Source organism: Chiloscyllium punctatum, chromosome 22 (genome assembly GCF_047496795.1).
Source record: "Chiloscyllium punctatum isolate Juve2018m chromosome 22, sChiPun1.3, whole genome shotgun sequence".
In the NCBI taxonomy this organism is placed as follows: domain Eukaryota; kingdom Metazoa; phylum Chordata; class Chondrichthyes; order Orectolobiformes; family Hemiscylliidae; genus Chiloscyllium; species Chiloscyllium punctatum.
Window position 1 is genome coordinate 59,113,093 of NC_092760.1, and position 144,179 is coordinate 59,257,271.

Sequence of the window (144,179 nt, forward strand, 5' to 3'; positions counted from 1 at the left end):
GGGGGGTGTGGATCTGATGAGGGAGTCGCGGAGGGAGTGGTCTTTCCAGAACGCTGATAGGGGTGGGGAGGGAAATATATCCTTGTTGGTGGGGTCTGTTTGGATGTGGTGGAAATGACAAAGGCCTCTCGACCTACAGCAAAAGGAGATGGAGTGCGTTTGCTGCCATTCAGGAAGACACCCTGGTAGCCATGGGCTTTAATGGAAGCTCATTCTCTAGAGTAGAAAGTACCCTACAGATCACAGGTGAAACCCCACAGGCATTTGCAGACAGGCTATGGCCTGTTTACAAGTGCCTGTGGAGAGTATCTTGACCAGGATAATTTCCAATCAATACTCATGCACCGAGATACAAGACATCCAACTTCGGTCAATATACATTCACACTTATTCTAAAATATCAGGAAGCCAATTGACCTCAAAGGGAACACCAGGAACACAAATGGAAACACAGATTTGAGAGAAGATGATGGAGCACACAGTCTGTATGACTGCTAGCCCTGGTCTGGGAGAGAGAGATAGAGTCTTTTCCAACATCAAGCTCCTGCAGAAATAATTTCCCCACAGGCTCTAGTCCCATCACGCAGCTATGAAACCAAGAACTCCAGAGGTCGAAACGAGAAGCTGAAACAGAAAGATCAACCAAGAGCATCATCAGAACAAAGGACATCCAAGAGGGTAGGAAGCCAACGATGAGCAATCCAAACAACTACTTCCAGACACAGGCCTGTTTCAAGCCAAGAGAACTGACAGCAACTGGACACACTTTAAGACTGTGTCTTCCCCAGTGGGGAGCTGAAACTCCTGAGACCCCAAAGGTTCCAACCAAGCTAGCATGGAGGGAAGGGGCGTGGTGACAGTGCAGGGACCCCAAGTGTAGGAAACCTGAAGAAAGTGTCTGTGATTAAATCTGCTGTTTAGTTTCAAATACCGTTTTAACCTCTGTTTAATTTGATGGTATATCTGATTACTATCCTCTGTATAACTGAGTCAATTTCAATGTTTTATCGCATATGCTTTTTTTCTTGTATTATACTTACCTTTTGTAGTTAAATAAACACAGAGGTTCTTTTGCCCTGAAACACCTGCCTACTGCCTTCTCAATTTCACATTCCCAGTGTCAGAACCAGGGATCTGGGGGAGATTTGAACCACCTAAAAATCAGCAAATTACCGACTGCAAACCAGAAACCCTGCACCTGTATCCTTAAACTGCGACCCTGATTCTAAATTCCCCTGCCATCAGGAACACCTTACCGGTATCTACCCTGTCTACCCTGTCTAGTCTTGTTAGATTTTATAGGTTTCCATGAGGTCTTCTCATCCTTCTGAATATATTCCTAATTGATTCATCCTCTTCTCATATGTCAGTCCTACTATCCGTGGTATAAGTCTGGTAAATGTTTGCCTCACTCCCTCCATAGCGGGAGCATTCTTCCTCAGATAAGGGAGCCAAAACTGCTTTCAATATTCCTGTTATGGCCCCATCAATGCTCTACATAATTACAGTAAACATCCTGTTCTTGTTGAGAGCGTGGTGCTGGAAAAGCACAGCAGGTCAGGCAGCATCCAAGGAGCAAGAGAATCGATGTTTTGGGCATAAGCCCTTCATCATGAGCCCGAAACATTGATTCTTCCTGCTCCTTGGATGCTGCCTGACCTACTGTGCTTTTCCAGCACCACACTCTCGACTCTGATCTCCAGCATCTGCAGTCCTCAATTTCTTCATCCTGTTCTTGTACTCAAATCCTCTTGCTATGAAGGCCAACGTGCCAGTTTCACTTGTTTTAACACTTGATACACCTGCTTACCTTCAGTGACTGGTGTATGAGGACACTCTGATCTTGTTCCACATTCCCCTCTCTCAATTTGTAACTCTTCAGCTAATAATCTGCCTTCCTATTTTTGCTAAGGTCATGTTTATCCATATTATACTGCATCTGCCATGCAATTTCTCATTTGTTCAGTTGTCCAAATCACACTGAAGCATCTCTGCACCCTCCTGACAGCACACCCTTCCATATAGGCTTGTGTTATTTGCAGATTTATAAATATTACAGTTAGTTCCCTCATATAAATTATTAATATATATAAATCATAGATATTTGCTAATCAATGTGTTCACGGATGTTTTAAACACCTCTGGAGCAGATGGAACTAAAACCGAAGCTTCCTCTGGCTCAGAGGTGAGGGCATTATCACTGTGTCACAAGAGTCCCAAAATCATGTTATATATTGTAAAGAGTTGAAGACTAGCACTGATCCCTGTGTTACCCCACAAGTTACTGCCTGCCATTTTTGATTATCTAGCAAAATTCTATTAACTCTGGAATGATTTAAAAACAGGGAACTAAAGAGCTGTCACCCTTACACCAGAAGTAGGGAAAATGCTGAGGAAATGTGAGCTCACATTAATACATGTAAATATTCTTCTATGAAGATGTTAAAACTGAGGACGCATATACAGTCATATGAATAAATTCAGAATCTAGAATAAAGCACTGGCACATAAATGATGTGACTGGGCATGGACAGCATAGATTTGTGAATGAGAAATTTCATCGAGAACTTGTTGGAGTATTTTGAAAATGTTACTAACAAAATTGATGAGAGGGAGCTGATGGACTTAGATTTTCCAAATCCTGCCCAGGAATCTGGTTTGAAATATTAAAGTAAATGGGATAGGAGATAATGTACTGGCATAGATTAATGATTGATTAACAGACAGAAGACGAATGGTAGGAATAAACCATCCATTCTTATGTTGGTAGACTATTATTACATTGTGGATAGTGCAGGGATCAGAACTCGAACAATAAAAATCAATGGTTTGGAGTTGGGGACCAAATGTAATGGCTGAGATATTCTGCTGGCCAGACAGTCATTATGATGAACGATAGATCATAGATGAGAGTTGTGCATGGGGTCCTGTGGAATCCCCATTGTAGCACAGTTTGGAGGAATTGCCTGGTGAATTGAAATTTCCACTGGGTAATTCCTCTACACTTGGAACCATCCAAAAGTCTCTGTTGAAATCAGAGATGTCAGAGGTTTTTGTGAAATGAAGTGAAATAGTTCCTCAGGAAAAGTGTCTGCTGGCCTGACTCATTCCCTTTCTCCCCATGCTGAACCTGAGCAGACATCACTGGGACCAACCTATCATTGGCTCCACTGTCTTGCTCTCTCCACATAGCTCTGTATAAATCAAAAAATAATCCCACTACCCCATTTCCCTATAAACCTGTACCAGTCCCAAAGTAATCATGGTCATCCACATGGGGAGCAATCCACTTTCTCCCCATGTCCCTTTTGTACATTCATGTTGACTTTGATCATACTGATATGGTTAAATTAAAACTCCCAAATGATTGTTTTCAATATTTCTTTGACAGCTGGCTCAATTGTCACTCTGTTTCATCGCTCTATTTTTTTCCTGAAAATATAGTTACATATTTTTCATTTTTTAGTTACATTTTTTTCACCAGGAGAAAGGTCTTTCAAAGTAAATCCAGCAAGAAAATAAAGTGCCGGCTGTAAATTGCTATCCCTGTAAATGTTTAAGGTACAAGGAAGGAAATTGACCTCTATATCCTCGATAGGACAGTGACTTCCTGTTGTTCTACTTAAAAATTCTCAGAATGTGGAAAGTTATTCCTGCTGCTTGAGCAGCTGCCAATTGTAAAAGATGTTTTGAGTCAATTCAACTATCAATCACTAAAGTGTTATTAACCATTCGCCATGACCAAAGAATGGTGAAACCATTTAGTTGGTTCAGACACCAACTAAGAGAAAATGTTTTCAGGGAAAACAGAATCATTCACATCTGGAAAGGCTCAGAATAATGAGAAAAATATTTGCAGCTGCCTTTAAAATCCAGCCACAGGGAATAATTAAAGGAAAACAACTAAACCAGCTTATGAATTTTACTAACTGCACTGAATATCAAACCCTGCAACAAAGATTTTATGACTGATTATCCCTGCCAACTTCTCAGGTAACTGATGTGTGTTTTGCCTCCAGCAGGGTATTTGTATCTGAATTGGCAGTGCTGATGTTTATCCACTGTAACCTAAGAACTAGACATGGGTAGCTATGTCAAAGAAACCAGAAGCATGTTTATTACAGTTCAGTGTTTTATGCAAATGTTATGTTCACAGACAAAGTGAATATAACAAATGTTACATTCAGTGTCTCAGCTAATACTAAGTTGTTCGATTACAAGCTTTCATTAGTGTCCCATGCTTCAAATGGCCCAAGTTACAATGGAGTCTGAGACCTTTATACTCACAGGTCACATGCTACAATACAGTGATAATACCATGAGCACATCTCTTAAAGGTGTACTGATGTACTGACTGTGACACATTATATAACTTTTCCTGTCCCTTCAAAAATAAATTCCAATTAGATCCACATGGGTATACATCAACATTTTGATCTTCACTGTAACAGTTTGGAGGTCGGCATCTCAGTTTGATCTTGTGATCGTATTTCTATCTGGAGAAGTTTGTACAATCTCTGCTGCACTTATTTGATAACTTGTTTGTTTCGCTGCTGGTTGATGTCACTCAACTTCACTGCCCAATCATTGGCACGGTATTCATTTTCACTTTCTTCATGCAAGGATTGTGTGTTGGACATTTGTCTGTGTTGGCTGTTTCTTCACAGTGTAGCACCATCATCAGGTTAAGAATCAGACAACACCAGGTTATAGTTCAACTGGTTTATTTGGAAGCACTAGCTCTTGAAGCGCTGCTTCTTCATCAGGTGGTTGTGGAAGAAGCAGCACTTCAAAAGCTAGTGCTTCCAAATAAATCTGTTGGACTCTAACCTGGTGTTGTCTGATTTTTAACCTTGTCCACCCCAGTCCAACACAAGCTCCTCCAAATCTTGGCTGCCATCATCAGGAATGACTTTGATGGTCTGGGCTAGTTTCATGTTTTAGAAATCCAAGAATTTGGATTTGGATTTCCAATCATACTTTTGATATGTTTTGCATGCATCAAGTGCATTCATGCGTTATTCAGTATCTTGATTGATCCCTGGCCAGTTCGCTAATTCATGTTAGCCATCTTGTGAGTTCAATAGATATATACCTCTGCTATAGCATGGACATCACATTCTCCCATAATGCATTTCACATTAGGAATTATTTGCCTTGAAAATGACTTGTCATGACATGCCAAGTTCATCCCTGTATGGGTATTCTCCCTCTCCCTTCATCTGATCCTCCCTCACTTTGTGCTTCTCCCTCTTTTTTCTTTCTCTGTATGTCCCTCTCACTAGCATAAATTTTCTTCTCACCAGCTGGAGGAGCAAGTTTGAACAAACCTATTCCTGTTTCTAACTTGTACGGGCAATATATTCTCTCTTTGTCTCGATATCGCTGTTACTCATTATTCTCTCTCTTTCTCTGTCATTCCTCTTTCTCTCTCTCTTCTTTCACCCTTCTCGCTCCCCCTTTACTCATTCTGACTGGAAAGGAAACAATCTGTGCAATGCTGATAACAACCTTCCTACGAGAGGGGTTGTGGGAGGGTGAGTAAGAATTGCTGCTTTTAAAATATGAATTAAAGCGCATTGCATGAAACTGGAATTTTCCATTGCGCAAAGAGTACAAACACTGAGGCACAACGACTCGGAGCCAAACTGATTGAAGCAATTATCTCCTGGCTTTGTTGATTATGCGGAGGCCCATTTCCCTGATTCAACTTCCAACCACGACAATTTATTCAGCTCTCCACCTTCTTGCCTCCAAAAGTTTCTTTATTTATTAATGGGATTTGTTGCCCATTTATTGCCTAACCTTTTTGCCCTGATAGCAGTTCAGATTGAATTTTAATTCAATCAAGCTTATTTTAAAGACACTGTTTCCCATAATTTTATTTTGCAACTTAATTTCCTGAATTAAGTACTTGAACTTTGAATGCTGGGGAAAGCAGAATTTCAGTCTGCCGGTTGACATGTACAGTAAAACTTTGATTAACTACATCCTATAATTAAAAATGATTGATTGCTAACATTCCAATGTGTCAGATGCACGCTGGCTCAACTTACCAGAACAAATTCAGACATGCCATGTTTCCAATCTTGGTTACTTACCTGCTAAAATTCCTAGGATGGAAGAAGACTTATTAATGGCAATTCAACAGTGTAGGTAAGACCTAGAAATATCTGCTCTGACAAACCCCCTTAATGGCGTGGAATCCAACACAGTGCTTCAACTGACAAATATGGTGGGAATGCATCACAGGGCACATATGATGGAAAATGATGATTTGGAGGTGCCAGTGTTGGACTGGAGTGTACAATGTTAAAAATCACATAACACCAGGTTATAGTCCAATAGGTTTTGAAGGAGCAGTGCTCCGAAAGCTAATGCTTCCAAATAAACCTGTTGGACTATAACCTGGTGCTGTATGATGGAAAGTGGAACACCCTCAAGGAAGAGCTTTGCCCAGCCAGCTTTCACTCTAATGGCCATTGAGTCACACTATTCTTTGAGTAGGATCGTGAGTGGGGATAGGGAACAGGCAGTAATACTCTCTGCCTCAGTTTGTAAAATGAGGCTCTTCACAGGACAAGTAGCTGAGTAGGCTATCAGAAGTTGTTCCAATTTCTCATAAAACCATACAGTACCCTTTGGCCCATTAAGTCTATACTGCCAAAGCCACAGTAAATCCGTACTAGTCCAACTTTCCAACACAAGGCCTACAGCTTTAAAAGTTATGACATTTCAAGTGCTCATCCAAATATTTTTTACAGGTTGTGAGGTTACCTGCCTCAACTACCATCCCAGGGTGTGCCTTCCAGACCCCCACAACCTCAGGGAAAGAAAAAATTTCCTCAAATCCCCTCTAAGATTCCTCATTTTCATCTAAATTTATGCTTCCTTGTTGTTGACAAAGGAGAACAGTTACTTTCGATTAATCCTGCCCATGAGCCTCATAGTTTTATGCACCTTTGTCAGGTCCCCCCTCAACCTTTTCTGCTCCAAAGGGAAAACCCGAGCTTATCCAACCTCTCTTCATATTTGAAGTTCTCCATCCCGAGCAACGTTCTGGTGAATATTTTCTACAACACATCCAATACAATCACATCCTTCCAACAGTGCGGAGACCAGGACTGCACACAGTACTCCAGATGTCTCTGTGACTTCAAGCTTTTCCTTTGGAGAACAGTTTGACATTCCGAGAGCTGTTTGACAAACTGGCAGCCAACAACATCATCACTTCAGCTATGGTCCCCACCATTTTGTACTGAGGAGGGGAAGGCGGGATACCATATGCAAAGAGAAAACTAATGGGCTCACTGCCCATGTAAATCTCCATGATCATACCTAACTTCAACAGTGTTGAAGCCCTTTGGATGTAAAACACCTGACTGAAACATTTGCAAACATTCCTTGGTTGGAAATGTTGAGTGACTGATTGAATTGAATTGAATTAAATTTATTGTCACGCGTACCGAGGCACAGTGAAAAGCTTTGATCTACCCTGACCATTTCCTAAGTCCTTCAACATCCTCGATACCCATCTACAGACATACTGATTCACTCGTACATGATATTGAGATATTAAAATGGTCATATTGCACAGAAATGTTATGGTGCAAAAGGGGGCCATTCCAACCAGTCCATCTGCATCAGCAGTCTGTGCATTTTAATTTAGTGTCAATTTCCTGCCTTTTCTCCACAACCTTGCAAATTAGTTCTCTTTAAGTAATCATCCAATAGCCCCTTGAGTGCTTTAGTTGAATCTGTCCATCCCTGAACTTCCAGACAGTGCATCTCAAACACTGACTACTGGTTGTGTGAAAGCTTTTTCTCACCTCACATTTGGTTCTATTACAAAATAACCCTACCTGACTAAGGAGCAACGCCCCAAACGCTAGTGCATCTCAATAAACCTGTTGGACAAAAACCTGATGTTGTGTGATTTTCAACTTTACATTTTGTTCATTTGAGGTGCACACACTTGTCTAAAGCAGCAGGTGTCAGTAGAGGCATCAGAAACAAAAATAAAACAGTTAAATTTCAACAGCTCGTGTAGACTTCCTTCTGAATGTTTATGTCTGATTCTAACAGACTTTACAATGGCTTTAAGGATTTTAAAATTATGTGACATTGCTTTACTCCTGAAGCTTTAGGAAGATGTTTGCCTGCTTTCTGGATGTTACATTTAAATTGGGGACTTGAAGAGCATTTAGGATTAGGCAAATAGTCCAGCTCAGCTTGTCAATGGGGAGTGTCAGCATGTAGACTGATTTCACCTAAAGATAACCGTGAGACACATACACCTGCGTAACACTACAGTGCTATCAAAAGAGGGATTAATAACCAATTTCATGTCCAAAATGAGACCAACATATGAAACAATTGTTGACCAACACACTGGAGGAAGTGAAACAAGTGAATGGTATTAAACACAACCAAGGTAACAATTGGCCATATGTGAGTTTAGCAATGTTGCAGATGTGGAATGAGGAACTGAAAGAAACCAAGTGAGCCACAATCATCGCATCAAGACAACGCCCTAATGCCCATTGGACAATGTTATTTGCAAACAGGGAAAGCAGCACTTCCATTCAATAAGAAGGGATGTTCACAGATGATTGCACAATGTTCAGTACTATTTGCATCTCTTCAGACACTGAAACAGTCCATATTCAAATGCAACAAGCTCTGGACGATATCCAAGCTTGGGCTGACAAGCGGCAAGGAACAATCGCGCCACACAAATGCCATCATTAGTAAGGGAAAATCTAACCACCACCCCTGGATATTCAATGTTGTTACCATCACTGAATCTTCCATTAATCCAAGGGTTATCATTGACCAGAAACTCAACTGGACTTGCCACATAAGCACAGTGGTTACAAGGGCAGGTCACAGGCTGGGAATACTGTGGCAAGTACCTCACCTCCTGACTCCCTAAAGCCTGTTGTCTATTTACAAGGCAGAAGTCAGAAGTGTGATGGAATACTCCCTGCTAGCCTATATGAGTTCAATTCCAACAACACTCAAGGAGCTTTATACCATCCAGGACAAAGCAGCACACTTGATTGGCACCTCATCCACAAGCGTCCACTCCCTCCATCACCAGTGCTCAGTAGCAACAGTGTGTACTATCTACAAGATGCAGAAATCCACTAAAGATTCGCAGATAGCATCTTCTAAACTCGTGACCATTTCCATCTAGAAGGACAAGGGCAGCAGATACATGGGAACACCATCACCTTACAATTCCCCTCCAAAGCACTCATTACCCTGACTTGGAACTATATCACCATTGTTTCACTGATGCTGGGTCAATATGCTGGAATTCCCTCTCCTGATGGCATTGTGGATCGACCCAGAGCAGGTGGACTGCAGTGGTTCAAGGAAGTAGCTCACCACCTCCGTCTCAAGAGCAACTAGAGACAGGAAATAAATGTTGGCCTGTCAGTAGCGCCCACATTTGACAAATGAATAAAAATAAACAAGTGGTTTTCTACATGTTCACCTCTATGTATACAGAAGTGAATTTAAACTGACTGTAACCACTAGTAAGCTTGCTGAAGAATCCACATAGCAAGCCAGCTATTTGAATAGAGCATTAGATCTGCAAACTGCAACAGTACAAATTTCACATTGCATTCCTGCCAAGCAGGCTCATCACAGGAGAGTATTTTGCACAATACAGTTTTTTTGGCAACAAAAAAATGAGGTATTCCAAATATATAAGACCACACAGGAATTACAAAACTGAACAAAATGGTCATGGGAGTATCATAAGATTTAAATTACTCATCCATCACATCCTTCCAAAAATACAGTGCTGTACACACTACTCCACAGTGTGACCTTACCAACGAACTGTACAACTGAAGCATAGCCTCCTTACTCTCACATTTAGTTCCCCTCACAATAAAACACAACATTCTATTAACTTTTTTGATTGCTAGCTGTACCTGTGTAATAACCTTCTGTGACTCATCTGTGAAGACACACAGATTTCTCTGCATCTTAGAGCTCTGTAACCATTCACCATTAGATAATGGACAATTTCACATTTTCCCACATTATAGACCAAGTCTTTTCCTATTGATTTAACGTATCTATATCCCTCCAAGCTGTTGAATGATTGCAGAGTACTCCTGTACTCCTATTCTCTGGCTCCCCTTACCTGCATCATTTACAGTCACCCTCCTGTCCCTGACCACTGACCACAGCAGAAAATCCTTCACTAAGTAGTGTGACTGCCTCAAAAATCTATCCTTCTCCGATACATCACAATGTCTGCAATTCAGCCTCCAGCTCATAAATTCTGAGCAGAAACTGCTCACATTTCAAACTCTTACTGTGGATATGTTTGCCCTGGATTACAATGAGAAATTTGAGCTCCCACATACTGCAGCTTTGACACATCATCCCTACTACCATCTTAAAGAGTTTCTAATTAATTATTTAGTTATATCATTTACTTATGTATGTTGCTTTTTATGTATTGTGTTAACTTTACCACATTAAAAATCACACAACATCAAGTTATAGACCAACAGGTTTAATTGGAAGCACTAGCTTTCAGGTGGTTGTGGACTAAGGAGCAACACTCTGAAAGCTAGTGCTTCCAATTAAACCTGTTGAACTATAACTTGGTGTCGTGTGATTTTTAACTTTGTACACTCTAGTCCAACACCAGCATCTCCAAATCATAACTTTACCACCAGTGTGTATCCAATGTTAAAACGTGAGAATTGAATGGCCCTTAGACAATTAACCGATACTCATCAAACAGCTAGCTCTTTTTCCTGTAATAGAGCAAGAACTAAGTCCAAACAATCAGATCTCTGCTTTCTGTAGATGATACTTTCGTATTATGTACTGGCGATCAGTCTTACTCATTGTGCCAAATACTCTCATTTTAAAGTCACAGGAATTTGAGTGTTTGGTTTGTGAGTACTGTAATCCTTTAGTGTAAGTGCATCCACAAAGCTATTAGGAAGAGAATTCCAGGATTTTGACTCAATGACTTAACCTCCAAAACCTTCTGTGTTAATCAGTTCCACAGAAACACATAGCTCTGGTTGAAGAAATTCCTCCTCATCTTAGTTCTAAAGGTTTGCCCCTTCACTTGGAGGCTTTGCCCTTGAGTCCTAGTCTCCCCTACTGGAAACATCTTGTCCCCTTCCACTCAATCCAGTTTGCTAATTTTCTGTAAATTTCTATCAGATCACCCCTCATCCTTCTGAACTCAATTGAGTACTGACCCAGAATCCCACACAGACACAGGGAGAAGGTGCTAACTGCACACAGTCACCTGAGGTGGGAATCAAACCCGGGTCCCTAGCGCTGCGAGACCTAGCAAACCTGGGTCCCTAGCAGTGCTAACGACCTGAGCCTTTTGGCTGGGATAGATTTCCCTCGCCTTTTGTGGACGTGACATAGCAGGGCAATTTTCTACATTGTTAGATTAGATTAGATTAGATTACTTACAGTGTGGAAACAGGCCCTTCGGCCCAACAAGTCCACACCGCCCCGCCGAAGCGTAACCCACCCATACCCCTACCCCTACATCAACATCTACATCTACCCCTTACCTAACACTACGGGCAATTTAGCATGGCCAATTCACCTGGCCTGCACATCTTTGGAGTGTGGGAGGAAACCGGAGCACCCGGAGGAAACCCACGCAGACACGGGGAGAACGTGCAAACTCCACACAGTCAGTCGCCTGAGGCGGGAGGTGAATGCTCGTGGTGTAGCTGTACTGAAATAGCTTGGGTCGACGTGCAGCTGGTTCTGGAGTATATATCTCCAGTACAAATGACAGATTGTTGTTTGAACCTGCAGCCTTTGCAGTATCTAGTGCCTCCAGCCATTTCTTGATATTAGGGTGGACTGAATTGAATTAGCCTACAACTGGCATTTCTGATGCTGGAGACCTAAGGAGAATCATACAGTACAGAAGTGTTTGTTCAATTGATCGAGTCTGCAACAAAACTACTTTAAATCTACACTGGTCCCCCTTTTCTGCCAATAGCATTAAATGTTATGACATTTCAAGTGCTCATGCAAGTACTTTTTAAAGGTTATGAGTTTTCCTTCCTCAACTTCTCTCCCAGACAGTGAAGATTGAGAAGAAGGCTGAGATGGATCAGCCACTTGACACATCTGGCTGAAATTTGTTGCATATGCTTCAGCCGTACCTTTTTCTCTGATGTGCTAGACTTCCCTCAGCTCCTCTATTGTTAAGGCTTGATTATTTGTGGAATGTCATCCCCATTTTGGTTATTTAATTGTCTACTACTATCCATGACTGGATGTGGTAATGACATGGAGGTGCAGGTGTTGGATTGGGGTGGACAAAGTTAAAAATCACACACCACCAAGTAAGAGTCCAATAAGTTTATTTGGAAGCACTAACTTTCAGAGCAGTACTCTTTCATCAGGCAGTTATGGAGCAGGATCATAAGACACTCAATTTATAGCTAAAGGTGTGGATGTGGCAAGACAGCAGTGTTTAAATCCCTGTCTGTGCCCCTGACTTTGAGAGTTCCTAATCACAATTGCTTGCATGGACTTTTCCCTATCATGCTTTCCAGCAGATCCAGTCATAGTGCCACAGGTCTGGCTGCTGCTGCTACTTTCCCCAGAGAGGCTATTCCTTGCAACAGTATCGAAAATGGAATACTAGTTGGAGAGGATAACCACAGGAGACTACTGCACTACCTGCCTACATCTCCTGGCGATCACCAATCGATTTGACTGACTCACCTCCCTGAAGCTGCTATGCATCACACACTCTGCCTCCTGCATGCTCCTCAGTATATTCAACTGCCATTCCAACCAAACCATGCAACCTGAGAAAAGCCGCAGCCTACAGATATAGTCACCATGGGCATTTGACTGCTCCCTGATTTCCCACATCTGACAGGAAGAGCATACTACTCCACTGGCTGCCATCTGTGGCCCTTTAATAACTAATTTCAATTTTGACTGTGCCCTTTTAAAGTTAAGAAACTTTAAAAGACTTTTTAAAAAAACAATAAACGAGTCAAATATATTTGTACCCTTGCTTAAACAAAGCCTTACAAAATAATAGTTTGGAAATACTGAGCAGGACTTACTCAACAATCAGCTGCTCCCATTCAGTTTCTGAAATGGTATGTCTAGCCACTCTTGCCCGAACTGAGTTGTAGATGTAATCAGAGAAAAAAGACAAAGTGGTGTTCCCTCCTTCCACATCCGTCAATACCAACTCAACTTATCTCAACTCACAGCTTTCACTCTGCAGCTCGTAGTCCATAAACATTTGCCGTTTCTAAATCTGTTTTTTCTCATCTACCACATGCCTGTCCCCCTCCCCCACAGGCCTCCTCTCTGCTCATTTCCATCCCCTGACTGAAACCGCCATTTCCAACCCCAATGGCGGCCTCATTCTTTGCCCACCTCTTTCTTGCAGTCCTCATCAGCCCTTAATGCGGTCTGGCAGATTCTTTCCTCTTCCCATTTTACTTACTGCAACCTCCCCATTGGAGCCTCCTCATCGTTAGCGCTGCATCCTGGACCAGAAGTTGCCTACACCACACCCCTGACAAAAGGGCCCTCCTCAGCCCTTGAGGCACCCATTCATCCTTGGCAAAAGGTATGGTGTTGCCCAAGGTCCCCACAAAACCTCAGTAACAGCTCCAGCCAGTGACTCCCTCATTCCTGCCCCTGCAAAAGGGCTCAAAAGTGATACTGATAACACATGACCAGTTAAAAGGAAAGTGACAAAAGGAAAATGTAACCACAACTTTCTGATTTGAAGGCCAGAAGGACTTTTGCCCAAAACATTGATTTTCTTCCTCCTCAGATGCTGCCTGACCTGTTGTGCTTTTCCAGCACCACACTCTTGAGTCAGAGTTCTGACGCTGAGCCACAGATAAATATTCTTGTTTTAAAAATGAATGCAAATTCAGTGAAAATTGCACCACATTGAAAGTAAGACAAACTGATTTCTGATTAAGTCCACACACCTGAGACAGGAGATTGTGACTTGTGGCTGGGATGCTTCAAAAATATATGTGCACTTGGGATCTGTATGATAGACTAGCAATGGCCTAGATTGATGCATGTAAATGTGAAAAGTACATGTAGATGGAATATTTTTAGACTGCTACTGAAAGCTTCCACCCTATCAGTTTACCAACCTCTTTTCTGTATAGAGGTCCAACTGAAACAACTTACTTGCCCTATTGGAACCCCAGTCTATGGGATAATATTGATGCCTACACTCTGGGGTCAAGAGTTCCAGATGGATCATAATTAACACCCACACAGAAATATTTGCAATACATCAGTGTGAGGCTTTGTTTGATAGTGATTCTGCTGAAGCGTCAATGTATTTGTCCAATGAATGCGTGGGAAATTTGTAGAAGTAAATGACTTTGAGTGCAGGAAGGCCGTAAAGCAGCTGAATTTGACCACAACTCCAGTACACCGCATCCATACTCATCTGCAATGCAATAGGCTTGGTATGATCAAATGTTTCAGCAGTGACAGGTTGCTAATTCCAATGTATTAATTATTCATCGAATAACAAAATTGAGAGAATTCAATTTAATGTCTCAACTGCAAGACTGCATTTCAAGAGTAAAGTACTCCCTCAGTACTGCTCCTTTAGTAGTGCAACAACCCTTCGGCATTCTTGCTGCAATAATGCAATGCTAATTCAGTTCTGAACCTCCAAAAGTGCAGAATTGACCTCTGACAGTCCCTCAATACATTCCCTCCAACAGCTGATTGTTCATTAGTACTGGCAATCAAAAAGTGCCTACCCCATAACATGACCCCTCCATTCGTACTGAGCCTCCAATAGTGAAGCACTTCCTCAGTACTCCCTGTTCAATACTACAGCATAACTTCCATACTGTCTTTCAAATATTGCAGCGTACTATGTATTGATATGAAACTACGCCCATCAAAGTGCAGCCTCCCTTCGATACTTTTCCTCCATGAGAAATTGCCTCAATACTTCACTTCCAGTAATGGAGCACTCCATTAATACTAGCCCTCTGACAGTGTAACATTCCCTCAGTATTCCCCTTCAATAGTGCAGGGCTCACTCAGTTCTGACAGTTCAGCTTTCGCTTAGTAATGCAATATGCCCTTGTGCTGATAGCCAATTTTTCCCTGTATTCTTTCACAGGAAGTGGGTATGGCTGGCAAAGTCAGCATTTATTGTCCAATCCCAATTGCCGTTGAACAAAGTTAGAGGGCAGTTAAGAATTAGCCACATTGCTGTGGGTCTGGAGTTACATCCAGGTAAGAGTGACAGACTATTTTTCCTCTAGGATATTAATGAACCAGGTGGACTTTTACAATAATTGACAATGTTTACCAACTATTTTATTCATTGAATTCAAATTTCACCACCTGCTACATAGAAATACCGAATCTGATCTCGACTCAGGCATTAAAGGTTCTATTAATGGCTTCACCACACATGCTTTCAATGGGAAAGACTGGCCATAATAATGATCTATCTTCGCAATGTGTTCCAAAATAAAATACAACCAACAACACAAAACTATGGAAGTATGAATTCTGAAGGATATTATATTTTGGAGAGGGTTCAGAAAATATTTACTAGGATGTTGCCTGGATTGGAGGGTTGGAGTTATGAAGAGAGGCTGGGACTTTTTCACTGGAGCGTTGGATGTTGAGGGGTGACCTAGAGAGGTTTATCAAATCATGAGGGGCACACATAAAATGAATAGCAAAGGTCATTTCCTTAGGGTGGGGGAGTTCAAAGCTAGGCACTATATTTTTAAGGTGAGAAGCGAAAGATTTGACAAATTGGACTGAAGGGCCTGTTTCCATGCTGTATGCAATAGAGAGATTCATACCCATGCCTCCACAGCATTAACCCATGGCTCTAGATCATTAGTTCAGTGACAGTATCACTATGCCACTATCTTCCTCTGGATTTGGAGATGCCAGTGTTGGACTGAGGCGTACAAAGTTAAAAATCACACAACACCAGGTTATAGTCCAACAGGTTTAATTGGAAGCACACTAACTTTTGGAGCGACGCTCCTTCATCAGGTGATGAAGGAGTGTCGCTCCGAAAGCTAGTGTGCTTCCAATTAAATTTGTTGGACTATAACCTGGTGTTGTGTGATTTTTAACTATCTTCCTCAAGTTTATCTACTTAATTGGGAGTTAGGCCCTGAATCCATTTTGACAACAGTCTCACTACATCTGTTTTTAAAAATATACATCACCTTGACCGTTATTTCTCAGTTCCTGAAATCTATCTTATTGATCACCATGCCTGGTTGGGCCATGATTTCCTACCTCAGCTGTGTTTCACTCGCAGAGCATTGTCCATTGCTTCACCAGGTAATGTATGCCTGCAAGATTACCTTTGTGTTTTGCTGAGAGTGCATGCAGATTCGTAGAGGTATTATAGTACCAGAAGGTTGCCAGTCAGCCCTGGGAAAAGATAATCATCTAATGCCTTTTTGCAAGCCTCAATTGAACCTGGCTCCACCACCCTTCCAGGCAGTACATTCCAGATCCAAACGAATTGTTTGAAAATGCTTCTTCTCCTATCACATATGCTTCTTTAGAAAGTTATTTAAAATCATTGCTTTTTTTTAATTCAACATCAGAAGCTTCTTCTCCTATCACATATGCTTCTTTAGAAAGTTATTTAAAATCATTGCTTTTTTTTAATTCAACGTCAGAATTGACATGACAGCAAGTTATTGAAACACTGCTCATTTATCAGGTGAAGCTTCTTATTAATTCATGGGAAGTGGACATCATTAGCCAGGCCATTACTTTTTTTTTGTCCATCCCTAATTGCCCAGTGGGCAGTTAAGAGTCAACCACATCACTGTGGATCTGGAGTCATATGTAGGCCAGACCAGGCAAGGATGGCAGTTTCCTTCCCTAAAGGACATTAGTGAACCAGATCGGTTTTTCTGACAATCGACAATCGATCATGGTCAGGGATCTTTATCAGTAAATAAGAACAATTTCTCCCTATTGATTCTATCCAGCCCACTCATGATTTTAAATATTTCTATCAAATCTCCTCTCAGCCTTCTTCTTTCCAAGGAGAACAGTCCCAAGCTATCCAATCTATCCAACTGAGTTCTAACGAGTGTCTTATATATTAGCGAGTTTTGAGAAGATTTGTAGCTTAGGTTGAGGTTCTGGATGTAGGTTTGCTCGCTGAGCTGGTAGGTTCATTTTTAGACATTTCATCACCATACTAGGTAACATCATCAGTGAGCATCTGGATGAAGCACTGGTGGCATGGCCCACTTTCTATTTATGCGTTTGGTTTCCTTGGGTTGGCGATGTCATTTCCTGTGGTGACATCATTTCCGGTGGTGAAGTCATTCCCTGTTCCTTTTCTCAGAGGGTGGTAAATGAGATTTGTTGATAGAGTTCCAGATGGAATGCCATGATTCTAGGAGTTCTCATGCAAGGACAGGCCAAACAGAGACACGCATGAGAATTCCAATTAACACAACCTGAGAAAAATAGCAGGAAATGACATCACCACAGGAAATGACATCAGCACAGAAATAGAAAGTGGACCATGCCCCCTGTGCTTCATCCGGAGGCTCACTGATGATGTTACCTAGTATGGTGACGAAACCGAAACTTCCAGCTCAGTGTCTTAAATATGTTCAACATCACTTCCTTGATCATGTTTTCCATGCCTGCATTAATAAAACCCAGGATACTGTGTATTTTGTTAATTTTCCTCTCCACTTGATCTGTCGCATTCAATAATCTGTGTACATATATATCCAGGTCCCTCTGCTTTATACTGGTTTAATTTTACACCCTCTTTTTGTATTATCTGTCCATGTTCATCTTACCAACAAACATCACCTCTCATCTCTGCCACCTATTTTGCCATTACATCAACCTGTCAATGTCCTCTTGAAGTTCTACTCTGATATCCTTACAGTTTACAGTGCTTCCAAGTTTTGTATAATCTGCAACCTTTTGTTGTCATTCACATAGGAGCCAACATTATCAGTGGAATAAGGAAAGAGGAACTGCTGAGAGAATATGAGCAGCTATGGTCTAAATTAGAAAACAGAAGCAAAAAGGTAATCATCTCCTGATTACTACTTGAGCCATGAACTAATTGGCACAGTGTCAACAAGACTAAAGAGGTAAACATATGGCTCAAAGGTTGGCAACCCTATTGATATGGTAGCTAGAGCTCAAGGTCTATAAGTTCCTGTGAGGGTGAAAGGCAAGGTTGGCAGGAATAGGGAACCCTGGATTATAAGCGATACTGAGGCTTTAGCCAGAAAAAACAACGAGGCATCGCTCAGGTACAGGCAGCTGCAATCAGGGGAATCACTGGAGGTATATAGGGGCTACAGGAGTTTACTGAAGAAAGAAATCAGGAGGGTGAAAAGGAGGCACAATATAGCCTTTGCTGAGAAGATTAGGCTGAATCCAAAGAGGTACTTTAAGTATATTAAAGGAAAAACAATAACTAGAGAGAGAGAGAATAGGGCTCCTTAAGGACCAAAGTAGACAAGTATGTGTAGAACCGCAGAAGACGGCCATTACAGATACAAGCAGATCAAAAGTGGGAACTTAACATTTAGGGACATTTAACCTTTTGGAAAGACATGAGGAATGGAAAAGGTGATGTGGTAGCACTGCTAGTAAGAAATGAAATGAGAATGGTTGTAACAGACAATCTCGGCAAAGATGACATAGAGTCCATTTTGGCAAAGGTAGATAAGCATAAAGAAGACATTGATAGCAATAATTTAAAGACCCTAACAGTATTCACTCTGTCAGAAAGGCTACAAATCAACAAATGATAGGAGCATGTAAAAAGAATAGTGCAATAATTATGAGTAACTTTAATCTTTGCATTGATTGTCCTAATCAAATAGGAAAGGTTAGCTATGACAATTAATTCATAGAAATATATTGGGGATAGTGCCCAAGAGCAATATGTCATAGAAGCAGATGACCTTGGATCTGATAACAGGCAATGAGGCAGGTTTAATAAATTCCAGTCAGGCAGCATCCAAGGAGCAGGAGAATCGATGTTTTGGATATAAGCGCTTCATCAGGAACCCTTTATAAGCCCTTATGCCCGAAACATCGATTCTCCTGCTCCTTGGATCCTGCCTGACCAGCTGTGCTTTTCCCACGCCACACCTTTTGTCTGTGATCTCCAACATCGGCACTCCTCACTTTCTCCAGGTTAAATAAATTACCTCAGAGTAAACAATTCCTGAGGAAGTAATAATCATAACATGATAAAACTTTAACATTCAGTCTGAAAATGAAAAGTAATTTGAATTGGAAACAATGACTAAATAAAGGAAATTGCAATGAAATGAGGATAGAGTTAGCTAAAGTGAATTGGGTGGATAAATTAGTAAGAATGACACAAAGCAAGCAATAGCAAGCATTTAAGAAGATAATTCAGGACTCTCGGTAAAAGTACATCCCAGTAAGGAGGAAAGGTTCTAAGAGAGTAAAAAAAAACAAACATGATTAACCAAGGAAGTTAAGGCGGGTATTAACTTGAAAGAAAACGTATATAAGGAGGCCAAAGTGACTGATAGCTCTGAAAACTAGGATAAATTCAGAATCCATTAAAGGAGGACTAAAACGATAACAAAGACAGTGAAAGTAAACTATGAGGGCAAACTAGCGAGAAACATAAAAACTCACAATAGAGTTTCTTTAAGCATATACAAAAAAAGATACTATTCAAAATGAACAGAGATCCCTTAGAAAATGAATCTGGAGAGACAGTTATAGAGAACAAAGAATTGGCAGAGAAGTAAAACACATTTTTTGTCTTTGCGATGGAAGATACTTTGAACATTCTATTAATACTGAAGAATACAGGGGAGGAATTAAGTACTATTACCAACACTAAAGAAATAATATTAGATAAATTAATGGGGCTAAAGACAGTTAAGTCCCTTGGCCCTGGTGGCTTGCATCCTAAGATCCTAAATCATAGAATCCCCACAGTGTAGAAGCAGGCCATTCAGTTTATCGAGTCCACACTGCTCCTGAGTAACATCCCAATCAGACCCACACCATCCCTATCCCTGTAACCCTGCATTTTCCATGCCTAATTCCACCTAGCTTGTGTAACCTTGGACATTATGGGGCAATTTAGCGTGACTAATCAGGTCTGCGGAGCACCCAAAGGAAACCCATGCACACACAGGAGAACATGCAAACTCCGTATAAACAGTCATCCGAGGTTGGATTCAAACATGTGTCCCTGGCATTGTGAGCAGCAGTACTAACCACTGTACCATCCTAAAAGAGGTAATTACAGAGATAGTTGATGTATTGGTTGTAATTTTCAAAAAGAAAATCACTGGATTCTAAAGAAGTACCAAAGGATTGGAAAACTGTCTATGTGACACCCTTATTCAAAAATGGAGGGAGGCAAAAATCAGATACCTATAGGCTGATGAGCCTAACATCTATTGTTTGAAAAGTATCAGAGTCAATTATTAAGAAAGTAATAGCAAAACAATTGAAAAATTATAATTGTTATGATGTTGAAAGTGTGTACTGCACCTTTAATAGAGAGTGAATACTGTTCTACACTGAGAGCTTATATGTACCTGTGATATGAGTAGATGGCAGTCCCAGAGCATACTGGAAAATTGAAAATATGCAACATTTGGCTATGAAATGGATATGTGAGTTGGTTGCTGTTTTGACAACAATTCAAATTTAACCAATCAGTTTAAATTATGCCCCATGATACAAAAACCCAATTGAGTTTGAATTCATTGTTTTGCCTACAACAAATCAATGAGATAATCCACTGTTGGGATATAAAAAAGGCAGACATTAATTAAATGTATATGCTTGCAATAGAAGAAAGTGGCTTTTGTGGTTAAATAAAATTTTCATTTTTGCTATGACCGAAACACAAACTGAGGTATAAGCCCAGTATTGTCTTAATGGATCTAATTATGAAAAATACAAGCAGGTAGAGCATTTTCTGACTTCTTCAGAATTATATGGAAACCTTCAAAAATGAGATAACAAGAGTCCAGAGACAGTATATACCTGTTAGGGTGAAAGGAAAGGCTGGTAGTTGTTAGGGAATGCTTGATGATGAGAGAAATTGAGGGTTTGGTTAAGACAAAGAAGGAAGCATCTGTCAGGTATAGACAGGAGAGATTGAGTGAATGTTAAGAAGAGTATAAAGGCAGTAGGAGTATACTTAAGAGGGAAATCAGGAAGGCAGAAAGGGGACATGAGATAGCTTTGGCAAATAGAGTTAAGGATTTTTAAGGGTTTTTAAAGGGTTTTTACAAATACATTAAGGACAAAAAGGTAACTAAGGAGAGAATAGGCCCACTGAAAAATCAGTCAGGCAGCCTTTGTGTAGAGCTGCAGGAGATGGGGGAGAACTAAACAAGTATTTTGCATCAGTGTTTACTGTGGAGAAGGACATGGAAAATATAGAATGTAGGGAAATAAATGGTGACATCTTGAAAAATGTCCATATTACAGACGAGGAAGTGCTAGATGTCTTTAAACGCATACAAGTGGATAAATCCCCAGGACCTGATCAGGTATACTCTAGAACTCTGTGGGAAGTTAGGGAAGTGATTGCTGGGCCCCTTGCTGAGACATTTGTATCATCGATAGTCACAGGTGAGGTGCCAGAAGACCCGAGGCTGGCTAACGTGGTGCCACCATTTAAGAAGAGTGGTAAGGACAAGCCAGGGAACTACAGATCAGTGAGCCTGACATCGGTGGTGGGTAAGTTGTTGGAGGGAAACCTGAAAGACAGGATGTACATGTATTTGGAAAGGCAAGGACTGTTTAGGGATAGTCAACATTGCTTTGTGCAAGGGAAATCATGTCTTACAAACTTGATTGAGTTCTTTGAAGAAGTAACAAAGAGTATTGATAAGGGGAGAACGGTTGACATGATCTATATGGACTTCAGTAAGGTGTTTGAAAGCATTTCCCATGGGAGACTGGCTACTAAAGTTAGATCTCATGGAATACTGGGAAAACTAAGTATTTGGAAACAGAACTGGCTCGAAGGTAGAGGACAGAGCTTGGTGTGGAGGGTTACTTTTCAGACTGGAGGCCTGTGACCAGTGGAGTGCCACAAGGATCGGTGCTGTTTCCACCACGTTTCATCATTTATATAAATTATTTGGATGTGAGCATAAGAGGTATAATTAGTAAGTTTGCAGATGACACCAAAATTGGAGGTGTAATTGGACAATGAAGAAGGTTACCTCAGATTACAATGAGATCTTGATCAAATGGGCCAATGGCCTGAGGAGTGGCAGATGGAATTTAATTTAGATAAATGCAAGGTGCTGCATTTTGGGAAAGCAAACCAGAGCTGACTTATACACTTAATGGCAAGGACCTAGGGAGTGTTGCTGAGCAAAGAAACCTTGGAGTGCAGGTTCATAGTTCCTTGAAAGTAGAGTCTCAGATAGAGAGTATAGTGAAAAAGGCATTTGGTATGCTTTCCTTTATTGGTTAGAGTATTGAGTACAGGAGTTGGGAGCTCAGGTTGCAGCTATACCGGAAGGATGTTGTGAAACTTTGAAAGGGTTCAGAAAAGATTTGCAAAGATGTTGCCAGGGTTGGAGGATTTGAACTATAGGGAGAGCTGAATAGACTGGGGCTGTTTTCCCTGAAGCATTGGAGGCTGAGGGCTGACATTATAGAGGTTTATAAAATCATGAGGGGCATGGATAAGGTAAATATCTTACCTTATCCTGGGGCAGGGGAGTCCAGAGCTAGAGGGCATAGGGGAAAGATATAAAAGAGACCTAAGGGGCAACATTTTCACACAGAGGGTGGTGTGTATGTGGAATTGGCTGCCAGAGGAAATGGCGGAGGCTAGTACAATTGCAATATTTAAAAGGCATCTGGAGGGTATATGAATAGGAAGGGTTTGGAGGGATATGGGCTGGGTACTGGCAGGTGGGACTAGATTGGGTTGGGATATCTGGTCAGCATGGGCAAGTTGGACTGAAGAGTCTGTTTCCATGTTGTACATCTCTATGACTCTATATAATGGCTACAGCTCAGAAGGATGACACTGAGCCTCCTGAGCCAATTATGGATCTCTCCAAAGGTACTTTAGTCAGATCCATTCCTCACACTATTCCCATCAGTCTTCAAACCTTTCTTCTTCAGATCATTGAAGTTGCTTCCACCAAATTCTCAGACCATGTGTTTCAGGGCCTAATCACTCACTACATGAAAAGAAGTTTCCCTCGTACCACCACTGTTTCTTTCATCAATTACTTTAAATTAGCGCCCTCTGCTTGTTCTCAGCCTTCCTGGCAACGGGAACAGCAACTGTTGATTTATTTCATCAAGGCCTTTTTTTATTTTCAATTCTTTCACTATGTCTCCTGTTGAACTTCACTGCTATAAGGAGAACAGTCCACCTTTTCTAATTTATCCACATAAACGCAAAACCTTGCATTTATCCAGATTAAAATCCATTTGCCACTCCTCAGCCCATTGGCTCAATTGATCAAGAACCCTTTGTAATCCTCGATAAACTTCTTGTTCCTGGAACCATTCTTGTGAACTTTTCCCCACTCATTTTAAAACTTCATATTCATCTCAAAGTGTGATGTTCTTGAGATGGCACAATACTTGATTTGAGACCAAACCAGTGTTTTAGATAAATTAGGAAATGTTCTACCAAACGTCCATGCTTTACAGTGTTATACAGTGTAAGAAGAATAGTTCAGTTAGTCCAGATAAATTTAAACCAACAATTTGGGATCAAAACTGTAACTGAACAAAAAACTCAAGCACATTAGTTAAACATTAATTTAAAAAAAGACAGTAGAATGATAGAAACCCTACAGTGTGGGAACAGTCCATTTGGTCCAACAAGCCCACACTGACTCTCCGAAGAGTATCCCACCCGACCTATTTCCCTACCCTATATTTTCCCCTGACTAATGCACCTAACCTTACATGGCCAATTCACCTAGCCTGCACATCTTTGGGCTGTGAGAGGAAACCCACACAGACACAAGGAGAATGTGCAACTCCACACAGACAGTCCCCCGAGGCTGAAATCGAATCTGGGTCCCTAGTGTTGTGAAGCAGCAGTGCTAAACATTAAGCCACCATGCTACCTGTAATGCAGAAAATCAACAGATCTGTCAGCACCTGTGGAGAGAAAACAAAGTTAGCATTTCAAGTCCAGTGACCCTTTGTCATTTATTAACATTTATCCCAAATCATCATTTCTCAAACTTCCCCATCACTGTGTGTTGGATATTCATTTTCACAATAATAGGAATAACCAGGCAAGGGAATGATACAAAGTCTTCTTTAAGCCCTTATTGCAGAAGCGTGGCAGTTATATAGATGGAACATAGCCATTTCATAGATGTTACAAGGTAGCTGCTTCTGTCTGATAATGACTCACATTCTCACACCCTTGTGTTTTTTGTGGTTTGGGTATAACTGTATTTGTTCAATTCTCCAGCAATGGCACTTGAAACTTATCTCTGTGGTTAACTTCCGCTGTTCACTGAAGTGCTTCAACCATTTTAAAAGTCACACTTCCCCTCTATAAGCAGTACCCCATTTAGCAATACAAAACCGCTATTTTTGCCCTGTAAATATCTGCTAAGAATAGATCACTGATCTAAACAATCCCATTACGTCTTCCCTGATCTGATTAAATCCAACTTTCTCTTAGCTGATCTAATTAAGTCCAATTTAACCTTTCTTGTTCTGTGGCCTTCCACTGAGTCCCACACTGAGGTTCAACTGATTGATCTGCAGTTTCTGGGCTTATCCTTGTCGTCTCTTGTGATCGAGGTTGCAACATTTGCCAATCTCCAGTAGTACAACTGTAGAGTTTTGCTGTATGGAAGGAGATTGTCAAGATCTTGTCTAATCAAATCCCATTTTCTAGCATTTGGCCTGTAGCCTATATGTTATGGTATTTCAAGTGATTGTTGAAATACTTCTTAAATGTTGTTATGGTTTCCAACTCTAAAACTCTCTCAGACTGTGAGCTCCAGATACCCACCACCTTTTGATGGGAGAAAGAATAAATAGACAAGATCTTTTCCCTGGGGTGGGGGACTCCAGAACTAGAAGGTATAGGTTTATGGTGAGAGGGGAAAGATATAAAAGGGACCAAAGGGCAGCTTTTTCACGCAGAGGATGGAGTGTGTACGGAATGAACTGCCAGAGGAAGTGGTGGAGGCTGATACAACTACAGCATTTAAAAGGCAGCAAAGTAGATATATGAATAGGAAAGGCTTAACGGTATACGGGCCAAGGGCTGGCAGGTGGGACCAGATTAGGTTAGGATATGTTGTCGGCATGAGCAAGTTAGACCGAAGGGTCTGTTTCCATGTTGTGCATCTCTATGACTCTCTGAATCTCTCCCCTTTAAACCTTCTAGTTACGCAGCTGTCTACTCAGGGGAAAAGTTGCTTGTTATCTGCCTTTTGTACAGTATTCCCCTTACAATTTTCTAGATCTCAGTAAGGTACCCCCGCAGACATTTCTGAGGGACACAACCCTATTTCATCCTTTATTGGTCAGAGTACTGAGTACAGGAGTTAGGAGGTCATGTTGCAGCTGTACAGGACATTGGTGAGGCCACTGTTGGAATATTGCGTGCAATTCTGGTCTCCTTCCGATCGGAAAGATTGTGAAACTTGAAAGGATTCAGCAAAGATTTACAAGGATGTTGCCAGGGTTGGAGGATTTAAGCTATAGGGAGATGCTGAACATGCTGAGGCTGTTTTCCCTGGAGCGTCGAAGACTGAGGGGTGACCTTATAGAGGTTATAAAATTATGAGGGGCATGGATAGGATAAATAGGCAAAGTCTTTTCCCTGGGATTGGGAAGTCCAGAACTAGAGGACATAGGTTTAGGGTGAGAGGGGAAAGATATAAAAGAGACCTAAGGGCAACTTTTTCACACAGAGAGTGGTAGTGTATGGAATGAGCTGTCGGAGGAAGCTGTGGTGGCTGGTACAATTGCAACATTTAAGAGGCATTTGGATGGGTATATGGATAGGAAGGGTTTGGAGGGATATGAGCCGGGTGCTGGCAGGTGGGACTAGGTTGGATTGCGATATATGGTCGGCATGGACGGGTTGAACTGAAGGGTCTGTTTCCATGTTGTACATCTCTATGACTCCATGACTCTAAGTCGCTCTTCATAGCTGAAATGCTCCAGTCCAGACAACACTCTAGTGAATCTCCTCTGTACCCTTTCTAGTGCAATTGCATCCTTTCTACAGTGTAGAAACCACAATTGCCTGCAGCACTTCAGCTGCGGCCTAACTAATGCCTTATTTAGCTCTACCATAGCCTCACTGTTCTTGTATTCTATGCCTCAACTAATAAAAGCAAGTATTTCATTTTCCTTCTTATCCATCACTTTTGAAACCACTCCTGTATCTACAGAGGATTAGAAAATTATAACCAGTGCATCCTCAATTTCCGTCCTTACTTCACTCAGGGCTGTTAATCTGGTCCAAGCAAGGAGCCCTGACTGACATAAAATGCTAAATATCAGAGACATTGAGCCCCTGAATGCCTGACTCAGAGAAGAGGCCTTGCTTTTGTCAAAGGCTATGCATTTGTTTATAAGGAGTGATTGGTGGTGGGATGCCAGCCTCTGAGGAGTTACTTCACCAACCATACCATCATAGGACTAGATTGATCTGTAGAGTGACAGCATAGCTTCAGTGTGCAAAATGGCTTCCTTCATGGAATTATTCTATGGCCTGGATTTCTGCTGAATCTGAATCATGCAGTTAACACTGAATGAGGCCCAGTTCCATGATTCTTAATTCTGTGCCTGGTTTTCCAATTTCAGACATTTTCAACTTGAAGCGTGTGGGTTGGTTTGGATGGCAAACCTGCAGCTGGCAATCCTGACCTGGCTATCTGCATTATGTACAACTCCTCTACAATTTTCATGAAGTGTCAGGCCAGTTCTTTAAAGAGATTGAGCCTCAGAGATTTCATGACCATCAGCTGCAAGAAGAAACATCTTGAAAGGTAAATTCAAAAGATCCATTCCAAAATATGCACTTCACAGATACCCTTCAACCTCACCATGCCAAGGTATGCTGCCACCCACAACACATGACCTTATGAGAGGCTGCAAAACTTCCTCACTGACTCACCCACAATCCATTGAATAAAAACAGTGAACCCTAAAGTGACATTAGGGTACACAATAAAAAGCTTTTGAAAGAAAATTAATTGAAAACTTTTCACTAACTTAAAAACAATCTCCATTCCACTACAAGGTGATAGAAGTGCCAATCATCTGCAATCCTCAAAAGAATCAATACTTGAAATGGCTGGTACTTGAAAATTGTTAATCTTGGGCAGCACGATAGCACGGTGGTTAGCACTGCTGCCTCACAGCACCAGAGACCTGGGTTCAATTCTCACCTCAGGCAACAATCTGTGTGGAGTTTGCACATTCCCCCCATGTCTGTGTGGGCTTCCTTCGGGTGCTTTGGTTTCCTCCCACAGTCCAAAAATGTGCAGGTTAGGTGAATTGGCTATGCTAAATTTCCCGTAGTGTAAAGTGTAGAGGAATGGCTCTGGATGGGTTGCTCTTCAGAGGGTCGTTGTGGACTTGTTGGGCTGAAGGGCCTGTTCCACACTGTAAGTCATCTAATCTTGTTTAAATAAATATTGTGAAATTGATGGAAGAGATCAGACAACCAGAGAAATTAACCAATGAGGGGATCCAGTGTTTCAATGCAGTAAATGATGGATTGAGATCCAGAGGACATACTTCTTAAAGTGATTTGCTAAAAGGAATGAATGAGTCAGAGAGAAATTCTTGATAAGCAAAGGAGTGAGGTAGATAGTTATTGAGTGGACAGAAATGTAGGGAATCGGTTCAGGGGCTAAAAGACCCACTGCAAACATTTTATATATTATCTTTATCCGCACTAATACTTTTTGGCCAAAAGTGTTTCTTTTTCTCCAAAGTAACTCGCTACAGAGTGCAGTCCCTTTACTTTGATTTGACCTGTAAGTGTGTCTTTTTAATTGCGTAATTGGTTTATTTTGAGGAGCAGGTATTGACATTTCATATTGCAAAGTAAGCATGTTAACCAGTTTTGCATCATGACTGAATAACTTTTGTTCATAATAAATCAATAATTCTATGCTTATTAAATAAAATGATTGATAGATTGAATACAAATAGAAAAATCATATGATTGGTCATGCTACGAATCTGATAAAATATTCATATTCACAATGTGAACTATGGAGTAGTATGACTAAGTGCATTTTATCAAACCAATCCTCCCACTTCAGTCAGATCGCAAGCATGGGGTGTTGCAGTGGTATACCCAACACTGACATTTTATTGGAAATTCGGTAGTAAAAATTGGAAAGCATAAAAGAAAATACCAGACTTACTTTGCATTTTTAAATCAAAATGACTTTGGTGGTTGCCAAAAATTTTCTAGAGAGACAAGACTTATCACTGAGCGAATTGGAAATAATAACCAGAGTTAGATTATGGGAGCTAGTGAACAATTAGAGGCAGAATGAAAAGCAGGGGCTAGGAAAGCAAATACAATTGAGGTAATAGTACAACATTTTACATTGGAAGAAGGCAAAGCAAATCAGATGGTAATTTAGGTAAGTTAATGAAAATTCATTTGTTGACCTCTTGAATGCAATCATAACAACTGTGCTATCTTTTACCCTCACACATTTAACAGAACTTTGTACTGCTGCACATGGTTGATAATATTATAATGTTCCAGATTATTAGGCTTGCTTTTAAGCTTCTCTTGTATATGAACACTGTACTTTCTGGGAAAGTTGACTAATGGAATTGAGGTATGGCATAATATCTAGCATTTGCTATGGTGCTGCATCAAGGTATATTTGGCAAGCATCCTGGGCAACTCAATATGAGCACTCTTCACCTCACTGCTGCAGTTGATTTTTTGGTGATTTTTGTGAATGGCCAGAGTTGACTTGTGTACACACTGTAACCCTGAAATTGCGGTCCATTCATATTCACCATGTATAATACTTGTGGTATCCATGAAGAACTGACATACCTACATTTCGTCATGCACTACCAAGGCGAGGCATGGATAGAGTCCATTATATGCAGTCAATTTTGGAGGCTGTATCATTGACTTCCAACCATCCAGGTGTATATCCTTTAGAATTCTGATAGGTAGGATATTTGCACTTGCCCCTTGTTCAGTTTTTGCATGTATGTTTACCAACTTACTTCAAGCATATGATGTTAATATTGGAAAAAAGCTTCTAACCATTTGACTTTGTCCACACATTATGTCACATTTACAATTTTAAGAACCTATTTGTTATCTGGTTGAAAGTTCTTCCCTTGAAACTTGACTTTGTTCAGTCTTGCTGTTAATCTCATGTATGTGCTTCTGCTTTAAGAGTGTCATGTGCATTTCCTGTTGCTGCTGCCAGTGTGTCTCACTTGATTTTTGTTTGGTTGTAGAATAAATCTAGCCTTTGGTTGCACTTTTGGAAACAGATGTCCTGTACAGTCAAGTCCAGTTTCCTTTCATACTGTGTGTCTTACAAAATATTTGGATCAGCTTTGTGGTGTTGCAAGCACTGCAGTAGCCACACAGCTTGTTCACTTTCTGCACTTTGGCTAGCATGTTAACTTCATGTAGTTCTTCTCAATATTGTTGCTTGGTTTTGTATTTTCTGCCATCTTTTAGCAGTGTGCTGAGGTTCTGACCTTTCTTTTTCTTCAAGATGTCTTTTTTGAAAGGTTTGATGGATCTTGAAATATAACCAGTTCCATTATCCACTCAGATAGCTCAACGTCTGAGAAATCATATCCTTTGCCCTCGTCTTGGCATATACTGATGATCTGATTAATTGATTGTGTGCATTTAAGACATTTACTTCTAGGCAATGAATTCTAAAGTTCACCTCTACCTGAAGCTGATCTTCCAGAATTTCCCATAGATCTTCAGGATCTTGCTCTTGTGCAAGCCCTTGTTTCCATTGGCCATCTTTAATTTCTTGCCTAAGTATTCAAGTTCATACTGAGCCTTTTTTCAGAGAAAATCATCTGTTACTATCAGATCCCAGGCGAGTATCCCCAAATAATTACATTTTCAGACAGATACTCAAATCGTTCAGCTCGCATGTGAGGATAGATTAATTAACTCTTCTTCATTCACCCATCCCATAAGTGGATTGTAACAAGCATCATTCAAAAAAGATTCCTCCATTATGGATGCCTAGTTTCTCGGCAAAATGAATTTATATCTTAAAATTAGTCAACTTAACTGGGCTTTCCTGTGCTAAGAAAAGAGTGAGTTTATTAGTTTCTGAACATCAAAAAAGTAACACCATATACATACACACATATGAGTGAAAAGAAGTCCAAATAAAGATAAAGATCTGTTTCTCTGGGTGGTTCAGAAAGACTGGTGATCGTTGAACAATAGTTTTGAGATTCTTAGCTGTTGTAGATTAGCTGAAATTCTTTTATACAATTTTACTTTGATGGTGGTTAGCTGACAGCACTCAGAGTGATTTGCTGACTAGCTAGTTTCATTTAAAAAGAGGTGGTTTGAATACATTCAGGATAAAGGGAAAAAGGGAAACAGACAAGGGAAAAAGACAGGAAAAAGAAAATCAGAGCATCTTTGATAAATTTAGAGAGTAAAATAAAGATAGAGGGCACAGTTGCGGTATAAGTATGTTGTATTTTTCTTTACCAAGTTGAGGAGACAAAGAAAGTCATCATGAGCAGAAGTAGTCTGGACACTGCATGGGCTAAAACTTAACAAAGAGGAGATATTAGTAATGTCTGCAGTACTTAACATTGATAAATTACCAGGATCAGATGGGATGCATCTGAGAATGTTGAGGGGAGTAAGGACAGAAATTGCAGATTCAATGAATGCAGAGGTGGTGCCAGAGGACTGGAGAACTACAGATATTAGACCATTCTTCAAAAAAGAGTGCAAGGGGGTAAACATAGAAGCTATAGGCCAGTGCTTTGATTTCAGTTAATAATACAATTGGACAATTCATATTCCAGACAGAAACCTGGTTCAATAGCTTATAATTGACTTGTTTTCATTCTAACAAAGTGATCTTTCACTGAAACATGAGCAAAAGGTACTAAAGGTTTTGTTTTAATGGTAAAGCAGAAGTTTCTGAACAAAAGAAATGAAGATAAAATAGAATCAACTAAACAATGTACTTACAATATTATTTCAAAACTTTTAAACACGCTGTAAAAGTATAACCTCTTTATCCAAAAATACCCTTTTCTAAATTCAATTTTTTTAAAAATGGCTTTTGTGTACTACCCAACAACGCATTTTAATACAGTACTCAAAAGACTACTCATACAACATTCATAACAGGATACCTGTATCTATCATTTTGATAGGATTAAGTCACTTCTTATATAATGTTTAGATAGCTTCTTTCTGGAGCTATCATATTCAATGTACTCTGGCTTAAGTAATCTCTTCAGAGTCTTATTCAAACACTTCTGGTCTTCGACTATCACAAATTCCTCATCTACGACAATTTAGTTCACTACCTATCCTCTTCCTTAAAAGCATGGGATTTATACAGCAATCGTATTCTAAGAACTTCACAGAGCTGCTTCACTCAACGTAAAGGACTGTGACCCAAAAGTCTCCCGCTCTAAGTTTGAAAAAAAACTTTCAGAAGTCTCTAACAAGCTTTCATGTCTCACTAACTGCTGTGCTGAGTCACAAAAACAAATCTAAAATAAATGAAAGTTCATTAGTGATATATACAACTCAATCACTTTAAAACCAATCCACATTTTAAAATATATTTTTAAATAAATCAGCACGATTACAGAAATAATTCCAAGTGATTATTAATTTCAGACACACAGAATACCCTGATTCCTGAAGAAGGGCTCATGCCCGAAACGTCGATTCTCCTGCTCCTTAGATGCTGCCTGACCTGCTGCGCTTTTCCAGCAACACATTTTCAGCTTCCACACAGAATACCCACCAGTTACTAACTCAAAAACCAGAAATTCAACCTTACAGTAAATAATATTAAATATATGAATTGCACAGCTTGCATCACACTTTAACCTTTGACCTGGGAAAGAGTCAGAAACAGTAATCTCAAAATAAAATTAGTAATCACTTACACAAGAATAGATTAACTAGGGAAAGCCAGCAAGGATTTCTTAGTCGCAACCGTTAATTGACCAATGGATTGAGTTGTTTTATGAGGTAACTTGTTTTAAAAACGATTAAAAAGGTGCATATGGCAAAGTTACAACCTGTCAGAGAATTATCCATCCCTGATTTGCACAGTCTCAGAGTACAGTGCTCATGTTCAAGTGTTACACACTGAGTACAATACTGTACATCCCATATCATATATTGCATACTGTATTATACATCCCAGTCTCACACACTGAGTATAGTACTAAAAATGCATAACCTACAGGCAATTAATCCATGTAATAGCTTGTAAATTCCACTTTAGAAATTGCACCAGTCTGACTCAAGATTGGGACATAGGCAGACTTTAACCTCACACCTTTAATGTATTGCCTGAGCTGAGATGGCACCTCTTGTTAGAAAACTTGAAGTTATTTGAGAATGTGACTTGAAATAAATTCTGGGATTTACATATTAAAGAGCTGAAACTAGCAAACCCATTCTAAAAAATGAAAGATTTAATCTAGGTTTGGTTCAATGTATCATTTCGGCTCCATGACACTATGATCTTTTGCTATAAATTCTGCATCTTATGATCCTGTTTCACAACCACCTGATGAAGGAAGGAGCAGGGCTCCACTAGTGCTTTGAAATAAACTTGTTGGACTATAACCTGGTGTTGTGTGATTTTTAACCTTGTCCACCCTAGTCCAACACTGGCAGGTCCAAATCGTAAGTATAGTGCTATACACCCTGCATTTAGTATTATACATCTCAGAGACACACACTACATCCGATTGACACAAGCTGAGGATAGCCTTGTCCCTCCAGAATGCTCGGGACAGTGCGGGTATCTCGCCCTCTACCTATCACTACCTGAGCTCAACCACTGGTGTCTCAATCCTCACTGCCCCAGTTGAGGTTACATTGCCAAACTGATGGCGAAAGATTCCAGCAGCACGAGTTCCGATAATATTCCGGTCCGGGACTACCTAGTCTGGTCCCTCTTCAACCTCTCCTACATGAATTTCTTCTGCTTGGGTCTAGTGGCGGTGCTCTTCTCGGTCAAAGTGAGTGCGGGAGCCGAGGGCAAAGTCCTGGGGAGGGGAGATGCTGGCTGACCGGAATCCCGAGCAGAGACTCTGGGGAAGGAGGCAGTGACCCTGGGGACTGGACAGGGGGACTGGGTCAGAGTTTTGGGGGATGAAGAGAGGAACCCCAGGGGCGATTTCTGAGGCCGAATCCCGGGGGATTTCGGGGCAGGGTCCCTGGGGTTTTTTTAAATTTCTGTGCTGCAGTAATCCCGGACACTCGATAGGACAGTCCCGGCCCCAGACCCCACTGATCCCAGGCGATCGAAGGGAAAATCTGAGTCAGCTCAGAGGGTGGCTCAATATAGCTTCATAAATAAAGTGGGAGTCGCAGGCGGGTGTATCGGGGGGGGTGAGAGCCCCAGAACTGACCTGTCATTGTGCAGCATAAAATGTCAGAAACAGGCCAATTTTAACAGGGAGGAGAGATGAACCTGTCTCCCTGTCAATGACACCCTGTGTCTCTGAAGCCTTTCCCACCTCAAAGGTTAAACTGGAATGGAAACTATACAATTTATCTGTGTTTTTCCCCTCTCTAATACTGTCTCTCCCACCATTCCTCTGCTTGTGTGTATGTGTTGTGTCTGTGTGCGTGTGTTGCGTCTGTGTGTGTTCTGTGTTGTGTCTGTATGTTTTGTGTCTGTGTGTATGTGCTGTATCTGTGTCTGTGTGTGTTGTGCCTGTGTGTATGTGCTGTATCTGTGTCTGTGTGCTGTATCTGTGTCTGTGTGTGTTGTGTCTGTGTGTATGCGCTGTATCTGTGTCTCTGTGTGTTGTGTCTGTGTGTATGCGCTGTATGTGTCTGTGTTGTGCCTGTGTGTAAATGCTGTATGTGTCTGTGTGTGTTGTGCCTGTGTGTATGTGCTGTATCTGTGTCTCTGTGTGTGCTGTATCTGTGTGTGTTGTGTCTGTGTGTGTGTGCTGTATCTGTGTGTTGTGCCTGTGTGTATGTGCTGTATCTGTGTCTCTGTGTGTGCTGTATCTGTGTGTGTTGTGTCTGTGTGTGTGTGCTGTATCTGTGTGTTGTGCCTGTGTGTATGTGCTGCATCTGTGTGTTGTGTGTGTTGTGTCTGTGTGTGCGTGTGTGCCTGTATTTGTTTCTATTTCCCTCTCCCTCACGTTTACGTTCGTTGAAGGTATTCGGAGATGTTTGTGACTTGGTGAAGGTGGTAGACGATTAATGGATGCGGCTACAAGGAGGAGCCCAGCCCATGTGAATTGGAGAAAGGATGCAGGAGGCTGCCAGTGCCTTGGGGTGACTGGAGACTGTAACATTTCTCGGGCTCAGTGTGTGCCCACTGTAACAAATCCTCGGCCATTCGATACAAGGCACGTGCAGTAATGTCGGGGACAGCTTTAGTCCCTCTTGTTTTTTAACACGTTGTATTTTTTTTAGAGCAGAGATCGGAAAATGGACGGTGATTTCGACCAAGCTCGGACGTATGCCCGCAAAGCCCGAATATTGAACATTGTAGCCTCTGTGCTGAGCAGCCTGGTCTTCATCGCCTTCATTGCAATGGCAGGCGCTGGCATGTTTCAGACGAAATGAACCCAGAGTAATTCCGATCCGGGTGGCAACTGAAGATAGCCTCCCTGCTGATGGCGGGAATGCTTTTCTGACAGAAATCTTCTCAGCACCAAGACAGCAACCTCAGAGAGCTCCTCCCTAATGTGTATTAGTTTCTTTCAAGCTTGACCATGGTGACTCTGGTTGGAGTAATAAAGCAATTGGTGACAAATTTGGGAACTTTCAGTTTAATGGCAACTTTCCTGGATTCAAATACGAACACATAGAGTCATAAGAGATGTAAAGCACAGATACAGACCCTTCGATCCAACTTGTCCATGCCCCCAGATATCTTAACCTAATCTAGTCCCATTTGCCAGCACTTGGCCCATATCCCTCTAAATCCTTCCTATTCATATACGCATAAGACATAGGGGTAGAAGTAAGGTCATTCGGCCCATCTGCCATTCAATCATGGCTGGTGGGTATTTCAACTCCACTTACCCACACTCTCCCTGGAGCCCTTAATTCCTTGGGAGATCAAGAATTCTGCACTGAATCATTCAATCCTATCAATCTCTGCCTTGAAGACATTTAAAGTCTCAGCCTCCAACCATCCAGATGCTTTTGAATGCTGCAATTGTACCAGCCTCCACCACTTCTTCTGGCAGCCCATTCCATATAAGTACCATCCTCTGAGTGAAAAAGTTGCCCCTCAGGTTCCTCGTATATCTTTCCCCCCTTACCCTAAACCTATGCTCTCTCGTTTTAGACACACTCACCCCAGGGAAAAGACTTTGTCTATTTATCCTATCCATGCCCCTCATGATTTTATAAACCTCTATAAGGTCACCCCTCAGCCTCTGATGCTCCAGGGAAAACAGACCCAGCCTATTCAACCTCTCCCTATAGTTCAACTCCTCCAACCCTGGCATTATCCTTGTAAATCTTTTCTGAAACCTTTCTAGTTTCACAACATCCTTCTGATAGGAAGGAGACCAGAATGGCACACAATATTCCAACAATGGCCTAACCAATATCCTGTACAGCCACAACATGACCTCCCAACTCCTGTACTCAATATTCTGACCAATAAAGGAAAGCATACCAAATGCCTTCTTCATTACCCTATCTACCTGCAACTTTATTTTCAAGGAAATATGAACCTGCACTTCAAGGGTTCTTTGTTCAGCAACACTTCCTAGGTCATTATCATTAAGTGTATAAGTCCTGCTCTGATTTGCTTTTCCAAAATGCAACACCTCACATTTATGTAAATTAAACTCCATCTGCCATTCCTCAGCCCATTGGCCCATCTGATCAAGATCCTGTTGTATCTGAGGTAACCTTCTTTGCTGTCTAATTTTGGTGTCATCTTCAAACTTACTAACTATACTGCCGATGCTTATCCAAATCATTTATATAAATGATGAAAAGTGGTGGACCCAGCACCAATCCTTGTGGCACTCCATGGTCACAGGCCTCCAGTCTGAAAAACAATCCTCCACCACCTTCTACCTTCCAGCCAGTTCTGTTTCCAAATGGCTAGTTCACCCTGTATTCCATGAGATCTAACCTTGCTCACCAGTCTCCCATGGGGAACCTTGTCGAATGCCTTGGGGAACCTAGAACTGCAACGTACAGGCCCTTCTGCCCACAATGTTGTACCAGTCATTTATCTTAATCTAAGATCAACCTTACCCGCACACCCCTCAATTTACTGCCCTCCATGTGCTTGTTCAGCAATCACTTAAATGTCAGTGCTGTCTCTGACTACTACCACCGCTGGCAGTGCATTCCATGCACCCACCACTTTCTGACCTCAAACAGCGTAGGCAAGTGGGACTAATTTGGTTTGGGAACATGGTCAGTGTGGACTAGTTGGACCAAAGGGTCTATTTCCATGCTGTATAATTCTATATCTCTATAGCAGCAATCATTTTCCTTTCTGCCAGGCATGACTCCAACCAGCAGAGATTTTATCACTTCATTCTCACGGACCCTTCACAAGAGACATGGTTGAATACTTTGCTAATGCCAAGGACATTCACTCTCACCTCATCACAAGAATTCAGTTCTTTTGTTCATATTTGAACCAAGACTGTAAAGATATTAGGAGTTGAGTGATCCTGACAGAACCCAAACTGAGAGACAGTGAGCAGAGCTAAGCAAGTGCCACTTGATAGCACTGTCAGTGTTCCTTTCCATTACTTTGCTGATGATCGAGAGGAAGCAAAGAGGCCGGGTTAGATTTGTGAACAGGAGGCAGCTGAGTAATTTTCCACATTTCCAGGTCCACGCCAGTGTTGTAGATGTCTTGGAACAGTCTGGCTTGGATTCTGATTAGTTCTGAAGCACAGACGTTCAATGCCATAATAAAATAAAATACGGTGGATGTTGGAAATTTGAAACCAACACAGACAAAGGTGGAAAAATGTAGGAGGTCTGGCAGCATCTGTGGAGAGAGCAACAGTTAAAGTTATGAGTTTGATATGACTTCTTCAGAACTGTTCACTACTATTGTTGGAATGTTGTCAAGGCTCCCACCCTCAGTATCTAGTGCCACCAGCTATTTCTTTATATTGTGTGTGGTGAATCAAAATGGGTGGAGGTTAACATCTGTGATTCTGGAGTAATCAGGAGGAGGTTCAGATGCATCAGTCTCACTCAACACATCAGACTGAAGCTAGATATAAAAGCTGCACTGATGTGTTAGACTTCCTCATTAAGGGCAAGAATATTTGTGAAGACGTCCTCCTGTTAGTTGTTAATTGGCCACTGTCATTCATGACAAGATGTATTTGAGCTGAAAAGTTTAAATCTGATCTATTGGCTGTGGGATTAAAGAATCATGGGATTTAAGAAAAATTATGCAATATTTTGACCCTTCAAGCCTTCAACCATTCGATAAGAGTTGTCATCTGATTGTAGCATTAACTCCACATTCTCTCCTGTACCCAAAAACATTTTACTCCCTTTCTCACTAAGAATCTATTCAACTCTACCACAAAGATATTCAAAGAGGGTTTGATCTAAAGGGAGAGGCTGAATAGGCTAGGGCTGTTTTCCCTGGAGAGTCAGAGGCTGAGGGATCTAAGCTAATCTAATCTAAGGTTACCCCTGACTCTCCAGGGAAAATAGCCCTAGCCTATTCAGCCTCTCCCTTTAGCTCAAACTCTCCAACCCTCTTTGAGAATTTTTGTGGTACAGTTGGATAGGTTCTTAGTGAGAAAGGGAGTAAAAGACTCTATCCAACTCTACCACAAAAATATTCAAAGAGGGTTGGAGGGTTTGAGCTAAAGGAAGAGGCTGAATAGGCTAGGGCTGTTTTCCCTGGAGAGCCGGAGGCTGAGGGATGACCTTATAGAGGTTTATAAATTATGAGAGGCATGGATAGGGTAAATAGACAAGGTCTTTTCTCAGGGGTAGGGGAGCCCAGAACTACAGGCTGTAGGTTTAGGTTGAGAGGATAAAGATATAAAAGGGACCTGAGGGGCAACTTTTTCACACAGAGGGAGGTACATGTATGGAATGAGCTGCCAGAAGAAGTGGTGGAGACTGGTATAATTGCAACATTTAAAAGGCATCTGGATGGGGACATGAATGGGAAGGGTTTAGAGGGATATGGGCCAAGTTTTGGCAAATGGAACAAGATTCAGTTAGGATATCTGGTCAGCATGGGTGAGTTGGACCGAAGGGTCTGTTTCATGCTGCACATTTCTATGACTCGATGACTGTTTCCACTGCCCATTATGGAAGGAAGTGCTAAAGACCCCAAACCTCAGAGAGAAAACAATTCATCTTGTCTCTGTCTTAATTGAGCAGCCATTTATTTTCAAACAACGGCACATAGCTCCAGATTTTTCTACAATAGGAACTATCCTCTTCATGTGCAAGGTCTCCAGAATCTTGCACGCTTCAATCAAGTTGGTCATTACTCTTTTAAACTCCAGTGAATACAAGTCCAGCTGGTCTAACTTTTCCTCATAAGATAAATTGCCGCTTTCATATTTTAATCTAATAAGCCTCATCTGAACTACTTCCAATGCATTTATATCCCTTCCTGTGTTCAGTTTTGTCCTCTCCTTCCATAGGAAGGACATTATTACCACAGAGTGAGAGCACCTAAAGTTCACCAGTCTCATTCCTAAGATGATAATACTATCTAATGAAGAGAGATTGTGGCAGCTTGACCAATATGCTCCAGAACTTCTAGAGTTTCAAACAATGATCACATTGAAATTTAGAAAATATTTAAAGGGGTAGTCATGATAGCTGCAAGTATGATATTTCCCCTGGTTGGAGAGTGTAAAGGCAATAGAATACTGTGGTAAAAACAATAACTGCAGATGCTGGAAACCAAATACTGGATTAGTGGTGCTGGAAGAGCACAGCAGTTCAGGCAGCATCCAATGAGCAGCGAAATCGACGTTTCAGGCAAAAGCCCTTCATCATTTATTCCTGATGAAGGGCTTTTGCCCGAAACGTTGATTTTGCTGCTCGTTGGATGCTGCCTGAACTGCTGTGCTCTTCCAGCACCACTAATCCAATAGAATACTGTGTACAGTTCTGGTTGCCACATTACCAAAAGGATGTGGACGCTTTGAAGAGGGTGCAGGGAAGGTTTACGCGGATGCTGCCTGGTATGAAAGGTGCTAGCTATGAAGAGACGTTGAATAGGTTAGGTTTGTCTTAATTAGGAAAAAGGAGATCGAGGGGGTCGTGACTGAGGACTAAATCATGAAGGGGATAGACAGGGTAGATAGAGATAAGCTTTTTCCCAGGATGAAGGATTCAGTAACGCGAGGTCACGCTGTTAAGGTGAGAAGTGAAAAGTTTAAGGGGGATACACATGGCAAGTACTTTACACGGAGGGTGGTAGGTGTCTGGAATGCATTGCCAGCAGAGGTGGTAGAGGCAGGCATGGTAGATTCATTTAAGATGCATCTGGATAGATGCATGAGTAGGTGAGCAGCAGAGGGATACAGATGCTTAGGAATTGGGCGACAGGTTTAGACAGTACATTTGGATTGGCTCAGGCTTGGAGGGCCGACTAGCCTGTTCCTGGGCTGTAAACTTTCTTTGTTCTTTCTCTTTGTTCCTTCTTTGGTGACAATTTCAACATTAAAGGGAGCCACTTCGGACCAAGTTAAGAATTTCTTTTTACTCAGAAGTTTGTAAATCTATGGAGTTCTCAACCTAGAAGGCTGTGAAAATTCAGGACTTGAAGATGGTTAAAGTAGAGATTGAGACATTTTTAAATACTAATGGCACAAAGGGATATGGAGAAAATGAGGGGAAAAGGTTTTAATGTGAATGATCAGCTCAGAGAGTGTTGAATGGCAGATCAGGGTCAATGGGCTGAATGGCCTATTCCTGCTCCTATGTTCTTTTAATAAGGATTGCCTAGCCCTGGCTATTGCATGCTGCTTCTGCTGTTTGACATGCAAATCATTTTGCTTTGTAACTTCACCCCCAAGTTAACACCTCACTTTAGGTAAGCTCCCAACATAACCCCTTACACTTTTCATTAAATTAGGGATGATTCCCTAGTTTGGTGACAATGGTAGATTAGGGGATGTGAAAAGCCATGAGGTTCCAGATTGCTTTTGAGTCCAATTCTGCTACTGTGTTTCATGGATTCTGACTTTCCAGTTACTGTTTGATGCTAGTCCCATTTAGAATGGTGATAATAGATAGAGGGTATTCTCAATATGAAGACGCCACATTGCTGCCGTAGTGACTGTGTGATGGTCACTCCTACTGATACTGGACAAATGCACCTGTGACAAGTAGTTTGGTGAGGGTGAGTTCAAGTATGTTACTCCTTCTTGTTGATTCTCTCACCATGCGCTGCATACCCCACCTAGCAGCTATGCCCTTTGACACTTGGCCAGCACGGACAGTAGAACTGCTGCCAAGTCACTCTTGGTGATGAACATTAAAGTCTCTCATCCAGAGTACATTTTGTTCCCTTACCACCCTTTGTGCTTCTTCCACATGGTGTTCAACATGGAGGAATACTGATCCATCAGCCAAAGGGGAGTGTGGTAGTTGGTAATCAGGTTTCCTTTCCTGTATTTAATCTGATGCCATGAAAATTCATGGGATCCAAAATCAATGGCAAGAGTTCCCAAGACAACTCCCTCCTAAAGGTACACCATAATATATGAAAACTCTGTATCAACTATGACACGAATAGTCCACAGCTACAACCCCTCCACAAGAAAGACTGACTATTTTAGCCTTGAGGCTCAATCATAATTGGCATAGGCAGCAGGTCACAATGGCCTCCTGTCTCCCCCTATCGATGTGGGTAATATGGACTTGAAATGTGGTCTTTCATTTCTTGATTGGCTGCCTGCTTCTGTGGTGTGAGTTGACAACTCCCATGGCAACCCACTCCCAGGAAGTTTGCCCAGAGGTGGGACATTGTAGCTAAGCTCTCTCAGCAGACAGAAGAATAAACTCTGAGCTTAATGATACAAACTAAACAGGGAGCGTTGCTGAACAAAAAGACCTCGACATGCAGGTGCATATTTCTTTGAAAGTGGGGTCGCAATGAAGAAAGCATTTCATTGGTCAGAACATTGAGTACAGGAGTTGGGATGTCGTGTTGCGTCTGTATATGATATTGGTGTAGGATACATTAGGAGTACTGTGTATAATTCTGGTCATCCTTCTACAAGAAAGATGTTGCTACTTGAGCATTGGAGACTGAGAGTTGACCTTATAGAGGTTTATACAATCATGAGGATCATGGATAAGGTGAATAGCCAAGGTCTTTTTCCAAGGGTGAGGGAGTGCAAAACTAGAGGGCATAGGTTTAAGGTGAGAGGGGAATGATTTAAAAAGGTCGTGAGGGGTCATTTTTTTTCACACAGACAGTGGTATGTGCATGGAATGAGATGCCAGAGGAAGTGCTGGAAGTAATTACAATTTAAAAGGCATCTGGATAGGTACATGAATAGGAGTGGTTTAGCGGGATGTGGGCGAAATGCTGGCAAATGGAACTAAGTCAGATTAGGATGCCTGCTTTGTGTGGCTGAGTTGGACTGAAGGGTCAGTTTCCAAGCTGTATGATTTTATGACTCTATAAACTTTCAAGCAAAATACATATAAACAATGGACATAGAGGTGAGTTTTAAAACTCAAAATTGCATTGGCAGGAACTAGGTCAGAGAATAAATAGTTGAAAATCTCATATCTGCCTCCAATCAGCCAATTCCAAAACTATTGAAGCTGGAAGTGAGGACTGCAGATGCTGGAGATCAGAGCTGAAAATGTGTTGCTGGAAAAGCATGAAGAAGGGCTCATGCCCGAAACGTCGATTCTCCTGCTCCTTGGATGCTGCCTGACCTGCTGCGCTATTGAAGGTGGAAGTAAGGCAAGTAACAAACAGTCCCTGGAGGTTGGCATTTTAACTCTGGGAAGGATGTTTTGCATGATTTACCTGAGAAGGGTAGTTCTCCCAGGCCACAGGAAAGCCAGCAGCTGAAGAGAAGCAAGCTAACTTTGAGGAGCGATAAAAGCCTTCACATAAGGACATAAGACTTCACATCAGAAGTAGGAGCAGGTGTAGGCCATCTGGACCTTCGAGCCTGCTACACCATTCAATAAGATCATGGCCTCAGCTTCACTTACCCGCTCTCTCACTGTATCCCTTAATTCCTTTACTGTTCAAAATGTTATCTATATCTTTGCTTTAGAAACTTTGAAGTAGCATCAACTACTTCAATGGGCAGGAGATTCCATAGATTTACAACCCTCTGGGTGAAGGAGTTCCTTCTCAATTCAGTCCTAAATCTGCGACCCCTAATTGTGAGGCTATGCCCTTTTGTCCTAGTTTCACCTGCCAATGGAAACATCCTCTCTACTGCTATCTCATCTATTCCCTTCATAATTTTATATGTTTCTATAAGATCGCCCCAAATTCTGAAAAAATTCCGATGAATATAATCCCAGCCTACTCAGCTTCTCCTCATAAACCAACCCCTTCAACTCTGGAACCAACCTAGTGAACCTCCTGTGCACTTCCTCCACCACCAGTACATCCTTTCTCAAATAAAGAGACCAAAACTGCACAGAATACTCCAGGTGCAGCTTCACTAGCACCCTGTGCAGATGCACATAACCTCCCTGCTTTCAAACTCAATCCCTTTCGCAATGAAAGACAAAATTCCATTTGCCTTCCTAATTACTTGTTGGACCTGCAGACCAACCTTCTGTGATTCATGCACAAGGACACCCAGGTCCTCTGCATAGTAGCATGCTGCAACCATTTACATAGTGGCTGGTGAATCAGAAAAAGCAGCAGCGCTTGCACATAGTCCATCAAGCAACTCTCTATCCCTCACACTTCACCTCAAACAACACGTCCAGCATCAGAACCACTCTAAACAAAGATTTTGGTATCAGGTATTGAATTTGGCAGTGAACTCTCTCCTTGTGTTGGAGAGCAGAATCCAACATGATTCAAAAACCCATATTTGAGGTTGAGGATAGATAATATTCTACCACCACTATACTAACACTGGAAACCCACATCATTTCTGAGGTTAAAAAATTGGCAACATTTAAAGAGGAAGTTGTGTGAAAATACATTGTATTTGAATGAACTTAGTGCAGTCAGCTTTGTGCATCGTGAATGATGTAACAGTGAAAATTCCTGTAATATAACTTTTATTAACACTAATTTCTTTAAGAATTACTTGATGCAGAATTTCTTAAAGAAATTAGTGTTAATGAAAGTTATATTACAGGAATTTTACAGGCAGTAAGGAGACAGAAGATGAATTACTTGATGCAGAATTCTCAGTCCCTGACCTGCGCTTGTAGCCACAGTATTTATATGGCTGGTCTAGCTCAGGTTTTGGGTCAAGATTAGAGTGGAGCTGGAAATGCACAGCAGGTCAGGCAGCATCCGAGGAACAGGAAAATCAACATTTCGGACTTCATCAGAAAAGCTCCTGTCCAAAACATCCATTTCCCTGTTCCTCAGATGCTGTCTGACCTGCTGTGCTTTTCCAGCACCACTTTAATCTAGACTCTGATCTCCAGCATCTGCAGTCCTCACTTTCGCCTAGTTCAGGTTTTAGTCAATAGTAACTCCCACATATTGATAGTGGATGAATTCCAAGATGATAATGTCATCGAATATCAAGGATAAATAATTAGATTCTCCCTTGTTGGAGATGATCATTTTATGACATTTGTGTGGTATGAATGTTACTTGCCACTCATTGGTCCAATCCTGAATGTTATCAAGGTCTTTCTACATATCAATGTGGACTGTATCATTATCTGAGGTGTTGCAAATGGCATTGAACATTGTGCAATCATCAGTGAACATCCCCACTTCTGACCTTACAATAATGGAAAAAGTCATTAAAGAAGCAGTTGAAGATTATGGGGCTGAGGACACTATCCAGAGAAATCAGGCGTGATGCTAGTGTGTCCCTACCTTGAGCCTGTGTTCAAGTCCGACCTAATATAGAAGTGTGTAATAACATCTCTGAATAGGCTGATTAGACACTAAATTATGAGGGGCATGGATAGGATAAATAGACAAGGTCTTTTCCCTGGAGTGGGCGAGTCCAGAACTAAAGGGCATAGGTTTAAGATAAGAGGGGAAAGATATAAACGGGACCTAAGGGGCAACTTTTTCACACAGAGGGTGGTGCATGTATGGAATGAGCTGCCAGACAAAGTGATGGAGGCTGGTACAATTACAGCATTTAAAAGGCAACTGGATGGATATATGAATAGGAAGGGTTTAGAGGGATATGGGCCAAGTGCTGGCTAATTGGACTAGATTGCATTAGTATATCTGGTTGGCATGGGCAAGTTGGACCGAAGGGTCGGTTTCTGTGCTGTACATCTCTATGACTCTATAACTCTAATTATTAAGAGTGAAAGTTGGGACCCTATGATCTTATATCAGAAATGGTGAAAGAAATTGAAATAGGCCACCTGTGGTCATATGATCAGCTTCCAAAATTCAGCTGATTCTGGAATGACGTCTACAATTTGGAACCAACAGACCACTCAAAACATTGTTAAGCAGGCAACCCAGACCATAACTGTGCAATGTGTTTTGGTAAGTGTGCAGTGAGAGTTACATGGTGAGCTAGGTTGACTACAAGGTGTTAAAACACACAAAAATTTCTTCAGAAAATTACACAATGCAACACAAAGAACAGAATAAAGAACCTCTACAGAACTCAGTCTATCTAAACTAGACTTAATTATGTTGTTCCGAATACTGTATACTCAATAGTCCCAAAAAGCAACCCCCCTTTAAAAAAACAGTAAAAATGGAACAAATGCTTACAAGTTGAAGGGCAGAAGGAGAGAGAGTTCTTGCAACTTGTTCACACAGGCCAGTGTTGACCTTCTCAAACTTAACTTCTGCTTCCCTTTTATTATACTCCCCTTTAACTCCCCTTTTATTATACAGGTCACTTCTAAAACATGACCACTTTGACCTGAAGTCTCATCTGTTTACATATAAACAAAAAGACCCCTCAATACCCTTTAATCTCTGTACTAAACCAGTCTGATCAGAACTGGGAGCTGTTTACGACCCGTCTGAAAAACATCAAGGACACAGCATCTTCTAGGAAAAGAACAGCTTTTATAAAAAAAGGGACCAGCTTTGTGACACCTATCCCCTTAAAAAAAATGAACTATCAACATCAAAAGATGACTTCATTTTATAAACCCTTCAAAAACAAACTGGTTAGAAGTCTAAAACACACATGCCCTATATTAACTATACCTGTGCAAACCTGCACAACCACATGCGAATTCAGGCTGTGGCACACCTGCCATTGAACGCCCACGTATCTCATTCAAGTCTCAATAATGCTTCAGTAATCACATTTCCGTGACCTGCCGCATGCACAATTATCAAATTTAATGGCTGCAACAACAAGCTCCATCTAAACAGTCCGTCATTTTTGCCCTTAAATCTTCCCAAAAATGTCAAGGGGCAATGATAAGTGTATACGATTGTCTCAGATGCATTGCTGGTAATATAAACACTGAAATGTTGTAATGCCAACACCAAGTTTAAAGACTCTTTATCTGCTGTTGAATATTTCTGTTGATGAACGTCCAACTTCTTAGAAAAATACCCGATGGGTCTTCCTGTCCCTTCGTCATCCTCCTGCAGGAGCACAGCACCGACACCCACATCACTGGCATCGATAGCCACCTTGAAAGGCTTTGTGTAATTTGGAGTGGCTAATACTACTGCAGTGGTTAACACAGTTTTTAGGCTGTCAAATGCTTTTTGACAGTCCACTGTCCACTGAAACGTTTTGTCCTTTTCTTAACAATTCAACAATTGGAGCAGCCAGACTGCTAAAGTTTGGCACCAACTTTCATAAAATCCATTCAATCCTATGAACCATTGCACTGCTTTTCTCATCAACTGTGTGGGGAATTCCCCAATTACTTTCGTTTTCGCATTCCATGGGGCCATTTGTCCATGTCCAATAACATGGCCCAGGAAGGTAACTTGGGCTTTGGCAAATTCACTTTTAGGTAGGTTTACCACCAAGTCTACCTTCCGAAGTTGACCGAACAAGTCCAATAAATGCTGTAAATGGTCCTTCCATGCATGACTTAAAATCACCAGGTCATCAATGTAAACAATACAATTGGGTAACCCAGCAATGACCTTATTAGTCAGTCTCTGAAACGTGGCTGGAGCGTTTTTCAGTCCAAATGGCATGACTTTGAACTGATATAGCCCATTTGGCATTATGAAAGCCGACATTGCATTTGCTCTCTCTGACAGAGGTACTTGCCAGCAACCTCTGAGCAAGTCCAACTTAGAAATGTTAGTTGCTTGTCCCACTTCTTTGACACAGTCCTCCAACTGTGGAATTGGATATGGATCAGTCTTTGTAACGGTGTTGGTTTTGCGATAGTCCACACATAACCGTTGGCAACCATCTGGCTTTTGGCATCATGACTATGGGTGAGCTCCAATCACTATAACTCACTTCGATTATGCCATCTTGAAGCATGCACTCTATCTCCTTCTGAACCTGTACTAACTTTAGAGGGTTATGCCTATAACGATGATGCTTAATCCAAACAGCATCTCCTATATCTACATCATGCACAATTAGGTTAGTACTTCCCAGTTTATTTCCACATATGTGATAGTAGCAACTCTTTCAAGTCATTTTAATTTTCTTGTGGAAGGTAATTCAATAATTTATCCCAATTTTTGACAACTTCCTCATTGTCCACTTTGATTTGAGGAAGAATTCTGCCTTCTGTGCTGCACTCATTAATACCTTCTCCTCTTGCTTTCCTTCCCTATCAACATACCTTTTCAGCATATTTACTTGACACACTCTGTGAGATTTCTTCTTCTCTGGAGTCCTTATGAAGTAGTTCACCTCACTCAGTTTCCTCTCGATTTGATACGGTCCACCAAACCTTTCTTTTAAAGGCTCACCTGTTACTAGAAGTAACACCAATACCTTAGCCCAATTGCAAAATTATGAATTAGTGATTTCTTATCCGCTTCCTGTTTCATTGTATGCTGTGGTACTTTTAAATGCTGTCTAGCCAACTCTGCAGGTCTATGTAATCATTTTCTAAAATTTGAGACATAGTCCAAATGGGTGATCTCTGAATTCTGACTTATTAAGGTGAAGGGTGGAAGGTTTAGGGGAGATGTCAGGGGTGGGTTCTTTACCCAGAGAGTGGTGGGGGCATGGAATGCGCTGCCCGAGGGAGTGGTAGAGTCAGATTCATTGGCGACCTTTAAGCGGCATTTGGATAGGTACATGGATGGGTGCTTAATCTAGGATAGAAGTTCGGCACAACATCGTGGGCCGAAGGGCCTGTTCTGTGCTGTATTGTTCTATGTTCTATGTTCTATGTTCTATTAATTTCTCCTCCATCAATTTTAATGGTCCTCTTACTTCATACCCAAAAATGAATTCAAACGGACTGAATTTGGTCGATTCATTCGATGCATCTCAAAATCGCAAAAAGTACAGATGGAACTCCCTTATCCCAATCATCTGGATAATCCTGACCATAAGCCCTCAACATGATCTTTAGTATCTGATGTCATCTCTCTAGCGCTCCCTGTGATTCTGGATAGTATGCAGCAGATTTGAAATGCTTTATTCCCAAGTTATCCAGAACCTCCTTGAATAGTTTGGATGTGAAGTTTGATCCTTGATCTGACTGGATCTCTATTGGAAGTCCATATCTCATAAAAAAATTAAGATTTCTTCTACAACCCTTTTAGCTGTGATGTTGTATAATGGGATTGTCTCTGAAAATCTAGTTGATGCATCCAATATTGTTAATAAATACTTATTCCCACTTTTTGTTTGAGGTAGGGGACCTATGCAATCAATCAAGACTCTTGTGAAAGGTTCCTCAAATGCTGGACTAGGTATTAAAGGTGCAGGCTTTATTACTGCCTGTGGTTTTCGGATTAGCTGACATGTATGACATGTCTGGCAAAATTCAACTACATCATTATGTAGTCCAGACCAGTAAAAATGTCTTTTATTTTAGCTTGTGTTTTTCTCATTCCCCTAAATGATCTCCAAGTGGTAACTCATGCGCCATTCACAGCACCTCCTTTCTGTACCCTACTGGCAAAACAATTTGATGAATCTCTGCCCATTTTACATGTGCTTGAATGTGTGATGGTCTCCATTTCCTCATTAAGACATCATTTGTTAAGTAATAACACACAGGGATGCATTCACTCTCCTTCTCTGTACATGCCTTTTGATATAACTGTTTTAACTTCTCATCTTTCTGCATAACTCAATCAGCTTAGCAGAGCTAAAGATACTTGCACGTTTACTGATTTGGTCCTGCTCTGTCCCACTTATCTGATCAAAAAAAGTCTCAGATAAAGCTATGCCAGCTTCTATATCTGTGCCTTTTGATCTCTCCTACTTCAACTTGTGCCTCTGTGATCTTGTGATCAAACAATCTGAGGAAATCCCTCGATAAACATTCTTCAGATCTTCAGTTGCCTGCGTCTCCACTGGCTTTTCAACTAGAGTAGGCAGCACGCTACCAGTGAATCAACTATATCATTTGCAAGGACAAATTGTATTCCTGGAGCTGAGAATTTGTCCAGTATTCCTACCACATATTCTCCACTCTTCTCTGGACTTTCTAGCCTCACTTTACATAACTGAGCACTTTTTGTCTCACCATGAATTCCTGTTACCAATAGCTTTTCTGTTAATAATCCTTCAGGAGTACATATCTCCTCATCCTTCAGCATCACAGATTGAAAGGATCCTGTATCCCTTAATATTGTAACCTCTTTACCTGCTACTCCTGGCCTATGTGAATAAACTTTACCCTTGCATGTATATTTTTTAAGTAGATCTTGCACTTCCTCCTTAATCAATCTTGTGCCCTCTGAGGCAGTTGTCTAACTTCCCTTGCACTTTTTGTTACTAGTCCAATAAAACTCCCAGGCTTGTATGGTTTTCCTATATCTGGCATTCTCCTAGCCCACCAACACTGTGATTTCGTGTGGCCCACTTTAGTACAATAAAAACACTGGAGCTTTTTAACCTTCTTTGTCTCCTTCAAAGGTTTCTTTTTTACCCTGTGGTAAGTTATCCTTATGACCTTCACTGAGATCTACCTTTCCCTTTCCACTGGAGGATTTCTCTTTGCCCCGATTTCTATCCGCCATGGACTGAAATTATTTCTGGAAAGCAAACCGTGTTTTATAGACCAGCTCATAATCATCAGCCACTTCAGCTGCTAACCTTGAAGTTTTAACTCTCTGCTCTTCCACATGAGTTTGCACTACTTCCTCGCTAAGGCTACCTTCAGCCTTTATCTCCAGCCTTTTAAGCTGACTTTCCTTTTTAAGTGTCAGTTTCTGAAGTTCAAAAGTGCTCTCTTTTTCTCTCTGTTCTGCTGCTCTCTCTTTTTCCCTCTCTTTGGCTTTTAATCATAACTGAAACTGTTTCATTTCTGCTGCCCTTTCCTTATCTCTAGCCTCTGACTCAAGCTGCTTCATTTGCAACTGAATTCTTGCTATCTCAACAAATTCTGATGGTTTCTTCGGCAAGTTTAAATGCTGAGCTACTGCTGTAATTATCTCTCTTTTCTTCACAGAAGCAGGCAGGTCCAATCCCAGCTGATCTGCTAGTTCCTGCAGATTGATCTTATTCACCTTTTGCAAAACTTCCAAAGTCACCGCATGCACTTCCAGAAAACCTTTGGCGACTGAAGGATCCATTATTATCCCAAGCTTTGTCTACCCAACCAAACCAACACCCGAAATAAAGACACTAGCACCTACCACTCACTGTTTAAAATCTCACAAAGATCCCCCAATCGGTTATGGACTAGGCCAGAACCACTCAAAACATTCTTAAGCAGATGAACCAGACCATAACTTTGCAATTTGTTTGGATAAATGTACAGTGAAAATTACCCAGAGTAAGTTACCTTGGTTGACTACCAGGGTTTAAAACAGACAAAAATTTATTCAGAAAATCACACAATGAAACACAAAGAGCAGAATTAAGAACCTCTACAGCGACTTAAACAGCGACCAATTCACCTAAAAAATCCATTAGATACCACTAGCAAATCTAACGCCATTTACAAGATACCACGCAAGAACTGTAAAAGTTACTACATCAGAAAACTAGCAGAAAACTGGCCACCAAAAGACATGACACACCATCATTTGTTTCCATACATACAGACAAAGAAGGACACCACTTTGACTGGGACAACACACACATCCTAGGACAGGCAAAACAAAGACGCACATGAGAATTCTTAGAGGCATGGCATTCTAACCAGAAATCCACCAATAAACGTATCAACTTAGATCCTATCTATCTTCCCTTGAAAAAAATACCAGAAATGACATCACCCACCTTAAGAAACCAAGACCAATAAATAGAGAGATGGCATGTACCACCAGTGCTTCACTGGAGACTGTCACTGATGATGTTACCTAGAATGGTGATGAAACATCTGAAAACAAACCTTCCAGCTCAGCCAGCTAACTTATAGACAGAACTCAGCCTATCCAAACTCGACTTCATTATGTTGTTCCAAATATTTACAACAGTTCCAATAAGCAAGCCTCCTTAAAAAACAGCAAAAATGGGACAAATGCTTATGGTTTTTTTGTATCTGCAAGTAGTTGTTGTGCTTTTTGGATGTAGTCTGCTTTGTCCAGGTCATCCTGGACAAAGCAGAGTACATCCAAAAAGTGCAACAACTACTTGCAGATACCAACACCTACCAAAAGAGGGAGGTTGACCCCACCCCACAGCTCACCAATAGGATAAACAACACACTGAGGAACCTACAAAAAAATGGACAGATGACCAGGTTTGACCTACAAAGAATGAAACCTGAAAGCAACAACACCCCCAGATTCTACGGACTACCTAAAGTGCACAAACCAGACATCCCACTCAGACCCATAGTATCACTACCAGGGACACCATCACACAAACTGGCCAAAGAACTACAGCAGAAACTGAAACACCTGATCAGCGGATCCAGACACTCCATATAATCAACACAGGAATTCTTGGACATCATCAGAAATATACACATAGACAAGGAAGAAACCATGGTCTCATTCGATGTAACGGCACTGTTCACCTCTATCGACAAAACCCTAGCCAGAGAAACAATAGCCAACCTGCTGGACATACAGAACAGACAACAGGATGTTGAACCTATCAACAAAGGCGGCATACTCAAACTACTGGACCTGGGCCTCACAACACACTTCACATTCAACAACCAAATATATGAACAAATCAACGACACACCCATGGGCTAACCCATCTCTGGACTCATAGCAGAAGCTGTAATACAAAGATTAGAACAGTCTTACCGCCAATTCAACCCAAACTATGGGTCAGACATGTGGATGACACCTTTGTAATCATTAAAAACACAGAAATAGAGAACACACACCAGATCATCAACGCCACACTCACAGGAATCCGGTTCAGTAGAGAGGAAGAAAAGGACAACCAACTCCCATTTCTAGACGTGATGGTACAGAGAACACCGAACGGAGAATTCACCACAAGGTATATAGGAAAACCACACACACAGACCTAGTCCTGAATTACGAAAGCAACCACCCCAACACACACAAAAAAAGTTGCATCACGACACTATTCAAAAGGGCCACAACACACTGCAGTACACCAGAACTGCAAAAAGAGGAAGAAGAACACCTATACAATGTATTCGCCAAAAATGGATACCCTCGCAATTTCATCAACAGATGCCTAAGGGAAAGACAACGGAACGAGGACATGCCGCAACCCAAAGGACTAGCCACACTACCATACATCAAGAGCATTTCCGAACTGACAGCCAGACTATTGCGACCACTAGGACTCATAACAGCACACAAACCAACAGCCACTCTCAGACAACAACTCACCAGGACGAAGGACCCGATACCCAGCATGAGCAAAACCAATGTAGTGTACAAAATCCCATGCAAGGACTGCACAAAACACTACATAGGACAAACAGGAAGATAGCTAATAATCCGCATCCATGAACACCAACTAGCCACAAAACGACACGACCAGCTATCCTTAGTAGCCACACACTCAGATGACAAGCAACATGAGTTCCACTGGGGCAACACTACTATTATAGGACAAGCCAAACAGAGAACATCCAGGGAATTCCTAGAGGCATGGCACTCATCCACAGATTCAATCAATAAGCACATTGACCTGGACCCAATATACCTACCACTGCAGCGGACAGCTGGAACTGACAACCGGAAGCGGCAGATTCAAACCACTATAAATGCCGGAGGAAAGATCACAGAAGTGCTTCACAGGAGGGTCCCAAGCACTGAGGATGTCACCTAGACAGGGGACGAAACATCTGCAACACAAATTCCCAGCTCGCCGAACAGAACCACAACAACGAGCACCCGAGCTACAAATCTTCTCCCAAACTTTGAGAACCTACCCCATCTCTTAGGCTTTTCACAAGCAACATGGTGAGTTTCTAACTAGGCAGTGGGTGAGTTGCCAAATAAGGGGGATTATTGCTTGTTAAATTTCTTGTTGAAAGCCTGACTCACCTCATTAGTATTCAAATTTTTATTTTATCCAACTTGCCAAACAAGCTGGATATCAAGGAAACATGAAATGGAAACCAGAGCAGGTACTTGGCAGATTCAGCTTTGCCTAAAGGATATTAACCAACCAGATGTATGTGTTGTGACAATCATTACTTGGCTGCTATTAGACTAGCTTTTAATTCGTTGATTTTTAAGATTTGAATTTCGCAATCTGTATGGTGGGCTTTGAATGTATAATACCAGAAAATCAGTGTGGGACTCAAAATTACTTGTCTAGTGACATTGTTGCTGTGCTATCGCCTTTGCTTATGCTGAGTTCATCTCCTAATTTGTTGGCAATTATAATGTGGAGGATATGCCATGAGGTGAGGTTATCGACTTTATTAATTACAGTCTGCTGCTGCTACTAGCTCTCAGTGTTGATGGATGCCCATTTATTAAACCTACAGTAAAACAACATGATGGATGATCTCCTCAATGTGAATATGTGACTTGATCTCCACAAGGACAGCCCAGTTAACCATTTTTCTGCTACTGTCATACTCAGACGCATGTGACTGGTAGATTGGTAAGGGCGCGGTTAAGTCGGTCTCCAGCTCTTGTAGGTTTCATCACCACCTGTCACAAACCCAGTCTAGTAGTTTAGTCCTTTAGGATTTGACACCTCCGCCAGCTGCTGTGTTGAAAGCCAATCTAAATGCTGAACATTGAAATCCCCTTCCCAGGGTACCTTCTCTGCCCTTACCACCCTTACCATTTCCTCAAATTGGTGTTCAGCATGGTCAGCCAAAGGAATAGATAGAAACCAGCAGGGGATTTCTTTGCCCACCTTTGACCTGATACCATAAGAGACAGTGAGGTCTACAGATGCTGGAGATCAGAGTTGAAAGTGTGGTGCTGGAAAAGCCCTTCAACAGGAATTAAGAACTCTGGCCCAAAACATTGATTTTCCTGCTCCTCGGATGCTGCCTGACCTGCTGTGTTTTTCCAGCAACACACTCTCAACACTTATACCATAAGGCTTTATATGGTCTGGTGCCATTGTTCAGGTCTCCAAGTGTAACTCCCTCCTGACTCTACACCAATGTGCTGTCACCTCTGGTGGGACAGAACATACATTGGGATAGTGACAGGAATATCTGAGACATTCTTCATAAGGTATGATTATGTGAGAAGGATAATGTCACGTTGTTGCTTGATTAACCTGTGGAATGACTCTTCCTGTTCTGGAACACAGCTCCCAGATGTCATAAAAAGAATTTTGCAGGATTGACTGCACTAGCTTGTTAAGTGAAAGCGAGGACTGCAGATGTTGGAGATTAGAGTCAAGAATGGATATTTAAGTGATTGCAAGACAGGCACATGGAGAGCAGTGAGTTGAGGGATGCAGAGATTAAGTTATTTTACATTAGGATTAAATCTCAGCACAACATCGTGGGCCAAAGGACCTGTTCTGTGCTGTATTTTTCAATGTTCTATGTTCTAATGTGGTGCTGGAAAAGCACAGCACGTCAGGCAGCATCCGAGGAGCAGGGGAATCAATGTTTTGGGCAACAGCCCTTCGTTAGGAATTCTGATGAGGGGCTTTTGCTTGAAACACCTATTCTCCTGCCCCTCAGATACTGCTGACACTAGTTTGCTATTGTAACCGTTCATTTGCTTTCATTGAAGCGTAGGAGTAGGCCATTCAGTCCTTTAGGCTTGCTCCACTATTCAATATGATCATGGCTGGTTATCCAACTCAGTATCCCGTTCTCACTTTCTCCCCATACTGTTTGATTCTTTTAGCCTTAAGAACTATATAAACTCTTTCTTAAAAACATTCTTGGCTGTAGGCTCAACTGTTTTCAGTGGCGGAAAATTCCACAGGCTGGGTGAAGAAATTTCTCCTCATCTCAATCCTAAATGGCTTAGGCCATCTCCTCACTCTGGGGTTTTTGAGATGAGTTACTGGAAGGAGAACTTTCAGCCTGTGTAGCTGTAGCATTTTTACAGTGGATCCAGTTGAATCTATGGTCAATGGCAATGCCCACACTTTTAGAGTTCTGACACTTCTTGACAGATCTTGACAAGTTGGACAGTTTCAAGCAGCTTATACACATATTTCTTTAAAGTTAATTGTCCCAAGGGGCTGTAGATACACCCATCTCAAAGGATTCCTGTCTGTCACCCTTAGATATCCAGGAATCCTATCTGCTGAGGTACACCAGCTCTCCTCACCTGCTAACTATCATCATGGCTGGTTGGAACAGGTCATAACAATAAATATTTAGGAGTATCCAAAAAGACACATCGACGTTGGCAAAACAAATTGTACAACTTTTTTTTTAAAACATGATAGGGATTTGGGTGCTTTGCTGTAAAAAGCCAAAGGGATTTGTGCTACATGACTGCTTTCCCAAACTATAATTTTCACAGCGAGGAGCTTGTTCATGGTTCCTCCCACCTGCTTACTAAATGGAAATGTTTATTGACCAATGATTTTGAGTACTTAAGGGGATGTTTAATGACATAAGGTATTAACCACAAGTGATACATTCATTTAGATAAGGCATTAACTAATTAAGTGAAATGTTTTTTGTCATAAGGAGTTTCTTTGTGGAATTTCACCTCATTGTAAACATCATTTATGTCATGATCCATGACCATGTTAGATAATAGGTAAGTTTGTGGGCTGTAGTGGGAAATCTGGGAGGATTCCAGGAGAACTCCTGTGAGGCTCTTGATGTTGCATTTTCCAACAGGGCTCCATGTATCGATTCAAGGTTGTTGCTAAGGAGTGGCAAGAGGCCCAATAATGGGAATAATTGCTCTTTATCACTTCTATTTACATTGCATCTCTCCATATTAATATGCTAGTTCCTATTCCACCATGGGCTGGATAGCAAGAAAGTGCTGAGAATTCCAAAATACCCAGTGTGGAACTTGGTTAGTGGAGCTCATTGCTTGCTCCTCCACATCATCTTGGACACCCAGCAATAACATCTGCTCAACAGGTATGGAAAATAAAGAGCACTAAAGCATGGGAAGGGTTAAAGCATGAAGACTACTGGTGATCTGTTACAAGGGGTCTGTGGAATGCTATACTAGTCAAAAGGTCACTGTGACAGGATGGGATAACAATAGTGGAATGCTCTTACACCAATTAGCAGAGTAAGGTTAGGGCTGAAAGGTCACTATGGCAGGCTGAGATAACAACAGTTAGTAAAGTCGGCCTCACCTGCTAAATATCATCATGGCAAGTTGGAACAGGTCATAACAATAAATATTTAGGACTTGACAATAAATACCTAATTGATGCCCGGTTTCCTCCCACAATCCAAAAATGTAGAGAATCAGCAGGAGACGCAGAGAGTTCTTCAAGGAGTCGGTCTTTTGCAAATAAAAACCATGACACTCAGAACGCAAATTCTTGAATTCCTCCAAATCTCTTTATAGCTTTTTTTATCATGTTTTTGTTAGCTTATCAGCGTGTCCATCTGTGTTAAGCACCTTACTCCAGCTATACAATATACTCCAGCTATACAACACAGATGAACATGCTGATAAGCTAACAAAAACATGATAAAAAAAGCTATAAAGAGATTTGGAGGAATTCAAGAATTTGCATTCTGAGTGTCACGGTTTTTGTTTGCAAAAGACCGACTCCTTGAAGAACTCTCTGCGTCTCCTGCTGATTCTCTACATTTTCTCCAAGACAAATTTAACACTGCGAACAGGATCGTGCAGAGACCTACCTGGACAGAGGGCGGCAGTAACAGGGTGCTTCTTGGTCCACCGGGGGCACTCCCAAGACTGACAGAATCAGGGTACCCAACAAAAAGAGGTTAGCGTTTTTGCTGTGAATTCGTACTATATTCTGTTGGCTTGGGGGTGGTCCTCGGGGACTCAGAGGTGCAGGAACCTGCCGGAGGGTCTCTCTGATCCAAAGGTGAGGGGTAAATTGCAGCTAAAGGAGATGTGACGATTTGATCAAGAAAATTGCACAGTGGGGTAAGGGGTGAGTAAGAATAGAATGCAATTATTGCTTTACTGAAAATTCCACATGATGGTAATGAAAATTCCACATGATGGTAATGAAAATTCCACATGGCGGTAGTGAAAATTCCACATGGCGGTAGTGAAAATTCCACATGGCGGTAGTGAAAATTCCATGTGGTGGTAGTGAAAATTTCACGTGGTGTTAATAAAAGTCCATGTAGTGGTTGTAAAAGTTCCACATATGTGTCTGTGTGTTCCACACATGTGTGTGTGTGTGTGTGTGTGTGTGAGAGAGAGAGAGAGATATTGGTGCAGTGGTGAGCTCCTGGCTGCTTGCAGAAAGGTTCTGTTTGTGTGTTTCTCTGTGTATGAGAGAAAGAGAGAGAGACTATATTTTAATCAGCGTGGTCTGGTTTCTATGCATAATTTTTTCAAGAAACCGTTAGTGATTAGCGCATTCTGCAGATGCAGTCCTAGGTTGGTTTAGGCTGAACGAATGAGAATAGGTTGTTTGTATCAACTAGCTGGAATTGAGGACGTTTAGGAATCGATAGATTGGGAAGGGACAATTGCACGTTATAGAGATAGGGATCACTTATACTGTTGGCAAAGCCCTACCAGACTTGAAAGGATGTCATAGAGTCATAGAGTCCTAGAGATGTACAGCATGGAAACAGATCCTTCGGTCCAACTCGTCCATGCCGACCAGATATCCCAACCCAATTTAGTCCCACCTGCCAGCACCCAGCCCATATCCTTCCAAACCCTTCCTATTCATATACCCATCCAGATGCCTTTTAAATGTTGCAATTGTACTAGCCTCCACCACTTCCTCTGGCAGCTTATTCCATACACGTTATCACCCTCTGTGTGAAAATGTTGCCCCTTAGGTCTCTTTTATATCTTTCCCCTCTCACCCTAAACCTAAGCCCTCTAGTTCTGGACTCCCCCACCGCAGGGAAAAGTCTTTGTCTATTTATCCTATCCATGCCCCTCATAATTTTGTAAACCTCTATAAGGTCACCCCTCAGCCTCCGATGCTCCAGGGAAAACAGCCGCTCCCTATAGCTCAAATCCTCCAACCCTGGCAACATCCTTGGAAATCTTTTCTGAACCCTTTCAAGTTTCACAACATCTTTCCAATAGGAAAGCGAACAGAATTGCACACAATATTTCAACAGTGGTCTAACCAATGTCCTGTACAGCCCCAAGATGACCTGCTGTACTCAATACTCTGACCGATTAAGGAAAGCATGCCAAACGCCTTCTTCACTATCAAATCTAGCATTGTGTACAGTTCTGGTCACTGCATTATAAGAAGGATGTGGAAGCTTTGGAAAGGGTGCAGAGGAGATTTATTAGGATGTTGCCTGGTAAGGAGGGAAGGTCTTATGAGGAAAGGCTGAGGGGCTTGAGGATGTTTTTGTTAGAGAGAAGAAGGTTGAGAGGCGACTTAATAGAGACGTATAAGATAATCAGAGGGTTAGATAGGGTGGACAGGGAGAGCCTTTTTTCAAGTATGGTGACGGCGAGCATGAGGGGGCATAGCATTAAATTGAGGGATGATAGGTATAGGACCGATGTCAGAGGTAGTTTCTTTACTCAAAGATTAGTAAGGGTATGGGATGCTTTGCCTGCAACAGTAGTAGATTCACCAACTTTAAGTACATTTAAGTTGTCATATGGATGTACATGGAATAGTGTAGGTTAGATGGGCTTCAGATTGGTATGACAAGTCGGCGCAACATCGAGGGCCGAAAGGCCTGTACCATGCTGTAATGTTCTATGTTCTATGTTCTATCTACCTGTGACTTCACTTTCAAGGAGCTATGAACTTGCACTCCTAGGTCTCTTTGTTCAGCAACATTACCTAGGACCTTAACTTTAAGTATATAAGTCCTGCTAAGGTTTTCTCTCCCAAAATGCAGCACCTTGCATTTATCTGAATTAACCTTCATCTGCCACGTCTCAGCCCATTGGCCCATCTGATCAAGATCCCATTGTAATCTGAGATAACCTTCTTCGCTGTCCACTACACCTCCAATTTTGGTGTCATCTGCAAACTTACTAACTCTACCTCTTATGCTCACATCCAAATCATTTATATAAATGACGAAAAGTAATGGACCCAGCACCGATCCTTGTGGCACTCCACTGGTCACAGGCTGAAAAACAACCCTCCATCACCACCCTCTGTCTTCTACCTTTGAGCCAGTTCTGCATCCAAATGGCTAGTTCTCCCTGTATTCCTTGGGATCTAACCTTGCTAACCAGTCTCCCATGGGGAACCTTGTCAAACACCTTACTGAAGTCCATATAGATCACATCTACCGCTCTGCCCACATCAATCTTCTTTGTTACTTCTTCAAAAAACTCAATCAAGTTTGTGAGACATGATTTCCCACGCGCAATGTGGGATTATTCATGTTGATTATCCCTTCTCAGTCCTTGCCTTTCCAAATACATGTACATCCTGTCCCTCAGGATTCCCTCCAACAACTTGCCCACCACCGATGTCAGGCTCACTGGTCTAGAGTTCCCTGGCTTGTCCTTACCATCCTTCTTAAACAGTGGCACCACGTTAGCCAACCTCCAGTCTTCCGGCACCTCGCCTGTGATTATCGATGATGCAAATATCTCGGCAAGAGGCACAGCAATCACTTCTCTAGCTTCCCACAGAGTTCTAGGGTACACCTGATCAGGCCCTGAGGATTTATCCACCTTTATGTGTTTCAAGAGATCCAGCAGTTCCTCTTCTGTAATATTGACATTTTTCAAGATGTCACCGTCTATTTCCCTGCACTCTATATTTTCCATGTCCTTTTCCACAGTAAATACTGATGCAAAATACTCGTTTATTATCTCCCCTATTTTCAGTGGATCCACACAAAGGATCTTTAAGCGGCCCTATTCTCTCTCTAGTTACCCGTTTGTCCATAATGTATTTGTAAAAACCCTTTGAGTTCTTCTGAACTCTATGCGATTTGTGAGAGGAGAGATAATACATTAGCTGGACTGAAATATATATCAGGATGGATAAAGGGATTGCAGTTGAGATACTGAGTAAGAAATTTCCAGTGGCAAGAAATTATATTGTAAAAATTTCTGAGAAATGGGAAAGAAGAACTAAGGATTTATTGACTAAATGGCCAAAAGAAGTTATCTTTGATATACACTTGTGCAATGAGATGGAAGGATTACTTAAGAACTAGAAGCCAAAAGATAAATCAGGAGATGGAGATACTGAAACTTTTTAGGAAAGAGAGTGAGGAACTGAAGGAAGCTTATCAAGCACTCATGGTGACTAGGAAAGCTGCAAAAGAACAAGCTGAGCCGTTACTGGAAACAGAAAAGCAGGAATCAATACCCCTCCCCCTTACACCCAGATGTGGAGGAGTTGAATAGACCTCCTCCCTACTCAAATGAAGAGACTTGGAAGCAGTGTCCAGTAATAAAGGGAACAGTAGAAATAGAGGGACAAAGTTTGTGAGAAGATTTGTAGCTCGGGTGCTCGTTGTTGTGGTTCTGATCGTCGAGCTGGGAATTTGTGTTTCAGACGTTTCGTCCCCTGTCTAGGTGACATCCTCAGTGCTTGGGAGCCTCCTGTGAAGCGCTTCTGTGGTTAGAATGGGACAGAAATGCGGAAAACAAAAATGAACTGAGGGAAAGAAGAGAAAGAGAGAAACGTTATAGGCAGGAACAAATGGAAGCTCTACGGTGAAAGCAAAAGGAGCTGAAATGTGAGATTAGTGTGCTGCGTGGGCGAAGGAACAAAAAGCAGCTGAGGAATACTGGCAACATAGAAGGGGGGCTGGAGAGAGAAGAAGTGAAGGTGACACAGAGGAAGTGGAAAGGGATGAAGAGAGAGAAGGAAAGAAAAAGGTACCAATACCTAAAGAATGGGAGGAATTAGAAATAGCATTGGATTCAGAGACTGAGGGGAATTATTGAGAAGTAGCACACAGGTAAAGGGGAAAAGGGCCAACAGGGAAGGATGCTTCCGCTGCTTATAAAAGAGGGGAGAAACCTACAATACATTCCTTGGGGAACTAAGGACCTGGAAGGGCTAAAAAATGCACTGCCCACTTTACATGAGGGAGCAGGAGAATGGATCAGGGCTTTTGAAGATGAAACCATAGGGCGATTGCTGGCTATAGAAGACTTGAAGGCACTGCTGGTGAGGTTGGTAGGACTCCCGAAGGTAAAGGAAATAATGGTCTAAGCCCGTTTGAAAAATGCGGCAGACAATTCAATAATTGATGGGGTTAGGTTTGATCGAGTGAGACAGAATGTATGGCAGGCCTTAAGAGACTGTAATCCACTCAAAGTGGACCCCCAGGCTCTGAGAGAAGATCCACTGGGAGACAGTGAAAACCTGGCTGCCTACTTGGAGAAACGGTTAAAAAAGTGGAGGCAGGAAACAAAGCAAGACATAGAGACTAATCAGTTGCTGACCACAATGTTCCGAAATTCCATCATTGAGGCAACGCCCTCCCAAGTCAGGTCAAGACTGGAGGAGGTGGTGGGTCTGACATTATCAATGAGTCACCAGGAATTTAGAGATCATGTAGCTCATGTAGTTGAAAGGTTTCGAAAAGACAAAGAGAAACTGTCTGAAGGAGAGTTCAAAGCTGGAGGAGGTGCAAAGGAAGCTGGCGCAAATGCAGCTCAAAGAGCTTAAAAAGAAAGAAAAAGAGAAGGCTACAAAGGTGTTGCCAGTTAGAACCGACAATGTAATCAACACTGACATGAACCAAGTGCCGGTGCAAGGGGGGGCTCCTATCAGGTAGCCAGACAGGGGCCAGAAAGTTCCATGCCAGCAATGGAGGTTTTTAGAGAAGCTTTCCTGTAGGTGACGTATCCGGGGCAGGGCAGATTTCAACAACAGCTGACACAGAAATGGGGTCCCCAAGGACAGGGACGTAGGAAAGGGGGTCTAAGGTACATGATAAATAATCAGTCTCAAGATGGGCCAGAAATGATGTGCTGGGGATGCCATCAACCCCAGGCCACTTTAGGAGGAATTGCCCTTATTGGACCGGGCCCTCTCTGCCCTACAGCAGGCCTAGATGGCAGGAATCCCCAACGGCCACTTCCCAGACACCTACAGGCCCAGCAGGACCTGTTAACCCATATGTGATGCGCTAGGGATGCCCTGAGAACCTGGGTGTGAAGGAGCACTACCCTGTAGTAGCATGGGAGGCTGATCAAGAACCAGTAATACAAGTTCATATAGAAAGGCGACAGACACCGGTGATGATAGCTACATACACTTGTGTACAGCCGCAGTATGCCTCGCACTTTCCCATGTCAAGTAAATTTGTTAAAACTGTAGGGTTGTCAGGGAAATTACAGTTAACTCGATTTACAGTTCCAGTAAGATTAGAAATGGAAGGCAGGGAGATAGTTTTGCCAATATTAGTGTCTAAAGAGATGCCAATTAACTTGTTAGGTAGGGATGCTTCACTGCAGTTAGAAGTAAGATTGAAGTGCACACAGCAGGGCTTGGTTGTAGAAAATGCTAATATACAATTAGTGATGCAGGAAGTTAGAGATATTAATGTTTATTAGATAGGGGATATAGCAAGTGATATTCAAGACATTTGGGGCAGTGTAGAATCAAAGAGGCTTTAAGAAGAGTAATGGGATCCCATACAATACTGCCAGCAGATTGTAGAGTTGACAATTGCAATGATAAAGCCAACGGTACTAACTATCATTAAGTGTCAAGCACACAGAAAAAGCAGCAATATGGTGATAAGGGGTAATCAGGCAGTGGATGAAATGGCTAAGATAGCTTTGGGTTGTTCTTCATCTGTTATTGAGCCTCAGGTGCAGATAGATCCAGGTCCAGAACGATAGAGGACTTAATTGAAATACAGGGGAGGGCTACTCTGGCTGAGCAAACAGTATGGAAGCAGAGGGGTGCTAAGCAGAATCAAAAAGGTTTATGGACCACAGAGGAAGGAATATGGATAGCACCCACCCCATTGTTAACAATTCTTATTTCAGAGGCGCATGAAGCTGATCACTGTGCATAAGGGGAGGTGCTAAGGAAGATAAAGTGTGATGGTTTCTGGTCACCATATCTGCAGACCTCAGTGGATTGCAAGGTGTGTGCACAGTATAATATTAGGAAGGGGATAAAGACCCCTATAGGACACACACCATTGCCTGAAGGGCCATTTCAGTAGTTAGTCATTGACTACATGGACATTATCAAAAATGGTGAGAGGGAAAAGGTGAATGTTAGTGGTGGTTGATAGGTTTTAGCTGATGGGTAGAAGCTGTCCCTTCCAAAGATGCAGGAGCTGGGACAGTAGTGAAATTTCTGATGAATGAAGTTATCCCAAGATTTAGTATACCGTTGGAATACAATGGGTCTGCCTTCATTCAGAAAGTAGTTAAGTTGGTGCTGCAGATGCTGAGGTGTGTGCATCATCCCCAGTCACAGGGTATGGTGGAAAGGATTAATGGGACATTGAAAGCCAAACTAAACAAGGTTTGCGCAAGCACCAACCTTAATTGGGTCGATGCGCTGCTGCTGGTTCTAATGAGTTATCGTATGCAGACTAATCATATGACCAACCTAACACCGCATGAGATGCTCACAGGCAGACCTATGCCAGTGCCCTGGTGGAGAGGCCCCAATGAAGGGCCTAGCTTGGAGCAGTTAAGCTTAGAACTTAAGCAATATATGCAGCAGCTAACTATGACACATGAGACTATCCACCTGCAGGAAGCACAAAGAGAACCGACACCTGTCAACAAGGAAGGACCTATTAAGCCCGGGGATTGTGTGTACATGTGGGTCTTCTGAAGACGCTGGAATGAGCCAAGGAGAGAGGGACTTTTCGTAGTGACTAAGGCATCACCTACCACTATGCAAGTAGAAAAATGACACGTATGGTACCGCCTTAAACATTGGACTAAAGCTCTCCCACCAGCACAAACTAATTCTAACACTGAGGTAAATGGAGCTGAGGCTGAGGACCTTTGACACGGGCAGGCCACACAGGAGGTTAGTACCCCTCAGCAGGGTTCCGGACAAGGTACAGGTGAAGTTTTGGGGGATACTGGTCATTCCAGAAATGATAGTGATGGAGATGTGGAACATAGCTCTTCTCCTGGCAGTGGGGTGTGGGGGGGGGGGGGGGGGGGAAGACATGGGGGAAGCACCTGATACCCCCCTCTCTGATGCCAGGCCTGCACACTTAGACTTTGAAACCATTAACCTGGCAGATACTTGTGGTAGTGTGGTAAGAAAGGGGGGTTGCGCCCAATGCTGCCTGCTGACTGGAGTGGCAGCTGTGCCCACGTAATGCTCCTACACAAGGTTATAGACAACAGACAATAGGTGCAGCAGTAGGCCATTCTGCCCTTCAAGCCTGCACCACCATTCAATATGATCATGGCTGATCATCCTTAATCAGTATCCTGTTCCTGCCTTATCTCCATAACCCTTGATTCCACTATCCTTGAGAGCTATATCCAACTCTTTCTTAAATGAATCCAGAGACTGGGCCTCCACTGCCCTCTGGGGCAGAGCATTCCACACACCCACCACTCTCTGGGTGAAGAGGTTTCTCCTCATCTCTGTCCTAAATGGTCTACCCCGTATTTTTAACATGTGTCCTCTGGTTCGGCACTCACCCATCAGCGGAAACATGTTTCCTGCCTCCAGAGTGTCCAATCCTTTAATAATCTTATATGTCTCAATCAGATCCCCTCTCAGTCTTCTAAACTCAAGGGTATACAAGCCCAGTCGCTCCAGTCTTTCAGCATAAGGTAGTCCTGCCATTCCAGGAATTGACCTCGTGAACCTACGCTGCACTCCCTCAATAGCCAAAATGTCTTTCCTCAAATTTGGAGACCAGAACTGCACACAGTACTCCAGGTGTGGTCTCACCAGGGCCCTGTACATCTGCAGAAGAACCTCTTTGCTTCTATACTCAATCCCTCTTGTTATGAAGGCCAGAATGTTATTAGCCTTCTTCACTGTACCTGCATGCATATCTTCATTGACTGGTGTACAAGAACACCCAGATCGCTTTGTACTGCCACTTTACCTAAATTGATTCCATTTAGGTAGTAATCTGCCTTCCTGCTCTTGCCACAAAAGTGGATAACCATTCATTTATCCACATTGAACTGCATCTGCCATACATCTGACCACTCACCTAACCTGTCCAGGTCACCCTGTAATCTCCTAACATCCTCCTCACATTTCACCCTGTCACCCAGCTTAGTATCATCAGCAAATTTGCTAATGTTATTACTAATACCATCTTCTATATCATTAACATATATGGTAAAAAGTTGCGGTCCCAGCGGTACCCCACTGGTCACTGTCTGCCATTCCGAAATGGAGCCGTTTATCACTACTCTTTGTTTCCTATTAGCCAACCAATTTTCAATTCGAGTTAGTACTTTGCCCCCAATACCATGCACCCTAATTTTGCTCACTAACCTCCTATGTGGGACTTTATCAAAAGCTTTCTGAAAGTCCAGGTACACTGCATCTACTGGATCGCCCTCGTCCATCTTCAGAGTTACATCCGCAAAGAATTCCAGAAGATTAGTCAAGCATGATTTCCCCTTCATAAATCCATGCTGACTCTGACCTATCCAGTTACTACTATCCAGATGTGTTGTAATTTTATCCTTTATAATAGACTCCAGCATCTTTCCCAGCACTGACGTCAGACTAACTGGTCTATAATTTCCTGCTTTCTCTCTCCCACCTTTCTTAAAAAGTGGTACAACATTAGCCACCCTCCAATCCGCAGGAACTGATCCTGAATCTATCGAACTCTGGAAAATAATCACCAACGCATCCACGATTTCTCGAGCCACCTCCTTCAGTACCCTGGGATGTAGACCATCAGGCCCCGAGGACTTATCAACCTTCAGACCTAACAGTCTCTCCAACATCAAATATAAATTCCCTTAAGTTCAGGTTCTTGAGCACTGTTACCTCAGGGAGATTGCTTGTGTCTTCCCCAGTGAACACAGATCTGAAGTACCAATTCAATTCTTCTGCCATTTCTTTGTTCCCTGTAATAAATTCCCCTGCTTCTGTCTTCAAGGGCCCAATTTTAGTCTTAACCATTTTTTTGCCTTTCACATACCTAAAAAAGCTTTTATTATCCTCCTTTATATTTTTGGCCAGTTTACCTTCGTACCTTATTTTTCCTCTGCTTATTTCCTTCTTAGTAATCCTCTGTTGTTCTTTAAAAGCTTCCCAGTCCTCCGTTTTCCCAGTTATCTTTGCTATGTTATACTTTTTCTCTTTTAAATTTATATGTTTCTTAACTTCCCTCGTCAGCCACGGCCACCTATGCCCCCTCCTAGGATCTTTCTTCCTTTTTGGAATGAACTGATCCTGCATCTTCTGCATTATACACCGAAATATCCGCCATTGTTCCTCCACTGTCATCCCTGCTAAGGTATTGCACCATTGAACTTTGATCAGCTCCTCCCTCATAGCTCCACAGTTCCCTTTATTCAACAGAAATATTGTCACTTCCGATTGTACCCTCTCCCTCTCAAATTGCAGATTGAAGCTTATTGTATTATGGTCACTACTTCCCAATGGCTCCTTCACTTCGAGGTCCCTGATCAGTTCTGGTTCATTGCACAATACCAGATCCAGAATTGCCTTCGCCCTGGTAGGCTCCAGCACCAGCTGTTCTAAGGATCCATCTCGGAGGCACTCCACAAAGTCTCTTTCTTGAGGTCCAATACCATCCTGATTCTCCCAGTCTACCTGCAAGTTGAAATCCCCCATAACAACTGTAGTAACATCTTTGCAACAGGCCAATTTCAGCTCCTGATTTACATTCGACATCCAGACTACTGTTTGGGGGCCTGTAGATAACTTCCAAGAGGGTATTTTTACCCTGAGAGTTTCTCAGCTCTATCCATACTGACTCTACATCCCCTGAGTCTAGGTCCCCCCGCACAAGGGACTGAATATCATCCCTTGCCAACATGGCCACCCCACCCCCTCTGCCCGTCAGTCTGTCCTTATGATAGCATGTATAACCTTGAATATTCATTTCCCAGGCCCTGTCCACTTGAAGCCACGTCTCAGTTATCCCCACAATATCGTACCTGCCAATTTCCAAAAGAGCCTCAAGCTCATCCATCTTATTTCTAATGCTTCGTGCATTCATGTATAGTATTTTTAATTTGTTACTGCCCTCACCCTTCCCATCAACTCCTATTTCACTCAACCTGACAGCATGACCCCTTTTTGAGTTGTCAGATCATATTAGTAGAGCGGTGGAGCGATATAACAAGGTTGTTATATCGCCACTCGCGCAGCTTGACGTTACATCACAGTCAGCTTTGTGCTGTACTAAGTGACAGTATGTCCCTGATCCAACAATTCCGATTGATAGCATAGGACAGCCAAAAGGTATTCCTAATGCGTTTAAGGCCTGTAATGAGATTGCGGCAAGCTGAGAGGCTCTCATCCCAGTGATAGGGATTAACAAGAATACTGAATGGATTAATTACATTTATTATAACCAGCAGCGATTTATCAACTATATTGACAATGCCGTTGTGGCCTTGGGAGAACAATTGGATACTACTATCAAAATGACATGGCAAAACAGACAGGCCTTAAATTGGATACTGGCAGAAAAAGGCAGGGTTTGTGTGATGTTTGGGGAGCATTGCTGTACCTTTATACCTAGCCCTGGGAGATCTTTTACTAAAGCAATGGAAAAAAACTAAAGAATCTAAGATGAGAGCTAAAAGACAATGTGGAGTTTTGTCATCAGATTGGTTGAATAATATCTTAGGGTCTTGGGGAGTATGGTTTGTCAAGATTGGTCTTATTATAGGTGTGGTTTTACTTATGTTGCCTTTGTCTTTTGTTGTGCCTTGCCTTTTATTAAGTCTTTTTTAGTTTGCGTCACTGCACGGTAACTTGTGGTCATTTCAGCTACCCCAGAAGTGCTTTCTCATCTGACAAAGGCCCACCGCTCTACTATCATGATCTGACAACTGCCATGGTGCAAGGAATATGTCCACATCAGGACATCGATGATACTTCTGAAGAACGTGAGGATCCTAGATTGCGAGGGAGTTTGGGTCTTTTTCCTGTTCTAGTTATTGGAGGACAGCCTTTTGACCCAAGGGACCCCAGGAATGGAGGAAGAACGCTTTAAAACTCAGACTCCGAAAATTATTCAATGCCTGTTGGGACCTACACTATTTGTATTGGGCACCAGAGGATCTGAGCTTATTGTCTTCTTTCTCTAGGTGAGACCAGTAGGTCTCAAAGGGGGGATATGGAAAATAAAGAGCATGAAAGCATGGGAAGGGTGAAAGCATGAAGACTACTAGTGAACTGTTACAAGGGGTCTGTGGAATGCTACACTAGTGAAAAGGTCACTGTGGCAGAATGGGATACGAATAGTGGAATGCTCTTACACCAATTAGCGTATAAGGTTGCAGCTGAAAGGTCACTATGGCAGGCTGAGATAACAACAGTTAGTAAAGTCAGCCTCACCTGCTAAATATCATCATGGCAGGTTAGGACAGGTCATGACAATAAATATTTAGGACTTGACAATAAATATCTAATTAATAGTTAGTAGTCAGCCTACTTGAGACCCCTGACAGTAAAATATCTAATCATGACATTAGAATAATATTAAGTAGGGTCTGGGATGGAATCTCTATTGTTGCAGAGATGACAGTAACGCATCTACTCATGACATTAGAACAATATTAAGTAGAATGTAGGAAAAACCATAGTGGCAGAAGTAGAAAGATAATGGGAACTGATAAAATTGGTTTATTGTATAGCTGGAGTGAGGTTAACACAGTTGGACATGCTGATAAGCTAACAAAAACATAATAAAAGAAGGTAAAAAGAGTCACAGACCCTGAGGTTCGGGGACATCCAAGAATTTACTTTCTGAGTGTCATGGTTTATTGTTTGCAAATAAAAGACCTACTCCTTGAAGAACTCCCTGCCTCTGGTGATTCTCTACATTTTCTCTACAGCACAGGTCAACCTGAAGCCAAAAAAGAAAAAATTGCAATTGAAGATGCCCAAAGACAAATCCACAGGTCAATAATTGACAATAAAAGACCTTTACCTGGATCCCAAAAACTAAAGTAACATGGAAACAACACTAACAATAAAGTAGAACAAGCAAGGGAAACAATTGTATTTTGCTGACATGTTGCTGACAGCAACATGCCATATGAATAAAGTGAGTGGGTGAGCTACAACAAAGTTTGAAATCTTCCAGATATAATCAGAAGCAGCAGCTCAATGTACTCTGGAAGTCATCAATCCAGTAGAGATCTTGAATCTAGCAAGACAAGTGCCATTCTCAAATGAGGGAAACTACTATGCAAAGACATACCTTGTTACTTTTTCTACATTTGACTGAGGACTGAAATGGGAAAAGAATTGTTTTAAAGCCAAGGATTTGGAGAGGATTGCTGTACTTTTGAAAAGCAGTTTACCAACACTAATTGTCAATGCTGTTTACAATGTTGCTTGGGGAAACAGAGAGAGTGGGTTACTGCAGACAGGCTGGAGCTGAGATATTTACAAAGGGGAGTGAGTGATGAAGCTGGTGGATGGGAAGCCAATCAAGAGGCTGCCTTATCATGGATGGGTTTGATCTCCTAAACCATTGTTGGAGTTGCAATCAAGAAAAGAACATTTTATCATACTCCTGATTTGTACCTGGCAGATGATGAGCAGGTATAGGGAATTGGGAGATATTACTGACATCAGCATTCTTGATGTCTGACCATATTTCATAGCACATCATTTATGTAGCTGTCCGGTTCAGTTTCTAGTCGGTAGTAAGCCTATCAGGTTGAGAATGGGGGGAGGGATGGAGGGAATTCAGCAACAGTCATGCCATTGAACATAAAAGGGAAATTGATAGAATCTGTCTTGTTCAAGATGGTCATTACCTGACATTTGTGTGGCACCTATTTACTTGCCACCTATGAGCCAAAGTCTGGACATTTTCCAGGTCTTTATGCAAATAAACTTGAACAACTTGAGTATTAGAGAAGTCATGAATGTTATGCAGCCATCAGCAAATATCTCCACTTCTGACTTAATGATGGAGCAATGGTCATTGAAGAAGATACTGAAGATGGTTGGGCTGAAGACAACTAATCTGAAGACCTCCTGCAGATATGACATAGGACTAAGATATTTCTTGCTTCCAATAATCATAACTAACTTCTTTTGTGCTAGGATATATCCTGAAACAATAGAGAGTTTTCAACCTCCTTTATTCCCAATGACTTCAAGTTTGCTAGGGCTATTTTGGCCTTAGTGAAACATGTGTGCAACATATCAGGAATGAACCAGCTGACCCATCCAGATTGTGTCAAGGATTCCTGATCATTTCATCTCTTGACTGTGAGATTCCATAGCTTGCTGGAGTCCTGTAACCTCAAAGGAGAGAAATGTCTCTAATCCACCTATATCCACCTAGTTGGTTTATTGAGCAGACCAATTCAGAGTGTTAACATCTTACTCACAGAACATATCAAGGCAACTCTGGTGTGCAAATTGGAGCATCTGGATGGTGTAGACCTTCAACTCCTGAGACTTTAATATTTTATAAATCAAGTTTCATAATTACAGAAATTATTGTCACCCTCAACAAAATACCTTAGCGTTGGGAATTCATTGCTGTTCAAGGTTTAATCAACTATTATTCTGTTTGATGCTATGTGGTTGCAACTACAAGTTTTGTTTCTTTGCTGTCTTATGGTTGGACACTGAAAACTTGTCATTAAAAACCAAGAATGCCCAACTTTTATAAATTGCTTTATTAATACAATCATGACCACATTTTGGCCAAATTTTACATGAATAAATCTGAATTGCTGTCAGGTGATTGCATCAAAGGATGTTAGCATTAGATAAACATTACAGAAAGAAAGCAGTTCAGAGTACAGGTAATGTGGAAAACTTTTCTATCAAAAACAGCTTCTGTCACCGGAAATGCCACCATCACTTCAATTCCAAATATCAGAATGTTTCACTTTTCGCGCTGCATGAAATGTGCCAGAAACAAGCAGCGCGAAGCAAATTATGAAAAGAAGAGAGCTCAGTACTGTCGTTACAATATTGAGTTTTCGGGCTGTTGATGCATAATGCTGAGCTCCTTCCACGTCTCCCACAACTTTCCGATCTCTGGACTAAAAAGAAAACAAGTGTAAATTTATAGAACAGGGTATGGAAATCAAATCCTAGTTCTGAAGAAGTCTTTTAGATTTGAAATTTCAACTCTGTTTCTCTCACCGCAGTTGTGGAGTTTATACTGCACTCTGCAGCTCCTGTGGTTATTGTTGAAAATCTCAATTCTATCTGAATATAATACTTTAATTTGGAAAATATATAATCTCTACAACATAACCTATTCATGTTCGCACTGTCTTTTCCCATTTATGTTTTTAATTGGAAAACTGCAAGTCCGTTGCACACTAATTTTCGACAATACCGTTATGTTTTGTTGCACACAACGCAAAGCCCATTCTATACAAGTCTAGGAAATGCTCCCTGAATTTCTTCCAATGCATTTCTATCCTTCTTTAAATAAGTTAACCAATGCTGTATATAGTACATCGGATATGGTATCACCAATGAAGTATAACATCCTTATTTTTTGTATTTAATTACCAATCTAATAAATGCTCGCATTCTGTTAGATTTTCTAATTAGTCGCTTTACCAGCACATGAACCTTTTTATTATTTAATGCATTAGGACACCCAGGTCTCTTTGCAACTCTAATCCTTGCAATCTTTGGAGGAGAAAACGTACTTTTTTTATTTTTCCTCACAAAATGGACAATGTCTTCCAAATTATACTCCATTGGCCTGAACTCCATCCAGTCAGTTATAGTCAGAGAGATATTCAGCACGGCATCAGACCCTTCGCTCCAACTTGTCCATGCCGACCAGATATCCTAAATTAATTCAGTATTTGGCCCATAATCCTCTAAATCCTTCCTATTCATAAACCCATCCAGATGCCTTTGCTGTTATAGTTGTACCAACCTCCACCACTTCCTCTGGCACCTCATTCTATACACACCCCACACTTTGCATGAAAAAGTTGCCCCTTAGGTCCCTTTTAAAAGTTTTCCCTCGCACCTTAAACCTATGCCTTCTAGTTCTGGTCTCCCACACCCTGGCAAAAGACTTTATCTATTTACCTTATCCATTCCCCTCATGCTTTCATAAACTTCTATAAGGTCACCCCTCAGCCTTTCTGTTCCAGGGAGAATAGTCCCAGCCTATTCAGCCTCTCCCTATAGCTCAAACCCTCCAACCCTGGCAACATCCTTGTAAATCTTTTCTGAACCTTTTCAAGTTTCACAGCATCCTTTCTATGGGGGGGGGGGGGGGGGGAAGAGACCAGAATTGCACACAATATTCCAAAAGTTACCTAATTAATATCCTGCACAGTCACAACATGATTTCCCAACTCCTATACTCAATGCACTGACCAATAAAGGAAAGCATACCAAACGTCTTCTTCACTATCCTATCTACCTGCGACTCTACTTTCAAGGACCTATCTATATTTTTACGCAGCTTGCTTGTCGCTCCGTACCATCCTAGGACTTGCACCCAACCCCATGGGACACTGACTGAGGGAGCAGTGCTTGCCAGTCCTATCATCCAGGGAGCTATAAAAGATCCAATGAAATGATTGGAAATAATGCAGTGGGTTCTGCTTATGCCCACTTGAGCATTAAATCCTCGGTCAAACACCGACAAGGATTAGTCATTTATTTCCATGCTCTCTCTGGAATTCCGCTGCCAAAATTCCTGCAAACATCGACATCGAATACACTTGACTATTCAGTCTTGAGTTGTGAGTATTTTGGGGATATCTACAGTTAAGTCAATGGCACTGACATTTGAAGAGAGGTCAGCCTTTTTGAAATATCTTCCGAATGATGTCTCTCAGTTGTCCGGAGGCCGATGTCCATTGTTCCCATAAAAAAGGAATTCAGCTTAGCACAAAATGATCTAAAACTGTTCAAAACTGTTATCGTTGTGAACCAAGAGCGCTTATCTGCTAAACCAAATACAGCACTTCAAAACGCAGGGACAAAATAGAGCGAGGAGGTCATTGGAGATTCCTTAGAAAGAATTTCAAAGCGGTACTTGGTGATTATTCTACTGGTGCAGAACTTACAGATTTCAGAGACCTCTTTGTTACTGCATTCTGGCTCTGTCAATTGCATTAGTTCCTGTCACAGCAAGTTTGATGACAGGCAGCATCGCCAGTCCCTATCACATTCCCCAGTAACTCGGGCTACTCCCAGGGTCTCAGTCTCCCCTCTCCCCCCCCGGGTGTCCGCCCTTGAAGTCCGCACTCACTTTGACCGAGAAGACCATCGCCACGAAGCCCAGGCAGCAGAAGTTCATGAAGGCGAAGTTGAAGATGGACCAGAGGAAGTGGTCCCGGACCGAGGTCACATTCGGGGCCACGTTAACGACGGTGGTGGTCACCATCTGGGCATTCGGTCCCTGGTTCGGGTAATTGTTTAAATTCAGGGGAACTTGCTCGGTTCTACAATCCATCCTGGTCGCGGTCAAGGAGAACACAGACTGAACGTGAACTGCTCTGGAGTGAGGATTTAAATTAAATACTCGCCAATCAGCTGCTTTCCTTCTGTGAACGTCAACACCCCCCAGTTCATTTCTCTGATAATTTAATTTTAATTTTAATCTTGTTAGACCTTGTCAATTGCTCGAACAGTTGGGTCTTTCTGCAAGTTTTGGTTTTTGCACGATTATAGGATAAGTATATTATTCCTTCCAGATGGTGTATTTGTAGTTTGTCTTGTCCTTTAAGCTAACATTGTCAATCCCATATTGATACAGTGAGCTGGAGTTTCCCCGAATTCCAAGAGGGAAATGACAGTAACTTTCTCTAGTATGAGAGTCTGACAGAAATAGTATCAAGGAAGCCAAGGAAGTGAAAGTCAATGGGGATGAAGGAGATAACTCTAGTTTGGGCGGTACAGTGGCTCAATGGTTAGTACTACTACCTCACAGTGCCAGAGACCCAGGTTTGATTCCAGGCTCGGGTGACTGTGTGAAGTTTGCACATTCTCCCCGTGTCTGCGTGGGTTTCCTCCCACAATCCAAAAATGTGCAGTTAGGTGAATTGGCCATGCTAAATTGCCCATAGTGTTCGGGGATGTGTTGGGGATGAGGTGCATTATTTGGGATAAATGTAAAGTAATAGGGTAGAGGTATGGGTCTGGGTAGGATACACTTCGGAGGGTCGGTATAGACGTTTTGGGCCAAAGGGCCTGTTTCCACACTGTGGGGATTCTATGATAACATGGGAGAAAGAGAAGCAGGAGTACACTAATTGTTTTTATCATTCAATTCGATCATTACTGAACATGGGGTTCGATTCCATTTTCAAACCCTATATCCCTATAGGGATCCCTATATCCTTGATCCCTGAAAGACCATAAACTACAAGATTTTCCATCCCAGGCTGAAAAATGTTCATTGATAGAGCCTCTGAGGCATTGAAACCCACTCTCACCCCGATCAACCTCCTAGGAGTTACCATTGTACCACTGACCAGAAACTGTACTCACTCTCTAAATACAGTAACTATAAAAATGGGTCAGAGGAGTCTTGCAGCAAGCAACTCATGTCCTGACTCCCAAAAGCCTGTCCACCACCTACAAGGTGCAAGTCAGGAGTGTGATGGAAAACTCACCACTTCCCTGGGTGGATGCAACAGCAACAACACTCAGGATGCTGTCACACCACCCAGGACAAAGCAGCCCACTTAACTGGCAACACGTGCACAAACATCCACTCTATCCACCACTGACAGTCAGTAGCAGTCTGCAGTGCAAATTGAATAATTACATCCACAACTTTGTAGTTGGAAATGTATTCAAAATATTGATTCATTATATGGGTTATGAACTCAAATTGCCAATGTTTCTGTTGTTTTCCAATTTTATGTTGAAGGAACATACAATTTCAAGCAATTCCATTTACGTCATTAACTCTTTATTTACAGCATTATTCTGCACTTTCTATTATTACCTGAAAAATATTTCAGTTCCTTTCCATGTTTACAGAGAAGAGAAGGACTAAAATACTCAGCACACCCCAATTCATCAATTTGGATGGAAGTCACCAATGCGTACAAGAACTGATGACTGGTAATATTAGGGAACTTTGATTTCCCAAATATCAAATGGGATACCTTTAGAAGAATGGGTAATGAACAGAAGGGATCTTTAAGATATGTTCAGAACTTCCTCGACTACCTGTTAAGTTGAATGAGCATGGAGGAATTAAAGGTTTTGATGAGATTAAGTGGGCCAAGTGGACAAGACAGTTGTGCAACAAGTAAGAACTATCATTGCCTCATAAAGAGTAGATTAAAATGGAATAATTTAAAGGAAAACCCCTTAATTGGAGGAGGTCTAATTTCAAGGGGAATGAGAGAAGGTCTAACAATGATAACAGATTAACAGATAAAGGTGTGACAGAACACTGGCTGATCTTTGAACCATTTTTGGTCCAGGCTAGGTCTTTTCCATCAAAAGCCACAGCTCTATGGATCATGACTGAGCTCGACATAATAATGATGTCTTTCCTCTTTAAACAAGTGACAGATAACTCTGATCAGAATGTTATGAATGAATTTGCCCAGGTGTCCTGTAATGCCGAGGTGGTCAAATCAGTGCAAGCATGAGCTGGTACCAATTCCTCATCAACTTATTCCTCACTAGATGATTATAAACCCTATCTCTTATAAGCTTTTCCAACACTTTACCCACAACCGAATTAAGACTCACTGGTCTGTAATTACCAGGGTTGCCTCTACTCCCCCTATTGAACAAGGGAATAACATTTGTTATCCTTCAGTCTTCTGTGGACAATATAAAGATCAAATCCAAAAGCTCTACAATCTCCTCCCTGGCTTCTCAGAGAATCCTAAGATAAATCTCATTTGGCCCAGGGGACTTATCTATTTTGACACTTTCCAGAATTGTTAACTCTTCCTCCTTGTGGATGTCAATTCTGTCTAGTCTAGTAGCCTGTATTTCAGTATTCTTCTTGACAACATTGTCTTTTTCCAATGTGAATACTGATGAAAAATATTCATTTAGCGCTTCCCCTATCTCCTCGGACTCCACGCACAACTTCCCACTATTATCCTTGATTGGCCCTAATCTTTCTCCAGTCATTCTTTGATTCCTGATATACCTATAGAAAGCTTTAGGGTTTTCTTTGATCCTACCTGACAACAACTTCTAATGCCCCCTATTGGCTCTTTTTAGATCTCCCTTTTGGTCATTCCTGGCTAACTTGTAACTCTCAAGTGCCCTAACTGAGCCTTTACGTTTCATCCTAACATAACCCGCCTTCTTCCTCTAGACAAGAGATTCAACTTCTTTAGTAAATCACGGCCTCCTCACTTGACCACTTCCTTTCTGCCTGACAGGTACATATTTATCAGGGACACACAGTAACTGTTTCTTGAATAAGCTCCACATTTCAAGTGTGCCTGTATTCCTTCTGTATTCCTTCCTGTATTCCTTCCCCATCCTATATATCCTAAATCTTGCCTAATCGCATAATTGCCTTTCTCCCAGCAATGACTCTTGCCCTGCATTCTATACCTATCCATCTCCATCGCTAAAGTAGACATGATTGAATTAAAGTCACTATCACCAAAGCGCCACCTAACTCCAAATCTAACACCTGGCCAGTTCATTACCTCGTACCAAATCCAATGTGGCCTCGCCTCTTGTTAGCTTATCAACATACTCTGTCAGGAAATCATCCTGTTGCATTGGACAAAAACTGACCCATCTAAAGTACTCAAACTACAGTATTTCCAGTCCATATTTGCAAAGTTATAAATCTCTCTGACTCTGTGACCCACAACAGAATAGTTGCACAAAGATCATATCTACTTTTACAGTGGCAAGTTCTAGATATGTGTGTAATGATCAGAGAAATGGTGATACAGAGTTTGTCACTATTGTGATCAAACTGCTCCTTGAACAAGTTATGCTGCCCTTGTTTTTCTTTTCAGAGAGGTTGTTAAAGCAATGATTCTGAAAGGTTTGGCTTGAATGGGCTTTAGGGCCAATTTAATGATAGCTAACAGATAAAGTTAGCTCAGGAAAAAGCCTTTCAAGTTTAAAAAAAGACACTTGTACAATGAAGGGGGAGTGGCCAGTTCTCCCAGTTCAGCTTTACCCTGGTTTGGTCTGGCTGTTCACTGAAAGCAGGCAATGAGTTTTGAGGCTGCTGGTCCAAGAAACAGCTCCATGGAAAAAGGTGTTCCATTCTGAATTGGTCTGCCAGCTCTCTCTCTCTCTCTCTCTCTCTCCTGTAAGACTCTGTGTTTAATTTTACATTTTTTGCCAAGGGGTGCTTATGAGGATTGTTGCAAGAATTTCAAACAGCACCAAGAGGTTGGGATAGTGTGTTGGGCTTTTGGATAGGTTAAGTTATTCTGTATTTAGTTCTCTTTTGTTTGTTTTCATTCAGTAATCTTGCAAATAAATGCTGTTTTGTTTAAAACTAAGTGTTTGGGCCAGCTGCATCACTCCTGGAATATCCACTTAACATCTGTTTAAAACAAGGAGCAAAGTTAGGGTCCAGGTTACTTTCATGAAATGTCTTGAGGGGGTCTGGCCTGGTCCATAACACGATCAAAACAATACCACAAATCCCCCATTTTACATTTCTTTGGCTAAGAGTGAATGTGTTGAGTTTTTTTGGAGGGTTTCTCACAGCAAACTCGAGCAAGATTTCTCACCATATCCTCCAAAAACTGCCTCGTTAACTACTTACCCATCCCTACGGCACCTTTCTCATCCAATTCCAACTCCATCTTGTCCGCTCCCAGACCAAGTCACCATTCAGCAGATATCCTGGAATTAACTGGCATCCCATGCACCATGTCGTCTTCAAAAGGCTGTTGTGCACCTGAAAAAGAACACTCAGACTGCAGTGCCCTGCACGACTCTTGACATTTGCCTGGGTTATGGAAAATGGGGGATATTGGTCCCCTGGTCTGCAGCAGGGACCTGGCGCTTACTCAGGACACTTCCCCACCTCATCAAAGTAACAGCTGTGACAGTCACTTTCATTTCCTTTTGACCTGTCCCGCTCGCTCATTCCAGAAGGAATACAGCCTTCCAATAGGGCAGGAAGATTTCAGGTGGGTGGTGGTTTGCCCAATATCCAACTCCTCCTCACCCCTTATGTTGACAGCATCCTGACTGCTCTGAGCAGGTGGCTGTTTCCAATCCCTGAGACCTGTATCAGAGCAAGTATTTGATTACTGTACCAAACCCCCTAAGTGAAGGAACTTGACTGAGGAGTCAGATGTATAGTTATCCAGGCCATAAACTAGCATAGTTCTGTTTAACTTTTTCTGGTAACTACCCAGGTAGAAGAATAGAACAGCCTAAAATCTCTGATTTTTAACACAAAGGGTGACATGGTGGCTCAGAGGTTAGCACTGCTGCCTCACAGTGCCAGGGACCCGGGTTCGAATCCAGCCTCAGGCGCCTGTCTGTGTGGACGTTCTCCCCATGTCTGTGTGGGTTTCTTCCGAGTGCTTCAATTTCCTCCCACAGTCAAAAGATGTGCAGGTACAGTGAATTGGTCATGCTGAATTGCCCATATTGTCCAGGAATGTATTGCTTATGTGCATTAATCAGGGGAAATGTAGAGTGTAGGGCAATGGGTATGGGTGGTCACTCTGGGGGTCAATGTGGACTTGTTGGGCCGAATGGCCTGTTTCCACACTGTAGAGATTCTATGAAAGTCAAAAACAGACTTGGAGGGTCCACGGGAGCAGGGAAGTTACCCTGAAATTCAAACTTCCCAGGCAATTGTGACAGAGTCAGCATGTTAGGACCTTTCAGCGTTCCAACATTCATCATGGATCATGGATATTCCAGAGACCAGAAGGTCTGGACCAGCAGCTCCTTTGCAATGGCATTTAATGAAGATGGAGGTGCTGACAAATTATTGGTAGAAGTATTTAACATAAAAGGTAGTGTGAAAATATTTAAGTAAGACATATTGGAAAGGCTGGATATGCTTAGAGTACACAATCATTTGTTTTGAATGGATCATATCCTGTTTGTTAGAGGAAATGAGGGTGTAAATAATGGAAAGGCCTGCCATGTTTCGATTTTAGGAAATGTTCTGATAAAGTATCACATGGATCATTGATTACCAAAATTGTGGTTCATGGAAAATGAGGGCTCGTGCCAGCTTTGGTTAAAAAACAGGAATTAAGAATAAACAGAGCTATGATAAATGGATATATTTCTGACTGGCTGTGGTGTTCTTTAAGCGTCAATACCAAAGCTACAGATCTTTTTTAAAAATGTATTTAAATAATATTGATATTAGAATACAGCATAAAAATTCAAACTTTGTTGGTGATAAACATCTCGCAGTTAGGGTACATAAGTGGGTTTTATACAAAGTGGACTGGTGGGATAGGCAGACAAGTTTGGAATGTTCTTCTCAGAACAAAGGAAATTCTAAATGAAACTTGATCAAGGTATGCAAAATTAAAACAGGTCTAAATAAGGAAGGTAAAGGAAATCTTTCCTGTTTGTTAACAGTAAATTGAATAAAGGAGGAGAAAGTGTGGACTGCAGATGCTGGAGATTAGAGTTGAGAGTGTGCTGCTGGAAAAGCACAGCAGGTCAGGCTGCATCCGAGGAGCAGGAGAATTGATGTTTCAGACATAAGCCCTTCATCAGAAATGAGGTTCATTCCTGATAAAGGACTTATGTCCGAAACGTCGATTCTGCTGCTCCTCGGATGCTGCCTGACCTGCCTGTGCTTTTCCAGCAGCACATTCATAACTAATGAATAAAGGAGGCAGATTTAAAGTTTTTGGCAAGAGGTGAAAGGGAGGAGAAATCTCTTAATGCAGCACTTAGCAGATACCTGCAGCCTGCTGCCAACAAGGTGTAATGTTTTGTTGGCATTTTTTAATGATTTTTCTGTGATATTAGTGGAATCTTTATGCCAATCTCAAAATTTGATAGTTAATTTTGACCGGAAAATATAAAACCATGACTGTTTAATAATGTGGTTAAAAACATTACAATTGTTAAGTAATGTGGTTAACACAAGCTGTGGCAAAGCTAAAAGTGATTAAGTGGATGATTGTAAGCATGGTTTCTCTAACGCCACCTGCTGAAATAGCACTGTGATTTATAACATGTCTTAAAGTTTAAGGAACAAGTTATTATGTTCAGAAATAAATCAATTACCTTACAAAATGCATCAATGCCTTTAAAAAGGAATGTGGTTGCCTATTTTCTAAAATATTTAGAATCTGAGCTTTGAAAGACAAATCAGAATTGTGACTTTTGAATTATTTTGCAGAAACTAGTAAGAAAAACAGGGAAACCCACCCAGACCCATTCCCCTACATTTACTCCTTCACCTAACACTATGGGCAATTTAGCATGGCCAACTAACCTGCACATCTTTGGAGGCAACTGGAGCACCCAGAAGAAACCCACGCAGGCATGGGGAGAATGTGCAAACTCCACACAGACAGTTGCCTGAGGCAGGGATTGAACCCAGGTCTCTGGCGCTGTGTGGCAGCAGTGCTAACCACTGTGCCACCATGCCTCCCTTCTTGCAAGGCATTTTGTAAATGACTTTCGTTTTGCTTGTTGTCTGTATTGGGTCTTTTAAGTTCATTAGCTGCTGTTTCAAAACTACATTTCAAACAACTTATTGCCCAATTTTCAAAAGCAACAGCATGAACAGTAAAGTCATAAATTTTGTGTTATAATTGCTCAAGATTAAGGAAGTGTAGGAAAAAAATCAATCAAATCTGGTTTTTTCTTGTTTTTTACATTGTTCAAGTAAGCACTGCTGTTCCATAAACTGTGGGTACAGGGTGCTCAGCCACAGAGCGGAAAGCATTCAGCCTGTCTCAGAGGGAGTGGTAATTTAGATGTAGATGTTATTGTCATGTATACTCAAGTACAGAAGAGGAGGAGTATAGCAAAAATTGTCTAATGTCGCCACACATGGCACCATCTTGGGTACAAAGCTATCCGGGTACAAAAAACATACATACAAAGTAGTAAGAGAAACAAAGTTCAAAAGTTAAGCATTATTTTCATAGAATAAGTACAAAAATAAAGAAATAAGGTAATAGTTAACATTAAAGTCCATCTTAATTTTAACTAGAAAAATAAATGAATAAAGTTAGACTCAGCAGTTTTTGATGGGTCATCTGCTTATCTTGCTCTCCAGGAGTCCACAGTTACATGTGCTCAACTGCAGATATTGGGGCATCTTCCTCACTGCTAGCTCCTCCCATCTTGGAAAACATTTTATGATCTAGACACGAGTCCACAAGTCCACATTCCACTGCAGTTAGATTAACCAACAACATCCCTCAGGAGGTAGCCCCATTGTTTGGGTTCAGTGACACACTCATACCCATGCTGACCAGCCCTAAGCACTCTATTACCTTACCCATCTGGCATTCTGTCCATCTGCCTGGCACCCAATCCCTGGCACCTTTTTGCCAACTGCCACACCAACCCAATACTTATATCATGTACTTACTCTTTCACAGCAACTATGAAGGAAATGAGAATAAAACATAAAGTCCTTAAGAAACTGAACTTCTCCAGTCATATCTATAGAGGGAGAACTGGAGGCTTGAATATTTTGGACAGTCATTGGAACAGGACAGGCTGACATTGTGTGTTAGGACCATGTGGTATAGACAGAGCTGATGCTATAGGAATAGTCCAAGAGATTACATGAGTTACCCAGGAAAAGGCAGACAATTGAAAACCTAGTCTGACTTGCAGGTAATTATTAGGCTACACCCAGCGTACCCTCAGCAATCCTTTACTGTTCTGACACTTGCTCCACATTGCACCTTTCTTATCTACCTGCCACCCTAACCCTGCACTTGTTTTATTGCAAAAATATACATTTTTCATGAAATAATCTTCATGTACATTTATAGTTCTGAAGCAGTTATGTACAGTCTTGCACATGAAAAACAAACATTGGAATTTGACATTCCCTGGAGCTACAAAATAACCAAAGGCATTTCTTACTTATGCAAAACAATATTTATGTACATCTGAGATACTGAGAGGGTCTGGTATCAGAAAGGAACTCCATTAACTTCAGCAGAAAGATCTTAAATCGTGGTCTTTCCCTATTATGCCTTGGCAGCAGCTGCCCCAAGCTTTACTGTGTCGCAAAGCCCGTAGTCCCAGACCTTGGAATGTGTCAATCTGCAACAACCTTTTGCACTCAATGACCAACATCAAAAGCAACAATGTGGAGGAGCTGGTGTTGGAATGTGGTGGTCAAAGTTAAAAATCACACAACACCAGGTTACAGACCAACAGGTTCATTTGGAAGCTTTAGTAAATCCCAGAACTCTTTTCAAGTCACAGTCCCAAGATAAATTAAGGTTTTATTTTAAAAAAAGTGACATCTCAGCTCAGACAATGCATTAAAGGTGTGAGGTTAAAGTCTGTCTATTTTCCAACCTTGAGTCAGACTGGTTCTATTTCCAAAGTAGGAATTTATAAAATGTCACATGGACTGACTGCCTGCAGATTGTGTGCTTTTTGAACTAAATGGAATGTACCTGCAATTACAAATTCACCCCAAAGACTTACGTGTGTGTGTGTGTATGTGTCTGTAAGCATGCTTGATAGAGTGTATATGCGAATGTGATGGAGTATATGCCTGTGAGAGGGTATGTGAATGAGTGTGTGCGTGCATGAGAGAGAGTGTATATGAGAGCAGGTGTGTGTGAATCTGTGAGTGTAATCGTGTGTAAGAGTGTGTGTGTGTATGCGTGCTTGTGTGTATATATGTGTGAAGAGAGTGTATAGTGTAGTGGGGTTACCTGTAGTGTGACATGAACACAAGATCCCAGTTGAGGCCATCCTCATAGTACTGAACTTGACTATCAGCCTCTGCTCGGTAACTCTGTGTTGTGTGTTCCGAAGGCCACGTTCACACTCACACATACACACAGACACTCTCTCATACACACAGTCTCTCACAGGCAGATACTCCATTACATGCACACATACACTCTATTAAGTACGAACACACACTCACATACTCTCTCCCTCTCTCACACACAAACACATACAAACAAGTCTATGGTGAATTTGCACTTGCAGATATCTATTTACAGATACATTCCACTTTGTTCAAAAAGCACACAATCTGGAGGCAGTCAGTCCATGTGACATTTTATAAATTCCTACTTTGGAAATAGAACCAGTCTGACTCAAGTTTGGGATACAGATAGGCTCTACCTCACGTCTTTAATGCATTGTCTGAGCCGAGCTATCACCCTTTTTTAATACTGATCAAACCTTAAGTTATTTCAAGTCTGTGCTTGAAAGAAGTTCTGGGATTTGCATATTAATCAATCGAAACCTGAACCACATTCTAAGTGATGAAAGACTTAACAGCAGTCTAAGTTTGTTCAATACTTCGCATCAGTTGTATGACACTTTGATCTTTTACTTTAAATTCTGTGTCCATGATCCTGCCCCTCTGGTTGCTTGATGAAGGAGCAGCACTCCGAAAGCTAGTTCTTCCAAATAAACCTGTTGGGCTATAACCTGGTGTTGTGTGATTTTTAACTTGGTCCCAAAACAACTAAAATGTGTATTTTGCCTTCAAAGAGTTGATGATCTTCCAAGCACAGTCGATGTCTATCTTGATGTTTGTCCTCAGGAACAACCCATAGAGCACAGATGTCTGTGACATGGAGCTGTTTGGGATGACTTCCACAAAACCCACTGCATTTCTCTCCACACCTTCTTTGCAAAGGCACGTTCCAGAAGAAAATGTGTGACAGTCTCTTCACCAATGCTGCAGCTTCCAGCACAGCCTGCGATGGCAAACAGAGACCGGGCGCACATGAAGGATCTGACGGGTAGTGTCCTTCTCCCTACCAGCCAAGGTACATCTTGGTGCTTATTGGAAAGTTCTAGAGATGAGACATTCTGCCAAAACACTTCAACAGTCTGCTCAGGGAAACACACACCAGGACCCTTTTCCCTCATGGTCTCGAGGGCACTATGTACTGACCACTTCCTGATGGATTAGTGGTCAAAGATGTTTTCCTTTACACATTTTTCCATGAGGGATCAGTGATACAGAATGGTCAGGCCTGGCACATCCCTCACAACACTGGGGACAGGTAGAGCCTCAGTACACAGTGACACTTGACATTTGTGTACTAAGAGTCTACACACAGCTTGATACAGCCACACACAAACGTAGCCATCGGGATGAGGGCAGCATTGGGTACATTCTTCCCCACTTTATCCAGAGCTTTGTACATGGTGTCCATGCAGACATGGTCCATCTTTGACTTCCACATGAAGTGGAAGATGACTTGGGTGACTGCAATGCCGCAGGTTAGGGGAATGGGCCAGACCTATGCTACGTAAAACAAAAGAAATTGTTTCACACCTATACACCAGGTTTTTACCCTTAATGGAAAGGCAGCGGTGCTCCCATTTGCTCAGGCACTGCCTCACCTTAGGAAAGCACTCCTCCAAAAGTTTGGCACATTCCTCAGCCCATCCAAACCAAATTCCCAGCAACTTCAGATGATCTCTCCTGACACTGAAGGGGATAAAGGATAAGTTGGCCCAGTTCCCAAAGAATACAGTCTCACTTTTGCCTCAATTTACCTTGGCTCCCAAGGTCAGTTCGAACTGGTCACAGATGCTCATGAGTATGTCAATGACACCACATTCAAGCAGAAATGATATTAGGGAGGATATTCCTGGGAATAGGGAAGTTTTTTGGGTGGAACTGAGAAATGAGAAAGGGATGATCGATCACCTTATTTAAATGTTGGTATCAACCCCCCAGTAGTCAGTGGGAAATTGAGAAACAAATTTGTAAGGAGATCTCAGTTATCTGTAAGAATAGTAGGGTGATAATGGTAGGGGACCTCAACTTTCCAAACATAGACTGGGACTACCATAGTGTTAAGGGATTAGCTGAAAAATAATTTGTTAAGTGTGTACAAGAACATTTTCTGATTCAGTATGTGGATACACCTACTAGAGGAGGTGCAAAACTTGACCTACTCTTGGGAATAAGGCAGGGCAGGTGACTGAGCTGAGAGTGGGGGAGTGCTTTGGGGCCAGTGACCATAGTTCGATGAGTTTTAAAATAGTAAAGGATAGACCAGATCTAAAAGTTAAAATTCTAAATCGGAGGAAGGCCAATTTTGACAGTATGAGGCAAGAACTTCAAAAGTTGATTAGATGTGGATGTTCGCAGGTGAAGGGATGGCTGGAAAATGCAAAGCCTTTGATAACAAGAGTCCAGAGATAGTATGTTCCTGTTAAGGGTGAAAAGCAAGGCTGCTAGGTGTGGTAATGCTGGATCACTAGAGAAATTGAGGTTTTGGTCAAGAAAAAGAAGGAAGCATATGTCAGGAATAGACAGGAGAGATCGAGTGAATCCTTAGAAGAGTATAAAGTCAGTAGAAATATACAAAGGTCAGCAAGGCAGCCTTTGTATGGAACTGCAAGAGATGGGCGAGATACTAAACAAGTATTTTGCACAAGTGTTTACTGTGGAGAAGGACATGGAAGATACAGAATGTGGGGAAACAGATGGTGACATCTTGAAAAATGACAATTTTATAGATGAGGAGGTGCTGAGTGTCTTAAAATGCATAAAGTTGGATAAATCCCCAGGACCTGATCAGGTGTACCCTAGAACTCTGTTAGAGAAGTGATTGCTGGACCCCTTGCAGGGATATTTGTATCATCGAGGGTCACAGGTGAAGTGCCGGAAGACTGGAAGTTGGCTAATGTGAGACCACTATTTAAGAAAGGTAGTAAGGAAAAGTCAGGAAACTATAGACCGGTGAGCCTGAATTGGTGGTCAGCAATTTGTTGGAGGGAATCCTAAGGGACAGGATTTACATGTATTTGGAAAGGCAAGGACTGATTAGGGATAGTCAGCATGGCTTTGTGTGTGGGAAATCATGTCTCACTAACTTGATGGAGTTTTTTGAAGAAGTAACAAAGAGGATTGATGAGGGGAGAGTGGTGGATGTGATCTATATGGACTTCAGTAAGGCATTCGACCAGGTTCCTCACAGGAGACTGGTTAGCAAGGTTTAACCTCATGGAATATTGGAAAAACTAAATATTTGGATGTAGAACTGGCTCAAAGGTCGAGGACAGAGTTGCTGTGGAGGGTTGCTTTTCAGACTGGAGGCCTGTGACCAGCAGACTGCCACAAGGATCGGTGCTGGGTCCATTGGTTTTCGTCATTTATATAAATGATTTGGGTGTGAATTTAGGAGGTATACAGAGGAATCTCGATTATCTGAACAAGATGGGCGGGCACTTTTTCATTCGGATAATTGATTATTCGGTTAATCAATTCAATGCCTCTCCTCTGGGGCTCAGAGTTTTCTGAAGTTTCCTTTTTGCTGGCTGTGCCTACCTTGCCCCCACTCTCTGTCTCAGGGTTTGTTTCTGAGCAGACAAACACTTGTGTGTAATGGACCTGCAGCATTGCTGAAGCCCCCCTCTGTCCCCTCCCGTGCCCCCCCCCCCACCAAATCAGTTCAGTGGGGTTGACACAGTGAGCACTTGCTAAATCTGCTCACCATTCAGGAGATGAGGCAGCAGCATACTGAGCGTGAGACCTCGCCCAGATCCCGTCCACCCCCGCCGTCCCCCATCTGCCCCCATGCAAGCCCCCCCCCACCCCACTAGTGCACCCCTGGCCCTCCCATGCACCCCCACCCCCATGCAAGATTTAAAGGGGGCCTAAGAGGATACTTTTTCACACAGAGGGTGCTGTGTGTATGGAGGGGGTTGCCAGAGGAAGTGGTGGAAGCTGGTACAGTTATAACATTTGAAAGGCATCTGGATGGGTATATGAATAGGAAGGGTTTAGAGGGATATGGGCTAAGTGCTGGCAAATGGGACTAGATTAATTTAGGACATGTATTTGGCATGGATGCGTTGGACCGAATTGTCTGCTTCCATGCTGTATATCTCTATTACTCTAAATGATGAAGTCGTCCATGTACAGGGAGCTTTGACCTGCAGGGCTCTGCTGCCTGGAACAGTCACCCCTCTCAGGCTTGCATCCTTCCTGATGGAGTTGGCAAAGGGCTCAATAAAATATGCAATCAAGGCAGGAGAGAGTGGGCAGCCCTGTTTGATTCCAGATCTGATTTCAACCCATTGATTGAAACTGCACTAATGATATTGGTGTGGACCTATCAGACCCAGTTGCAAATTCCATTCCTAATGCCAATTTGGAGAGTAGATGTGCAATATCCTGTCAAAGACCTTCTCCTGATCCAAGCTGATGAAATCCACCCCCATGTTCTGAACATAGACAATGCTATACCTGAGGAGCATGAGGCTTTCATAGATCATCCTGACCCAGTACAATAGGATGAATCATCAATGCCAATGCAGACCTGGCCTGATTGGAGAGGACCTTAGACAGGATTTTATAATCAACAGTGAAATTATTTTGCATTTACATTACATGCTTACTCTTTCCCAGCAGGAGAAAGTGAGGACTGCAGATGCTGGAGATCAGAGCTGAAAATGTGTTGCTAGAAAAGCGCAGCAGGTCAGGCAGCATCTGAGGAGCAGGAGAATTGACATTTCGGGCATGAGCCCTTCTTCAGGAAGAAGGGCTCATGCCCGAAATGTCGATTCTCCTGCTCCTTTCTACTCTTTCAAAGCTGCTGTCAAAGTGTCTGCCCATGCTTCTAGATTGCTGCAAAAGGGGGCAGCAGTTTGAGTTGCTCTGAAGGAACTGTGTTGATTTCAGCTGTGCTCCTGAAGGAGCTGAAACTGGAACTCCAAGCTAGAAATGCAAAGCTGAATACTAACAGAAAAACTTGTAGTGCAGTCACGTTGCCTCTCTCAGAATATCTAGACCAGAGCTTTTGATTTTGAGATAACACTTTTTTCAGAATGTGGATCTTTGGTATTCACACGATTGTTTTGTGCTCCTGACATCAGTCACCATTTAACAGTGGCATCCAGAAACAGCCAAACTTACAGATTTGTCCCCAGTTTCATTTCTGAATTCTCTGGACCCTGGGTAATGTCCCTGATTCAATCCTTTGTAATCATTAGTGAAAACAAGCAAATAAAGGCAACAGCAAGTCACGTCCATGTCAGAATGTGAGGAGGAGAGAATGTTACAGCACAGTGGGACTGAGGTGGAACCACCACACCAGTACTTTTTTTTGTAATGATTACTGTTATTTCTTAATTTCTGTTTCTCAATTTCCTGAACCATGGGGCCAGTATTGTGGAGGAGGAGCAATTTCCCAATATAATTTGGAAACGAACTTAAGTGGCAGACAACTGGAAACTTGGGTCTTTTTTACAGCAATATAGATATTTTGTAAAGGGGAATTCCAATCTGCATTTTGTCCTCTCAATGTAAAGAAAACTACATTGTGAGCTGCAATGTAGACTGAGTTAAGTTCATGAAGACAAATGTTAAGTTCATGAAGACAAGTGTGGTTGCACAAGAAGAGTGTCATGGGGGTGTCACATATTCCCCTCCCACTCTTTTCAGCATTTCACATGGACATTTCCTCCAGGGATGCCATGATACATTCTTCCTCTACCGCCAGCACCTCCCTACATTGCAATGACACCCTCCAAGCAATTACAGAAGGTACAACACTTGCCCATTTACCTCCTCCCTCCTCACTGTCCAAGGGCCCAGACACACCTTCCAGGTGGAGCAGCAATTTACCTGCACTTCACTCAATCCAGTCCACTATGTTCACTGCTCACACTGTGATCCTCTCTACATTGAGGAGACGAAGCATAGATTAGATGACCAGTTGGTGAAACAGAGACGTTCTGTCTGTAAAAATGACCTCATGATTCCAGTTGCCTCCCACGTCAATACACCGCAACGTGTCTACCTCGGGCTTGCTGCAGTGCTCCTGCATGATCCAGTGCTGGAAGAACAGCATCTCATGTTCCATTTGGGTCAGCATGTCATTCTGACATGGACTTGACTTGCTGTTGCCTTTATTTGCTTGTTTTCATCAATGATTACAAAGGATTGAATCAGGGACATTACCCAGGGTCCAGAGAATTCTGGCCGCAATATAATTATAGAGTCTGAACACCTTTTTTAGACCTCTACCAGAATGCATGACAAACTATTACCCTAAAATTCTGCGAGACTGTTCTAATCAGACACTTGGTGACAGTTTGCCAGAGCTATGCTTGACCCTTCTCTGGCATTTTCTAACTGGGGACCCTGGAGCCTTCAGGACTCAATATTGAGTTCATTGATTTTGGAGCCTGAACACCTCTTTCCATGTCCTTTATCCATCTCCGCACCCCAGGCCCTATCACGGCATGGGCTGCTTTCAACTCAGCTGACCCACTTTCACCAATGCATTGTCCCCATTATCAGTTTTTCTCGTTTCCTGGCAATTTATCAACCATGCTTTTTCTGCCTAACTGTCTTTCTCTCTGAACTCCTCTCAGCTCCCTTGTCTCCCCCAATCATCAGCGTAAACACCACTTTTTTCTAGTTCCTATCAGTTCTGAAGAAGGATCATTGGACTCAAAATAGCTCCTGCTGCATATCCACAGCTACAGTTGTTCCTGTGCATCTTTCTCCACTCTCAGATGCTCATCTTCCCCAGCCTCAGTTTCTTCCTCTGTTCCATATCTTAGGTTCTCAACCCTCGATTTCTCCCAATCCATCACCATGCCCATCTTTTGCAAATGACCTCTTAGTTCTTTAACCTGTCATACAGTAGTTGTTAATCCAAGTCCATGAGTAGGACATCCAATTATGCAACCTCTAGGAATAACTTAATCAAATCGGGCAACTCTGAATGTCACGGTTTAACCTGCACAGAAGGAGGCTATTACAGATTCTGCTTCTTAGCACATGCCTCACTGATGAATAGAAATAGACAATCCTTGAAGCCATCAAAACTTGTTATACTGCAAGTATCACAATCTATTCAACTCAACCCTCGTACACAAATAAAAACCATTCAGTCCAGACTCCACATGGCCTCTATGAGCCAGATGACCTGGCTTCAATTGCCATTTATACTACATATGAGTTCGAGCTGCTTTTTAATTTAAAAAAATCATAAGTTTAGGGTAAAGATTTTGTTTTAGATTGAAGATATGGCAGGAGAACTCAGGCCCAAGTGGTTCATGGTTTGCAGAATATGGGAAAACTTAGATGCTCCTGGCAGTTTGGATGACTATACCTGCAGAAAGTGATTTAGTATTTTAAGGATGCAAGATTTGGACCGCAGAGTTTGATCGTCTTGAGCACTGAGGTTTTGAGTTTGAGGCACTGCAGTGCATCTGCAATGCTGGAAGTTATGTGGTTGGAACGTTTTTAGCTGTGGCCACCCCTCAGCTTCAGGAGGTACAGTCAGGGAAGGAATGAGTTACAATTATTCAGAGAAACATGCACCTCAGTCAAGAATAGCTTTCTATATCAAGCAGCATTTGGTCAGCAATAGCCTATTTACTGATGCCCATTTTAGGTTCTGCCAGGTCTCTCAACTCCTGAACTCATTCCAAGCTTAGCCTAAGCATAGACAAGGGAGCTGAATTCCAGAGGTGAGGTGAAATTGACTGGCCTTGAAATCAAGGCCACAGTTGACTAAGTGTGGTATCCAATGAACCCAGCAAAGCTAGTCAATGGGTAAGGTGGGTAAGAAGGCAAATGGGATACTTGCCTTTCCAAAACTAGAGGGATACATTTAAGGTGAGAGAGGCAAGATTTAAAAGAAACTTGAGGGGCAATTTGTTCACACAGAGGGTGGTGCGAATATGGAATGAGCCACCAGGGGAAGTGGTACAGCCATGTACAATTACAACAGTTGACAGACATTTGGACAGGTACACAAATAGGAAAGGTTTAGAAGGACGGACCAATTGCAGGCAAATGGGACTAGTTAAGTTTGGGATACCTGGTTGGTGTAGATGAGTTGAACCGAAGTGTCTGTTTCCATGGTCTATGACTCTATTAGTCAAGGCACTGATTACAAGTGCAGGTAATGATGGAACTGTATAAGATGTTAAGACCACAGTTGGAGTACTGTGGGCAGCTCTCATTGCCACATTATGGGAAGGATGTGATTGCAAAAGTTAGGGTACAGAGGAGATTCAACAGGACGTTGCACAGGCTGGCGTATTTTAGCTAGGAACAGCAATGAGATACAATGTCTGGAACTCACTGCCTGAAAGAATGGTAGAAGTGGTTACCATCACCACATTTAACAACAATTTCGATGATTAGTTAAAGTGCCACAATTTAAAAGGCTAAGAGCTAAGTGCTGGAAAAACAGGATTGAATTTAAATGCTTGCTACTGATGCTTCAGGGCTTCTTGCCATGCTGTAAAAGACGTGATAATGTATCTGAGCAGATGGATTAAAAATAAGTTTACAAATACATCACAGGAAATGACCAGCTGATCCATTCAGATAGTTCCACACAGCAGTAATAATTCAGACATTCTGTACCAACGTAAAGTTTTGTAACCTCCAACGAAGTTTCTTTCATCGTTACATGCAACTAACTGAATTTATTTATAAATCAAAACACTGACCCCTTATTCCCAGAACAAGGCATCTCCATTGTTTAATTAGTACATAAGAAATGTAAAGAACTTCAGATCTGTGGCATTGACTGACACTCCACAAATCAAGTTTCACATTTGATTCTCCCCTGTACAAAGTGTACCAGTGTCACGGATCAGCAACAAATCACTACGAGCTTAACCATATACCTATTTAAATCAGCAAGTACTGAGCAAGCACAAGCCTATTTTTACTGTTTGAAACGTTTACAGTTAAACACAAGAAGCCAGTCATTAAAATCCAAGATGCCTCCATCTTGTTACCATGTGCTTTATTAATACAATCAAAGCCATACTTTAGCCAGTTTTTGTTGGAAATACTTCTGTATTGATGCTAGGTGATCACTTTAAACATATCAACTTTACATATAGATTATACATAGAAAGAAGTAAGAATAGGCAGAATGTATCAAGAGTTTTGATATAAAAGTTCTTATAGAAATGTAGCTTTAATTGGTTCAATTCTAATATAATCATTTGCTGCTGTTCCTGTTGTTTTTGGACTCAACGTGCACTTAACACAATAGCCAATGGTACCACAATGGAAAGTACAATGCATAGGGTGACGATCACTGCGATTATAATGTTGAGTGTTCGGGCTGTTGACCCATAATGCCGAGCTCCTTCCACATCTCCCACAACTTTCCGATCTCTAGACTGAAAGAAAATAAAGGGTGGATTCATACAATAAGATTCAAAGGTCTCTATGCTGGAAGACACAAGTTTTGATCATTTTGAAAGGTTACAAACTGTGCAAGAAGTTTTCAAGTGAGCAATGTTCAAGTTGGCTTTGTGTTATCATCTTCATTTTGCTGTCAGTCAGGAAAGTACAGCTAATGAACACAGTAATTTCACACACTGCGTTTTGTCAAATTCACCTCAAAACTATTGCTTGACCCCAGCAAATGATGAAGGAACAACAGATAGTGACTCACATCTGACTGGGGTGGGTGTAAAGGGAGTTGCAGATAAAGGGGGTGGTGGAGTGGAGATAGGTGAATACAGGTAGAGGGTACAACATGGTTAGTCACTGGGAAGAATGAATCCAGTTGGTGGCTGGGAGAAGTGGAAGGGATGGGAGGGGTTGGGAAGGGAGTCGGGGGAAGGGAAGGGAAGCTATTTGAAATTGGAGAACTCAATATTGAGTCTATGGGCTGTAGGGTGCCCAGGCGGAAGATAAGGTGTTGTCCCTCCAGTAGGAGCTGAGGTTTGTTTTGGCAGTGAAGGAGGCCAAGGATGGTCATGTCAGAAAGGGAGTGGGAAGGAGAATTCAAATGGGTGGTGATTGGGAGTTCTGATTGACCCTTCCAGGCCTGGCTGAGATGCCCTAAGTTTCATTCAGTCTCCCTGATATAGAGAAGACCACATCGGGAGCACCTGATGCAGTAAACCAAGTTGGAAGAGAGGCCGGTGAACCTCTGTCTCACCTGGAAGGACAATTTGGGGCCCTGGATGGAGGTGAGGGGGGTGTGTACTGGCAGGTTTTGCAATTTTTTTCACGTTGCAAGGCAAGGTAACCAGGAGTTCAGTGACAGGGTGGCATGAACCAAGGACTGTCAAAGGGAACAGTGCTTGCAGAAGGCAGAGAGGGGTGGAGGAGACAACATTCTTGATGGTGGGGTCGAGTTGGAATTGGCAGAAGTGTTTGAGGATGATGCGTTGGATGTGGAGACTGGTGAGTTGTTAGGCAAGGACAAGGGGGACTCCGTCCTTATTGCACTGGGGGGGGGGGTTTTAGGTTTTAGAGCAGGTGAATGGGGAATGGAGGAGGTGCGGTGGAGGGCTGTCTGGATGATGGAGGGAGGAAAAGCACGTTGTTCAAAATAGGTGGACATCTGGGATGCTCGCAAATGGAATGTCTCCTCATTCAAGCAGATGCGGCAGAGGCGGAGGAATTGGGAGAATGGATGGGGTTCTTGCACGATAGTGGCTGGGAGGAGGTGTAGTCCAGATAGTTATGGGAGTCCGTGGGTTTGTAGTAAACATCCACCTGGAGACTGTCACCCGAGACAGAAATGGTGAGGGCAAGAAAGGGGAGGGAGGTGGACCAAGTGAATTTGAGAGCGGGGTGGAAGTTGTGAGTGAAGTAGATGAACTGCTCCAGTTCAGCCTGGGAGCAGGACGCTGCACTGATGCAGTCATCGATGTAACAGCAGAAGTGTTAGGGCAGAGTGCCTGTGTAGGTACTGAAGGGGGATTGTCGGACATAACCAACAAAGAGGCAGGTGTTGCTGGGGCCCATCCAGGTACCCACGGCCACCCCCTTGATTTGGAAGAAATGGAAGGAGTTAAAGGAAAGGTTACTGAGCATGAGGACCAGTTTGGCGAGGCGGAGGGGGTATTGGCGGACCCAACTCTCCGAAAAGCATCCCCCCACCCCCCCAGACTCCCACCCTATCCCCGTAAACCCACATTTTACCGTAGCCAATCCATCTAGCCTGCGTACTATGGACAATTTAGCATGGCCAATGCGCCTAATCTACACATCTCTGGGCTGTGGGGAGACTGAGCACACAGTGGAAACGCCCGCAGAGACAGAAAGAACATGCAAACTGCGCACTGACAGCCACCTAAGACTTCAATCGAACCCTGGTTCCTGGCGCTGCGAGGCAGCAGTGCTAACCACCGAGCCACCGTACTACCCTAAGTGTTGACAGTGATCCAAAACCTTCAAATATATTACTGGGAATATTGCAAGAGAATGTTTTAACAAAATTGTCCATTAAAAAGGCGTGAAGGTGAAATGCTGGATTGTGAAATACTAGATTGTGAGTGCTGGGGACCCCTTGACAAATTATTAGACTGGGACATTTGATGATTAATGAATTGACGTTGAGCCAAAAACGATCCCACAATCTACGAAATCTATTGCATGCTTATTTAAAAATCAAACATTCCAGACCTATTCTACAATCTCTGTAGGAGGCTCCATTAAAGGAGAAGATTGATGTCGGGGGATGTAGCTTATGTTTAGAAGTGGAGCAGGAGAGGGAATTACTGAAGTGGTTAGGTATTCAGCCAAGAAAAACCAATTGCGCAAGTATTCTGAAAAATTCAGAGAAGAGCAGAAACTTCGACCAATCCGGAAAATGAAATCCTACCCTGTATTACATTTGTTGGCATGAGTAAAGTCTTAATATAAACCCCGAAGAACTGCAGATGCCATCCTATCCCAACTCCTAGTTCCAAAGGGTCTCTGGAATCGAAACAGTAACTGTTTTCCTCTGTGCAAATGCTGCCAGACCTGCTCAGTTTCTCCAGCACTTTGTTTTTGCTTCACAAGTGAAACATCTCAGCTGGATGTTTCATAAGATACAGCTACCAAGCACAGTTATTTTAAGACAAGTGGCTCTCGAGCCTCTCAGTCAGAAGGTTGTGGGATTCAAGTCCCACTGAAGGACATTAAGCGCAAAGATTGGCAAAGCAGCGCATTCCTGAGGGAGGGCTGAGTTATTGGAGGATCAATACTGAGGGAGCACTAACATAGAATGGTTAGAATACAAAATGGTATCATTCAAGTCTTTATGTCTGTCCCAGAGCAAGACAGCCATTGCTGTTTCCAAGTAGCTCTGTACATATTTTCTTTACAAATAATTGTCCAATTCTCTGTTTAAATCCTCAATTGACTTTGTCTCAACTCTCAGGCAGTGCATTATTTTCAGATTGTAACCACACACTGAACAAAAAAAGGTTTACTCAACTCAGCATTTTTTAATTAATCACTGTAAATCTGTGTCCTTAAGTTTTTAAACTCTCTGCAAATGGGAACAGTTTTCACTCAATCAACATTTGGAGAAAGAATGCGGCAATTCTTAGAACTGCATCTTACAGAGGTTCCGCCTGCCTTCGCAGCTCAATATAAATTATGAAATGGTGCTATTCTGAAGGAGATTTATTCCTGACTTTCTTGATGGTAGCTATTCCCCAAATCGACGGATTACCCATTCAGTTATTACTGTCTGTTCAGTTGTTTTTGTGGGACTGTGCTCTACCACAAAATGAAACACTTTTACATGTGAAATCTACCAAACTCTCTTCTGACTTTAATTGCCACGAATCTGTAGATTACATGCGCTTAATCTAGAACACTTTCTTAATGACAGATGTTAGCAAATGTATTGGGATGGGTAAATCAGGCAAAGTCGAATTGGATTGTTAACTGATGTCTAAACTGATTGATTCGTTTAGTAAAATGACAGAGAAGCATATAATCAGGGAGTCGGTTTTGAGAAGAGTTTGGAACAATCAGAACTGCTTTCCTTTTCAAGAGATGACTAAATAGAGATTTCAAGATGAATGGTTTTGGTGACGTAGAGGAAAAAAGCCACCACCCTCCACCCCCACACCTTCCCCCCCTCCCCCCCTCCCAAACCCCCAACCCCCGATATGAAGGTTTAAAATTGATGAATAAAGTGAGGGGAAGCAAGAAGAAGTATTTTTACTCTGTTGGGGTATTGTCTGTCTGGAAACTTTCCAAACGCTGAAGCCGTGGAATAACTTGAGGCAGGAATTTGAGGATGAAGAACTGAGTCCCCGTTATGAAAGCAGAGAGGCGGGCGCGAAGCTAACTGCTCACTCCGAGAGCAGGGACAGAATGGATGGGCCAAATGGACCTTTTACGGGCTGCATGTTGTGTCCCCGGGGAGTTCATCAGGGCACAGGACCTAGAATATCACCGGCGCTCTCTTCACTTTCACCAGAAAACGTGAGGTACTCAGACACAGTCACATTTCTGTACAACCGCCAGACAGTCTCCTTCCGTCGCCCGGGGGTCTTTTTCCACCTCGCCAGTGTCCCGTGTTCCCCTGCCCCCATCCCCCAGGTCTTAGCCCCAAAGCCCGCACTCACTTTGACCGAGAAGGCGAGTGCCACGAAGCCCAGGCAGCAGAAGTTCAGGAAGGCGAAGTTGAAGATGGACCAGAGGAAGTGGTCCCGGACCGAGGTCACATTCGGGGCCACGTTAACGACGGTGGTGGTGACCATATGGGAATCCTCCTTCGGTCCCGGGTAAGGACAACCACCGGGGTTCATTGGCGGATAACCAGTTCTGTACTCCATCTCAGACCAAGTGCGAGCGAGAGCGCAAACTGATTGTGAACCTGGGCACCACAGGCTGTATAAAGCGGGGCGGAGCGAGGGATTGGGACTACCGCCAAAAGCGGGTGATGCAAACAGAGATATATCCAGAGATGCATTCGACACTCAAGAGATAGGTAACATACCAAGAGACAGGTTACAGGTCCAGAGCTGGGTGATTCCTATGTGTCACCTGTCTCTGAGTGTAAGTTTCAATCAGGTTCCCCCATCATCTTTCTCAACTCCATTGAGAACTGACCCAGAGTCCTCAACCAATGACAAACCCTTCATCCCCGGAACAATTCTTGTGAACCTCCTCTGGACCCTCTTCAACACTAGCACACCCTTCCTTAGTTACACCCAACACTGCTCACAATATTCCAAATGTGGTCTGACCAGAGCTTTATGCAGCCTCAGAGGTACATCTCTGCTCTTGTATTCTAGCCCTCATGAAATAATTATTAATATTGTATTTATCTTCCTTATTGCCAGCTGAATCTGCATGTTAATCCTAAGAGAACCCTGAACTAGGACTCCCAAATCCTTTCATGCTTCAGACTTCTGAACCCTTTTCCCATTTAGGAAATCTGTGTCCCTTCTTCCAAAGTGAATAACCACATACTTTCTCATTGTATTTCATTTGCCATATCTTTGCCCACTCTCCTAGCCTGTCAGTGAGCCCTTCTGCAGCCTTCTCACTTCCTCAATACTTCCTGTCCCTTCAATAATAATTTACAAACTGCACCATAATGTCTTCAGTTTCTTCTTCCAGATCATTAATGTATAATGTGAATAGTTGAGGTCCCAACACTGACCCCTGCAGAACTCCATTAGTCATCACCTGCCATCCTGAAAAAGACTCCTTTTTTCCTAGTCTCTGCCTTCTGCCAATCCTCTATCCCTGCCAGTTCCTTGCCCATAACACAATGTACTCATCTTATTTAGCAGACTCCTGTGCAGCACCCTGTCAAAGGCCATCTGGAAATCCAAATAGATCACATCCAGTGGTTCTCCTTTGTCTAGCTTGTTCATTATCTCCTCAAAGAATTCAAATAGATTGTCAGCCACAACCTCCCATTGACAAAGTCATGCTGAGCCAGCTGTATTTTGCTACACTTCCCAGTATTTTTGCCTTGCCCATCCAAAATAATCTAAAATCTTACCAATGACTGGTCTGTAGTTTCTTGTCTTCTACTTCCCTCTCTTCTTAAACAGGGGTGGTAAATTAGCCATTTTCCAGTACTTTAGGATCGACCCTGATTCCCTTTGATTTCTGAAAGATCACCAACGATGCCTCTACAATCTCATCAGCATCTGCTTCAGTACATCCATTTGCTCCAAGTGATATATCCCCACCTTCAGACGTATCGGTTTCCCTAGCAACTTCTCCTTAGAGATGGCCACTACGCTCAACTCCACTCCCTGACTCCCTTGAAGTTCTGTTATGCTGATGGTGTCTTCAACTGTGCACTTAATGCAAGGTACCTATTCAGTTCCTCCTCCAACTTTTTGTTCCTTATTACTATTACATCTCCAGCCTCTTTTTCCAGCGGTCTAATGTTGACTGTTGCCTCTGTCTTACCTTTCAGATCACTAAAAATACTCCTGCAACCTTCTTTTATTTTGCCAGTTAGCTACTCTCCCATTTCATCTTCTCCCCACTCCACCATTACGTTTTTGGTTACCCTCTGCTGATTTTTAAAGGCTGCCTGATCCTTTGACTTCCATTAACCTTCACCACAAAGCTTTTCCTTTGCTTTAACGCTGATCCTGACCTCCTTTGTCAGCTGTTGTTGCCGCGATTTTTCCTTCCTACATTTCTTCTTTGTTGGGATGAGTTTCTTCTGTGCCTACCGAATTATCCCCGGAAAGGCCTGCCATTGCTGCTCCACCATCTTACCTGCTAGGGTCCACTTGCAATCAACTCTGGTGAGCTCCTCCCTCATTCCTTTGTAGTTACCTTTGCTCAATTGTAATACCATTAGAACATTGAACAATACAGCATAGAACAGGCCCTTCGGCCCTCGATGTTGTGCAAACCTGTGAACTAATCTAAGCCCATCCCCCTACACTATCCCATCATTATCCATATGCTTACCCAAGAACTGTTTAAATGCCTCTAATGTGGCTGAGTTAACTACATTGGCAGGCTGGGCATTCCATGCCCTTACCACTCTCTGAGTGAAGAACCTGCCTCTAACACCTGTCTTAAATCCATCACCCCTCAGTTTGCAGCTATGCCCCCTTGTACAAGCAGATGTCATCATCCTAGGAGAAAAGACTCTCACTGTCCACTCTATTTAATCTCTAATCATCTTGTATGATTCTATTAAATCGCCTCTTCGTCGCCTTCACTCCAGTGAGAACGGACCCAAGTCCCTCAGCCTTTCCTCATAAAGTCTTCGCTTTGAACAGGCAACATCCTGGTATATCTCCACTGCACCTTTTCCAATGCTTCCACATCCTTCCTGTAATAGGGCGACCAGAACTGTACACAATATTCCAAGTGAGGCCGCACCAGCGTTTTTAGATTAGATTACTTACAGTGTGGAAACAGGCCCTTCGGCCCAACAAGTCCACACCGCCCCGCCGAAGCATAACCCCCCCCATACCCCTCCATCTACATTTACCCCTTACCTAACACTATGGGCAATTTAGCATGGCCAATTCACCTGGCCTGCACATCTTTGGACTGCGGGAGGAAACCGGAGCACCCGGAGGAAACCCACGCAGACACGGGGAGAACGTGCAAACTCCACACAGTCAGTCGCCTGAGGCGGGAATTGAACCCGGGTCTCAGGCGCTGTGAGGCAGCAGTGCTAACCACTGTGCCACCGTGCCGCCCACCGTTGCAGCTTGAATCATGGCTCTGGAACTCAATCCCTCTACCAGTGAAACCTAACACACCTTATGCCTTCTTAACAGCACTATCAACCTGGATGGCAACTTTCAGGGATCTATGTACATGGATACCAAGATTCCACTGCACAGCCACGCTTCCAAGAATCTTTCTATTGACCCAGTATTCTGCCTTTCTGTTATTCTTCCCAAAGTGAATCACCTCACGTTTACCATTTGCCACCTCTCAGCCCAATTCTGCAGTTTATCAAGTTTCCCTGCAACCTGCAACATTCTTCCACACTGTCAACCAGTCCACCGACTTTAGTAACATCTGCAAACTTGCTAATCCATCCACTTAGGCCTGCGTCCAAGTCGTTGATAAAAATTGACAAACAGCAATGGTCCCAAAACAGATCCTTATGGCACACCACTAGTAACTGGACTCCAGGCTGAATATTTTCCATCAACTCGTTGTCTTCTTTCAGAAAGCCAATTTCTAATCCAAACTGCTAAATCACTGTCAATCCCATACCTCTGCATTTTCTCCAGTCCCCTACCATGTGGAACCTTATCAAAGGCTTTGCTAAAGTCCATGTACACCACATCAACTGCATTACCCTCATCCACATGCTTGGTCACCTTCTCAAAAAACTCAATGAGGTTTGTGAGATACAATTTGCCCTTACCACTCTCTGAGTGTTGACTATTTCCATGTTGACTATTTCCAATCAAATTATTGCTTGCTAGATGATTATAAGTCTTATCTCTTATAATTCTTTCCATAACTTTTTCTACAACATTCATAAGGCTCACTGGTCTATAATTACTTGGGTAATCTCTACTGCCCTTCTTGAACAAGGGCACAACATTTGCAATCCTCCAGTCCTCTGGTACTAAACCTGCCAACAATGACGATGCAAAGATCAAGGCCAAAGGCTTGGCAATCTCCTTCCTAGCTTCCCAGAGAATTCTTGGAAAACTCCCATCCAGTTCAGGGGACTTAACTACTTTCATACCTTCTAGAATTGATAACACTTCCTCCATACTAACCTCTATCCTTTCAAGTCTAATAGCCTATATCTCAGTCTTCTCCTCTACAATATTCTCCTTTTTCTGAGTGAAAGGATGAGAAATATTCATTTAGCACCTATCTGATCTCCACAAGGTCCACACACAATTTCCCACTTCTGTCTTTGACAGACTCCATAATGACCACCCTGTTCCTTTCACTCCTGCCCAGAATCGATTTGCCAATCCTCTCCTCCACATTCCTGGAACTTTGTGGAGGCCTCTATAAAAAACTCCCAGCACTGTGACCTCTCCTGTCCTGATTCTAACTTCAGCCCATACCACTTCAGTGGATGAGTCCTCGTCAAAAGTTCTTTCAACCACTGTTATACCGTCCTTGACTAACAAGGCCACACCTCCCCTATGTTTACAGCCTTCCTGATCTTAATAAAAGATCGAAACCCTGGAACCTGCAACATCCATTCCTGACCTTGCTCTATCCATGTCTCAGCAATGGCCACAACATCAAGGTCTCAGGTACCTATCTATGCTGCAAGCTCACTTACCTTAATCTGGGTGCTCCTGGCGCTGAAGTAGATACACTTCAAACCAACTTGCTGTCTGCCAGCACATTCCTGTGACTGTGAAATCCTGTCCATGTCCTCACTAATCTCATCGTCCTGTACATTGGAACTACACCTCAGGTCCCCATTCCCCTGCTGAGCTTGTTTAAACCTGTTCAAATGGCACTAGCAAATTCCCCCCCCAGGATATCAGTACCCCTCTGGTTCAAGTGAAGACCATCTTGTTTGTAGAGGTCCCACCTTCCCCAGTATGAGCCCCAATTATCCATAAACCTGAAACCCTCCCTCCTGCACCATCCCTCCAGCCACGTGTTCAGCTGATATCTCTCTGTGTTCTTCGCCTCACTATCACGTGGTATGGGTAACAATTCAAAGATAACAATTCTATTTGTTCTCGCTCTCAGCTTCCACCCTAGTTCCCTAAAGTCTTGATTTACATTCCTATCCCTCTTTCTACCTCTGTCATTGGTACCTATGTGGACCACAACTTGGGGCTGGTCACCCTCTCCCTTCAGGTCCCCAAAGACACGATCCAGGACATCACGGATGGGAGGCAACACACCAACCGTGAGTCTCTTTCATTCCCAACAAACGTTCTATCTGACCCTCTAATTATTGAGTCCCCAATGACTAACACTCTCCTCCTTTCCCCTCTTCCCCTCTGTGCACCATGGACAGACTCTGTGCCAAAAACCTGCACTCCAATGCATGCCCCAGTAAGTTGTGCCCGCCGACAGTATCCAAAATGGTATACTTGTTATCAGGGGAACGACCACAGGGGGTCCTTCCACTGACTGTTTTTTTCCCTTTCAAACAGTCACCCAGCTTTCCTCGTGCCTAGGAGTAACTACTTCCCTTTAATTCTTATCTATCACAGCCACTGCTTCCTGAATGATCCGAAGTTCATCCAGCTCCCACTCCAGTTCCCTAACACAATCGTGGAGGAGCGAGAGTTGGGTGTACTTCCTGCAGATGTACTTGGATGGGACACTAATGGCATCTCTCACCTCAAACATCATGCAGGATGAACATTTCTCTCCCTGCACTGCCATCCCTGCTATTCCACTTATCGGAATGTAAAAGAAGAAACGCTTACTTGATGTGTCCCTAGTGTTTAAGGTTAGAGGAGGTAGATAGGTGGAAAGCCCGACAAGGGTTGGGCCTTGGGTTTAGAAAACACTCTCTTATAAAGCTGAGGGGGAAAAAAAAAGAGTCCCTCCTTTCCCAGAAACCTCTGCTCTCTGAGGTGCTGCTGCTGCTGATGTTCGAGGTAAACATTTAAAGATTTCTAATCGTGACTCACCTTTCCTGTTAGGCCCCTGGTCTAAGCTCCCACTCTTCCTGCTGCTGGCAACATGAAATGGGATTCCAGCTGAATCTGATTCCAGCTTCTCCCCCTCAAACTGCAGGGTGAATTCTATCTTACTGTGTTCACTGCCCCCTCGACATTCCTTCACCTTAAGCTCTCTGATCAAGTCTGCCTCATTACACATCATCAAATCCAAAAGTGGCTGTTCCCAGGAGGGGTTTACCACAAGCTACTCCAAAAATCCATCTTGCAGACATTCTATAAATTTCTTTCTTTGGGATCCACTACCGCCCTAATTTTTCCAGTCCACCAGCATATTCAAGTCATCCATGATTATGTAATAGTGCCTTTCTTACATTTATCTCCTGATTTATTTTCAATCCCGCATCCTGACTACTGCTAGGAAGGCTATACAGAATTCCCATGAGGATCTTTTCCCTCTGCAGTTCCTCAACTCTACCCACCCAGATTCTATGCCTTTTGACTCTTTGTCATGCCTTGCTATTGATTTAGTTTCATTTCTTACTAACAAGGCGACCTTGCCCCGTCAGTCCATCTGCCTCTCCTTTCAATAGGACAGTGTATCCTTGGATATTTAGCTTGCAGGCCTGATCCCCTTGCAGCCGTGTCTCTGTGATGCCCTACAACATTGGACCTGCCAATTTCAATCTGCAGTACAAGCTCACTTACCTGGTTTCGCAGACTTCATGCATCTACATACACACCCTCAGTCCTGCATTGACCACCCTTCCCCTTCCCATAGTCGTCTCCTATCTGCTGTGTCTGAAGTTCGATTCCTGATCCCTTCCATACTCTCTGTCAAATTACTTGTTCTGGAAATGTTAATAACCTCTGCTAAGCCCCCCCCCCCACCCAATTTAACTTTTTCCATAATTTTCTATGCAACTGAACCCACAGCTCAAAGCCCAATCCAAAGCCTTATTTATGTGATTCACCAGGACTCTAGTCCCAACATGATTCAGGTGGAACTCATCCCATGGGATCAGTTGCCTCCTTCGCCAGTACTCATGCCAGTGTCCCATGAATTCAAATCCATTATTCCCACACCAATCTCTGATCCACGCAGTTATCATTTCAGTTGCATGACACTGTAATCCTTTGCTATAAATTCTGTGTCTTATGATCCTCTTCCAAAGCTACCTGATGAAGGAGCAGCGCTTTGAAAGCCAATGCTTCTAAATAAACCTGTTGAACTATAACCTGGTGTTCTGTGATTTTTAGCTTTGACCATCCCAGTCCAACACCGGCACCTCCACATCATGGCAACCAGTGGATGGCACACCACCATTCATTTCTTTGTGTAGCAGGACCCTGTGTCTTCCTGTCTGGGCCCACCTTTGTTCAGTGCATAAGGTGTTGGGGGATCATACCATCCCCTTGGCCCACAGCCTCATTCCTGATGAAGGGCTTTTCCCTGAAACATCGACTTTCCTGCTCCTCGGATGCTGCCTGACCTGCTGTGCTTTTCCAGCACTACACTCTCAACTCTAATCTCCAGCATCTGCAATCCTCACTTTCACCAAGTTATTGGGGTATGTCTGTTCAGGATAACTGTTTTCTTTTGCATTATGCTAATGTTATTAGCACCTGGCTGCTGTGTTTGCACAGTGTCTGGTGTATGGGTTTTGCAATTTCAGAGTTTTACTTGGCCAATGTACCCAGTATCCCTTCTCATTTTGCCAAGTTAGCAACTTATCTGTGTTTTAGCAGCTGCTACGACTGTGCAATTAATGTGCAATTAATGTACAATTTATAGTTTGTTACTTCATGTTTGAATGATGCTGTTTAAGGTTTTTAGACTATAAGAAATTGCCTAGGAAAGTAGTTGCTGGTTCCCTTGTCTGACTCTTATATAGTAAAGATGTTTCAGTTTTAAACTATGGAATCATGTGGCTTCATTCTTTTAATAAGTATCCAAGATTTCAGTTGCATGTAACCTTTTGCTATATATTCTGGGTATTATGGTCCTACTCCACAACCACCTGATGAAGAAGCAGCGCTCCGAAAGCTAGTGCTTCCAAATAAACCTTTTGGACTATAACCTGGTGTTATGTGATTTTTAACAGAGTGAGAAAGGAAGAAAACAGCTTTGCAGACCCAGAGATAGAGAGAGAGAGAGAGACTGTAAATTTATAAAAGACTCGGGAAGTGTTGTAACCTTAAGGAGTCAAACAGGATTAGCCGATAGTATGTTTCATATAAAAGATTATTGTAACTTTGTTCCAAATAAAATTGGGATTGTTTTGCATTGGTCCGGCTTGTGCTCGTGTTGTTTTGACCGTTTCGGTATTGTGGGACACCTGGGCAAATTCATTCATAACAATCTGGTCAGAGCTGTCTAAATTGCTTGAAGGAAAGAGTAGACAACGCAATGGAGAAAGATCTCAGGACTGACTAGTCCATTCAGCATATATGTCATAAATCTCAGTCACAAATTCCTTCAAAACTCAGTCTCCTTCACAAAGTCTTCTCCTTCAAGGAGCCAGTCTGATCCCCAGCTGACAGCAGCACACAACCAATCCAGCTAAAAGCAGAACTGTCTTCATTAAAGATAACATGAATGAATGAATTAATGAATTAATTAAGTAATTCACTTTATTGTCACAATTACTCAAATCAGTACAGTGAAAAGTTATAAGTCACCACTTACAGTACCATCTTAAGTACAAAGGTATCTAGGTACAGCTTTTTCAGTTACAGATTAGTTAGTGTAACAATGGAATCAACAAACAGCGCCATCTTAGGTACAGAGTACCTACATACAATAGGAGAAAGTGAGGACTGCAGATGCTGGAGATCAGAGCTGAAAATGCGTTGCTGTAAAAGTGCAGCAGGTCAGGTCAGGAGCAGGAGAATAGACATTTCGGGCATGAGCCCTTCATCCTTAGTACAGAATTGAGAAATGAAGAAAAATAGTTATATTACAGCTCTAGATAGTATAACCGGAAGTCAGAAAAAACAAGAAGCAAGTTATAAAGGCAAACATCACAGAATAACATCAGTTATTCAATAACATCAAAGATAACATCAGTTCTCTTCAACTAACAAAAACAGCTGCAGCACCTGTCTGTTTACTTATTCTCAGACTCTGGACCTAGCCTTTTTGTTTCAGCCTTCCTGTACTGCACTGGAACTGAAAACATCCACTGAGCTCTGAAGTCCCTACTTCATTTTAATTGTTGCAATTAGTTTAGTTTCCACAAATTTTATTCTCACTTTCAGTTTTCATTTCCTTAGAAATTGGGTGGATCAGTTTTGATTCTCAGTTTCCTGACATTGTTCTTATCACCACACATATTTTAAGAAACAGCATAACCACACAGATAAGCATTTCATATTTCAGAATTGCATAAATTGAATTTACAAAATTCCTATAATGTAGAAGCAGGCCATTCAGCCCATCAAGTCAACATTGATCCTCCAACAAGCATCTTACTCAGACTGACCCCTGACCCCGTAACCTGCACATCATTGTACTGTGGGAGGAAACTTGAGCACCTGGAGGAAGCCCATGCAGACACAGGGAGAATGTACAAACCCCAAATAGACAGTTGCCCAAGGGTGGAATCGAATCAGGATCCCTGACATTGTGAGGCGTTAATGCCAACAACTGTATCACCCTGCTGCTACTAGGATAGCTACTAGGAAGGGGATGTGGCTCATTGGAGCTCATCAACACACCCTGACTAAGAAAATACCTGCAAGCACTCCCAGTGTGGTCCAAGTGAGTGACTCAGCTTGTGACAGAAAAGGGTTGTAGCAATTGATAATTGTCGTGCTTTTGAAGGGAAAGAATGTTGTTGACAAGCCCAGGCAATGTACAGTACACAGGCATGTGAGCTGCCTGCTCTTTGGAAATTCTACAGCAATGATATTCTCATGGACAGCTACATCATTATACACAAGAGGAGCAAAACTTTAGCAATGTTGGATGAGGGGGCCCTAAGGTCTCAACATGGCTCAATACCATGTATTTGCATTATTGCCTCCGTGTTTCCAGCTGCGCCAATAGGCTCTCAGAACAGATCCCTGCATTGAGCCTTGTCTGTGGCCTTGAAGTCATGCCAATTGGTTTGACAATGTGTTTCACACCAACACAGAGAGAGACTAACAACCACGTGAGGTAGAATCACAAACGTGTATGAATAAACTGAGAGTGACAAGCAAGTGGCACGGTGGCACAGTGGTTAGCACTGCTGCCTCACAGTGCCAGAGACCTGGGTTCAATTCCTGCCTCAGGTGAGTGTCTGTGTGGAGTTTGCACGTTCTCCCTGTGTCTGTGTGGGTTTGCTCCGGTTTCCTCCCACAATCCAAAAATGTGGAGGTTAGGTGAATTGGCCACGCTAAATTGCCTGTAGTGTTAGGTGTAGGGAAATGGGTCTGGGTGGGTTGCTCTTCGGTGGGTCAGTGTGGACTTGTTGGGCTGAAGGGCCTGTTTCCACACTGTAAGTAATCTAAGCCCCTGTCACCCAAAGTGCTGTCAATATGTTTTTGTTCTTTCTCTCCTCTCTACTGCATCTTAGTGCACCTCTTTCTTCAACAGCTGGGGTGGATGCAGCTTGCTTTGCTGTGGTGCCCATTGGCGCTGGACATTTGTCAGAGCAAGATCCAGAGGCAAGTTCAACTTCCCAGGGTCAGAGGTGAATGACCCAGCCATCGCATCCAGTTGCCTGAGTGGAGACAGCCGAAGTGTTGTGTATTATTCTGCCACCAGATTGCATGTCTCCTGCACTACCCTATCTCTTCCTGAGGAGGGAGCACCTGGTCAGCAGTCACACTTTCTCAGCCAACTGTCACCGTGCATTCCTGAGGGCCAATGGCTGAGGGGGTGTATACACCTTTCCAGATGCCTCAGAGGGTGGCCTGGCTTGACTCCTTTGGCAGCCACTGACCTGTCCATGGAAGCAGCCACTTAGTCACAGGATTCGCTGCACTGCTGCAGCTTCTGGGCAATGAGTGCCATAGCACCCCACATTCCTGTTTGCTGCTTCTGCTCCATAGTCCCTGATTGCAGACATTACGGGGTCATCTTCTGTCTGGTCTCCAGAGCAGGTGCCTGGTCTCTGGCGATCCTCCAAGTGCCAGGGGCCTGGGTCATTTCTTCCTCGGCCAGCTGCTGAGCTGTCACAGAAAGGGGTTCCCCAGAATGTGCTTTTACTCTCTCCCAGCCCACACTCCCACCACAGAACCGGTATCTGAGCAAGTGGAGTGGATGGGGGAGGGTGGGGTACTGGAGGCAATATTGGTTCCTCTTGTCCTTAGAGGTGCAGAAAGGCACTCCTGAGGGAGCTAGGCATTTCTTTGCTGAGACCCTGGGGAGGTTGGCTGTAAGGCATAAGACAGAGGCAACATTATGGTCAATGGTCAGAAATATGTGCACTGAATGGGACTGAAGTATGATTAATGTGAGAGTGGCAGTGGACTGAAGCATAGTATTTACTCACTTGGCAGGACTTGGACCTTTAGGCATCCTGCAAGAATGCTCCGAGAGTTCTACCATGACAGCACTCTATGTAGGGGTGAAGATCTGAATGTTGGCCATCCTCTTAGCCATTTGGGCTTTTTCTGTCTGGTTATGGGCTGTCTTTCCTTGTAACAATAGAAAGCAAGGGAATGAGTAAGGTAACGAGCTGTTCGTACTGGTGCATGTGGGGAAAAGATAGTGAGGTTTTCGGAGTGACCGAGGAGGCAGTGCAAAGGGCATGCTGGCGTGCAAGGTTTTGGAGGGTTCGTGAGCAAGTGAGGGAAAACATTGCAGACAATCATGAAAGTTGCATGAACCTTGGTTGGGAGGTGGATACAGTGACAGAAATAGAGTGAATATGAGGTATCAGAAAGAAAAATTGAGTATTTACCCTGGCAGAAGAGAGGAAGTCATTGATTTTCTTAACTCTGCTGCAGACTGATTCCCTGCACCCCAGATATGGCACTGACCTGGGTGGGTGACTTGGGACCAGCTTTGCAGGTTCTTCTTGTGTCACTTCCATTATTGATTCTCCAGGAATTGGATGCCTCTCCTTTGGCAGCTCCAGGTCCCTGCTGGAAAACATGGTGCCATTTTCCTCTACTCCGTCCTGCCTAGACTCTGTCCTTGACTGAGTGGAATAGTTTCAGAATGCCAGTGCTTGTCCAGGTTAACTGCAGCCTTTTAAAGATAGCATGGGCTCAAAGGTGTCAGTCATTTAGTGGATAAGTGCTGAACAGTGTGTCATTCTAAGAATATTGCATGGTAAAGTGGTGTGTAAATCGGATGCGAGAGATGCCATAAAGGCATTGTGTGTAATTAAAGAGGTGAGTTTGGCAAGATACAATGAGAGAGTTCACAGCAAATAATCTTATAATAAAGTGACACAACTCAAACTCATCCAAAACCGTAAAATTCAGCCCTAAGGCTTTTCTGGTCTCAAATATCAAAGTAAAACATCATTCTTATACTTGTGAATTTCTGAGAGATCTTTCTGCATCAGCAGAATTTCCTTTTCTGCAGCACTCTTCGACAGATGCACAAGGAACATACACTTTGTGCTGTCCAGTGAAAAACTAGTCTGACCACCTCATAAAGCTGAAGATTCCAGAACATCCATCACTCCTTCCATATGTAGGCTTTCTTCATTTGCACTGCTCGTTATACAGATTGGCTTCATTGTACATCTAGGTGAAGAATCCTGTCCAGATCAATACTTTGACCTGGAAGGATATCGTAGGAACGTTTATGTTCAGCGTTAAGAAGCAAATAACCAATATCATAGGGTTTACTTTCTGAATTGAGGAAACTAAGCCTGATGGTAGCATGTTATCAGGATCCCTCATGGTTATGTCCCACAGACTGGAATCTCTGAAGAAGAAAGAAGATCATCCTCTTCCAACAGAACTAATAGAGAGGGAACATATTGCTGCTTAAACTTTTGGAAAAGCTCAGGAAAACCTCACAAAATGGAATGCAATCCTTATCTTGGACTAACAATTCCTCACAGAACAGAATACAGTGGTTATTTTGGCTGGATTGCCTTTAATTTGGGTTGGAATGTCTGGTAGCCAGTAAAGAACCCCCAACAAGGATTCGTTATCTATCTGTAAGACTAAAACAGGCTCTTTAATGAATTAATCATTGTAAATAATTACTGCTTCAAAATGGTTTTTAACTGGAAGATATCATCTTTTAATCATCTATGGTTGAGGGCATTCAAAACATTACAGGCAGCAAAGTAGTAGCTGCTCCTGAGTCAAGAAAAAACACAGTATCAGAATTCTTGATTTGAGGTCACTGATGAATAGCCCTGGTCCAAAACATCACCTTCTGCTGTAGGGAAAATAATATCCACTTGACCAAAAACATATGGAACTTGCTTGTTATTTACTTCTTTTAGTTCAATTTTGTGAGCTTTCTTTTGATCTGGAAGTGATCTGTGTGATTTACTTTTAAGAGATTATCCTAAAATGCGAAACTGTGGGAAGCAGTCAAATTTGCCACAGTAGAGAGATGAAACATCATCCAGTGGGCAACCTTGATGCTTGCACTATAATGCTAGCACTTCAAAATGACTTTACAGCAAACCTTACCTTCACCATCACCCAAATGGTGTATTTGAAGTGGGTTAAATTAAATGCAGTGCATGGTCTTCCTGCCACCATCCCATCCATATTAGAACTTTCAATGTGTAATGGACTAATATAGATTAGATTACTTACAATGTGGAAACAGGCCCTTCAGCCCAACAAGTCCACACTGACCCTCCAAACAGCAACCTACACAGACACTTCACCTAACCTACACATTTTTGGACTGTGGGAGGAAACCCACGCAGACCCATTTGGGAGAATGTGCAAACTCCACACAGTTGCCTGAGGCAGGAATTGAACCCAGGTCTCTGGTGCTGTGAGGCAGCAGTGCTATCCACTGTGCTACCAAACTATCTTAACAAACTCACGAAACAATCATTGCTACAAATTGCCAACTGCCTTTATTAGATAACTGTGAGGATGAACCCTCCAAAACCAACGGTGTCTATTTGCCTATTAAGATTATGCCCTTCATGCCCTCCACAACCTCTCAAACCCAGAAACTACTCCCAAAGGCCCCTCTCTAGACAACAGCCGCCAGGCCTGCTGATACACCAGATTAGCTTGAAGTTCAGCTCCATAATGTCTCACTTATTTGAGGACAATCTGTAGTTTCAGCAGGTAGCTCCACTTGACTTGGTGCTGCTGCCCAACCCAGAATCACCGGCAAATCTCTACAGCAGAACATCCTCCTCAGGAGAAGTGGAAACCTCTATCTTAAACACTTAATGCTGCATTTAGCATAATATGGCCATGGGTCCAGCCAGCTTCCTGATTTGTGAGCTCCCTGCTGATATTTTAATTGGAAGAAGAGATGAGAATGGAAGAGTACATGGAATAGAATGCCCCATAAAATCTAGCCGCAGGAGCATGCATTTTAGATTTCAAAATGGTTCTTGGTTGTAAAAATCCAAGAGGTGTGGTCTAACCCTGTCTTATCAAGTATTACATTGTGTTGTCTTTCCTGAGACATTACACAAAACAAACACTTTGGATCAAGGATATTTTCTTTGCAGTAAACTATGCAAATCTATATGCCAAGACCTGCTGCTAAGCATTGCTTTTTTTTAAAAAGGGAACAGCACTTTAAATTCTTCACGCTTCTATTTATTGGATGATAAGCATTTTGCATCCTTAATGCTGCATTTGTTAAGTAATAAGACATTTCAGGGATTTTGTGTGCACAGTCTGTGTCATAAAGCTTTCTGAAAAAATGTTGGCTGGCATGATTGGAATTCCAAACTGAGGGTATCCAAGACCTGTCAAAGTATTAAAGATAACTTGACAAATACAAATGTTTTGACTAACTGTCTTTCATGAGTATGTGATCAATCCCATCCATTTCATTATAACCCCAAATGTTCCAATAGAATCAGAGTAACATTTTGAGTAATAAAATATTCTTGAACTGTAAGGAAATCCACGAATGGGAAGTGAAAGTGCTAGTCAGTCACTATGCCAAAGGTGGAATGATGGCTGTAAAGCATGACAAACTAGGGAGTGACCCAAAACATCTAATTCTTGGCCTGATGTGCAATGATTGTACATTATTCTCTTCTTGGAATATCACTGCGTTGGAAAAACATGGCAGTCATGGGAGTACATCGATCCCTGATAAAGGGTGGCACGGTAGCTCAGTGGTTAGCACTGCTGCCTCACAGTGCCAGGGACCAGTCTGTGCAGTTTGCACGTTCTCCCCATGTCTGCGTGGGTTTCCTCTCATGATCCAAAAATGTGCAGGTCAGGTGAATTGGCCATGCTAAATTGCCCATAGTGTTAGGAGCATTAGTCAGGGGTAAATATAGGGGAATGGGTCTGAGTGGGTTGCTCTTCGGAGGGTCAGTGTGGACTTGTCGGGCCAAAGGGCCTGTTTCCGCACTGTCGGGAATCTAATCTAATCTAAAGACATGGGATGGTTTTCATATGGCATTGTGAGGATAATTTTTCTGTATACCCCAATGAATTAATTTTAAAATGTCCTTTACGATTAAAAACACTACTCATTTTCCTGGCGTTTTTCACAAGAATCTCCAGCTAAGATATAAAATAATTCTGCATTTTTCCCCTGGAAAGCAACAGGAAACAGGGAGCAGTCAACAAAAGCAGACACGTGAAGCACTGCACTTGTTTCTTATGGTTGCATTGAGTTTTCTAATAAATTAATTGTCTTGATAAGTTATTATAATTGTAAAATTGTCAGCCAGTACTCTAGTGCTCAGCTTGACTTCTGTTTGCTGAAAAACTACTGTGTGATAAAACAAGTCATCGCAAGTGAGATATTGGAGGAATGCCAAAAAGAAGTCAGATCTTGTTGAGAGTTTATTTATTTTTCCTCATCATGTAATGGGATGTGGGTATCATCAGCTAGGCCAGTTTTTAATGCACATTTGAATTTACCTTGATTAACTTACTGTCCTTTGTGGCTGTAGATATCCAAAATGCAGTAAGGAAGGGAGTTCCAGATTTTTAACATTGCAACAAACTGAGACCTGCAAGGCAGTGTACCAGGGCACTTTGTATTGTTCTTCCATTCCCGTAGACCTCAGAATGCCTGCTCATATTGTTTATGGAGATAGTTTAAGAGATTGCATGGCATTCAGTTGACTATTGAATATATATACAGTTCTTTCTGTAATAATTAAATGTACTCTCCTTTTTACTTCGACCTTAAGCCAGGTCTTTCTTCAAATGTCCTTTATTGAACTCTTATATGTGTTGCAATGAATAGTTGGGCTAGTGTATTTTTTTTTGCGTACTTGTCTTTCAAAGTCTTTGATCGATCTTGTGTATCTCAACTGTTATTTCTTGTTTTAAATGTAATTGTTGCTGTCAGATCAAGAAGTCAGGAAGTGAAGAAGGAAAAAGAAACAAAAACAAGCAGTGCTGATAAACCACAGCAGGTCTGGCAATATCTGTAGAGTGAAAACAGATTGAACGTTTCAAGTCCAATGATCCAGTTTCCGATGAAGAGTCACTAGACCACATCCACAAGCCTCCACTCCATCCACCACCAACACTCAGCAGCAGCAGTGTGTACTATCTACAAGAGGCACTGCAGAAATTAATCCAAAATCCTTAGACAACATCTTCCAAACCCACAGTCAATTCCATTTAGAAGGACAAAGACAGCACATATGTGGTTTCAAAAGTTGATTGGGGGCAGATATTCACAGGGAAAGGGACAGGTGGGAAATGGGAAGCCTTCAAAAATGAGAAATCAAAAATCCTAAAACTGTATGTTCTTGTTAGGGTGAAGGGCAAGGCTGGCAGATGTAGGGAATGATGGATGACTAGAGATATTGTGGTTTTGATTAAGAAAAAGAAGGAAGCATGTATAGACAGCAGAGATCAAGTGAACCCCTAGAAAATTATAAAGGCAATAGAAGTATACTTAAGAGGGAATTCAGGAGGGCAAAAAAGGGACATGAGATAGCTTTGGCAAATAGGGTTAAGGAGAAACCAAAGAGATTCTATAAGTTCATTAAGGACAAAAGAGGAACTAGTGAGAGAATATGGCCCCATAAAGATTCACAAGGCACCTTTATGTGGAACAACAGGAGATGGGGGAGATACTAAATGAATATTTTGCATTTCATCATGGAGAAGGATATGGAAGCAAGAGATTGTGGGGAAACTAAGAGACACCATCTTTAAAATGTCCATATTATAGAGGAGGAGGTGCTGGGCATGTTAAAATAAATAAAGTTAGAAAAATCCCCTGGATTGGATCACATGTACCCTAGAAAACTTTATGAGAAATGAAGGAAGTGATTGCTGGGCCCATTGCTGAGATATTTATGTCCTTGATTGCCACGGGAGGAGTGCCAGAAGACTGGAGGTTGGCGAATGTGGTGCCACTACTGAAGAAAGGTGACAAGGAAAAGCCAGGGAACTATAGATCAGTGAGCCAGACATCGGTGGTGGGCAAGTTTTTGAAAGGGATCCTAAGGGACAGGATGTACATGTATTTGGAAAGGCAAGGACTGACGAGGAATAGTCAACATGGCTTTGTGCGTGGGAAATCATGTCTCACAAACTTAATTGAGTTTGTTGAACAAGTAACAAAGAGGCTTGCTGAGAGCAGAGTGGTGGACATGATCTATATGGACTTCAGTAAGACGTTCAACAAGGTTCCTCATGGTAGACTGGCTAGCAAGGTTAGATCACATGGAATACAGGAAGAACTAGCTATTTGAATACAGAACTGGCTGGAAGGTAGGAGACAGAGGCTGGGAGTGAAGGGTTCCCTTTCAGATTGGAGGCCTGTGACTAGTGATATGCTACAAGAATGAATGCTTGCTCCACTGTGTTTCATCATTTATATAAATGATTTGGATGTGAACATAGGAGGTATGGGGAGTAAGTTTGCAGATGACACCAAAACTGATGGTGTAATGGACAACGAAGAAGGTTACTTTAGAGTACAACAGGACCTTGATCAGAAGGGCTAAGGGGCCGAGGAGTGGCAAATGAAGTTTAATTTAGATAAATGTGAAGTGCTGCATTTTGCTTAGATTAGATTACTTACAGTGTGGAAACAGGCCATTCAGCCCAACAAGTCTACACCAACCCGCTGAAGCGCAACCCACCCAGACCCATTCCTCTACACCTAACACTACGGGCAATTTAGCATGGCCAATTCACCTAATCTACACATTTTTGAACAGTGGGATAAAACCGGAGAACCCGGAGGAAACCCACGTAGACACAGGGAGAATGTGCAAACTCCATACAGACAGTTGCCTGAGGCAGGAATTAAACCCAGGTTGCTGGTGCTGTGAGGCAGCAGTGCTAACCACTGTGCCGGTGTGGAAAGGCAAATCAGGACTTATACACTTAAAGATAAGGTCCTGGGGAGTGTTGCTGAACAAAGAGACCTTGGAGTGCAGGTTCATAGTTCCATGAAAGCAGAGTCACGGATAGACAAGATAGTGAGGAAACTGTTTAGAGTACTTGCCCTTATTGGTCAATGCATATGAGTAAGGGAGTTGGGAGTTCATGTGTGGCTGTACTGGACATTGGTTAGAGACAACAAAACTGCAAATGCTGGAATCTAAGGTAGACAAGCAGGAGGTTGAAAGAACACAGCAACCCCCTCACCTCCACCCAGGGCCGCAAACAGTCCATCCAGGTGAGACAGAAGTTCACCTGCCTCTCCTCCAACCTAGTTGACTGTATCCGGTGCTCTCAATTTGGTCTTCTCTACATTGTGGAAACCAAATGTAAACACCAAACATCGCAGCCGGGCCCACAGAGGCTGACCGGATGTCTCAGTCACCGCCATTTTAATTCCCCTTCCCACTCCCTTTCTGACGTGACCATCCTTGACCTCCTCCTTTACCACAACGAGCCAAATCGCAAGTTGAAGGAACAACACCTCATCTTCCATCTAGGCAGCCTACAGTCTGGAGGACTCATCTTTGAATTCTCCAATTTCAAATAACCTCCCTTCCATTCCCACGACTCCTTTTCCAACCCCTCCCCCTCGCTTCCATTCCTTCCAGCCATCTACCAGATTCATTTCTCCCATTGTTCAATCAGGTCATATCCTCTACCTGTCTTCTCCTATCCCCACTTCACCACCCTGCACACGCCACCCCCTTTACCTGTAGCTCCCCTTACACCCACGCCCCACCCATGATATTGGTTCAGCCACCTTTTGAATACTGCATGCAATTCTGGTCTCTCTGCTATTGGAACGATGTTGTGAAACATGTAAATCTTTTCTGAACCTTTTCAATCATGTTTCCAGGGTTGGACAGTTTGAGCTATAGGGAAAGTCTGAACAGGCTGGGGCTATTTTCCTGGAGCATTGGAAGCTGAGGTGTGACCATATAGAGATTTATAAAATCATGAGGGACATAGATGAGGTGAATAGCAAAGATCTTTTCCCAGGGTAGTGGAGTCCAAAACTGGAGGGCATAGGTTTAAGGTGAGAGGAGGCAATATTTAAAAGGGACCTAAGAAACCTTTTCACAGCAGAGGGTGGTAGGTGCATGGAATGAGCTGCCAGAGGAAGTGGTGGAGGCTTGTATAATTGCAACATTTAAAAGACATGTGAATGGATACATGAATAGGAAGAGTTTAGAGGGATTAGGGCCGTGTACTGGTTTTGTGAATTCAGGGTTTCACTTCACCACTATACCCAGCATCCCTTGCTGTTTGGCCAAGTTAGCAATCTGTGTTTTAGCATGAAAGAAGTGAAACTATCACTGTATTCTAACAGATGAAAGGCTTAACAGACAATCAATTTCTCAATGTATAATTTCAGTTACATGACACTGCAAATTTTTGCTATAAATTCTGTGTTACAATCGAGCCCTCCACAATCACCTGATGAAGGAGCGTCACTCCGAAAGCTAGTGTGCTTCCAATTAAACCTGTTGGACTCTAACCTGATGTTGTGTGATTTTTAACTGTGTTTTAGCAGCCAGTGTTTTTGCTACATTCCTCCCTTTTGAATGGAAAAAAGCTAATGCGACTGAAGTTCAAACCTAATTGTAAAAGATGGTTATATTTGTTATCGGGGAGGCTACATGTTCATGTGGAAGCCATTGTGTACTTTGCTCAACCTGGTTATATTATTTTATGTGCAAATGTAAGGGAAACTTTCTTCACGATAATCGATATAGAATTGCAGTGCATAGAAAACATTGAGTAATCAAAACAAATAGAAGTGATAATAGTGCCAACTCTGTAGGATTGAGCAAAAATTCCCCTATTCTGAAATGCTGGACCAAAGTCCTGGAGTTTTTAAATTAATTGTAAAAGTAAAAAGGCAACTGGGCTATACTCTGGGAAAACACAGTCACAGCTGCCTAAAACCAATGTTCAGCCTAAAAATCCAATTCTCACATTCTGTCTAAGAGAACAATCAACCAGGCCTAAACTCCATCCAGCCCTGACTGAATGGGCCTCAGCAGATACTAGACAGTCAACTTCAATCAATACAGGTATTCACGCACATCGATACCAGTCATTCAACTTCAGTCAAAATACATTCACACTTATTCTAAAATATCAAGAAGATAATTGACCTCAAAGGGAACACCAGGAACACAATGGCAACACAGATTTGAGAGAAGATAACAGGGCACACAGTCTGTATGACTGCTAGCCCTGATCTGGGACAGAGAGAGAGAGAGAGAGAGATGGAGCCTATTCCAACATTAAGCTCCTGCAGAAACAGTTTCCCCACAGGAAAGCGTACCAAGTGTCTTCTTGCCTTTGCTCTTACTCCTTCAAGGTTTGTACAAGTTTCTTCCAAAGTCTCTATGTTTTGCATCACATTTAAAATTGAACCATCTTGTGTATTTTTAAACATTATTTCATGATATGAGAGCATTTCAGATGTAGGTACAACTGCAACTAGGTGTTAGTAACACCAGAACAGTTAAAAGCACACAAATCATATATATATATATATTATATATCCAAAGTTCTAGATGAGAAAGTACATGCTCATTTCATTAAGGATGTTAAATTACCATTATCCTGGTCAATATTACTGCACAAGTGCCTTTTTACCTTTATCCATCTGCTGGTAAAACCCCTAATTTTACATTGAATTCACTAACCATGTCAACACCTATGGATCCAAAGATAATGTCAAACACTCACTTTAAATTTTAAATCCAAAATTTGTTGAGTCATTAATCAGAGTTTATTTTACAATAGAAAGTACAAACAAAACATACAGCTGCTTCTGGAGAAAATTAACTTAAGACCATTTCAAAAGAAGGCAAACGCAATCATTGGCAATTAATGCCAGATAATGTCACACAGCTTCCTGCAATTTTTATAAAAACACAAAAGCTTTAAACACTGATGAACAATCTATAAGTCAACCACAAGATGGCTATTCTACAGTAGCAGAATTTCTTTTTTATTGTGTTTCTTGCATATTCCAGAACCACTAAATTACCTAAATAATGAAATTCACGTCAAATCACTGGCTTCTTGAAGCCGGATAGAAAACTCCTTACCTATGAGAGCTTTTTATGTCCAGTACTAAAGACTGCCACCAATTTAGAACAACCAAAATTTCACTGTGGCAACAACGTGAAAATAGTTTTAGCAGTTCAGTAGATTAATCAGCTTCAGTAATTTCAACTTTATTCAGCCCATGTTCTGGCTTATGCCCGAAACATTGATTCTCCAGCTGCGCTTTTCCAGCAACACATTTTCAGCTCTGATCTCCAGCATCTGCAGTCCTCACTTTCTCCTCAGCCCATGTTCTATATTGAACACAGTTTGAAAAAAATAGACAAATATACAGCCAGTGACAGAAATATGCACATATGCTTCACAGAGCATTGATAAATTACCTCATACTTTTCTCTCTTCAGGTGAATTCCCTAACTATTGTAAAATCTACTGAAGAAAAGTTCTGCTTCCGCAGCGAAATAAAAACTTGAACTTTTCAAACAGAAAATCACTTTAAAAAATGAAACTTCTGACAACTTGTGAGCTTTGAAACATACATGACAACTTCTTTAACTTAGCCATAATCTAAATTTTTCCCTAAACTTTTGTAAAATTTTAAATTTATAAACATGTTTTTATCCTTTCATGTAGCTTAAAAATACTAATCCCCATATTTCAACATGTCTTCACTCAACAAAACTGGTGACAGCCATTTCTTGTTCACTTTTCAGCGCTCTGCCTTGCCTAATCAAGGTCAACTTGCCTAGTTATCATCATTAACTGATGTAATCACCATGGCCAAGTAAGGGTTTATTAACCAACTAATCAGCACTCTCCTTTCATGCTGTAAATATATAGGGTTTTTTTTGGTATTGTCTCAATGTGAATTGTCCCACTGAGAGCACAATGAAAGATTTTCACAAAATGTGTCATTTTTTTCAGCAAGATCAAGCTCTGTACTGCCAAATGATAACTCATACAGAGGTTTATTAAAGAAATGAAGATAAACTTCAAAGTAAGATGGAAACAGTCAATAAAAAATGTTAAATGCTTTCTGTAAGAAAAGCAAATCCCATCTTATTTCCATTAAAGAATCCAGTTTTAAATCTAAGTTACTGCTACAGTAGAATATTCTAGGTATCTATCAATAATTTAACCCCTTTTTCTAAGTCCTTGAGAGAAGATTTGTATGCAGACCTGTGTTATAAATTTATTTTACTTAACTTGACCATTTTTAGAGGTTCTTACAACATATATCTACCACAAATCTAACAAAGCAATGAAGCTATAGTATGATAACACAGTAACGTAACATTTACAGTTATTCAATAGCAATCAACCAGCAACTGATTATTGATTAGAAAAATCACCTCAGTTGTACTGTGTCTGAAGTATGAGTAAGTAATAATCAACAGCTAAGAATACTCTGTACTTTTATCCATTTCTATGATTAATTATTATTAATTAACTGTCTGTATTTGAAAAGTATTGTTAGAAAACAACTGTGGGAAATGCGCTGCTCTTGAGTTGAAAGAGATTTCCTTTCTGTGAGCCAAGTTCTGGATTGGCTATCCAATTTAAAGGATGTGCTTGTCATGAGTGTAACTGCCTTTATATTTCATTAGTCTGTCAAAGATTTCTTAGTTATTAATTAAGTATATTGCTTTGTATGGTTGTACATCATAAGGGTGGCACAGTGGTTAGCACTGCTGCCTCACAGCGCCAGGGACCCGGGTTCAATTCCCGCCTCGGGCGACTGACTGTGTGGAGTTTGCACGTTCTCCCAGTGTCTGTGTGGGTTTCCTCCGGGTGCTCCGGTTTCCTCCCACAATCCAAAGATGTGCAGGTCAGGTGAATTGGCCATGCTAAATTGCCCGTAGTGTTAGGTAAGGGGTAGATGTAGGGGTATGGGTGGGTTGCGCTTCGGCGGGGCGGTGTGGACTTGTTGGGCAGAAGGGCCTGTTTCCACACTGTAAGTAATCTAATCTAATCTAAATAGGAACAGGAGTAGGCCATTTGGCCCCTTGAGCCTGCTCTGCCATTTAATAAGGACATGGCTGATCTGACATTCCTCACATTATCCTCAATAAAATGTGATGTTTTTCATTAGCTTATCTTGCATGAGGGGAATATCTCAACCCAAAGCATCTGAACTAAACAGTTTGAAGAAGTTCATTTCAAATTGTTAATTGTGCATATGCAACAAAATCAAACTTACCTAAATGATCTAATCACCCTTTCCAAACCTATAGACTACATCGTTGGCAAGATGTCTCAGTTAAGCAGAGAATTGTCTTCCTAAGATTTTCTGAGCCTCCGCAATGAAACCTGTGCATTAAGCTGAAAGACACCATACAAGTTAATCTGAAACCAGTTAACATCATGTTTGTTTTCAGCATTGTCATTGGGCCACAGTCTTTTATCATTGAAAATGTGTTTTTAAAAACTTCAGCTGGTTGGCACTACTGCAAATTGGACAGAGACCAAGGCAAACTCTTCAGAAATACAAAGTCACCTCAAGGTCAGTTGTCAAAAGAAATGAATTGCCCTCAGGCTGTTTACCGAAAGACAGCCTCCAACAAGTCAGACTCCATTGAAACCTAGAAAAATCTCAGGGAGATGTAAAAAATTGCAAAGTACTTGGCACTGACTCCATGGCTAGTATTGACTGCCTTCTTGGAAATTAGCTCTTGGAAATATACCTTGAAACTAGAATTTCAAGGGAGGATCTGAGACATTTTGGGGATTACTGAAAGGGAAGCAATTTTCCACCTCTCTCTCTCTCTCTGGAAACTGTCACCTGCTTCTCATGGAAACACCCAGAAAAGCAGCATCAAAGAAGCAAGAATTTTTTAAATACCTGCAACGTTTGTTATTGCCAACCACATTCACAAAATGCTCGTCCAAATCATCTGTAATCCAATCCTTGAACTCGTTCCAAATTTTAAAGATTCTTGGGTAGTTATGGGTTGAAGTGAAATTCATAAAGTTGCGTCATTTAGGTGAGACAAGGGGAAATTTCATTGTCTGTTGAGCTGTCAGATGGTGGACATGTTGGGTCATGTCTTTGAGAGCCAGCAATTGACCAATTGTAGATGGGTCTAAAAGTTTTTTAAAAGGATTAATACTGAGAAATATCGTAAGAACCACCCACTATGCTGAAGTCATATGGACTTGTGGGAAGAATTCTTCTCCAGTACTTTCTGCAAGTTTTGGGGATGATATTGCCAGGAAGATTTACTTTCCATGATTGGCCTAATAGAAGATAAATCTAGATATCTTGGTTAAAGCAGTTGCTGAGAAACAGAACAGCTTTGATACATCCAACAAGATGCTCCAGCCAGACCTCCACGGCTCCGCCTGTTCTCTTTCTTTCTGCTTTTTTTCCTCTCTGCTTTTCTCCCTTTTTCTACGTTAGGGGACAGGAGGAGCAGGAGAGCCTCGGGGAAATCGTCCCATCGCAGCGACCGATGTGGGGGATGCCGTCCCAGAGCAGCGGCCGATTTGGGGGTAACAGACACAGAGCTGCAGCTGATGTGACGGTAACAGATGCAGAGCACCGGCCGATGTGGGGGTAATAGTCCCAGAGCAGGATGGGCGGCACGGTGGCACAGTGGTTAGCACTGCTGCCTCACAGCGCCAGAGACCTGGGTTCAATGGCGAAATCGACGTTTCGGGCAAAAGCCCTTCATCAGGAATAAATTGCCCGAAACGTCGATTTTGCTGCTCATTGGATGCTGCCTGAACTGCTGTGCTCTTCCAGCACCACTAATCCAGTGTTTGCTTTCCAGCATCTGCAGTTATTGTTTTTACCTGGGTTCAATTCCCGCCTCAGGCAACTGTCTGTGTGGAGTTTGCACATTCTCCCAGTGTCTGCGTGGGTTTCCTCCGGGTGCTCCAGTTTCCTCCCACAGTCCAAAAAATGTGCAGGTTAGGTGAATAGGCCATGTTAAATTGCCCGTAGTGTTAGATGAAGGGGTAAATGTAGGGGGAATGGGTCTGGGTGGGTTACTCTTTGGAGGGTCGATGTGGACTTGTTGGGCAGAAGGGCCTGTTTCCACACTGTAAGTAAACTAAGCAGCAGCCGATGTGGGGATAACAGTCACAGAGCAGCGGACAACGTGGGGGAAGCAATCCCAGAGCAACAGCCAAGATGGGAAAGAAGTAGACCCAGAGAAATGACCGATGGAGGGGTAACAGTCCCAGAGCAGTGACTGATGTGGGGGACGCAGTCCCAGAACAGCGGCCGATGTGGGGGTAACAGTCCCAGATCACCGTCCGATGAGGGGGGAACAGACCAAGAGCAGCAGCCGATGTGGGGGAAACAGTCCCAGAGCAGCGGCCGATGTGCGGGAAGCGGAACCAGAGCAGTGGCCGATGGAGGGCTAACAGTCCCAGAGCAACAGCTGATGTGGTGGTAACAGTCCCAGAGCAGTGGCCAAGATGGGGAGGGAGTAGATCCAGAGCAATGGCCAATGTGGGGGAAACCGTCCCAGAGCAGCGGCCGGTGTGGGGGTAACAGTCCCAGAGCAGTGGCCAATATGGGAGAAGCAGTCCCACAGCAGCGGACAATATGGGGGTAACAGTCCCAGAGCAGCAGCTAATGTGAGGGTAACAGTCAAAAAGCAGCAGCCGATGTGGGGGTAACACTCCCAGATCACAGGCCGATGTGGGGGAAACAGAACCAGAGCAGAGTCCGATGTGGGGGAAACAGACGCACAGCAGCGGCTGAAGTGGGGGAAACAGTCCCAGATCACCGATCGATGTGGGGGAAACAGAACCAGAGCAGCTGCCAATGTGGGGGAAACAGACCCAGAGCAGCAGTTGATGTGCGGGTAACAGTCAAATAGCAGCAGCTGATGTGGGTGTAACAGACCCAGAGCAGCGGCCAATGTGGGGGAAACAGTCCCAGAGCTGCGGCCAATGTGGGGGAAACAGTCCCAGAGCTGCGGTTGATGTGTGGGTAACAGTCAAATAGCAGCAGCTGATGTGGGGGTAACATTCCCAGATCACAGGCCGATGTGGGGGAAACAGACGCACAGCAGCGGCCGATGTGGGGGAAACAGTCCCAGATCACCGATCGATGTGGGGGAAACAGAACCAGAGCAGGGTCCGATGTGGGGGAAACAGACGCAGAGCAGCTGCCAATGTGGGGGAAACAGACCCGGAGCAGCAGTTGATGTGCGGGTAACAGTCAAATAGCAGCAGCTGATGTGGGTGTAACAGACCCAGAGCAGCGGCCAATGTGGGGGAAACAGTCCCAGAGCTGCGGTTGATGTGGGGGTAACAGTCCCAGAGCAGCAGCCGATGTGGGGGCAGCAGTCCCAGAGCACCGGCCGATGTGGGGGTAACAGTCCCACAGCAGCGAACAATGTGGGTATACCATTCCCAGAGCAGCGGTCGACGTGGGGGAAAGAGACCCGGAGCAGCGGCTGATGTGGGGGAAGCAGTCCCAGAGCTACGGTTGATGTGGGGGTAACACTCCCAGAGCAGCAGCCCATGTGGGGGAAGCAGTCCCATAGCACCAACCAGTGTGGGGGTAACAGTCCCACAGCAGCGAACAATGTGGGGGTAACAGTCCCAGGGCAGTGGCCGATGTGAGGGAAAGACACCAAGAGCAGTGGCTGATGTGGGTGTAATAGTCGCACAGCAGCGGCTGATGTGGGGGGAACAGTCCCAGAGCAGCAGGTGATTTGCGGGTAACAGTCAAAAAGCAGCAGCCGATGTGGGGATAACATTCGCAGATCAGTGACCGATGTGGGGGAAACAGACCTAGTGCAGCGGCTGATGTGGGAGTAACAGTCCCAGAGCTGCAGTTGGTGTAACAGTCCCAGAGCAGCGGTTGATGTGGGGGTAACAGTCCCAGATCAGCGGCCAATGTTGTGGAAATAGACCCAGAGCAGCAGCCGATGTGGGGGAAGCAGTCTCAGAGCAACGGTCGATGTGGGGGAAACAGACCCAGAGCAGAGTCCGATGTGGTTGTAACAGACACAGAGCAGTGGCCAATGTGGGGGAAACAGTCCCAGAGCAGCGCCCAATGTGGGGGAAACAGTCCCAGAGCTGTGGTTGATGTGGGGGTAACAGTCCCAGACCAGCAGCCGATGTGGGGGAAACAGACCAATAGCAGCGGCCGATGTGGGGATAACAGTCCCAGAGCAGCAGCTGACGAGCGGGTAACAGTTAAAAAGCAGCAGCCGATGTAGGGGTAACATTCCCAGATCAGCGGCCGATGTGGGGGAAACAGGCCCAGAGCAGCAGCCAATGTGGGGGAAACAGGCCCAGAGCAGCAGCCAATGTGGGGGAAACAGTCCCAGAGCAGCAGCCGATGTTGGGGTAATATTCCCAGATCAACGGCCGATGTGGGGGAATCAGAACGAGAGCAGAGTCCGATGTGGGGGAAACAGACACAGAGCAGTGGCCAATGTGGGCGAAACAGTCCCAGAGCTGCGGTTGATGTGGGGGGTAACAGTCCCAGAGCAGCAGCTGATGTGGGGGAAACAGACCAAGAGCAGCAGCTGATGAGCGGGTAACAGTTAAAAAGCAGCAGCCGATGTAGGGGTAACATTCCCAGATCACCGGCCGATGTGGGGGAAACAGACCTAGAGCAGCGGCCGATGTGGGGGAAACAGTCCCAGAGCTGCGGTTCATGTGGGGGTAACAGTCCCAGACCAGCAGCCGATGTGGGGGTAACAGTCCCACAGCAGCGAACAATGTGGGTATACCATTCCCAGAGCAGTGGTCGACGTGGGGGAAAGAGACCCGGAGCAGCAGCTGATGTGGGGGAAGCAGTCCCAGAGCTACGGTTGATGTGGGGGTAACACTCCCAGAGCAGCAGCCCATGTGGGGGAAGCAGTCCCATAGCACCAACCGGTGTGGAGGTAACAGTCCCACAGCAGCGGACAATGTGGGGGTAACAGTCCCAGAGCAGTGGCCAATGTGAGGGAAAGAGACCGAGAGCAGTGGCTGATGTGGGTGTAATAGTCGCACAGCAGCGGCTGATGTGGGGGGAACAGTCCCAGAGCAGCAGGTGATTTGCGGATAACAGTCAAAAAGCAGCAGCCGATGTGGGGATAACATTCCCAGATCAGTAGCCGATGTGGGGGAAACAGACCCAGTGCAGCGGCTGATGTGGGGGTAACAGTCCCAGAGCAGCGGCCAATGTGGGGGAAACTGTCCCAGAGCAGCGGCCAATGTGGGGGAAACAGTCCCAGAGCAGCGGCCAATGTGAGGGAAACAGTCCCAGAGCAGCGGCCGATGGGGAGGAAACAGACCAAGAGCAGCAGCCGATGTTGGGGTAACATTCCCAGATCAACGGCCGATGTGGGGGAATCAGAACGAGAGCAGAGTCCGATGTGGTTGTAACAGACACAGAGCAGTGGCCAATGTAGGGGAAACAGTCCCAGAGCAGCGCCCAATGTGGGGGAAACAGTCCCAGAGCTACGGTTGATGTGGGGGTAACAGTCCCAGACCAGCAGCCGATGTGGGGGAAACAGACCAAGAGCAGCGGCCGATGTGGGGGTAACAGTCCCAGAGCAGCAGCTGATGAGCGGGTAACAGTTAAAAAGCAGCAGCCGATGTGGGGGTAACATTCCCAGATAACCGGCCGATGTGGGGGAAACAGAACCAGAGCAGAGTCCAATGTGGGGGAAACAGACGCAGAGCAGCAGCTGATGTGGGTGTAACAGTCCCAGAGAAGCGGCCGATGTGGGTGTAACAGTTCCAGAGGAGCGGCCGATGTGGGTGTAACAGTCCCAGACCAGCAGCCAATGTGGGGGAAACAGACCAAGAGCAGCGGCCGATGTGGGCGTAACAGTCCCAGAGCAGCAGCTGATGAGCGGGTAACAGTTAAAAAGCAGCAGCCGATGTAGGGGTAACATTCCCAGATCAGCGGCCGATGTGGGGGAAACAGACCTAGAGCAGCGGACAAAGTGGGGGAAACAGTCCCAGAGTAGCAGTTGATGTGGGTGTAACAGCCCAGACCTGTGGCCGATGTGGGGGAAACAGTCCCAGAGCAGAGGCTGATGTGGGTGTAACAGCCACAGAGCAGCGGCCAATGTGGGGGAAAGAGTCCCAGAGCAGCAGCTGATGAGCGGGTAACAGTTAAAAAGCAGCAGCCGATGTGGGGGAAACAGACCAAGAGCAGCAGCTGATGTGGGTGTAACAGTCCCAGAGCAGCAGCTGATGTGGGGGAAACAGTCCCAGAGCTGCGGTTGATGTGGGGGTAACAGTCAAAAAGCAACAGCCGATGTGGGGGTAACATTCCCAGATCAGCGGCCGATGTGGGGGAAACAGACGCAGAGCAGCGGCCAATATGGTGGAAACAATCCCAGAGCAGCAGCTGATGTGGGTGTAACAGACCCAGAGCACCGGCCGGTGTGGGGGTAACAGTCCCACAGCAGCGAACAATGTGGGTATAAGATTCCCAGAGCAGCGGCCGATGTGGGGGAAAGAGACCCGGAGCAGCAGCTGATGTGGGTGTAACAGTCCCAGACGGGCAGCCCATGTGGGTGTAACATCCTCAGAGCAGCGGCCGATGTGGGGAAACAGTCCCAGAGCAGAGCCTGATGTGAGGGTAACAGTCCCAGAGCAGCAGCCGATGTGGGGGAAACAGAACAAGAGCAGCGGCCGATGTGGGGGTAACAGTCCCAGAGCAGTGGCTGATGTGGGGGAAAGAGACACGGAGCAGCAGCTGATGTGGGTATAACAGTCCCAGAGCAGCGGCCGACATAGGGGAAAACAGTCCCAGAGCTGGGGTTGATGTGGGGGTAACAGTCCCAGACCAGCAGCCGATGTGGGGGAAACAGACCAAGAGCAGCGGCCGATGTGGGGGTAACAGTCGCAGAGCTGCAGCTGATGAGCGGGTAACAGTTAAAAAGCAGCCGCCGATGTAGGGGTAACATTCCCAGATCAGCGGTCGATGTGGGGGTAACAGACCCAGAGCAGAGTGCAATGTGGGGGAAACAGACCCAGAGCAGCGGCCAAAGTGGGGGAAACAGTCCCAAGACTAGCAGCCGATGTGGGGGAAATAGACCAAGAGCAGCGGCCGATGTGGGTGTGATAGCCCAGACCTGTGGCCGATGTGGGGGTAACAGTCCCAGAGCAGCGGCTTATGTGGGGGAAAGAGACACGGAGCAGCAGCTGATGTGGGTATAACAGTCCCAGAGCTGCAGTTGATGTGGGGGTAACAGTCCCAGACCAGCAGCCGATGTGGGGGAAACAGACCCAGAGCAGCGGCCAACGTGGGGGAAACAGTCCCAGAGCACCGACTGATGTGAGGGAAACAGACTCAGAGCATCGGCCGATGTGGATGTAACAGTCCCAGAGGAGCGGCCGATGTGGGTGTAACAGTTCCAGAGGAGCGGCCGATGTGGGTGTAACAGTCCCAGAGGAGCGGCCGATGTGGGTGTAACAGTCCCAGAGGAGCGGCCGATGTGGGTGTAACAGTCCCAGAGGAGCGGCCGATGTGGGTGTAACAGTCCCAGAGCAGCGGCCAATGTGGGGGAAACAGTCCCAGGGCAGCAGCCGATGTGGGGGTAACAGACCCTGAGTAGCGGCCGATGTGGGGGAGGCCGTCCCAGTGCAGAGACCGATGTGGGCGTAACAGACCCATAGCAGCGGCCGATGTGGGGAAAGCAGACACAGAAAAGCGGCCAATGTGGGAATAACAGTCCCAGAGCAGCGAACAATGTGGGTATACCATTCCCAGAGCAGCAGCTGACGTGGGGGAAACAGACCCAGAGCAGCGGCTGATGTGGGGGCAGCAGTCCCAGAGCACCGGCCGGTGTGGGGGTAACAGTCCCAGAGCAGCGGCCAATGTGGGGGAAACAGTCCCAGAGCAGCAGCCGATGTGGGGGTAACAGACCCTGAGTAGCGGCCGATGTGGGGGAGGCCGTCCCAGTGCAGAGACCGATGTGGGCGTAACAGACCCATAGCAGCGGCCGATGTGGGGAAAACAGACACAGAAAAGCGGCCAATGTGGGAATAACAGCCCCAGAGCAGTGAACAATGTGGGTATACCATTCCCAGAGCAGCGGCCAATGTGGGGGAAACAGGCGCAGAGCAGCGGCTGATGTGGGGGAAACAGACGCAGAGCAGCGGCCAATGTGGGGGAAACAGGCGCAGAGCAGCGGCCGATGTGGGGGAAACATACGCAGACCAGCAGTTGATGTGGGGGTAACAGTCCCAGAGCAGCAGCTGATGAGCGGGTAACAGTTAAAAAGCAGCTGCCGATGTAGGGGTAACATTCCCAGATCAGCGGTCGATGTGGGGGTAACAGAACCAGAGCAGAGTGCGATGTGGGGGAAATAGACCAAGAGCAGCGGCTGATGTAGGGGAAGCAGTCCCAGAGCTACGGTTGATGTGGGGGTAACACTCCCAGAGCAGCAGCCCATGTGGGGGAAACAGTCCCAGAGCACCGACCGGTGTGGGGGTAAGAGTCCCACAGCAGCGGACAATGTGGGGGTAACAGTGCCAGAGCAGCGACCATTGTGAGGGAAACAGACCGAGAGCAGTGTCTGATGTGGGTGTAATAGTCGCACAGCAGTGGCTGATGTGGGGATAACAGTCCCAGTGCAGCAGCTGATGTGCGGGTAACAGTCAAAAAGCAGCAGCCGATATAGGGGTAACATTCCCAGATCACCGGCCGATGTGGGGGTAACAGTCCCAGAGCAGTGGCCGATGTGGAGGAAACAGTCTCAGAGCAGCGGACAATGTGGGGGTAACAGTCCCAGAACACCAGTCGATATGGGGGAAACAGACCCAGAGTAGCGTCCGATGTGGGGGAAACAGACCCAGAGCAGCGTCCGATGTGGGTGTAACTGTCCCAGAGCAGCGGCTGATGTGGGGGAAACAGTCCCAGAGCTGCAGCCAATGTGGGGGAACAGACCCAGAGCAGTGGCCAATGTGGGGGAAGCAGTCTCAGAGCAGCGGGCAATGTCGGGGAAACAGACCCAGAGCTGCGCCTGATGTTGGGGTAACAGTCCCAGAGAAGCAGCCAATGTGGGGGAAGCAGTCCCAGAGCAGTGGCCGATGTGGGGGTAACAGTCCCAGAGCAGTGGCTGATGAGGGGGAAACAGACCCAGACCAGTGGCTGATGTGGGGGAAACAGACCCAGAGCAGTGGCCAATGTGGAGGTAACAGTCCCAGAGCAGTGGCCGATGTGGGGTAAGCAGTTCCAGAGCAGTGGCCGACGAGAGGGAAACAGACCCAGTGCAGCGACCGATGTGGAAGTAACAGTCCCAGAGCAGTGGCCGATGTGGGGGCAACAATCCCAGAGCAGCGGACAATGTGGTGAAAGCAATCCCAGAGCACACGCCAATTTGGGGGAAAACAGTCCCAGATCAGCGGCCGATGTGGGGGAAACAGATCCAGAGCAGTGGCTGATGTGGGTGTAACAGTCCCAGAGCAGCGGCCGATGTGGGGGAAACAGTCCCAGATCAGCTGCCAATGTGGGGGAAACAGAGCCGGAGCAGCAGTTGATGTGGGGGAAGCAGACCCCAGAGCAGCGTCCGATGTGGGGGTAACAGTTCCAGAGCAGCAGCCAATGTTGGGGAAACAGTCCCAGAGCAGCAGCCAAATGTGGGGGTAACAGTCCCAGAGCAGCAGCTGATGAGCGGGTAACAGTTAAAAAGCAGCAGCTGATGTGGGGGTAACATTCCCAGATCACCGGCCGATGTGGGGGAAACAGAACCAGAGCAGAGTCCGATGTGGGGGAAACAGACGCGGAGCAGCAGCTGATGTGGGTGTAACAGCCGCAGAGCAGCGGCCGATGTGGGGGAAACAGTCCCAGAGCAGCGGCTGATGTGGGTGTAACAGTCCCAGACCAGCAGCCAATGTGGGGGAAACAGACCAAGAGCAGCGGCCGATGTGGGCGTAACAGTCCCAGAGCAGCAGCTGATGTGCGGGTAACAGTTAAAAAGCAGCAGCCGATGTAGGGGTAACATTCCCAGATCAGCGGCCGATGTGGGGGAAACAGACCTAGAGCAGCGGACAAAGTGGGGGAAACAGTCCCAGAGTAGCAGCTGATGTGGGTGTAACAGCCCAGACCTGTGGCCGATGTGGGGGAAACAGTCCCAGACCAGCAGCTGATGTGGGGGAAACAGACCCAGAGCTGCAGTTCATGTGGGGGTAACAGTCCCAGACCAGCAGTCGATGTGGGTGTAACAGTCCCAGAGCAGCGGCCAATGTGGGGGAAAGAGTCCCAGAGCAGCAGCCGATGTGGGAGTAACAGCCCCAGAGCAGCAGCTGATGTGGGTGTAACAGAGCCGGACCGGTGGTTGATCTGGGTGAAACAGCCCCAGAGCTGCGGTTGATGTGGGGGTAACAGTCCCAGAGCTGCAGCCGATGAGTGGGTAACAGTCAAAAAGCAGCAGCCAATGTGGGGGTAACATTCCCAGATCACCGGCCGATGTGGGGGAAACAGAACCAGAGCAGAGTCCGATGTGGGGGAAACAGACGCAGAGCAGCGGCCAATGTGGGGGAAACAGGCGCAGAGCAGCGGCTGATGTGGGGGAAACAGACGCAGAGCAGCGGCCAATGTGGGGGAAACAGGCGCAGAGCAGCGGCCGATGTGGGGGAAACATACGCAGACCAGCAGTTGATGTGGGGGTAACAGTCCCAGAGCAGCAGCTGATGAGCGGGTAACAGTTAAAAAGCAGCTGCCGATGTAGGGGTAACATTCCCAGATCAGCGGTCGATGTGGGGGTAACAGAACCAGAGCAGAGTGCGATGTGGGGAAAATAGACCAAGAGCAGCGGCTGATGTAGGGGAAGCAGTCCCAGAGCTACGGTTGATGTGGGGGTAACACTCCCAGAGCAGCAGCCCATGTGGGGGAAACAGTCCCAGAGCACCGACCGGTGTGGGGGTAAGAGTCCCACAGCAGCGGACAATGTGGGGGTAACAGTGCCAGAGCAGCGACCATTGTGAGGGAAACAGACCGAGAGCAGCGTCTGATGTGGGTGTAATAGTCGCACAGCAGTGGCTGATGTGGGGATAACAGTCCCAGTGCAGCAGCTGATGTGCGGGTAACAGTCAAAAAGCAGCAGCCGATATAGGGGTAACATTCCCAGATCACCGGCCGATGTGGGGGAAACAGACCAAGAGCAGTGGCCGATGTGGGGGTAACAGTCCCAGATCACTGGCCGATGTGGGGGAAACAGACCAAGAGCAGCAGCTGATGTGCGTGTAACAGACCCAGATCACCGGCCGATGTGGGGGAAACAGACCCAGATCACCGGCCGATGTGGGGTTAACAGACCCAGAGCAGTGTCTGATGTAAGGTAAGCAGTCCTAGAGCAGTGGCCAATGTTGGGGAAAACAGTCCCAGAGCAGCGGCCGATGTCGGGGTAACAGACCCAGAGCAGCGGCCAATGAGGGGGAAACAGTTCCAGAGCAGCGGCTGATGTAGGGGACACAGTCCCAGAGCAGCGGCCGATGTGGGGGAAACAGACCCAGAGCAGCATCCGATGTGGAGTAACAGACCCAGAGCAGCGGCTGATGTGGGGGTAACAGACCCAGAACACCAGTCGATATGGGGGAAACAGTCCCAGAGCTGCAGCCAATGTGGGGGAACAGACCCAGAGCAGTGGCCAATGTGGAGGAAGCAGTCTCAGAGCAGCGGACAATGTCAGGGAAACAGACCCAGAGCTGCGCCTGATGTTGGGATAACAGTCCCAGAGAAGCAGCCAATGTGGGGGAAGCAGTCCCAGAGCAGTGGCCGATGTTGGGGTAACAGACCCAGAGCAGTGGCCAATGTGGAGGTAACAGTCCCAGAGCAGTGGCCGATGTGGGGGAAACAGACCCAGAGCAGCGGACAATGTCGGGGAAACATTCCCAGAACAGCGGCCGAAGTGGGGGTAACAGTCCCAGAGCAGTGGCTGATGTGGGGGAAACAGACCCAGACCAGTGGCCGATGTGGAGGTAACAGTCCCAGAGCAGCGGCTGATGTGGGGGCAACAATCCCAGAGCAGTGGCCGACGAGAGGGAAACAGACCCAGTGCGGCGACCGATGTGGAGGTAACAGTCCCAGAGCAGTGGCCGATGTGGGGGCAACAATCCCAGAGCAGCGGACAATGTGGTGAAAGCAATCCCAGAGCAGCGGCCGATGTGGGGTAAGCAGTCCCAGAGCACACGCCAATTTGGGGGAAAACAGTCCCAGATCAGCGGCCGATGTGGGGGAAACAGATCCAGAGCAGTGGCTGATGTGGGTGTAACAGTCCCAGAGCAGCGGCCGATGTGGGGGAAACAGATCCAGAGCAGTGGCCGATGTGGGGGAAACAGTCCCAGAGCAGCGGCCAATGTGGGGGAAAACAGTCCCAGAGCAGCAGCCGATGTGGGGGAAGCAGTCCCAGAGCAGTGGCCGATGTGGGTGTAACAGTCCCAGATCAGCGGTCGATGTGGGGGAAGCAGTCCCAGAGCAGTGGCCCACATGATTAGTAAGTCCCGGGTGGAGGCTGGCTTGGTGGAAGCAGTCCTGGAACTCACCTTGGAGCAGTTCAGAGCTGGTACAGAGCGGACTGGAAGCTTTGAGCGTAATGGGGACGGTTTCTGGACTGGGATCTGGCGCGGGTAGTGAGACCACATATGGAAGCCCCTACGCTGAGCTACTGCAATGTAATGTTTATTTGTGACCTTCTTTTAATCTGACTCTAATATCAATCCTTTGACTGTATCTTATTTCTACCTAATACATTAAACACTGTAAAGTCTTGCGACTACTTTTGTTTTTATTGCTATTTTGTATCTAAGATTTGTGCCTAGGTACTTGTACCTAAGATGGCACCATAAGAGGTGGCATTATAAAACGTTTCATTGTACTCCTCTAATTCTGCACTTGAGTACATGTGACAGTAAAGGGTATTCTATCCTATTCTATTCTATAATATAAACTCAATCAGAAGCTAAAAATTGAAAGTAGACACCATTGATCTGGAAGGGGTAAAAGAAGCAACTGAGACTTTTGAAGAGCTAACAAAAACATTTGGCAACTGCATCAACCATAGAACAAATAAAGTTCTTGAAGGAGTGAAATCTAATAGAATTGAGCATCCAGGAGAATCCATAGATTATTTTATTAATGATCTCTGCAGATTAGTGGAGAAATGCAACTATGATAACTTCAAATCAAACATCATGAGAGACAGAATTGTAGGAATTGCTGATTAATCTTTGCTGAGAATGTTAAGAGCTAGCAAGACATGCAAAAGAAAACAAGCAATAAGATAGCCAATGAACAGCATACCCTGCTTGAGCTAATTGATGAATCTATAACTCAGAGTGCAACGTGGCTTGCTCAGCAAAAGCCTATGACAGATTCAACAGATATTGACTGTTTCAGCAGGAAAGATATCCTCTGGAAAGGGAATCAAAGTGATTAAAGGCTTTCCAATTTAATGGGAGCCACAGATCTCAGACTGGCAGAAAGAGAATCAATAACAATAGTTTTCCATCAGGCAAACCACTATGTCAAATACAGTCATAGAGTCATAGAGATGTACAGCACAGAAACAGAAGCTTCGGTCCAACTTGTCCATGCCGCCCAGATATCCCAACCCAATCTAGTCCCACCTGCCAGCACCCGGCACAGATCCCTCCAAACCCTTCCTTTTCATATACCCATCTAGATGCCTTTTAAATGTTGCAATTGTACCAGCCTCCACCACTTCCTCTGGCAGCTCATTCCATACATGTACCACCCTCTGCATGAAAAAGTTGCCCCTTAGATCACTTTTATATCTTTCCCCTCTCACCCTAAACCTATGCCCTCTAGTTCTGGACTGCCCCACCCCAGGGAAATGACTTTGTCTATTTATCCTATCCATGCCCCTCATGGTTTTATGAACCTCTATAAGGTCACCCCTCAGCCTCCGATGCTCTAGGGAACAGCCCTAGCCTATTCAACCTCTCCCTATAGTTCCAATCCTCCAGCCCTAGCAACATCCTTGCAAATATTTTCTTAAACCTTTCAAGTTTCATAACCAGAATTGCACACTATATTCCAATAGTGGCCTAACCAATGCCCTGTACATCTGCAACATGAACTCCCAATGCCTGTACTCAATACTCTGACCAATAAAGGAAAGCATACCAAATGCCTTCTTCACTATCCTAGCTACCTGCGACTCCACTTTCAAGGAGCTATGAACCTGCATTCCAAGGTCTTTTTGTTCAACAACACTCCTTAGGACCTTACCATTAAGTGGATAAGTCCTGCTAAGATTTGCTCTCCCAAAATGCAGCACCTCACATTTATCTAAATTAAACTCCATCTGCCACTTCTCAGCCCATGGCCCATCAGATCAAGATCCCATTGTAATTTGAGGTAAACTTCTTCGCTGTCCACTACACTCCAATCTTGGTGTCAGCTGTAAACTTACTGATTATACCTCTTATGCTCACATCCAAATCATTTATATAAATGGTGAAAAGTAGTGGATCCAGCATCGATCATTTGTCAGAAGAAAATATATTCCAGGAGTTTAGTGAAACTTCCAGATCACCTGAATGTATGGAGTCAGAAACTTGTGAGGAGATAAGTTAGTGGTAAATGTAATTGTATGCATAGAGATATTAAAAGGTCAAGTCGACATTTTTAAGTCTCACTCAGTTATAGCTGGTTTACCCCGTGTGTGGGGAGCAGCTCAAACATTCTCTACCAAGTCACAAATAGTCATGACTTTTGTACACAAAATACAGGTACATGCCCCATTTTGGGCAGACAACCAACCTATGACTAACCTTCAGACATGACGCATGTTCCAGTTGCTAACTTAATGTTTAGACATGGCTGTTAACAGCTTTAATAAAATACAGCTTTATGAGAGTTAAGCGAGATAAATTTATTCAAAGCTAAAAATATTTTCCCTGAAGACAATGAAAGGTAACATGTTTTCCTAATAATATTACATTGTTTTTTTCTCTTTTTTTTCTTCTTTTTTTCTTTTTTTTCTTATTAAGAAAGTGAAAGGGAATATTACATTGTAGCCTAAATGCCAAAGTTTCTAATTGGCTGTTACTAAATAGGAGACAATGCCCTGATTGGTCAGAAGGTGCAAACCTCTCTGACTTCAGGATTTCTAACTAAGAGTTATGTTGAAAAATGTGGTGCTGGAAAAACACAGCAGGCCCAGCAGCATCCGAGGAGCAGGAGAATCGACGTTTCGGGCATAAGCCCTTCTTCAGGAATGCCTTTTCTATTTTAAACTCTTGCATCCTTGCTAAACTGATAGCGCTAAGATTGAGCTTTGTCTTTTGTTTTATTTTACCTTTCAGTATAATATTACAAATGAGGGAAAAAAACCTTGGGGAAGACTTTGTTATGGGTCTGAAGGAGTTAATACTGAGGTGTGCCAGTAGAATTAACTAATAAAATGGTGTCACATGGATTTGAGGGTAAAATATCTTAGGATCTTGAAGGAGAATGGTGGCTGCAACATTCATCTGCAGGAGTTTATACAGTGTGACTGTTCAGACTGCACGATCCAGCAATGTGTGTGTATGGGAAGACAAATGCTGAGATATCTTGCTGAAGAAATAATTATGCTAGGGTCAAGTCAGATGTTCAATACTGAAGTGACTCATAAGAGGCAGGTTCAAGCTTTTCTACCTTCATCAGAAAAATCCTGGATAACTGCGATGGAGATTATGACAAGCCAGAAGCAATGTTAAAATGGGGAGATGAACAACATGGTAGTTTCACCAACAATGTTATCATTGAGGCTGAAGGAGAAAGTGTACACACCTTGGCACAAATCTTCAGGCCTGGCGAAGAATAAAAGTTTGCTGATACATATAAAAGATGCAGTGTATACTATTTGAGTTAGAAATCCCTTTAAGGCGCAAACAGAAAAGCTCCAGAGTTGATTGAGTGAAAGTAATGCTGATTGGATTTTGTGTTTAATACATGAATCGTTTTCCCCTCCAACTTCATTTTAATTTCAATCTTCCTCTGCCCTCCCTTCCTACCCTTCCCGACATTTGTTGCTGTTGCTGGTGGGTAGTCCTTGTCCATTGTTCAGTTAGTAACGGGGATGATTTGGTGGTGGTTTATTTTAGAAACAAGACCTGAGTTCTTGAGCCGTGCTTTAAAGTTGGTGATTTATTAATGTGGTGATTCGGGGAATGGGTTAATTATTTTTTAAAAAACAGAGTTCTTCACCAGTTGGTTGTTGGCAGCTGGGCAGGAAAAGGGTCCAGAAAGCAAAGGTGAAAATTGATGTTTGCACTAAATTATAGATTTACCGAACTCTTGCACATTTCTGAAGATCTTTTGTTGTCTAATTCAACATATGGATATTGGTTTATGAAACACGTACAACTGCATGGAAACTGCCATGCCCTCTGCAAAGGGAAAAACCAATGTCCGACAATTCAAGAGACTGAAAGAAAGGAAGTTGCTTGTTCCAGAGATCCAAGACACTTCAGCAGGGAAACTGTCTTACACTAAGATAATCAAGGAGTTCAAAGGTCCTCCAGTCTGAAGGAACTCAGCTCTCAGACTGTTGGGAAGCAAAGCAAAATTAATGGGCGTCTGCACAGAAAGATACCAGGCTTCCAATTCCAAACGGAACATGCTCCAGAAGAAAATTGAACCTTCAGATCGCCTTAAATTGTACAATCAGATAGGGTAGTGGTCAATGTAATTATTTACAAATGTATAATATTAGTATTTAACAAAGACTTGGGATATGTTGTATGTGGGTCTGAAAGGGTTAATACTGAGGAATGCAATAAGCATTTCAATGATATTATGTAGTGACATAGACAGAGCAACTGAGGATGGTGAACAAATGAGACCTAACTTCTGGTCCTCCTCAAATTTTATAATGTCTATGTTTGTTATATGAATGTAACTTGCAACATTTTGCAAACTTATGGTGAACTGTATCTTGTTAATGCCAAGAGACTGTTCTAGTTAGACAGGAAAGGGGTTTTCATCTATCGCTTTAGAACAAGGAAGTTCAGTAGCGCCCTTCACTTAAAGAGATAGTAGCAGCAAACTTCATCATCAGCAACAGGGCATAACAGTATTGTGAGTTGGCATGTCTATACAGCAAGCTATGTACTGGAAAAACAACAAGTGATAAATGTTTGAGGGGAATGTTTCAGTTGAAGTGTCAGGGAAGAAATCATTTTGGTCACCTGTTTATGGGCATACAGCTGAGTCTTTAAATACTGTGACTTGACAGCATGCTGAAGTCAATGTTGGAGAGTAGTTACATTTGCTTGAAAACATTTGCAAAGAAAACATTTCCTTTCTCAGTAAAATAAAGGCTTTGAATGTTCAGCACAGAGTATTAAGAATGTGAAGTGTCACACTTGTAAATTCTGAAACAACCCAAACCAATTACTCAAATATAATCCAATATTTTCTCAAATATAATCCAATATTTTCCTAGCTCGTTGAAAAGTCTTGAATTGAAATAAACACACTCAACAATCATAGTTACATTTTCATAAATCCATTAAAATGTTAATACCTCTAATGGGTTATGAACTGAGATTGCTAAATTTTACATTGGCCCAAATCTTCCAATCAACTTTGGAACTGCTACCACTGACACTGATCAGACAGAAAACTGTGCACTTGGATATAAAAAGACTCCAATGCTGCTGTCAGGAGAGGTCCCTCTGCAGAGGAATCCAAATGGGGACAGCAAATAGAAACAGTTCCAAAAACATGCCCATATTTTATGGCACTAGTCTGTCCTAAGGTAAGTTTTAAGTGTTCACTTTGAATGAGTGAGTGAATGAATGTTTGTGAATAAATGGGGTGGTAGAGTGGATAGGTGGATGAAAGAAGTGAAATGGGATTGGTTGAGTGGGTAATTGAGAGTGGCATGAGTGAGTGGGTGGCATGGGGAGGGGGTGGTTGAGGTGGATCAGTTGCATCATCACCCATAAATTATATTAGGATTTTTTGTCTGACATTTTCAGTGACTAGAGGATCTGTGCCATTATGTTTCTAGATCAGAAGTCCAAGAAACACGTAGCTTCAAGTCAGTCAGAACCTTTTAATGTAATTACTGCACATGTTCTATATGGGGATGTGCAGTTATATAGAGCTGGGAGAAGAAAGAGAATGGAGGGACTATAGTGATAGGCAATTCCATAATCAGACAGACATTTCTGTAGCATTCAAAATGACTTCAGATTGGTGTGCTACGTCCAGAGTGGCAGGATCACAGATATCACTGGACAATTGGAGGACATTCTTCTGAGAGAGGGAGATCATCCAGAAGTCAAGGTCCACCTTGGTACCAACGACCTAGGTAGGAAGAGGGACGAGGTTCTAAAGCAGATTTCAGGGAGTTTGGAAGAAATTTTAAAAACAGGACCAATGACAGTAATCTCATTACTCCCACTGCCATGTATTAGTGAGCATAGGACATAAGGATAGATCACATTGAACATATGGCTTGAGAACTGGTGTGGAAGGGAAGGCATGTTCTTTCTGAGACAGTTCTGCATCAGGTGAGACCTTTACAAGCTGGACAGGTTGCATCTTAACAGCACTTGGACTGATACCTTTATGGGGAAATTTCCTAGTGCTGTAGGATGGGAACTTGAAGAATGACCCAAACTGGAAGGAAGAAAAGTTGGCAACAGGGAGTAGAAAAGCTACTAAGGTGAGTAGAATACAGGAAAAACAGAGCTGAGCGTTGAGTATGCTTCAAATGCTGAATTATGTCAATAAACCAAAGTTAAGGGTGCTCTCCTTGAAAACAGGCAGCCCTTGCAACAAGTTCATTTATCTACAATTACAAACAAAGGTAAATGGGTGTTAGCTAATTGTCATGACAGTAACATAGCTGCCCTGTGACCAGGACTGGGAACTGAATTTCAAGAATATTAAAAGTTTAGGGAGGACAGACAGGAGAAAATGATGGATGCAGGTACAGTTACAATGTTTAAAAGACATTCGATAAGTTCAAGAATAGAAAAGGTTAGAGGGACATGGGCCAAGTGTAGGCAGATGGGACCAGTTTAGTTTGGGTACATGGTCAGTGTGAACTGGTTGGACTGAATGGTCTCTTTCCATGCTGTATGACCCCATGATTCTCTGACTCTGAGCAGGAAAAAGAAATGGTGTTCTGCTGATAAGAAGGGATGGGTTCTGGACATTAGAAAGGGAAGATTTCAGAACAGAGGAGCAATGTGTGGAGTCTGTTTTGGTGGAGCCAAGAAACAGCAAAGGGCAGCAGACATGAGTTGAAGTTTTCTATAGGCTACCAAATATTTGAAGTAATGTGGTGCATTGATCATAACATGAGAGAAGCATATATCATGGGCATCTCAGTTATTATGGGAGACTTCAATCTATATGTAAACTAGATAACTGAGTGAGTGCTAACACTGTGGAGGAAGTATTTCTGGGGTGAGTTAGGATATTTTTGTAGAGGCATATGTTTAGATTTTATGGTACGTAATGAAAAAGGCTGATTAATAATCTTGTTGTAATCAAACCCTTAGGAATGAGTGATCATAACAAGATACTATTTTACAGTACGTTTGAAAATGGGGCATTTCAATCTGAAGCAAACGTGTTAAATTTGAATAAGGGAAATTATAAAAGCATGAGACACAAATTTGTTAAAGTTGTTTGGGAAAATACATTAAAATGCATGACTGTAAGTAGCAATGGATAGTCTTTAAAGGACTATTGCATGTCTTAAAGCAACTATTCATTAATTCAAGATACAGAAACTCAAAAAAGGCCGATGGCGTATGGTTGACAAAAGAAGTTGCGGCTGAAAATGTGTTGCTGGAAAAGCACAGCAGGTCAGGCAGCATCCAAGGAACAGGAGAATCAATGTTTCGGGCATGAGCCCTTCTTCAGGAATGAGGAAAGTGTGTCCAGCAGGCTAAGATAAAAGGTAGGGAGGAGGGACTTGGGGGAGGGGCGGGCCATACATCATTAAAAGAAAAGGCATCTAGAGTTGCCAGAAACGGTAGTAAATCTGCTGACTGGGAAATTTTAGAAAACAATAAAGAAGGACCAAGAAATGACAAAGGAAGGAGAATAGAAAATGAACACAATTGAACAGAAAACATAAAAATTCACAATATAAGCCACTGTAGGTGCATGAAAAAAAGAAAGATTTGACTAAGATAAATGTGAATCAATTACATGGGTCAGGACAATTTTAGTGAGGAACAAAGAAATTGCAGAGAAGCTGAATGATTACTTTGTGTCTGTTTTCACTCAGTATAATGCAAGAAATCTCCCAGAATTTAAGGTCTAAGTGACTAAGGGAAATGTGATGTTGAAGGAAATTAGGATGACTAAAAAGGTTGTAAGGGATAAAAGCTGTGAGGTCCCCAGGACTGGGTAATCCAAGATGGAGGATGGGAAAAATTTCTGGCTGTAACAGCTGCTCCTTTTTTGAGGTACTTTAGGGCCTGGAGGTGATTTCCTCAAATTCCAGGAGCAGCAATTACCATTTTACATGCTGTTGCATTGTTTTGGAACTTTGAAAAAACAATCAAAACAACAAAACTTTTAAAAGGAAGAACAGAAAAAGGAAGCACATGGTGAGGTCAGTGCAGGAGAGAGAGGGAGAAAGAAAGAAACTGACACCACAGTGTGCCTGCACAGTTACTGAATTCATGTATCGCTGGACACCGGAGTGCATCTGGGAAAATTAACAAACAGTGAAATTCACAACTGATCTTGAAGGAACTGGTTGGGCAAAGTTCACAGCACAGAATCAGATAAGTAAATTATTTTTAAGTGTGGCCTACTGAAAGTCTGCAGTAGTTGGTAGAGTAGGTTCTTTCTTGATTACATTTTTTTAAGATATGTCTCTTGATTAAACTTAAAATATAAACAATATCTATTAATTTAACCTGGGGCAGTGTTTTGTAGAGGATTAAGATGGTCTTATTTTCTGGGTCTGTAGATTGTAAAGGAGCAAAAATGGCCTTTAGAAAAGCGATATGCGCTTCTTGTCAAATGTTTAAAGAGAGTTTAAGGGTTACTGTGGATTATGTCTGGAATAAATGCTGTTGGTTGCAGATCAACTGGATTGGTTGGAGACACAGTTAGACGCAATGAGGAATTTGCAACAGCAACAATATGTGATGGGTGGCAGTTATAAGAAGAGGGGAAAGTCTCAGATAGAGTCACATAGATGGATTAATTCCAGGAAAGGTAAGAGAGGTAGGCAGCTAGTGCAAGAGTCTTCTGTGGCTATCCCCATGTCAAACAAGTATGCTATTTTGGAAAATGTAGGGGGTTATAGATTCACAGGGGAATGTAGCATGAACAGCCAAGTTTCTGGTATGGAGACTGGCTTTAATGCAACGAGGGATACGTCGGGTTTCAATAAATCAATTGTGTTAGGGAACTCTCTAGTCCGAGGTACAGACAGATATTTCTGTGGCCAGCAGCGAAAAATCAGAATAGTATGTTGCTTCCCTGGTGCCAAGATCAAGAATATCTCAGAGAGGGTGCAGAATGTTCTCAAGGGGGAGAGGGGTCAGCAGGAGGTCATTGTCCACATATGAACCAACGACATAGAAAGGGAAAAGGTTGAGATTCTGAAGGGAGATTACAGAGAGTTAGGCAGGAATTTAAAAAGGAGGTCCTCGACAGTAGAAATATCTGCATTATTCACGGTGCTACAAGCTAGTGAGGGCAGGAATACGAGGATAGAGCAGATGAATGCATGAATGAGGAGCTGATGTATGGGAGAAAGATTAACATTTTTCGATCATTGGAATCCCTTTTGGGTTAGAAGTGACCTGTACAAGAAGGACAGATTGCACCTAAATTAGAAGGGAACTAATATACTGGCAGGGAAATTTGCTAGAGCTGCTCGGGAGGATTTAAACTAGTAAGGTGAGGGGTGGGGGTGGGGGGGGCAGAGAGGCCAGGGAGATAGTGAGGAAAGAGATCAATCTGAGACTGGTGCTGTTGAGAACAGAAGCAAGCCAAACAGTCAGGGCAGGCAGGGACAAGGTAGGACTAATAAATTAAACTGCATTTATTTCAATGCAAGGGGCCTAACAGGGAAGGCAGATGAACTCAGGGCATGGTTAGGAACATGGGACTGGGATATCATAGCAGTTACAGAAACATGGCTCAGGGATGGGCAGGACTGGCAGCTTAATGTTCCAGGATACAAATGCTACAGGAAGGATAGAAAGGGAGGCAAGAGAGGAGGGGAGCGGCGTTTTTGATATGGGATAGCATTACAGCTGTGCTGAGGGAGAATATTCCTGGAAATACATTCAGGGAAGTTATTTGGGTGGACTGAGAAATAAGAAATGGTTGATCACCTTATTGGGATTGTATTATAGACCCCCCAATAGTCAGAGGGAAATTAATAAACAAACTTGTAAGGAGATCTCAGCTATCTGCAAGAATAACAGGGTAGTTATGGTAGGGGATTTTAACTTTCCAAACATAAACTGGAACTGTCATAGTGTTAAGGGTTTAGATGGAGAGGAATTTGTTAACTGTGTACAAGAAAATTTTCTGATTCAGTATTGGATGGACCTACGAGAGAAGGTACAAAACCTGACCTACTCTTGGGAAATAAGACAGGACAGGTGACTGAGGTGTCAGTGGGGGAGCACTTTGGGGCCAGCGACCATAATTCTATTTGATTTAAAATAGTGATGGAAAAGGTTAGACCAGATCTAAAAGCAGAACTTTCAAATGCTGACTGGGGGCAGACTTTTGCAGGTAAAGGGACATCTGGAAAATGGCAAGCCTTCAGAAATGAGATAACAAGAGTCCAGAGGCAGTATATTCCTACTTGGGTGAAAGGAAAGGCTGGTAGGTATAGGGAATGCTGGATGACTAACGAGATTAAGTGTTAAGAAAAGAAGGAAGCATATATCAGGTATAGACAGGATAGATTGAGTGAATCCTTAGAAGAGTATAAAGGAAGTAGGAATATACTTAAGAGGGAAATCAGGAGGGCAAAAAGGGGACATGAGACAACTTTGGCAAATAGAATTAAGGAGAATCCAAAGTGTTTTTACAAATATATTAAGGACAAAAGGGTAACTAGGGAGAGAATTGGGCCCCTCAAAGATCAGCAAGGCGGCCTTTGCGTGGAGCCGCAGAAAATGGGGGAGATACTAAATGAATATTTTGCATTAGTATTTACTGTGGAAAAGGATATGGAAGATATAGACTGTAGAGAAATAGATGGTGACATCTTGCAAAATGTCCAGATTACAGAGGAGGAAGTGCTGGATGTCTTGAAACAGTTAAAGGTGGATAAATCCCCAGGACCTTATCAGGTGTACCCTAGAATACAGTGGGAAGCTAGAGATGTGATTGCTAGGCCTCTTGCTGAGATATTTGTATCATCGATAGTCACAGGTGAGGTGCCAGAAGACTGAAGGTTAGCTAACGTGGTGCCACTGTTTAAGAAGGGTGGTAAGGACAAGCCATGGAACTATAGACCAGTGACCCCAATGTCAGTGGTGGGCAAGTTGTTGGAGGGAATCCTGAGGGACAGGATGTATATGTATTTGGAAAGGCAAGGACTGAGAAGGGATAATCAACATGAATAATCCCACATTGTGCGTGGGAAATCATGTCTCACAAACTTGATTGAGTTTTTTGAAGAAGTAACAAAGAGGATTGATGAGGGCAGAGCGGTAGGTGTGATCTATATGGACTTCAGTAAGGCATTCGACAAGGTTCCCCATGGGAGACTGATTAGCAAGATTAGATCACACAGAATACAGGGAGAACTAGCCATTTGGATACAGAACTGGCTCAAAGGTAGAGAACAGAGGGTGGTGGTGGAGGGTTGTTTTTCAAACTAGAGGCCTGTGACCAGTGGAGTGCCTCAAGGATCAGTACTGGGTCCTCTACTTTTTGTCATTTATATAAATGATTTGGATGTGAACATAGGACGTATAGTTAGTAAGTTTGCAGATGACACTAAAATTGGAGGTGTAGTGGACAGTGAAGAAGATTACCTCAGATTACAACAGGATCTGGGCCAGATGGGCCAATGGGCTGAGAAGTGGCAGAGGGAGTTTAATTCAGATAAATGTGAGGTGCTGCATTTTGGGAAAGCAAATCTTAGCAGGACTTATACACTTAATGGTAAGATCCTAGGGAGTGTTGCTGAACAAAGAGGCCTTGGAGTGAACATTCATAGCTCCTTGCAAGTGGAGTTGCAGATAGATAGGATAGTGAA

The 144,179-nt window shown here is 43.3% G+C and overlaps 3 protein-coding genes and 1 long non-coding RNA gene across 4 annotated transcripts; 1 reads left to right on the top strand and 3 right to left on the bottom strand.

Annotated features, from left to right (window-relative positions):
- The first annotated feature begins 33,145 nt into the window (after positions 1-33,145).
- Positions 33,146-35,034, top strand: LOC140493369 (dispanin subfamily A member 2b-like). The gene is made up of 2 exons (XM_072591767.1): positions 33,146-33,294; positions 34,712-35,034. The coding sequence occupies exons 1-2, from the start codon at positions 33,163-33,165 to the stop codon at positions 34,862-34,864; spliced, it is 285 nt and encodes a 94-aa protein (XP_072447868.1). The 5' UTR covers positions 33,146-33,162; the 3' UTR covers positions 34,865-35,034.
- Positions 35,035-70,751: 35,717 nt separating this feature from the next.
- On the bottom strand, positions 70,752-73,576 carry LOC140493682 (dispanin subfamily A member 2b-like). The gene is made up of 2 exons (XM_072592411.1): positions 73,334-73,576; positions 70,752-71,138 (listed from the first exon to the last, which is right to left on the bottom strand). Exons 1-2 carry the CDS (start codon positions 73,535-73,537, stop codon positions 70,956-70,958), a joined length of 387 nt encoding a protein of 128 aa, XP_072448512.1. The 5' UTR covers positions 73,538-73,576; the 3' UTR covers positions 70,752-70,955.
- An 18,344-nt stretch (positions 73,577-91,920) lies between these two features.
- On the bottom strand, positions 91,921-96,795 carry LOC140493683 (dispanin subfamily A member 2b-like). Its single transcript, XM_072592412.1, has 2 exons — positions 96,535-96,795; positions 91,921-92,343 (listed from the first exon to the last, which is right to left on the bottom strand). Exons 1-2 carry the CDS (start codon positions 96,742-96,744, stop codon positions 92,191-92,193), a joined length of 363 nt encoding a protein of 120 aa, XP_072448513.1. The 5' UTR covers positions 96,745-96,795; the 3' UTR covers positions 91,921-92,190.
- Positions 96,796-118,244: 21,449 nt separating this feature from the next.
- Positions 118,245-121,005, bottom strand: LOC140493684 (uncharacterized). Its single transcript, XR_011963736.1, has 3 exons — positions 120,872-121,005; positions 120,230-120,351; positions 118,245-118,322 (listed from the first exon to the last, which is right to left on the bottom strand). It is a non-coding gene; the product is annotated as an uncharacterized lncRNA (long non-coding RNA).
- Between the last annotated feature and the right edge of the window lie 23,174 nt (positions 121,006-144,179).

What these genes read in the sequence shown, in the direction of transcription:
- LOC140493369 (XM_072591767.1), top strand. Translation starts at nt 33,163, where the DNA reads ATGGCGAAAGATTCCAGCAGCACGAGTTCCGATAATATTCCGGTCCGG. An exon ending in CGGTGCTCTTCTCGGTCAAA is followed by an intron (nt 33,295 to 34,711) that starts GTGAGTGCGGGA and finishes TATTTTTTTTAG; the next exon opens with AGCAGAGATCGGAAAATGGA.
- LOC140493682 (XM_072592411.1), bottom strand. Translation starts at nt 73,537, where the DNA reads ATGGATTGTAGAACCGAGCAAGTTCCCCTGAATTTAAACAATTACCCG. An exon ending in CGATGGTCTTCTCGGTCAAA is followed by an intron (nt 71,139 to 73,333) that starts GTGAGTGCGGAC and finishes TTTTCTTTTTAG; the next exon opens with TCCAGAGATCGGAAAGTTGT.
- LOC140493683 (XM_072592412.1), bottom strand. Translation starts at nt 96,744, where the DNA reads ATGGAGTACAGAACTGGTTATCCGCCAATGAACCCCGGTGGTTGTCCT. An exon ending in CACTCGCCTTCTCGGTCAAA is followed by an intron (nt 92,344 to 96,534) that starts GTGAGTGCGGGC and finishes ATTTTCTTTCAG; the next exon opens with TCTAGAGATCGGAAAGTTGT.